Raw genomic sequence first — 135353 nt, 5'->3', positions numbered from 1 at the left:
AGTGGCTTCAGGGCACAGCGGTCTACTGGGATCCCACTCCACCAACTACAACCTGGACTGCAGGACCTTCAAAACGCTCTCCCCCATTTCCTGCCCAGCCCACACAGTGGCTGCACCCTCTGCCCAAGGCAGTGATGGTCCTGACTCCCTCCAACTCAGAGCCCTTCCACGATTTCCCATCAAAGAGGAGGCCCGAATGCCTGAGCCAGGCCCTTCAGGCTTCTTCTGGAGGTTCCCAGGCTCTGGCCCAACCTCACTTCAACACCGTCTGACCCATGTCTCCACCTCCTTCAACGGACCTCCTTGGTCTCCCCCAACACTCTCCCATTGTTGCCTCAGAACCTTTGCTCATGCTGGTCTCCCCACCAGAATATCTTCCCTGCTTCTCACAGCTTACCCCAGCAATTTCCTTCTCTGAAGGCATGGTCCAAGTCCCAACACTTGACTCCTGGGGCCTGATGGCCTTCTCCCTGCCACTAGTGTTCCTCTCACAGCCAGCAGGAGGAGACGCACACGATCACCAAGTCCAAGGAAGGGGACAGACCCAGCAAACAGCCCAGCCCTGCAGGAACCCCCATTCCATATGGCTCCCAGGCCTGCTTTTCCTACCTCTGAGCCGGCAAGCACCCAGCTATTGTCCGAGTCTGGGCAGGAGGCCATAGTTGCTGAGGTCCCCAAGGCTACTGAGGCTGCCACCTGCAGAGAAAGTCTTTCTTAAGGACCCCAGCTCCCTTCAGGGGAGGCAGGATGGAGACAGCAGCCTCGACCGGGTTCCAAGGTTTAAGGGTTGGGCAGCCACTTCCACAACCAGCCTGGTTCCAGTCTTCTGACCCCAACACCTCAGCTCTTCTGGGCAGTATTTGCCTTTCAAATCAGAAAGTACCAACAGCCACAGTGAAGCCTGCCTCTGCCAGGGACCGAAAGAGCCCTTGGTAAACTGGGAAACGGAACTGACCTTGAAAGGTCAGAGAAGCATAGGGCTGGAGGGGCTTTGGGAAAAATCCAGGCCAACTCTCTCATGTTATAGTCAGGGAAAATGAAGGGAAATGAACGCCAGAAAATTGGCTGACTTGACTTGCCAACGATGAACAGCTAAAAAGAGTGAGGAACAACCCAGCCCTCCCTTCACCTCCCCAGCCTCCCCCATAATCCACCTTCTTCCCCAGGGCCTAGAAAAGAAGACTCAATGGCCTACTTCACCCCCAAGCCACCCACCCATCACCCACCATAAGTCCTTTCTGTGGTCTAGTTCAGGGGTCTTGTACACTGGCTGCACGATGGAATCACCTAAGATTCTGATACAACTGTGTTCAAGGGTCAGGCTCAGGCAAGGATTTTTTTTAAATCTCCCAAATGATTCTCATGTGCAGCCAGGGTTGAGAACAACTGGCATAGCTTAGATCCACCTGAATGTACCTTTAGTAAATCTCTTTGTCACTCTCACTCTCCATTCTAAGTTGTTTCCCTTCTTAGTAAACTCCAGAATTTCATCTTAGGGAACTTGAAGGTGACTGGCAAAAGGGATTTATGGCAGCTATCATGTATAAAGCACTTTACAGTTTGCAAAGCATGGACAAAAATCAGGGTTGTGGTCCTAACCCCTGTTAATCTGCTCTGACTTGGCCGGGTGGGCTTGGGAAGTTACTCCAGCTTCCAAAGCCTGACACAAGGCAGGATAAGAAGAGAGGGACCTACCCCTCCATCCATGGCCTAGACTATTCCCCCAGGCTGGCAATTGGGACCTGGCATAAAGGTGGAGGGATAGAGGAGCTGACCCCCTCGAATCTTGGACTGTGATCCCTCAGAGGAGACTACATGACCACTTGTTGATGGACTAGAAAGGTGGCAAGTGGAAAAGGACTCTGAAAGAAAACCCTGGGAAAAGGAAGTGAGGCTGGGGTAGAAGTGTGGCAGTTCTACCTTGGGAAACCACCACAACTTCCCCTTCTGTTTGAGCTAGTGTGAGTCCTACATGGTGCCCTAAAAACCTCCTGTGGCCCTTGCCAATCAAGATCCAAGCCCAGGACAGATGAAGGACCCCTCACAGCATCCCCCAATACCCATGCCTCCCAGACACATGCACCCATCCCACAAGGAGACAGGAGAATGGCTGCAGTGACTTCCCCACACCACGTCCATCAGGACACCCCTGGCTGGTTTCTACAGGCATCCACAGAACCATCATTGTGCTGCCTTCTGGTCTCAGGCCCCAACCCCGCCATTCTGTCATCATCTCCCCATCCCCAGTTGCTGCGTGTGACTCTTAACAGGTGGTGGCAGGAAGGAAGTAGCAGCAGCTTGATCTGAAGTCCCTGTTTATCCCTGGCTGTGTACAGCCTGCTCAGGTCCTCCAGAACCAGGCACCCATGGCAACCAGGGTGATGTCAGACACACAGTTTCCATGGAAACCAGCAACGGTATTTGGGTCAACAAGACAAACACTTCTGAGACCCGAACAGAAGACAGTCTGTTCCAAACCCTGGTTGGTATCTCTCTCTTGGTTGGGTTCACCCCGCATTCCAAAAGATCTCCCAGTTCTCCCAAGCCAGCATCTCACCGCCTTATTAGGAAGTTCCTTCTGCTGTTTAATCTCCACCCTTCCCTGCTATTTTCAGATCTCTTTCTTCTCATCAACCTCTTGCAAGAAAATCCACCTCCACCCCCTCCTCACTACTCTCTCTTTTCATTCAGGCAGGATTCAACAAAAACGTCCTGTAAGGACTGTCAGGGACTTGTGCTATTTCTAAGGCAGCTAAAGGGGGAGCTCTCCCTCTCTGTACAAAGCTGGGAAGTCTCATCCAGCTAATTTCAACCCCTCTAAGAGTTGTTCCCCCAAACCTCTAATGCAAAGGACCTAGGACTTGTCTGGGGGACCCAGAGCAAGTTTCTGTTTTGGAAACGGCCGCCCATAATCCCCCTTCCGCCGGCCCGGAAGTAACAAACAGCTCTGCAGATCCTCGGTGGAGCCCAACCCCTCAGAGTTCTGCCGTTCCTCTCCTCCATCCTTCGTCTCCTACGGATCTCTATGGCCCCTTCCCCGTTAGGGCATTACCTGACCCAGCTCTTGCTTCAGTCTTCAGCTGAACTTGTTGCTGGCTCTACAGCTTTACAGTCCCGAGAAAGGAAGGTCATGTGACTGGGGACTGGCCAATGGAAAGTCAAGTTCCCTGAGGGGGCGGAACCTTTTGGCCAATAACAGCTAAACTTGAGAGCCAGGGGAGGGGAGGGGGTACCTGCAGAGCCCCTAAACCTGGGTTTACCTCCCGGCGGGACACTAGACTTACAGCAAACTGAATCCTGGGTCACCTTCCCTCCTTTCCCAGTGTCTAAACAATTTCTGGAGGGAAGACCCAAAACTGAAAGGCAAGGGGTGACATCTCCAGGACAAGGGGCCAGGTTGGTTCCAGGACAGACAGAGACAGCTGCAGGATGGGGGAGGGGAGAGTGGCAAATTATGGGTTGGAAACAGCCCTCCTGCCACTCTCCTTACCCTGCTCCGGTGCGGATTAAGGATGCCGCTGTTTTTTTTAGAGGGGGATGGGGGGCTGAAAAGCATCCAAAAATGAAATCTGCTAGACCAAGGCAGCCCCTTCTCCCACCCCTGGAGCTACGCTCGACCCCTAACCCAAACAACTCGGGAGTGGGAGCGCGGGCGCTAACCCCAGAAGCTCTAAAGGCAGTTGTCTCCCTGAAGCCCTGGAGCCAAAACTCCTGCTTGGCTCCAAGCCTGCCCCAGGAACGTGCTCAGAAAGGAAACTTGTTTCTCGCAGCAGGGACACAGGGGGAGAGGTGGAGCCAAGAGGCCTCCCTGGGCCCTGCGGCTTGTACCAGGGTCAGCACAGAATCCTGAGTCTTTCTGCCATTCCCACCTCCAGGGACCCTGAGGGATACATATCCTCACCCCACAACCATCCTGACCAGCAGTGACTGGCTCATTCCAGCCCTGTACACCCCAGCAGCAAGGAGTCCTGGTCTGGATTTTCCAAGTCATTTTATTAACCCAACCGTACAAAACTTTCCCCACCACATCTCTGCCACCCCCGCTTCCTTCCAAAAAGCAGTGGACCGAGAGGGAGAGGGACTGATCAGACACGCCCCACCCCCCCGCAATAGCCATCTTACCAAATGCAGAGATGGGGGAGACCACAAAAATAGCAACCGATAAAAGAGGGGCAAACAGAACCACAAACACAACACAAAGCTCAGCAGTGGCGGGGGGGGGCTGCCATCTCTGCTGTTCCACGGCAGGGAACACTGGAGGAGAGAGGCCCAGAGGCCGCTCCCTTCTTTCTCACAGCCTCAGAGGCTGCATGCTACACCTGGGCAGGCAAAAGAGTTCTGCAGTATACCTTTGTCTTCTCTTCACACGCTAGGGTCCCAGGAGAAGTGGGGGCAGGGGAACACCAGCTCCTCTCAGGGCCACACCCCAAGCCTGCCTTCCCCACCCCACTGAGGAATGTGTGCACGAGCCGTAAAGAAGAAACAGCAGCTGTGAGGGGCTCCTGATCAGGCCGCTGGCCCATCTCTGGCAGGCAGTGCTTACAAAATAAAATAAAAGCAAAGCCCAGTGCAGGACCCTGGCTGAGAGGAATGAGAACAGCTAGATCACCATGCCAGAGAAGATATAAAGAATAGCAGGGAAAGAGAAACAAAAAACATCCAGGCTCTGGACTGCATTTTAGTACCATGGCAATAAGGGTCCTGCCACCTCCCCACCCACAGGCTGAGACAGGGATCCTTTCATCGGGAGAAAAAAATGAGGTATAAGGGCTCTGAGCCTCTTCAAGCTTTCCTTCAATCAAGCCAGGGAAGCAGGGAAGTAAGGGCGCCAAAAGTTGAAGACCAGCGCTGCGAATAATGTGCAACAGATGGGGGGGCGTGTATAGCCAGAGTCCAGGCTTCCAGGACAGTCCAAACATCAAATATTCTGCTCTGTCAGACCACATATCCCAATTTTTAACAAAAATATTGTCATTAGGGAAAAAGCACAAGAGAGTCTGAGAAAGGACCAGTGACTTTGGTATGAGGAAGATATGTCCTGACAGCATCTCTTACCTACTGTCTTGAAGCCCCCAATCACCAAGAAACTGCCATAGCCACGTACTCTCCTGCTTCTTCAAGCTATTTGGTTCTCTGAGGGGGGAGTAGTTGGGTAGGTCTTGGAGGAGGCAAGGGGAAGGTAAGAAAAGGGGAAAATCGCCATTTATTCCCTAAAGCTGTTTCCCAGCACCCATGAAAGGGCTACTGCAGAGATGGGAAGAGACCCCCAACTCCTCTGGCCAGAAACCTTTAATATTGGACTCCAAAAACTAAGGCTGGGGCTGGGGGGCTAGATAGGAGCGTTAGGCACAGGTGTTGGGGGTATCCATCATCTGTAGAGGGGACACCCCTGCCCTTCAGATCTTCCTCCAGCCTCTTTTCTCTTGCAGCCACACCCCTAGGCCTCCAGAGATAGCCACCAAAAATGGCTCTGCTTGGCAGGGCTTTGGTTTCCTGGACCTCTGTAGATCTCAACACGTAAGTTTCCAGAAAAGTGAGCAATCCAGGCTCTTCTGCCTGCCCATCTCAGTTCCTTTTCTGGCCCCAGGAGACATTGTGTTTCTGCCCCATGGGGATGGGAAGCCAGTGGAAACAAGGACCAAGAGCCAGACAGGAAAACAACCACCCTGGAAGAGCAGGGAGGAACGTATGCACTTCCTGGGCACCTCGCCAGCATCACCCATCGTTAGCAGCCACCAGCTGCCCCATGCCCTCGCGGATGTAGACAGACTGGATCTCCTTGGTCTTGAGGCAGAGATCGCAGGCCCAGACAGCAGAGGCCTCAGTGGTCAGCAACCCATAGGCGCTCTCAGTCATGCCCGTGCACTCGCGGTGGAACCACTTCTGGCAGGAAGCCTCACACAGAATGGCATCTTGGTCGTCGTTCACCTCACTCCGACAGGCACCACATGGATACACCAGGCCTGGGGGAGGCTGGGGCCCTGAGCCTGCACTTGTCTTGCCAGGGGGTGCCAGGCTATTGGCATCTGGGGTGCCCCCACCCCGCCCACTGCTGTTTGGGGGAAAACTGGGCTGATTTCCATTAACAGCAGCAGCCGGGGAGCCTGAGTGGGGCTCCTGGGGAAAAGCAGTGGGAGCAGGTGGATTTAAGGGCTTCCCCCCATCCTCACCACCAGGGCCAGGAAAGCCAGGGTCCGGACCAGGGAAGGGACTTGTGTTGGGGGGCAAGCTGGGGAGGCCCTGACCAGGTCTCTGGAGAGGAGAAGGACCAAAAGGTGCCCCTGGCTGGGCAAAGCGTTGGGGGAGAGAAGGGGGGCCCAGCTCCCCTCTGGGAGGCTGTCCCATGGTGGGTGAGATCATGGGGCCAAATCCCCCCATGGGGCCTGGCATCATCTGCCCACCAGGCGGGCTAAAGTTCTGACCCAGAGGCTGGTTGAAGGGTTGACTGGGAAAGTTCATGTTGCCTGGGGGAGGGTAGCCAGGGCCCTGTGGGGGCATATTGAAAGCAGGGCCCATGGGATTGGGAGGGAAAGGCGGGGGCTGTCGACGAAGAGGCTGGGGGCCTCCTCCACCCCCAGTGCCATAGCCTGGGGGTACCTGGCCTGCCATGCCCCCCTGTACACGGAAGCCCCCAAAGGGGACAGGACTGCCCAGGAATGGAGGGGCTGCGCCCCCCACCTTAGGGGCTCCGAAGTCATCCTCAAAAGGGTTGGATGCAACCAGGTGATCCACCATGGGAGTCGGGGGTGGCGCAAACTCCGTCAGATGTGAGTATGCAGGGCCCTGGGGGAAAAGAGGAGGGAAAGAGGGTCATGGAGGGAGACGGAGAGCTAAACCAAGAGAGCATCAGAAACACAATACACATTTTTGGAGGCTGGTACTGGCCAGCTCAGACCTTAAATCAAGATGGACCTTAGAATGCAACAAAGAAACTGAGAGTGGAGAGCAGAACCAGCATAGTGCAGTAACTGTTTTGAAAACAGGCAGAACGACGCTGGAATCCTAGCTCTGACACTAAATAAGTTCAAGGCCCTGGTGCAGGCATTTAACTTTTTTAAGCCTCAGATTCCTCATCTGCAAAATAGTGACAATGCCCATCTCCCCAAACTGTTAAAAGCATTTTAGCACAATCCCTGACACTTCGAAAAGGTTCAGTAAGTGGTGGCTGTTATCATCATGTGGGAAACACGACAGCACAAACGGGGGAGAGAATGATTCTAATCCTGACTGATAAGACCTTTGGTCAAACCATCTCATCCCCACCCCTACCCCTAAAATCTGTTATGAAGTTGAAGGAAAGAACCAGAAACAGAACAAGAAAGACAACTTTCTCTTCTCCCCGCGGCTTATGCAAAGTAGAGACATTGGAGGGGCAGAGCAGAGCACCCAAAGGGGCTACTAGGAATCACCCCCCCCCCGCCACCAACCACCATTCACCTGAGTATTTGACTTCCTTCGCTTCTTTTCTGGGCTCTTCATTTGCAGACCTGGAAAAGTAGTAAAAGGCAGACACAAGTTTCCCTGAGGTTTCCCCAACCTCCTCTCTCGCAGCCGTGATATAAGGAACTCTTCTAACTTCATTATACTCTTGTTTATTTACTTCACAGATACTAACAATGGTACACTTTGAAAAATAAGCTGGACGCTACACTCTCAGCTGCCTCCTCCTTCAAATGAGACGCCCCATCTCGATACCCTCAGACTCCCAAGTGGCTCCTGAACTCCAGGTGCCCCAAACTCTAGGATCCGCAATCTGTGAACCCCTGACCGCACCCCCTGGAGGGCTTCACCCACCCATCCTTTTCACCTGAGCCTCCCCTCCCTTCAGGGCCCTCAGTCAGAAGACCACCACCTCCCCCGCCCGCCAGCCCTCCCTCCGAGGTCCCCGACTTCTCGGCCTCGCCAGCCCCAGGCCCCCTCAGCGCTCTCACCGGCCTTGCCCTGCTTCCTCCCGGTGCTGGGTGGCGCAGGGGGCGGTGCGGGGCCGCCACCTCCCTCCAGCTTGTCCGGTGGGGGCGGCGCCGAGGCGGCCATGGAGTGGGGGACCGGGGTCAGCGGCGGCGGGGGACGGACGCGACCTGGGGTTGCACCATGGCCCGGAAGGGGAGGCAGGGGCGGCGCAGGCCCCCGCGCGGCAGCAAGCTGGAGGTGCGGCGAGGCGGGGGCTGCGAGCCCGGGCGCCAACTGCACTCTCGCCCAGCCTCACCGCCCGCCCGCGGCCGCAGCCACAGGAACCGGAACTCGGCGTGGCAGCCACCACTGCGCACGGCAAGGAGGGGGAGCAAGGCCCGGGTCACACCCTCCCCCGAGCGCCGGGCGGGCAGAGCGGTACCAAGGCACGACCCTGGGGCAGGGGGCCGTCCCAAGCCCGGGAGCGCCGCGCGCCCGCTCACTAGGGCAGGCGGTGGCCGTGGGCTCTGCGGCTGGGCCGTACCATCCCCCGCCGAGGGGCTGCCGCAGAGGTGCGCGAGGGCGTGAGCGCGCGTCCGGGAAGCCCGAGCCGCCTGGGGTTCGGCCGGCCGCGATCCCACCCCGCCGCCGCGGCCCCAGCCGCAGACACTAACACCTACTTGGATGACGGCCCCGCCCTCCCCACCCCGCCGCGCCCTCCCGGCGCCCCTCCTCTGCGAGGAGGCGCGACCCGAGCGAGGCCAGGTGGGCCGGGCCGCACCGCGCCCCGAGGAGGCCTCGGCCTCCCACCGCGGGGGGCCCACAGCCAACAATAGGCAGCGACAGGGACCAGGAGGCCGAGGTAGAAGAAATATGGACTTTAATGAAGATCCTTTCCCTTTGGTATAAGTGATACCCGTGAAAACACCCAAACAAAAAGAAAAGAAAAAAAAGGGAGGTGAGAATTTAGATAGTCCACGCTCCCTTATCCACAAGTCCTAATGACAGAGCAGGGCCGGCTCCTCTGTCGTTGCGGCAGGACCCGGCCTGGAGAAGGGACTCAATAACTGCAGGTTTTAAGTGTCCCCCAGCCCCCGCCCCCGCCCGCCCCGTGTGAAACTAACACTCATTCAGCCCAACTTCTGTCTCCCAGCCTCGCGGTGGGAGGTCCAAGTTTCTCTAGTCCTAGCTCACACTCGGCCTCTGGTCTCTCAGAAAAGATAACGCTACCGGCAAAGGCCAGGGTGAGGAAAATGCCAATAGTTGTAAAAGGGCTTTGAAAAGTCAAAAAGGTGATGTATAAATCGATTATCATTTTGTGCTCAGGAATAAGCTATGGAAAACAAATTAGTAAAGTAAATCTACAGCCCTAAAATATATGTATAAAATAAAAAATAAACGCAGTTCCAAATCTACCGATGGTATCTGGGGATTGTCTACTGCTTTAGAGTCTCAGTGCCCCTGTTCCCACTTCCACAAAATCCACCTAGGATGACACTTCAGTCATCCCCCCACCACCCCAGCAGGGGGAGGCAGGGCAGAGGCTACAGAAGGGCTGTACTTTGGCTCTAGAGTATAACATGCATGCAACATGGCGGGGGTGGGGGTGGGGGTGGACTTGCCATATGTATATATAGACCCCCTGGGGTGAGGGGCCCCACTCAAGAGGCACTGAGCAAGAGGCGAGTCCATCTCCCCACTGGCTGGGAGGGGGCTCTGAGGCAATCTCTAAGGGCTGCATATCCCGGGGGAGAGGGGACAGCTGCCACTCCTGCCTCTGTTAGCCCAACCTAAACGGGAGGGGGTACTGAGCAAGGAGAGGATGGGGTCCCAGAAGCCAAGGTGTCAGCACCCCCATGCTTGACTTCAGGGGCCCAAGAACTCTTTGCATAAAATATCTTCAGACCTAGCAGATGGTCAAAGGCACAAAGTTTAAATGCTGGAAGGGAGGGTTGTTGAGAGGGGTCTGGGGTACCCTGAGCCCAGGGGTAGAATAAAGGTGTGATTCATTCCCCCTTCCCTGGAAGGGTGATTGCTCCACTGGGCCTATCAGCACAGGACATTTTCCATTACAAGGAGGCATACTGCCCAGGCCTCCAACACCCACCTTGGGGAAGGGGGTATCAAGTTGGCACAGGAAAGGCCCAGGGAAGGGGGCCACTCTGTACATTAATACTTTGGTGAGGTTTGGGGAGAAGGAGGACTCTACCCCTGGCTCCTGACTCAAACCCTCTCACTCAGCTGGATGCTGAACCCAATGTCCACACTACCCCCATCCCTACACAAGGCCAAACCCCCAGAACACTCCCAAGTGAGGTCCTGAGAGTTGGGCAATAGGGTAGAAGGGGTCGCAGGGCATCTTCTAGGAGAGAGCACGGGGACAGATCACAGTTTCCGCTCCACAGGTTGCTGGAGACACAGTTCGCTGCCCGCAGAGATGATGGGCAAGTGATTGTCCATGTGGTAGCTGATGAGGTGACTGACACTCTCAAAGCGGTGATCCTTTGTCCGAACCTGGGGAAGTGGGAAAGGAGAAGGTCAATTCAGGTGAAGAGTCAAATAAGACCTCAGTCCCCAAAGCTGAGGAAGCTGGAATATTCAAGAGGGTTGAGGCCGGAGAAAAAGATGGCAGAAGCGGGAGGGCCATCAGTCCTGATCATTGAGGCTTCTCTAGAAAGAGAAGCTGGAGATAGCCGTGGGAATGGGCAGGTCAGTGAACTGGGAAAAGGCAGAGGGGACATCAGCCCAGAAATCATGAAGCTGAGGGAGAGCTACTCCTCCCCTGACCTGGAAGAAGGTGGTATGTCTCAGAAGAGGGTATACAGTACAAAAAAAGACATGCAAAGGAGGCTGAGGTTGCTGTAGAAAAGAGACCAAAGTTATGAGGGGCAGAGGGACAGTGCAGACAGGAGACACAGCACTGGTCTGAGCCCTGAGTCTGGAGAAGCTGGGGAGGCCCCTGGATCCTCGAGAGAGGAGATTTGGGGTGCCTAGCCTCTAACCATCTGACATTGAGCATCACAACCTCTTAAGGATGGTTTTCTCATTTGTCAAAAGAGGGACTCAGGTGACATGAGCAACTTCCAGCACTCGTGGGCATAAGGTTTGGGGATTGGCCGGGACTGAAGGGAAAACAGCTCAAGTTCAGGGATGTGAGAAGGGAAGGAACCCTAAGCCACTAGAGGGGGAATGCCAGGCACCTTGAGAGCAGGCGACGCTCAGATAGAGGTGCCCAGCAGGCGAAGTCTAGGAAGCAGTGAGGCAGGAACAGGGCTGCACAGGAGGGCACTGCACCTTCCTTTCTGCCTCACCCACCCATACCCCTGCAATACTCACCACACCCTCAGGGTCCACCAGTAGCAGGTGCTTGGGCTGCCCACTCTGCAGGCCAGTGAGCACGTACTGGCCAGGCGTGGTCGTGCTTTCCCGCACCAGGAAGTCCCCGTTGAGCTGTAGCAGTGCCTCGGCCTCCCGCCGGCTCAGCTTCCCGTGAAACCAGGGCTCCCCTCGAAGCTGCTCAGCCATGGCCACCAACTGGGGAGGTGGAGGCACCCGCAGGGCATCTTCAAAGGGCTCTGGGGGTACAGAGAGAGGGCTGGAAGAGGCAGCTGGCACAACACATGCTCAAGAGCCAGACCTTCAGGGAGGGGAGGCCAGGAAGAAAAGAGGAGGAGCCAAGTGGGAAGACGAAGATGCAGAAAGGATACTCACTCATGTCAAAGAGGTCTCGGGGCACGCTGCCATTGATGGCAGGATTGGGGGGCCCGGCCCCACCGCCTGCTTGCCGTGCCTTGTCTAGGTTCTGGACGTTGACATAGGAGGGATCATCAAAGAGCTCTCTGCCTGCTGAGGAAAGGGAGGCTTTACAGTGATCCCTGTCCTGCTTCTCACGCCCCACTCTGCCCCTCTCAGCTCCCTTCATACCTGGGCAGGGTGGCGGGGGCAGCATCTGTTTGCGGGCTTCTGGGTCTCCTCCAAGAGGCTGCCCCACTGGCTGAAGGGACAAAAATAGGGTGAGACCAGAAGCCCTAACCAGACGCTGCCATCCTGGGCCCAGCCCACCTCCATGCAAGCAACTTACCAGCGTGGCTCCCAGGTGGCCAGGGGTCTGGGCACTGGGTGGAGTGGGTCGAGCAGCCCCCGGGGGGGCTCCTTCCCGAAGCCTCATGTCCACCACCCCCCCAAGAGGCGGTTCCTTCCCAGGGAAGTCATTATAGTACTGATGGTCAGGTGGCTCTTCTTCCTCCTCATCCCACGCTGAGCCATCAAAGCCAGCCATCCTGGGAGGGACAGGAGGAAGAGAAGAGCATGGGTAAGAGGATGGAGAACAGACAGAACAGCAGTCACGTATTGGGCATTCCCTGAGGGGTAGGCCTGAGGCTGGGTGTTTCATATATATAATCATTTCATCCTCCTGGCAACCCTATAAGGTAGGTATTATTTCCTTCTTCGATTTTATAGATGAGGAAAATGAGGGTCAGGGGTAAAAAGGATTTAGGTCTCACAACTAAAAGGTGGTGGAGCTGAGATGTGAATTCAGATTTGCCTTTAAAGTCATGCCCTTGACCATTATGCTGTCTCTCAAGAGGGAGGGGGAGCACTAAGTACCGGGGAGGGGGGTGCTCCAGAATAGTTTAACCTCCTCTAAATACTCAATACTACTGGTCTGAGGTGGGAAAGGTAAGGATCTCAGGAAAGAGCCATCCTCCCTCGCCCAAATTCTTGACGGCTTCTAGAGGCAAGAAAATGAAATGAAGAACTAAACTAAATATGAAGAAATGCACAAAAGGACAGACCAGCAATGAGATAGCTGGGAAAAGAAAAGCCCATCTAGCCAGGGAAGAGCTGCAGCGTGGACGTCCTGGACTACAGCTCCACCACAGGCACACGACAGGAAGAGCTGGCCCTGCAGCAGGCAGGGCCATGAAAGACCTTCCTGATGGCCACAGGAAACTTAAGAATAGCAGGAAGTGGGAAGCAGGGGCGCACAGGTTACTTCCTTCCCTGCACCTCTCTGAGCTCAAGTGTGGGAAGAGCAGACCTACTTTTCCAATTCCGGTTTGGGGCCCCAAAGCTGGCTGCTCCCCCATCCCTGGCCCACTCACCTGTCATGGGGGGTGACCAGCTTGGGCGGGTTCCTGAGGTATTGTTTGAAACGCAACTCGAAGGCCTGGCCAATGGTGCTGATGACGTCCTGAGCAAGCCCTTCGGGACACTCCAGGATGTGGCAGGCTGGGGGCACAGCAGAGGCCGTCAGGGAGCTCGGGGGCAGCGTGGCCAGGAGGAGGCGCAGACAGGGGCCCTTGTCGTCTGTCCTCCACAGCCAGGAGCCACCGGGTCCTGCTCACCTACCTCTCGGACAGCTGGCCCCACCCAGTGCTCCCCACCACGCCTCACCTCTCTGATTCACCGGGTCTTTGGCAACATAGGCAACATACTCGGCTGTGTCCTGGGGTGGACAGAGTCAGAAGAGGCCAGTTAGCTAAATTTAATAGCCCCACCTCACTCCTGACCCCTCAAACCCAGTCCTTTTCAGATATCACCTCAATCCTAGCAGGCTCTATTCTCTAGCCAGTGTCTTCCCAACCCCTAGCCCCGTACTCTTCTCCCACCACCCGTGCTCCGTTCCCCAACTCACCGGGTCCCCGCCAGACGCAAACGAGATGGATTGCATGTGGTGGTTGGCGATGATCTGAGGGTTAGGGCAGGGGATGGAGAAGGAAGGGAATGATGTGTGTCAGGCAGCCTCAGGGCCCACTGGGCGCCCCCCACCATTGGCCCAGGACCCTGGGGTCCCAGTCTCATCCTTTTGGCTTCTCAACCTATGTCTTCCTAATCTCCTCCTTCCCTACTATCCTGCTGCTCCCAAGCCTTCCATCTGAGTTTCTTGCCCTCATAACCGGGTCCTCACTTAGCCCTCCCATCAACGTTTCTGGTCCCCCCGCCCCACTCCACCAACCTGTTTGCAGTCTGCGGCCATGAGGTTGAGGCTGCTGGTGGAGACGGTGAGAGTGATTGGCATTCCAGCAAATTTCAGGTTACTCCTCCCCAGGATGGAGCTGAGTGGACGGCTACAGGGCTAGGGAAGGGCCCGAGGATCTCAGAAGCTGGGGGCTCCCCACACCAGGAAACCCGCACACTCCTGCCTTCTGGCCTTCTCCCCGCACGCCCCACACCAGCCTTCCCCCTGCTCCTCCACCTCTCCCAGCAGCACCCCTAGCCCCCTCGACCCCAGCTACCTTTCTCCTCCTTGTTGCCCCCTTAGCACCCGGCACAGCGTCACACACCAGACTGATGGCCTCCCTGGGGAAAGAGGGGTACTCAGACCCACGGCCTGCCTCCCACCAGGCTGAAGCTGCCACAGGGCTGGGGGAGGGGAAGGCCAGGCCAGACTCCAGGGGCACTCCAGGCTCTTTGTCGTGGTGGATTGAATTAAGGGCCTTTAATATTTGATGACACTGAGAGGCCGCTTCCTGGCTGATTGGGTTAGAGCCTCAGTGGGTCTGGGCCCACCCCCTTCCAGCTACCAAATGTCCCATCCCCTTCCCAAAGGCAGCGGCAACCTTCCATCTACCCCCATTTTCCACTCAAGCTCCAGCTGCCAGCTGCCTCTGCCACCTCCCCCACAACCCCCCAGGCTGCATAAGCAAGAAGGAGCCAGGTCAGAGTTGCCTCTCTTCATTGAGACTTCGACTCCCTTCCGTAACTTTCTCTCAATCCCCTCACCACGCAAAGATGAGCCATCACTAGCGCCACTGCCAAGTGACCCCCTCCCCCCTCCCCTCACAAATCCCAGGACCCCCACACTCCACCCCCCACCCCACCAACCTGGTGACCTGAGTCCGGGTGTTGAAGTCCAGGGCGCGCATTGACTGCAGGACCTCCACACAGCCCATGTACTGAGGGGAGGGACGGGAGAACAGTCAGCCGCCTCCCCCCACCTCTTCACAAAGAGCCCCAGGACTCTTCCCTGCTTGTTCCGTAAGGATGCAGAAGTTCTGCCCACTGCCGGTGGATACATCCCATGACATGCAGAACAACAGGGTGAGGAGAGAAGGCAAGCCTGGGGGACCTCATGCATGTGGGAAGAGAATTCGGAGGGGAGTGACAGGCACTGGGTGGGATGGAGTGACATCTCCAGAAAGGGGGAGGAGACTGGAGGGGACAGTCAAGAGTCACTCATTCCAACACTTACTAAGGGCTTGTGCTGGGCTTTGTGCTAAGCATGGCAGGATGGGGGTGGGGGAGTCACAAGAAGGAAGGGGCCCCAGACAGAGCTGGAAGGTAAGAGGCGAAAGAATCAGAGAAGGGGCAAGAAAGGTTAAGAAACAGGACACAGAAACCAAGGGAGTTGCTGGGGAAGAGCAGGAAAAAAAAGAGACTAGTGAGCAGAGGAACTGGAGGGAGTGGGAGGGAGGATGTTCACTCACCCGAACCAAGTAGGAAACCCCGGGTCCCATGACTTTGTCGTTGGGATGCAGCCAGCCCCGCGTGGGCTTATTGACAAAGCTCCCGTGGCGGGTCCACTCCTCGCCCCCCAGCTGGCCCCCTTCCACCCGAGTCCTGCGCCCGCCGCCTCCACTCAGCTTGTTCATGTCCTGGAGGAGGGGCAGGGGGCCTGAGTCCGGCATGGCTGCCCCTACGATCCCCTCCCCATCCTCGGCTGCCCTTCCTGGCTCCCCCTTCGGCCCCAGGCGCCCCCCAGCCGGGTTGGCCAGCTTCAGATTGCTCATCCGGGGGAAGAAGGAGCACAGGGTAGTGGGACTATCGTCCCCAGGCAGAGGTGGCAGCATGGGCCCCAGAGACGAGGCTGATGGGGAAGGCAGCTCCTCCGGTGGGGTGGACCCTGAAGCTCCCTCCTCCAGCGATGACAGAGACTCATTCCGAAGTGGGTTGTACTTGGGCTTGGGGGGCAGGAGATCCATGGCTGGAGTGAGAGGAAGGCTGCTGCCCAGCCTGGCCCCCCTGCCAGTCAGGGCAAGGGGGCCAGGCAGGGGGCATCCCAGGCCCTTAGCCTGATCGGACCTCTCTGGCCCAGGGATCTCAAGGGTCCTGGGGAGGGAGAGGGACAAGTGGCTCTGGCTCCCCGGGCTCAGACCCGGAGAGTTTCAGGCCCCATCCCCGCCCAGCGTGGAGCCTCTTCTCTGGCAGTGAGGAGAACGGGCTGGACCTAGAGCTGACTGGCTCCTCCCCAGGGGCGGGGAGCTAAGGGGAGAGACCAATCCCGAGGACAGTGCTGACTCACAGGCTCTGAGGGGCTAAGCCTCCAGCACTGGCCCAACCCAGAACTCTTACAGGGCAGAGCGATCCATGCCCCGCCCCCGCCCCGGTACAAACAACAAGTAATCTAGAGAGGAATAAAGTGGGAGTGGGAGGGAAGGATGGAGGAGTGAGAAGGGAAGGAGGGTGGCAAGAGGAGGTCTGCATCAATCCAAACCAGACATGGTCAGGCCAAAGGGAGCAGGAAGCTGAGGGAGGGCAGCGGGGGGAATGAGGGAGGAAACAGAGGCAGCTGGGGGTGAGAAAAGGAGGGGATCCCTGAGCTCAGCAATTCCCTTCCTGTCCTAGTTGAACACTCAAACTCCCTCCTCCTCCAGACCCGGCCACCCCCGGCGACCCCCCACCACTATCACACAAGGGGTGGCAGCCCCAGGGAGCCTGGGCCATTAGCATCCTCTGCTACCACAGCTGTGGAGGGAGCTAAAGAAATGGGAAAAGGAAGGATGTGGTCCCAGTGGATGCAGGGAGGGGTCAAGAGGAAGGGCAAAGCTGGTGAAGTAAGGGGAATAAAGTCCAACCTGAGTGGTGCATCAGGGAGCCACCAGGCAGGAGCTGGAGCAGAGGACAGGCTGGTGGAGGCTTGTTCTCCATGCATGGCGCCTACCATGCCAAGGAGCAGCGGCCCATGCCAAGCACTCTTCTGTCCCCCTTTCCACAGAGAAGCAAGCTGTCAAGCGTAGACGGGGTGGGGGCGGCCAGGGCATTGATACTAAGGTCAGCTCCCTGGACCTGCGGGTAAGCTCATACCCCTCCTCTTGCAGTAGTGACTGGGAAGGGTGCAGGTGTCCACCACAGAGCATGATGCCCCTCATGCCAGAGGCAGAGTCTGGCTGGAGGAAATGGGACAGTGCAACAGTTCTCCAAGAGAAGTGGGGGCTACAGGCCATGAAGGGACAGAGGGGGCAGAAGACAAATCTGCTAAGGAGAAAGGGGTGCCAGGAGAAGGACTGAGGATGGACACAGGGAACAGTCCCAAACCCATTCCTTCCGCCCACAGCTTCCTTCCACAGCTCTGCTCAAGGGGGCCATAAAGGAAGTCGGAAAGTGACCCAAAAAAGTAGTAAAAGATACACATAACCCCCCAAGCTCACCCCAGAATTACCTATCCTTAAATTTACTTCAGAATATAAAAAGATGCAAATTATCATATGATTATAGCGATGAACAACACTAGCACTTAAAACATGTTAGATACTGTGCTTATCACCTCCCACTTAGTCCTCCAAGAAGAGCTTTGCCACTCCATGCACCACTCCCGAGAAGAAATTCTATCACTCTGTTTCCTAAAGACTCAGCGCCCAGGCATAGAGAGAATGAGGAAAGTATTCTGCCAAAGCCTCACACCCCCATCACACACAAACACACACCAGGATGTCCTCATCTTTAGAGGTGGGCATTCTGTGGGTGCCTGCAGGATCCAGAAGCAGGGAATGACCAACAGGTGTGAGCATTGTTAGAAAAGAAAGAGGAAGTAGGGCTTTTTAAATTTATGTGGGAAGAAAGGAGATTGCTACTGGGAATCCGGGTGACTGGAAGAAGCTGCGTGTGGCTTCTCAGCCCAGCAGGGAGGAGGAGGCAAGAGAGGCGGAAAGTATCAGGAAATGGCGAAAGCTCAGGAATGTTTCCAGAAGGGAAGCCTGGCCAAGCGGGACAAGGAGGAATGCCCAGACTAAAACTCCGGTTAGGGGGAGGGGAAGAGCCAGAGAAGTGGTGGGGCCTGAGGAGTCCCTTAAAAAAAAAATCAAACAGCAAAAAGGACACTGTTACCTACACCCACTCCAAGCCATCGTTTTCTGGTGGTGGAAAACTTTCTCTCCTGTCACACCCACATGTCACACACCAACAAATCCATGGCCCTACCCAGCTCCCGACGTACAGGTATGAGACAAACAGCTGTTTCTGGGGTGGAGTCGGTCCTGGGAGTGGGGCTGGGAATCTATGAGCGAGTCTCCCTCCCACTCTCGTGCCAAACCCCAAGTCCAGCCCCCTTCAAGTAGGTCCACCCTTGGAAGGGGGTAAGGGAGAGGAAAAGGGCTGCTTCTAATCTCTTACTCCTCAGAGCCAGAGATGTGAACTTCTGACTTCCTACCCAGTGGAGCACGAGAACTCAGGAAAACTGAGCCAAAGGCCCCAAAGAGAAAAAGAACAAGGAAATGTCAAGCAGGTGAAGTTTCTGGGATTGAAGACAAAGCTTCTGAGGCGATGACCCGGGTCCTACAGAGATAACGCTCCTGAGGGGGCGTGGCCCTCTCAGGACTCAAGCATCAGAGACTCCCAGGAGGCAAGGCTTCTGGACAATCAGACGTAGATTAAGGAAGGGGCGGGGCTTCTAGAGGGGAGGAACCCCTAGAGAGGCGTGGCTTCTTGAATTCGAATAGTTCTTTGAGGGGCAGGGCTCTGCCCTTTTGGGAGATAGGCTTTTTGATAGACAGGAGTTGGCGGAGAATCGTCGCTAGGAGGCGGAGTTTCGGGGAATTGGAAGGACTAACGTAGGGTTTCTAGTAGTAGGGCCTGGAAGCATGTCTGGGGGTGGGACTTCCAGGAAAGTCGGGCGACGGAGTGGGGTCGGGGACAATAAATAGAAAACAAGTCGGGGTTCGGGGAGCCCCCTGAAGTTGGGAGGTGGGACTTCCGGGGAGGGGGTCGCAGGGGCGGGGCTTATAAGTGAAGACCGGAAGTAGGGTCCCGGGAGAGGGGTTCCGGGGAGGAGGAGTGGGTCACCTAAGGAGAAAAAAAAGTCCCAACTCACCAGGGCTTCATGGAGTCTCCGCACCGCACCGCGGGCCGATTTGGTTCCGGATCACGCCACTGCCTTCTTAGGTCGCCGCTCCAACTTTCTCCCCGGGCCCGGCCTCCCTGGAGAAACTTTATTGCACTCACTTCCGGCCTCACTAACCCCTGACCCTCTACCTCATCGTCCCTCCTTCACCCATCCCACTTTCCCGTGTCAGCCAATGGCAGCACGAGAACGCGCACAGGAGCCGTGATAGCCAATAAGAGGCCTACTTTTGACCTACGTTTGTTCTTGAGCAACGTAAGCAGTGCACTCCAATAAGGATTCAAGGAGAAGCAAATCTAAGCCAATCGGAGGCTTGAAGGTGGGGTTGTCCCGCCTTCCGCCAGAAGGACCAATAGAAAGCGCGGGCGGTGTGTTTGAAAGCGAGGCCAAAGAGGGTGGGAGCGTGTGCTGCTGGGAGTTGTTTGAAGGTTGGCGGTGTGGGACTGACGGTCCTCAGGCAGGGCGATCATGTCGCACAAGCAGATTTACTATTCGGACAAATACGACGACGAGGAGTTCGAGTACCGGTTAGTGCCGGCGCGGGGGCAATAACAAGGTCGTGAGCTTTGAAAAGTGAGGGCACGAGGCGTTAGTAACGGGGACTGAAGCTACAGAATGGCGCATGCGCGGGAGATGAAGGGAATGGGTGCGAGCAATGAGAGCGTAAGGCGCATGCGCGAAGGGTAGGGGGCGATCGTAAAAGAAACCCTAAAGTGGTAGAGAATTTGGAGTAAGCTCTCCTGTTGGGAGGAGACGTGGGTGGACGTGGTTAGAGTGTTAGCGTGCCGACCACCCTCAGCTTTGCGGGTTTCTGGATCATTCTCTCACCTTCATTGAGCAAACTGAACTTGCCTTCTTGAGACTACTTGTATCATGGCAACACCGTAGAGCCTCCTGGGAGAAGGTGGCAAAGGCGGAGCCCGACTTTTCCTCGAGTCTTCAAAGTGAGGGGAGTTCTGAGAGAGCCTGAGTGTTGCTTATTAATTCATGGAAAGGGGGGGTGGTTGTCTGGCTTGTTTTAGGAAGGGGGCTTCGAAGAACTGGAGTGGAATAAAACTGGCCAGGAGCATTGAGAAAAGACTTGATATAGACCTAAGAGATTCTCGTCAAATATTTGAAGGGCATCTACTTAGAAACAGTTACAGAGTGTTTATAGGTTTCAGGTGTTCTACTAAAGTGCAAGGATAAGCCATGGGCTCTGCTTTCAACAAACCTAAAAATCTGGAAGTAATGATAGACATCAGAAAGAAGGTGATAATTGGTATGATAGAACTATGTACAGATTGTGGTGGGAGCACGTACGACTTGCCAAGCATGGTGAAGAAAGGACTCCCTATAGTCTGCATTTGATAAACCCTAAATCCATAATTCTAGATTAGAAAATTAGGGAAGACAAAGAATTACAAATATTGGCATTCGACCAATCTATGTGAAGCGTAATACTTAAAACAACTGGAAGCTTGCTTTCCTTGTGTTTCTTCAGCCTAGTGCAGGGCTCTGGGCCTTCTGGAGAACTCATTGTCTGCTGACAAACACACTATTTGTATTATTTTTATGCCAAATCCTTAGGAAAGGCCCCCCGGCCCTGTTTGGACCCAATTAACTTTCTTTTCCTCAGCTGTTTTCCTCTGCATCTGAACTAGGCTAACTAAAATTAAGTGCTTATAATGTCTTTGCAGGGCTAGGGAAACATCACTAATTTCATCCCCTGGAAGGTGTAAGTCTTGGCAGTGATATTTGGTTTAAGAAAAGGGTTTGTTTGTTTTTTTGGTCTAAATAGGTATGGAAGCCAATCTTTATGCCAGGGGCTTGTTAAGATGTAAGCTAATTTCAGACATTTAGACTAGAATTGACTCTTTGGGGGGAAAATCCCTTTTACTTAGCACAGAGAGAGCATTCAGTACATTTTCATTGAAAATGGTGACGTCTGAATCACCCCAATTCATGTCAGAGTAGTAATTTCTTTGCCATGAAAGGAGACTTATCCTTGGTTAGAAAAGCATGGAGTTCCCCCCAAAGAAGTCTCATGGCACATCCCTTCAGAGTTAGGAAAATTAAGTTAGGATAGATCTTAAAGGATAAGATATATTTCACCCTTTGTTCTAACTCTTCTCTGATAGGCCTTTCCTCTCCATGAAATTACTTCTCTCCCTTCCTTACAATTCTGTTCAAAATTGCCTTTACTTATTAATACTGTGTGTGTGTGTGTGTGTGTGTGTGTGTGTGTGTGTGTGTTGTGGGGCTCCCATTATATTATTTTAGGGTAATCAATTAGAAGACTATAAGCTCCGAGAAGGCAGAGTCAATATATCAACAGTGCCTGGAATTTAGGTGCTCATTCACTGGTGTTATTCATTAATGTGTACTTTTTAATATACTTTTGTGAGAATGTACGTATCTTGGCCTTTATTTCTAGCTGCCTCTGCCCCACAATAAGATTATATTAACTCTTTGCCATTACGAACTGGTTTGTCTTTTCTTGCCTCTCTTGGCTTTATATGCAGGCACTCGTCTGACAGACTGTACCCAGTACTGATACAGATTCCCCACCTTCCCATGTTTCTGTTACAGGCATGTGATGTTGCCCAAGGACATAGCCAAGCTGGTCCCTAAAACCCATTTGATGTCTGAATCTGAATGGAGGAATCTTGGCGTTCAGCAGAGTCAGGGATGGGTCCATTATATGATCCATGAACCAGGTCAGTGCAATGGCAGAAAGCAACCATGTAGGACTGAGGAAATGAAGGAATGATAAGGTTGCATAACCCAAAGAAATAGGGGGAAAGTGGGGATGATTTACTAGTTTCTTAACTCACCAGCCATCTAGAAAAACAGGAGTGACCAAAAATAAGAAAGTATCTGGGAAATTCAGACACAACCTGTCACTGAAAAAACCTCCTTTAGGGGCTTCCCTGGTGGCGCAGTGGTTGAGAATCTGCCTGCTAATGCAGGGGACACGAGTTCGCGCCCTGGTCTGGGAGAATCCCACATGCCACGGAGCAACTAGGCCCGTGAGCCACAACTATTGAGCCTGCGCATCTGGAGCCAGTGCTCCGCAACGAGAGGCCGTGATAGTGAGAGGCCCGCGCACCGCGATGAAGAGTGGCCCCCGCTTGCCACAACTAGAGATAGCCCTCGCACAGAAACGAAGACCCAACACAGCAAAAATAAATAAAATAAAATTAATAAACTCCTATCCCCAACATCTGCTGGAAAAAAAAAAAAAAGTTCAAAAAACCTCCTTTAATCTCTAATTTGGTCAGAGGTTTTTTTTTTTTTTTTAAGGCTACATATACGCTGGTAGAGACTATGGCCCCTGCTTCATTCTCCATCAGAAAGTGAATTTTGGGATGTGTTCCAAATAAACCAAGGAAAGTATATTTCTTGATAAGACACCAGACACCAAACTGCCAGACAAAACTAATAAAGGACGCCCCGGGGCCGCACAAACATAGCAAGAGAACTGATATTGACAATTCTGTACTTGGCACACAGGCCAGTCTTCGGGGTCTGCTTCTAAGGCCATATGCTTAAATCTTAATTTAGTTGTAAAGATCTGAGCGGGTGATACCTGGGAAGTGGGAGTGGGAGACACTATAGGTGATGCATCGGATGATGTGAGCTTGTCTCTTAGATTTCACTCACTCTTTCAGAACCTCACATCTTGCTGTTCCGGCGGCCACTGCCCAAGAAGCCAAAGAAATGAAGCTGGGGAGCCACTTTTCAGCCTCAAGCTTTATACAGCTGTCCTCATTTGCTAACATCTTTCTGATGACATTATTATGTTGCCTTCCTGTTTCTCACTTTGATATTTAAAGGATGTTCAGTACACTGTTTGAGCATGCTGGTGACTGCTTTACTTCTTGAGCAGAACCAACAGGACCATGGCCCAGCCGGACGACTGCTCTTTGGGTTGCAGCCTCAGCTAAGTGTGACCCCCAAAATCAATGTGAGCTCTGTATCCAGCAGAACACACTTGGCAGATGGAGGAAGCATCTAAGAATAAGACCATGGCTGTTACAGGGATTGTGTAAACTTCCTGTTTTGTTTTTTTCTGCCAGGTGTTGTATGTATGGTGATTTATGTTTCAATGTGTTGGAAACTTTCCATTTTATTCAAGAAATCTGTTCCATGTTAAAAAGCCTTGATTAAAGAGGAAGTTTTTATAATCTAATTCTCTCATTGTAAAGGTTTTTCCCCCTCTCAGGGCAAGCATCACATTCACTATCATGGTTCTAATTATATGCCCTTCAGTGAGATAATGAAGTTTAGCTCTTTGTTAATAATGAGGTTTATTTCAACATTCAGGTAACTGGTTTTTAATCTACTTTAAGCAGACTTTGCTGTCAAACATCTACTGAAATATATTTCACTCTAACTACAGGCCTAAGAAAGAGGTTATATGGGGACAACTTCATCTCATCAAAACAAATGAACTCTTTTCTACAGTCAGGGATGCTGCCATTAACGTAGTCCTGATTTTTGAAGGGTACACAAGGGTAAAGGGAGGAGGCTGTCAGCCAGAGGCTGCTAGTGCACTCCACTTCCTGACCAGCCTAAGGCTCAGGCACACCTATGGCCTGTTCACTCCGCACAATGGTTTGGGGGTGTTTTCAGTGGTTCTCACTTTGGCTGAACGTTGGAATCACCTGGGTAGCTTTAAAAGGGCTGATGCCTAAGTCATTCCCAGGGAAGTTGACTTAATTGGTCTGGGATGTGGCCTGGATGAGGGAATTTCAAGCATTCTTACACAGGTAGTTACAGCACTAACCTTTGAGAAAACAGTTGTAAACTGTGGCTATTTGAGAAAACATTTTGCCAAATAATAGCTTACCCTCTACTTTGAACAGAAGTGCTAAGTAAGGGAGATTAATCTTCCCACTTCTCCCTGTCTTCCATTCATTTTTTCCTTAGAGCAGTAGTTCAAGTGTGGTCCCTGGACCAGAAGCATCAACATCACCTGGAAACTCCTTAGAAGTGTCCATTCTTGGGCTCCACCCTAGACCTACTGAATCAAACTCTGAGGGTAGAACCTAGTGACATTTTAACAAGCTCTCTAGGTGATCCTGGTGCATACTTAAGCTTGAGAACCCACTATAAAGGATCAGACCAGAGCTGATGTTTCGGGGAGAGGGGCGGGGCTTGTCAAATATCACCATTACTAAGAAAGATGATGTAGCATATATGACTTATGTCATTAGGAAAGCCTGACTTTGTTTTTTTAGAGCTGAGACTCTCAATTGGAAAAAATACGGGGCTTATTATTTGAGAAAGAAGGGTCTAGAAGCCTGGCTCTGCCATTCACTGTAGTGTTTTGTGGTTGTTGTATGGCATCCCTTCACCTTTTTGAGCCTGTTGCCCATCTGTAAAATGGGCATCATACCTATCTTAGAGGGGTTTTAGGAGAGTAAAATGAGGCCAGGTGTGGTTCAGCAGTCCTCCAAATGAATGAATTTTAGAGCTTTACTACAGAAAACAGTGGCATCAGCATGACAGGAGTGTGGTGCTCCAAGGACAATGATGCTTCAAGGACAAAGAACGACCCTGCCTGAAAAAGTTGCAGCGTTACACCCCCTACCGGACTCTTAATCGCCCTCCCCACCATGTCGAGATGGTTACGAAATTCCTGAGCCCACCTGGGCAACACCCACCTGGGCAATGGGACCTGTCCCAAATAAGGAAAGGCATCTGGGCTGTCCCACTCTCACCAGATAGAAGGAAGGTGTATGTGCCTCAGCCAATCAGTAAACGAAATTTCCTCCCACCCACGACCATTCTTTTGTTTTCTGGCTATAAAAACTGATCAATAGCACATGTTCGGGCTTGACTCTTCCAGACTACTAGGAAGTCGGCCCGCAGTTCTGGCAGCGACCCTTCCCTCTAATAAATTCTATCTTCTTTGCATTCTGCCTTGTGTCTGGAAATTCTTTTCCAACCCGCGTTCAGACCACAACATTTGGTGGCCCGTACGGGGATCTCCAGGGGCATCTCCTTCCCCACCTCCTCTCCTCATTCCTTGGGACCCTCTGTGAACAGACAAGTTGCTGTGGAAGCAACGGAGGAACTCTGGCCAGGGCCACACCCTGTGTGTTCCGAAGGCTCCACGGTTCACTTTGCCCCAGTAACTGCTGCCCAGAGCAGGTAAGGATCCCTCTGTCTGCCTTCCGACTGAGGACTAGGCCGAAGGGTATCGTGCGGGCACGGGTAAGGCATTTAAAAGCCATTAGGGTGCCTGCTGCTTGAAGACTCCCGTGAAAGGATAAGGGGGTCACGGAGCGGACCAGGCTGTTAGAGCGTCTGCCCCCAGCAAGACAACTTCCGTGCAACGCGAGGCACATTGTGGACGAAGCAAAGCACACAGCCCCCAGTCCCTTGGCCACCGCCTCCTTGGTAGGGATAGAAGGCGGAATCCTCAGTCCTCTTTTCTGTCGCTTCCGCTTCTTTCTCCTCAGCTCGGACTGACTCCAAAGGACCTCACCGCCTCTAGGTCGTCCCGGGAGCTCCTTCCCATCCCTGAGAGTCTAATAACGGTGAGTCAATTCCCGGCTGGCTTCCGGGGATTCCCCTCTGGTCACTGATGCCTTGGCCGCACGGTTTCTCACTGCTCTGACCACCTCAGTCGGACGCGACTGCTAAGGCAGTCGGCATTTTTGTGCCTAAGTCGCACGGAGACGTCACTGAGACAAAGAGGGCACATATGCCTGTCAGCGATTTTTTTTTTGCCTGTCGGTGATTTTTATTTTTTGCCTGTCAGTGATTCCCAGTACCCCCATTCTACGGCATTGGGGCTAAGAATGGGTTCAGGTACATCTGTCCCCTTAGACTCACCTCTTGGTTGTATTCTCAGGAATTGGAAGGAATTTGACCCGGACAATCTCAAAAAGAAGAGGCTCATTTTCTTTTGTAACACGGCTTGGCCCCAATACAAACTGGGGGACCAAGAACAATGGCCTCTTAATGGGATGCTAAATTACAACACGATCCTCCAACTTGATCTCTATTGTCGGAAACTAGCAAAGGATTCCGAGGTTCCATATGTCCAGGCCTTCCTTCATGGCCCTCAGTCAGAATCTGAGCCTGAGGGACTCCTGTCACATGTGTGTCTCCATTGCCGCTTTAATGCCTCGTCCTCGCCCCCCACCTTCAGCTTCACTACCTCATCCCTCCCCATCTCCCCCTCCATCAGATATCTTGGATGACCCTTCTTGTCCCCGATCTCCCCAGCCTCCTCCTCAACCTTCTGCTCCCCAACCCCCACCCCTGTACCCAGAAGCAGACCTTCCACCCCCTCCCCACACTCGGTCACCAGCAGCCCAATGCTCTGAATCGAGTCCCAACATGCTTCCCCTACGAGAGGTCGCTAACGGAGACCTAGGTACTATCAGAGTTCATGTCCCCTTCCCCACGTCTGATCTCTCTCATATTCAAGGGGAACTGGCCTCCTTTAGCCAGGACCCCTCCAGGTTCATAAGGGAATTCCAGGCCCTAACTATAGCCTTTGACTTAACTTGGTCAGATATTCACGTGGTCCTAACTACCTGCTGCATCACGAGGAAAAGGCCGGGATCGGGGCCATGGCTCAGGCCTGGGCAGATGAGGCACACGCCCGAAATCCTAGTGAGAATCGAGCAGGGGCAGAGACAGTCCCACGGGCAGACGCAAGATGGAGATACCAGGAAAATAAAAATGGGCCAGCAGGAGGGCTCACTAGGAGAAATTACATGATTACCTGTCTACTAGAAGGTATGAAAAAGGCAATCATCAAACCTGTCAATTATAATAAACTCAGAGAAGTCACACAGGAACCCTCTGAGAATCTGGCCCTTTTTCAGGCCCAATTAGTAGAGGCTATGAGGAAATACACCAGCCTAGACCCTGAGACCCCTGAAGTTCAGGCTGTACTTGCAGTTCACTTTGTAAGCCAGGCATCCCCAAGCATAAGACAGAAATTACAGAAACTAGAGCGAAGGCCACAGACCCCATTTTCTGTCCTACTCGACACGGCCTTGAAGGTTTTTAACAATAGGGAGGAGGTTTCTAGGAACAGATGAGAACTAAGAGAGGAGGAAAACTTAAAATGACATATGCTCAATATATGGCTCTTGCCATTACTCAGTCCCTCCCACAACAGAGACCCACGGGAGCCCCTCTCCCATCTCAGAAACCACCGTTGACCTGCTACCAATGCAGTCAGCAGGGGCACACTGTCAGGAACTGCCACACCCCACCACCCGATACCCCGTGCCCTTACTGTCATCAAAAGGGCCAATTGGAAGAGGAGTTGTCCCTGCCGCCCTCAAGTGGGTAGGCCAATTCCACAACCACCCAACACTCGGGGTATTTTGGGTCCCAGCCCCCTGGGCCGAGGTCAAAGCCAATTGCCCCCATCAGTGTTAATTGACTACCAGGAGCAAGAACCGGATTGCACTGTAGATCTGGGGCTCCTGGATGCGCATGACTGAAGGTACCCGAGGCTAAACCTACAGGACCCTATGTTCCCCATAAGACTGGAGGAGCCCCGGGTAACCCTGGATATGGCAGGGGCTAATATAACCTTTCTAATTGACACAGGGGCTACGTATTCAGCCCTGACCTCCTTCTCTGGTCCCACTCGCTGTTCCTCGATCCTCCTAACAGGGATGGGAACAGGCTCAGCAGGACTCTTAAACTCTATTTTCACTGCCCAACAGCTCTCTCTTGAACTCACACAACAGATTGCCAACCTAGCAGCTCAAATTAACATGCTACAGGAACAAATAAATTCTCTAACAGGAGTGGTTTTACAAAATAGAAGAGCTCAGGACCTCCTAAGAGCTTATCAGGGAGGGACTTGTGCAGTGTTAAAGGAGGATTGTTGTTTTTTGGTTAACCAATCAGGCAAGGTCCAGACCAATTTTCGGGCCATGTATTTTTAACCTCCTTGTTAAGTTTGTCTCTTCCAGAATACAAGTGGTGATGCAAAAAGAACACCAGCCAGACAACACTCGTACAACCCCTTGAACAAGCCGCCATCACTTTACATGGGGCCCACACTCCTCCCTAGATACACCCTGACAGAGAGCAGGCAACTGGAACCCAGGGCCCCATGATGCCCCTGCTCAGCAGGAAGCAGCCAGAGAGTTCATCACCCCTTCTCACAAAGGGGTTTCAGAATGCCTGAGAGGGAATTAGGCAGTTAGGTAGATATGATCAGGGTACCCAATAGGGCCAAGGAATTGGCCCTATAAATAGAAGGGGGAATGTGGTGCTCCAAGGACAATGATGCTTCAAGGACAAAGAACGACCCTGCCTGAAAAAGTTGCAGCGTTACACCCCCTACCGGACTCTTAATCGCCCTCCCCACCATGTCGAGATGGTTATGAAATTCCTGAGCCCACCTGGGCAACACGCACCTGGGCAACGGGACCTGTCCCAAATAAGGAAAGGCATCTGGGCTGTCCCACTCTCACCAGACAGAAGGAAGGTGTATGTGCCTCAGCCAATCAGTAAACGAAATTTTCCCCCCGGACCATTCTTTTGTTTTCTGGCTATAAAAACTGATCAATAGCACATGTTCGGGCTTGACTCTTCCAGACTACTAGGAAGTCGGCCCGCTGTTCTGGCAGCAACCCTTCCCTCTAATAAATTCTATCTTATTTCATCCTGCCTCGTGTCTGGTAATTCTTTTTCAACCCGCGTTAGGACCACAACAATGAGAGCTTGTTAAATGCAGATCTCAGGCCCCACCCGAACCGCCTGAATCCTGTAGATTTAAACAGCATATTAAGAAGGCCCCCATGGGGACTTTCCTGGTTAAGAATCCGCCTGCCAATGCCGGGGACGTGGGTTCAAGCCCTGGTCTGGGAAGATCCCACACGCTGCGGAGCAACTGAGCCCGTGCTCCGCAACAAGAGAAGCCGCTGCAATGAGAAGCCCTCACACCGCGCAACTAGAGCAAAGCCCACGCGCACCAACAAAGACCCAACGCAGCCAAATAATTAATTAATTAATTTTAAAATAAAAATAAAAAATGAAAAGGCCCCCAGATGATTCGTGGGAGCGTTAAAGTTTAAGAAGTACTTTTAGACCAGAGGCAAGTGAAATAAGAGGAAGCTAGGATAATGTGAGAATCCAAAGTGGACACGTGGCACTCCCTAGTCGCTGCCTTCACTCGTACCTCCAAGACCAATTAACTGGGAGAGGTTACGTTTAAAGCACCATCTGGAACAAGGTGGGGGCAAGACTTTGTTGTCAAAGAGGTTTCGGTAATTAGCTTTACTGTTTATAACAGAGACAAATGAAAGTTCCATACACTAAAAGGTCACCTCTAGGATCTTGCTACCTCCCAGGCAATGCTGACAATTTTTCTTGGCTGTCCCTCCAACTTCCATTTGCTACAATATAAAATCCCCTCTGACACCAGTGCCAGTCCCCAACCCCTTAGAATGAGTCACGGTTAATGAATAACAGCATATGCATACAAGAATTTGAACACAGAACGGAAGTTAGAGTCAAGCCTCTCTTTACTTCCAGCACGAGACTGGAGCACCCCAAAGTCCTTAAAGCACCTCCAACCACCACCAGTCATTTCACTTCCGACTCCTCAAGTCCAGCTCTGAGAGAAAAGCCCCGCCCCCCGGCTAAGGCCCGGCCCCCATGTTTCCGGGCGAGGGGTGACCACGTGGCTGTCGCCAATAACAACCCAGCACTACTCCCGCCCTCTAGCTAAAGCTCGAGAGCGATAGTCGACTACACCAATTGACCCTTAAAGGTTGTCTGAGCGACGGCCAAAGTGACCAATTAATACGAGGTAGGTAGGAGTCTAAGGCGGGACTCTGAGTACGGAAGCTACCACGGGAGGGAAGGAGAGAGGGAAAGACCCGGTGAAGGGGCAAGAGGCAGGTGAGAGCGTGGAAGAGCTCAGCAGTCTCAACCGTGGCGGGAAGAGACAGGATTCCGGGCTAGAAAGGGTGCGGAAGCCAGCAGAAGAAGGCGGCAGAGTTCTGGTCGTGGGTGGAGGGAGGGAACGCACTTAAAGGGGCCAAGGCCCAGGATAAGGTAGACATTTAAAGGGACAGGTGCCCCAAAGAGAAGAGGCATTTAAAGGTGCGGATGCCCAAGATAGAGCAGACCCTAGAGGAGCCGAGCTCAACGGACAGAAGACTTTTAAAGTGGTAGGTTCGGGAGAGAAGGACATTTTAAGGAGACTAGGACCGAGCATAGAAAACATTAAAAGAGGTATGGGCTAGGGTTTGAGAACACGTTTATTAAAGGGACATGGATAAAGGAGTCGATTGTCAAGGGCGTGATGAGGAAGACTGCACTCCTGCTCTCCCCCATTGTCCTTTCTGGCTCCTCCAGGTTCCCTCGACCCCGGAACCCCAGTTCCCAGACTATGACCCCCAGTGCCCTGTAGACCTGGCGGGCCCCGCGTGCTTGCGCCCCCTATTTGGGGGTCTGGGTGGCTACTGGAGGGCCTTGCAGAGGGGCAGAGAAGGCAGGACCATGGCATCTAGGGCCTCTGAACCTCCCCCAGGGCGCAGCGTGACGGCGGGCATCATCATTGTTGGAGATGAGATCCTCAAGGTGTGTCTGGGACAGAGGAGGGGGGAGGGGCAGCGTTCTCCTGTCCTCCGGAGCTTGCTCCACGTTCTGTTGAGGGAGGATGAACCAGGGTGGGAGCCCCCTTACTGCAGTAGGGTCCTGGAGTGAGTTCAATATATTGGAGGAAAAGTGACCTTCATTCTTTCAATTACTGCGTTGAAAAACTTGTAGCAAAGTCCCTACAATTTGCCAAGCACTGTGGTAGGGGGAGGGGTGGCTTTATAGAAATGACAATGCATGTATTATTTCAGAGTTATATCCAACCTGTTTGGAAAATGATCCAAGGCATTCCACGGAGTAGATAAGTGAGATAGAAGGAAAGTACTAGAAGGGGGAAATCACTTCTGAATAATCAGAGAAGTCACAAGAGGTCATGGTGGGCATCAGGTTTGTAATAGTAATATTGAGTGCTTACTAGCGCCTGGCAGTATGCTTATTACATCACATATGTGATTTTACTAATCCTCACAACAACCCCATGATGTGGGTACTTTTTTTTTTTTTTCCCTGCTGAGCCTCCCGACATGTGGGATCTTAGTTCCCTGACCAGGGATCAAACCCACGCACCCTGCATTGGAAGCGCGGAGTCTTAACCACTGGACCGCCAGGGAAGTCCGATGTGGGTACTTTTATTATAAATCTCAATGAATAGATTATGAGGCTGAGGCTCAGAGAGGTTAAGAAACTTGCCCACAGTTGAACAGCTAGTGAGTGGTAGGTGGGGTTCCAACCTGATTCTCACTTACTCCAGAGCCACCCTTAACCACTAAACTCTCTGTAGAGAAGTAGAAGAAGATGGGGCTGGAAAAGAAGAGTGGACACACACCGTAGACTCACTGTCTCAAATATTCTGTAAATGAATTTGAACTTTATTCTGTATATGGTTGGAAACAACAAATGGCTCTTGAGCCAAGGGTGATGCAATCACAGTGACACGTTAGGAAAGTTGTTCAGGAGGCACAGGGCAGAGCGCTGTGGCTGGAGGCTGGGATTCTGGCCAGGGGTCTGCCGCCACTGTCCAGGTGAAAGGTGCCAAGGACCCGTTTGGTGGCAGTAGGAACAGAGGGAAGAGAGCAAATGGAGAGACGTTTCAGAAGTAGAATTGACAGCTTGAAGGACCTGACGTTGTGGGCAGTGTCTGGAGATGCCATTAACCAAAGGGAGAACAGCCAGGGATAGGGTGAACATGCCCAGTAAGCACCTGGAGCCAGAGGACTAAAACTGTCAGGGTTGGTGAGGAAGTAGATGAGTTGTCGCCATACAGTTGATGATTGAATCCATAAGCAGAGATGAAGGCCCAAGGGGGATCACATTACCCCTGACTCCATTCACATGGATTTTCCCACTCTTGTGCCTAGTCTGGGCTTCTGGGCAGCCCGAGGTGGTGTCCCCCAAAGAGCAGAGTGCCCCGTCATCAGGCGGATGCAGCCTGATCCTTCCCCCTTTGCCCTTCATCCCTACGGCACTGACACTGTCATCTTCCCCATCCCCAATCTCACAGGGACACACTCAGGACACCAATACCTACTTTCTGTGCCGGACACTGCGCTCCCTGGGGGTCCAGGTGTGCCGAGTTTCTGTCGTACCCGATGAGGTAGCCACCATCGCGGCTGAGGTCACGTCTTTCTCCAGCCGCTTCACCCACGTCCTTACAGCAGGGGGCATTGGCCCCACCCATGACGATGTGACCTTCGAGGCAGTAGCACAGGCCTTTGGGGACGAACTCAGGCCACACCCTGAGCTGGAAGGGGCCATCAAAGCCCTAGGCGGGGAGGGCTGGGAGAAGCTGTCGCGGGTGCCCTCCTCTGCCCGCCTCCATTATGGCACAGATCCTCTCACTGGCCGTCCGTTCAGATTCCCACTAGTCTCCGTCCGAAACGTCTACCTCTTCCCGGGAATTCCGGAGCTGCTGCGGCGGGTGCTGGAGGGGCTAAAGGGGCTGTTCCAAAACACAGCTGTTCAGTTCCACTTGCGAGAGCTGTATGTGGCAGCTAACGAGGCCTCTATCGCCCCCATCCTGGCTGAGGCCCAGGCCCACTTTGGGCGCAGGCTTGGCCTGGGTTCCTACCCTGACTGGGGCAGCAACTACTATCAGGTGAAGCTGACACTGGACTCGGAAGAAGAAGGGCCCCTGGAGGAATGCCTGGCCTACCTGACTGCCCGTCTGCCCCAGGGATCACTGGTCCCCTACGTACCCAACGCCGTGGAGCAGGCCAGTGAGGCCGTGTACAAACTCACTGAGTCAGGTAGGGGCCTCCTGGGGGAGGGGCAGCATACACCAGACCTTTGGTGCCACCCTCAGTATCAGGAATGCAGGGGCTGTTGGAGGCTTCCCACAGATCCAGGAGAAGGTAGAAGATAGCTACAGCTGATTCATTCATTCTTCCAATAAATATCAATTGAGTACCTCCTTTCATCAACACTGTGCTGGCTGTTGGGGGTATAACTTGACAGAGGTATGCCTTATTCTGGACAAGGAGTTTAACAGGAGAGGGAGACGTTAAACAGGTAATCGTGCATGAGGTGTCAGTGATGGGGGGTCTCCATGGCAGGGAGATCAGCCTTGATGTGGGGTCCGAGAAGGCTTCTCTGGGCGAGTGACATACAAGCTGAGTGCTAAGGAGGATTTGGTCAGACCAGGAGGTGGGCGAGAGTAAACAGTGCGAGAGAGGATCTGAAAGGAAGCAGCATGAAGTTTAGGAGAATGGAAAGAAACCAGGACCTCCAGAGGGAAGACACTGAGGTGAAGAGTGCCGTGAGGTGTGGCTGAATGACAGGCTGGGGGCAGACTGCAGGGCCGAGTGGGCAGATGAAGGCATGGGGAACACTGGAAAAATATGGAAGGGTTTTAAGCAAGGGCAACTTGGCCCCCACTGCCCTTTGACAGCCATATGTCTATCTGATGCCCTCTTCCCTGCCTGCCTGGCAGGGTCTTCTCTGAGAGAAAAGGTGGCAGGTGCCCTACAGACCATTGAGACTGCCCTGGCTCAGTACAGCCTCACCCAGCTCTGCGTGGGATTCAACGGGGGCAAGGACTGCACTGCCCTCCTGCACCTCTTCCATGCCGCTGTGCAGAAGTGAGCCAACCCCCTGGAAGCAAGACCCCAGAGAGAGATCGGCCCCATTCTCTAGTTCCCCATCCTAAGAAGCAGGGAGGAAAGGGAGTGTCTGGGTGGGGTTTGGGAGGATGGTAGCCATAGTGACCTCTCAGTTCCATTCCCCCACCATATTTATTGAGCGTCTGACACCTGCCTGGCACGGGGTATGGACGTGCAAGCCACCATCCCTGACAACAGGGTGGTCACAGTCCTGTCGGGAAGGTAAGGCTTACATACTGGAAACAGGAGTGTATGCTCCAGATTTGAGAGGTAAGAGGTAAGAGTGGGCTTCCCAGACGAAGTGGGTTCTGATGGATGGGAAGGATGAGGAAAGGGGAGAAGGGGGGTGTGTCCATCCCAGGGGCCAAAAGGCAAGCTCTCTGGAGAGCATTTCCCTGCCCATCCTCGCAAGCCAATGGATTCTGCCCCCTCCCCAGGAAATACCCTGATGCTCAAGAGCCCCTCCAGATCCTGTATATCCGCAGCATCTCCCCTTTCCCTGAGCTGGAGCAGTTTCTACAGGACACCATCAAGAGGTACTAGGGACCTGAAGGTTTGGGCTCGAAGAGGGGCTTGGCAGGGCCCACTCTCGACTCCCACTGCTCTTCCTCAGGTACAGTCTGCAGGTGCTGGAGGCTGAGGGTGACATGAAGCAGGCCCTGAGCGAGCTGCGGGCACAGCACCCCCAGCTGGAGGCCGTGCTGATGGGCACCCGCCGCACCGATCCCTACTCCTGCAGCCTCTGCCCCTTCAGTCCCACTGACCCAGGGTGGCCTTCATTCATGCGCATCAACCCGCTACTGGTATCGGGGGAAGGGGATTTATCGCCTTCAGTCTCATGTCCCCTATCAGTCACTGCTCCCTGGCTACCTGAGGTGGGGGAGGTTAGACCCTGGGTCTTGGATGAAACGGCCCCATCATCCAGGGGAGGCTGTGCTATTTGTTCGTTCAGCCTTTTGACCAATTTTTATCGAGCACTAATTCAATGGCAGGCATCCTGCTTTCTCCTGTGGACAGAACAATGACGTAGACCTGTGCTGTCTGTTATGGTAGCCATGAGCCATTTATTTACACTCAAATTGTAATTAATTGAAATGAAATACAAATTGCTAAAAAAAAACTGAATTGTATACTTTAGAAGGGTGAATTTCATGGCATGTGAATATCTCAATTTTTAAATTAAACTACAATTCAAAATTCAGTTCTTTAGTTCTACTAACAACATGTCAAGCGACCACCATGTTAGCACAGATAAAGAACATTTCCATCATTGCAGAAAGTTCTACCGGACAGCACAGGCTTACACAGACATAGATATCCTCTCCCTGTCCTCCTGGAACTTAGATGCCAGTGGAGGGTGGGTTGAGAAATGGAGAGGGACAGGATAAAAGCTTTCTCTTTCTTATTGGTTGGCCTACACAGAGCAAGATGTACCAGAGAATTGGGTAGCAGGCCCTCCCTCAGAGGCCAAGGGAGCCGAGGAGTCCTGGATAGGCCCCTTCCCAGGTGGCAGTGGGTAGGTGTGGGAGAGGAAAGTATGTGTGACTCTTCTCTGACTCTGACCTCCCAGGACTGGACCTACAGAGACATCTGGGACTTTCTGCGTCAACTGTTTGTCCCATACTGTATCCTGTATGACCAAGGGTAAGGATTTGGGGGAAGAGGATGGGTGTGTGGAAGATGTGAGGGTGCTGGGACTGGGAGAGCCGAGCCCACCACACTCACCCATGCCCTCCATTCCCATTCCCCCGCCCCACCAGCTATACGTCACTGGGGAGCCGGGAGAACACGGTGCGGAACCCGGCCCTGAAGTGCCCGAACTCAGGAGGACAGCCCACCTACCGTCCAGCCTACCTGCTTGAGAATGAAGACGAGGAGCGGAACTCCCGCATGTGACCTCCCACTCCTGCCCTGTCCAGGAGGAAGGGAAGGGGGCCATCCTGGGGTCTAACCTGTCAATAAACCACCTCTCCTGTGCCTGTCGCTCTGGCTGTATCTTCCTGCTTCAGGGGACGGGAGAAGCAGAAGTGGGCCAGGCCCTGGCAGCTCGGAGCCCTCAGTGCTCACTCTGGGGCGGCGGGGGAGAGAGGAGGCTGGAAAGGAGCTCTCATTGATGATTTTCAGTGCCAGCCTCAGCAGGAGCCCACCAGAGGGCAGGAGCAGGGAGCAGTGCCAACCTCTGGGGGAAGGGATAACCGGGCAGGGCAGCCAGGGCTTCGAGGCCCAGGCTGGAGGAAGGGAAGCTGAGCTGGCCTGGCTGTGGAGGATGAAAGATGGAGTGGCCAGGCCCTCCTCCTACTAACCCCACCCCACCATCCCTGGGCACAGGGGCTGACTCAGCCCATTCTCGGGCCCAGAACCTTCCCTGTGCTAGACCCTGGGGCCTTTGTCCCCACAGTCATGAGGTCTGAAGGGGGTGGGGACAATGTGGATAAAAGGCACTAGAGGCAGCTCCCACACCCTTCCTCAGAGCTGCTGCCCACATGCAGTCCCGGACACAGCCCCTAGCCCAGGCCCTGCCCATCTCCCTTGGAGGAGTTCTGCGAGACACTGGACTCCGGGTGCCCGTCATGAAGATGGGCACAGGGTGGGAGGGCCTGCAGCGGACCCTGAAGGAAATCGCCTACATCCTCCTCTGCTGCTGGTGTATCAAGGAGCTGCTGGATTAATGGCAGCAGGGAGCTGCCTCCTCCCCGCTGGCACCATGGCCAGCATTGCTCAGGTGGGCAGGGTAGGGCAAACAGACAGGAGGCATGGCTGCAGCTTCTGTGGCAGAGCCTGCCTCTCAGCTTCCCATTCTCTTTTTTAGCACCCAGCCCAACCCCCATCAAGACTCCTGGGGCCAGCTGTGCTTGACCAAGGATGGGCCACAAACGATGAGTGAAGTGTGATCCTGCTTTGAGTTTGTGCCATCTGTCAGACCTGCCTCATCTCTGGGCCTCTATTCCCAGGCCCCACCTCCAGCGCACCTCTGGTGCACAGGAGCTTGGCCTGCTGGCTAGGACCCCAGTCAGACTGCAGCAGCACCTGGCACTCCTCCAAGCCTGGTACAGTGAGCCCACCGGCCCAGATGGCTGATCTTACCATACCCTCTTAGTACCAGGAATGGGCTGCCCACAGTATCTCTGTATGAGAATCACTGAACTGTATGTACAATAAATAAGCCTTGAGACCAAAAGTTCTAAATGTCTACAGGGAAGTCAGAAAAAGTCAGCACTGGAAGAGTCTGGGAACCAAGGAGGGAAGGAAGTTTTCCTGGATAGAACAGAATGAAAGCCAGTTTTCCTGACTCACTGGTGCCTGGGTGGGGAGGGCGTTGGGTAGAAAGGCCAGGTTCCTCCCAACTTGTAGATAGGGAGGAGTCCAGCTTGGGTGGGGTCTTCTGTGAAGCCCTGTGTGTAAGGATGGGAACCCAAATAGAAGACCTGGTCTGGCCAGCTCCCTGCCCTGAAGATCTTGGGGAAAGCACTGAGCTGGTGCTAGTTCCCAGCTTATGGAGGAAGTCCGGCCCTGCTCCTCTAGCTCACACACAAAGCTGCAAGAGAAAGCCACCTGTGTGGCCACACAGGTCCCTCAGGCTTATGACAGTGCATAGGACACAAACAGCCAGAATGAGCAGAATTGACTCTTCCCCTTGGCAGCCACCAACACATGCTCTCCCTGAATCACTCCCAGTGGTAGGTACACACCAGCCATTTACATCGTCTTGCTCCTGCCTAATGACATGCCCACTCACAGCCCCACATGACCTCAGAGCCAGCCAAAGTGTCCCTGGGATCTCTACCCAGCATTCCCTGGGGCCCAGTTATGCCCTCCCCCCTCCATTCTGTCCTGGGACACTGGCCTGGAGATGGTGTATGTGGCCCTCCCTCACTGCCAGGGACCAGCTCTTCCTCAGACTTTTTAGTTAACTCCTTTTTCTCTGGGTTTATTTTCTTTTTCTTGCTTTCTGTCTTTCTTTCTTCTTTTTTTTTTTTTTGTCAAAGTAATGTATGCCTAATGAACTCTGATAGTAAAAATTATCTCCCTCCCACACCTATCCCCCAGCTCTCCAGCCTGGAGGTAACCATGGTGACCAGTTTCTTGGACAGCATTCAAGAGATAGTCTATGCATATACTGCATCGTCATTCATTCTTTTTTTTTTTTTTTAGTTTTTTTTTTAATTGAAGTATAGTTGATTTACAGTATTAGTTTCTGGTGTACAACATAGTGATTCAAAATTTTTACAGATTATACTCCATTTAAAGTTATTATAAAATATTGGCTATATTCCCTGTGCTGTACAATATATTCTTGTAACTTATTTATTTTATACACAGTAGTTTGTACCTCTTAATCCCCTACCTCTGTCTTGCCCCTCCCCCTTCACTCTCCACTAGTAACCACTAGTTTGTTCTCTATATCTGTGAGTCCATTCTGTTTTGTTATATTCATTCGTTTTATTTTTTAGGTTCCGCATGTAAGTGATAACATACAGTATTTGTCTTTCTCTGTCTAACTTATTCATTAAGCATAATACCTTCCAGGTTCATCCATGTTGTTGCAAATAGCAAAACATTTATTCTTTCATTTAACAAACATTATTGAGCATCTGCTATATGCCAATCTGGCTGATTTGAATACAGCAGTGAACAAAATAGATCCCTGTATTCATGGAGTTTACATTCTGGTGGGTAGAGACAGAAAATAAAATATAAACATTAAAAAATAAGTACATTGATGTTACTAGGTGATAGGTTCTATGGAAAAAGAGAAAGTCGAGCTAAGGCTGGGAGTGGAGGCAGGCCTAGTAGGCCATGGTAAGAACTTGAGATTTTATGCTGAGTAAAATGAGGAACTGTTGCAGGCAGTTGAGCATGAACTGATTTTTTATTTAAAAGGCTCACACTGGCTGCTGGGTTGAGAATAGACTTTAGGGGACCAAGGGTAGAATAGTAGAGACCTTTTTGGAAGTCATGGGCACAATCGGGGCCAGACATGTTGGTGGCTCAGAGCAGGCTTACAGCAATAGCAGTAGGGAGAAGTGGCTGCACTTGCATATACTTATCCTTCTAGTTAACAACATACTCTATACCCTGTTTTGTACCTTGCTATTTTCCCTTCACATACCTTGTACAGGATTCCACATCAGTATATTTAGAGCCTGCCCATTCTTTTTTACAGCAGTATGGTACTCTATAGTACTCCAACTCAAGGTTATTTCTTATCCCTGGCAGCCCCTCTTTAGACATCCACAAAATGCAGGTCAGTGTTCTTGCCTGGTGCCTTCAGAGCCCCAGGGCACAGCAGTAAGAAGGTCCTGAATCCAAGCAGAGAGAGGTTAGTGGTAGAGATGGACACAGAATTCAACTTCCCATCTGAATTTGGAGTTCCCTCTCCCCCTCATAGCCTGCACCCTGCTTGGCCAACTCCAGCCCTTCCCTGACTCAAGCTCTAGACCTTTGCCTCCTTTTCCTTTCTTAGACCTCACTCCTACCAAGCTGGGGCAGTGCCTGGAGGTGGATCCTGAAGTCTGAGGGTTCTGACTTTGCCAGGGGAGGAGATGTCTGGCAAGGGCCACTGGGGAAGTAGTAGGGGTGGAAGGCAGGGCCTGTGATTGTGGCAGGTGGTGGGAGCTGAAGAGGGGAGAGAAGTAGTGACTGCCAGTAGCCCAAGGAGAGTGTCAGAGCTGGAAAGAGAGTGTCAGAGCCCTGAAAGTGGAAAGACTGAGGAGAGGGATGGGGAGGATAACAAAAACCTCATATACCATTCCAGAGTCCTTTTCAGCTACAGAGTATCTGAACCTTACAAAAGTCCACTTCAAAAGTAGGCAGGACAAGGGCAACTGTCCCATCTTAACATGAACAAGCCCAGAGAGATGTGGTGACCCCTCCAAAGTCATATGAACAGCACACTGCAGTAGGGTAGTCATTTAGTGAACCCAGATTTTCTCATCTCAAATTCAGAGCTTCTCTCCTGCCTTCCTCTTCTGAACTGGTGCTTGGAATGGTAGCCTAAGTGGCCTGGGAGGCAGGGCCAGGCTAGCAGAAATGTGGAGGGGACTATCCACCTCTATTCTGCACCTACTCCATGCTTTCCCACTTCACCTCAACCCTAATCTCCCCTTGTTCTTTTTTTTTTTTTTTTTTTTTGAGTATAATTGCTTAACAATGGTGTGTTAGTTTCTGCTTTATAACAAAGTGAATCAGTTATACATATACATATATACCCATATCCCCTCCCTCTTGCGTCTCCCTCCCACCCTCCCTATCCCACCCCTCCAGGCGGTCACAAAGCACTGAGCTGATCTCCCTGTGCTATGCGGCTGCTTCCCACTAGCTATCTACCTTATGTTTGGTAGTGTATATACGTCCATGCCTCTCTTTCGCTTTGTCACAGCTTACCCTTCCCCCTCCCCATATCCTCAAGTCCATTCTCTAGTAGGTCTGTGTCTTTATTCCTGTCTTACCCCTAGGTTCTTCATGACATTTTTTTTCTTCTTAAATTCCATATATATGTGTTAGCATACGGTATTTGTCTTTCTCTTTCTGACTTACTTCACTCTGTATGACAGACTCTAGGTCTATCCACCTCATTACAAATAGCTCAGTTTCGTTTCCTTTTATGGCTGAGTAATATTCCATTGTATATATGTGCCACATCTTCTTTATCCATTCATCCGATGATGGACATTTAGGTTGTTTCCAACTCCGGGCTATTGTAAATATGGCTGCAATGAACATTTTTGTACATGACTCTTTTTGAATTATGGTTTTCTCAGGGTATATGGCCAGTAGTGGGATTGCTGGGTCATATGGTAGTTCTATTTGTAGTTTTTTAAGGAACCTCCATACTGTTCTCCATAGTGGCTGTACCAATTCACATTCCCACCAGCAGTGCAAGAGTGTTCCCTTTTTTCCACACCCTCTCCAGCATTTATTGTTTCTAGATATTTTGATGATGGCCATTCTGACTGGTGTGAGATGATATCTCATTGTAGTTTTGATTTGCATTTCTCTAATGATTAAAGATGTTGAGCATCCTTTCATGTGTTTGTTGGCAGTCTGTATATCTTCTGTGGAGAAACGTCTATTTAGGTCTTCTGCCCATTTTTGGATTGGGTTGTTTGGTTTTTTGTTATTCAGCTGCATAAGCTGCTTATAAATTTTGGAGATTAATCCTTTGTCAGTTGCTTCATTTGCAAATATTTTCTCCCATTCTGAGGGTTGTCTTTTGGTCTTGTTTATGGTTTCCTTTGCTGTGCAAAAGCTTTGAAGTTTCATTAGGTCCCATGTGTTTATTTTTGTCTTTATTTCCATTTCTCTAGGAGGTGGGTCAAAAAGGATGTTGCTGTGATTTATGTCATAGAGTGTTCTGCCTATGTTTTCCTCTAAGAGTTTGAGTTTCTGGCCTTACATTTAGGTCTTTAATCCATTTTGAGCTCCCCTTGTTCTTGATTTCCCCCGCGCTCATTTGGGAGGCCCAGCTACGCCCTTTTCATGTAAGCCACAAAGCCAGGAGATGGTTCCCTGGACTACACCTCTCCACTGGTCTAGAAGGGAAAGTGAAATGTGGCAGCTTCCCTGCAATGTTCTCTTCCCAACTAGAGTAAGTTCAGGTTTTAAGTGTCCAAACTACTGCCTCAAGAACTCACTGGAGGGGGATGAGGGGAGCAATAAAGGAAGATGTGCAGGCACCTAGACAGGGAGGGATGGGTAAGATCTCATCTACCCTTCGGCGCCCCGGGGCCCTCTAGTGGCCACAAGGGGTAGGGGACTGGGCGGGGTAAAACAGGGAAGGAGACCAGGCAGAACTGGAAGTGACCCCCAAGCACGACAGCATGCGGAGGAGCGGCCTGATATCCAGGATTCCCAGCTGATTACGTCGGATATAAGACCGTCAGTGGTGTGCAGAAGCTGGAGGAGAGGTGTCAAGAGAAGTGGTCTGAGGAGCCGTGCGCAACACACTGGATATTATAGTAATAATCTTGGAAGGGTCCCACGTTTTCCCAGCTAAACTGAAAGACAGGCAGAAAGGGGAGTGTGGCAGTTGTTTCACTAGCGCCAGAGCGCAGACCCCCAACGGCATACGCTCTTATTTGCGTCCCTATTTGCATCTCGTTTGCATATGAGTTATTTCCCCTTCAAAAGGCATTAGTCCTTTCTCAGTTATGCCCAGCTGAGACTGTCTACTCCAGTCTTTGCCAGCCTTGGGGGCATACCCATTCTTCTGGCCATTCTCTGACCTCGCCCCTCAGTACCCTGAGGTCGTTCTTTCTCAACCCTTTACCTACCCCAGCTTCAAAGCAGCGACCCGGCTTCTCGAGCCGGGGGACCTGCGCCGCCTGGTGGCTGTCCGGAGGAGGCTGAGGGCAGAGGGGTTCAGTTTCACCTTCTCTGGGACGTGGAGTTTTGGAAAATGTTCCCCCGAGCTTCCTGAGGCTAAATTTATCTCCCCCGGCCCTGGGGGGCGCAGAGATCCCGGCGACGATTAGCGCTGCGCGACACCGGGCTCCCGCCCAGAGGCCCGGAATAGGCGCCGAGTTATAAATAGTGCAGCCCGCAGGTGTGGGGGGAGTCGGCGGGAGGGGGGCAACCCTGGCAGCCACGGCTCCTTCAGGTGGGTTGGGCGGTCGCGGTGGGGGCGCCGGGGGGCGGCAGGGCTGCGGTCTGAGCGCCCCCAGCGGTTTCCTGGGCGGCGGGTTTTTCGAGGGAAGCGGAGGCAGCTGGGGGAAGGCGGAGAGCGGGGAAGAGGTGGGCGCCGAAGCTGATGCGCCGCTTCCAGCTCAGCCCCCCACATTCCAAAGCAGGCCCCTAGACCCACTCACTCAGGACCCCGCCCAGTCACAGCCTCGCCTTTCTTCCCGCCAGAAGCCCTCTCTCCTCCAGGCTCTGCAAGCATCCAGCTCCTCTGCAGCTCACCCTTGGCGCACGTGGCCCGGCCTAGCACCTGGCCCTCACTCCGAATCGCTGTCGCAGCCCCAGGTGTGCAGTTCTCCCTAAAAGGGGTTAACTCCCGGCCTGGGCGTTCATCCTTTTCTTTGGTCAACCACCTCACTCTCCGGGTATTTACCCACCTCCTGCCACACAAAATTAAGGTCTAGTTGGTCGCTTGAAGACCATCTGAACGTGCAGATCTTGGACGCTCCCTGATCCCCTGGAGGGCCCTTGGAGAGCCCACACCTGCCCTCCAGTTCCCAGTTCCAGTCCAGGCCTAGTGGCGGGCAGGGGTGGCGGCAGGCCCCAGGGGCCAGGCTGGGGTTTCGTGGGAGAAGGCGGGGCCCTCAGTCAGCGTTTCTTGGCCGACGCGGTCTCAGTGGTTTGGCAAGGTAAGGGCCCGGGAATTGGGGGTTAGGCGGGAATTTCAAGTCGGGGTTCCCCACTCCGACTTCTGAGCGAGGGAGCTTTGTGGACCAGAAGAGAACGTGGGAGGGGGCGTCACTGAGAAACTAACAGGAGGTTCCCGGACTCTCGAGACTCAAATGAGGAATGGCATTCCAGCCACTGAAAAATCCAGGTGGGGTCCAACAAGACGCCTGGGGCGACCCCCAGGGATGGGGGACATGGCGAGCCCGCTGTTCGCTTCTCTATACCTAAGGGCTGATGCCAAGACGCCCTCCCTTCTATTGCCTCTAGAGGCCCTGGCTCTACCCTCCCCGAGCCACTTTCCCGCCCCCCTTTTCCTCGGCCATGCCCTCTCCACCCCGAAGCAGCCCCCTCTCAATTTCACTTGTGCTTCTGGCACTGCCGTCTTGCCCCTGGCACGGCCCTTCTCCAGGCTAGCGCGACCCCGAGCTGGAGAAGGGAGGGAAAATCCCTGGCCTGGACCCCGTCGGCTTCGGGCGCTCGCGAACCAGAATCTGTCCGGAGGGGCCGAGAAGAAAACCCGGAGCAGTGACCAGCCTCGGGACCCAAGAGGGACAGGGACGATAGGAAAACCTGGAGCGGATTACCCGAGCGGGAGAGCCCCATGCCTGCTACTGCTACCCCCTCCTTCCTAGAGCCCCCCTAAATCTACAGTGAGATAATGTCTGGGGTGGGGGGCTGTTTGGTTTGGCCTGGGCCCTCAGGGGCGCCTCACACTTTCCGCCCCTGGCTGGGGAGTAGGGCAGCGGCCCCGAGGCTGAGTCACGGCCGGAGGGAGAGAGAGGGAGGGACCGGGACTCCGCCCCTCCCCCTGCTCGGGGATCCCGGGTCAGCCCGGGTGAGGGCCAGGGCCCCCCTGGCGCCGCCTATTGTGGTCCAACAGGTTGAGCTGGTGTCCCGCGGAGCCACCTGCTGGAAAGGGAGGGAGGCCCTCTGCGGAGGGGGCTGGGGTTGGAGAAAGCAAGTTCGACCCGGTTCGGCCCGGCCGGCCTCGGGGAGCGGAACCTGGCCCGCCGAAGCCGGATTTGAATCAGTTTTACACTAGTGGGAGGGGCTCTTTGGGGTACGTAGCGCCGCAGGCCCAGTTGGAAGCGTCCCAAACAGGCTACCTTCCTCAGTTGGGGGGCACTGAAGTACGTATCCTGATCCCCCCACAAATCCACATACACATCGTAAAACACTCAGTCCCCTCTCGCCTCCCAGGTCTCTGAGCGAACCCAAGTCCAGAGGTCCCTCCTTCGCGGAGACTCAGTTTCTCCACTTAGGGAACGGCGGGATGGAGGCGGGGAGCAGAAGCGTGAGCGTTCCTCCCCCTCCCCCTTCACGGACCTGGCCCCTCCCCTCCGACAATGCCAAGGCCGCATCGGGCACCGGCTGGAGCGCAGAGGCTGCTTGCCCAGGGCGCCGTTCCCTCCCCGCGAGGCGCCGTCACGCGTGGGGAGGGACGCAGGGTGCCCGCAGCCTCAATTCCCCCGCCTCCAAGGGGTGGGGTGGGGCGTAGGAGCTGGAGTTGATGGCCGGGTGGCTCCCCTCCCCCTACTTCCAGGGGCCCTGACCTGATTATAGCCCCTCACGGGACCCCCTCCCTCAATCCCCTAAGTCCCCGCCTCGCCCCCACCTACTGTATCTTTAACCTCCTCATACCCTTCCCTCCCGAGGTGCTGACCCTACGGAAGCCCCTCTTGTAGGAGTGGGAGCCCTTGATGGGGGTGCTCGGTTCCCCGGCCGCTGCGGACACTGCCCCCTCCTCTTCCCCTCCTCCAGGTTTCAGGCCAGCCCTTCGGCTCCGCCCCCTCCCAGGCCGAACGCAGGGAGGGACCCACTTGGGATAGGCGGGTGTTCAGGCCAATGGGCGGGCCGGGAGGTGGAGTGCAGGGGGCGGGACGGAGTAGCGGCGGAGGGCTGGATGGGGGTCGGGGGCGGAGCTCGAGTTAAGGTGGACTGGGAGAGATAGGGGCTAGAGAAAGAGAGAGAGAGAGAGAGAGGGTGAGAGACGGAGAGGGAGAGGGAGAGGAGGAGGAGGAAAGGGACCGCGGCAGGTGAAGGGAGAAAGAGAGAGAGAAGGAAAGAAGGAGGGAAAAGAGGAGGGTGGGAAAAGCTCGGAGAGCAAAGTAAGAGCTTGGAATAAGAGAGCGAAAAAGGAGGGAGGGATCCATCTGCGCCCTGCAGAGACTGGCTGGACCAAGGGGTTGAAGTTTATGTCCTTATTGGGCGGAGGGAGGGGGGCCTGGGGGGGCGGGTGAAAAACCAGGAAGTGACAGAGGGTGTTGCTAAGGGTTGGGAGGGGGAGTTTGGGGGGTGGCAGGGGGCGGGGGGAGGGATGGGGGGAAAGCAAGCAGGAGGACAGGTGAGACAGCAGGACAGGTGAGGCGGGCCCTGAGGGGGGGGCGGGTGGGAGCCAGGTGAATGTACGGTTCTCGGCGGCCGAGGGGGGGGCGGGCGGCAGGAGGAGGCAGAGGGCTGCGGAGGAGGAGCCCCCCAGCAGAGAGCGACGAGCCACTGACCGCGGCCTTCTGACCAGGACCGGAGCAGGGCCCCAAGCCCCCGGGCCTGGCGGGGGACGCGCTTCTCCCCACACCCGGAGCCTCAGCAGCTCCAGCCAGCGGACCCAAAGGCAGAGAGGTGAGTGTACCCCACTTTTGTCTCCTGGCTAGAGGTCCCCCATACTCGAGACTGCTGCAGTGTCCTTCGTCCGTCCTGTAAGTGGGACCCCCCCACACACACACACGCACGCAGACCAGATTCCCACCACTCCCCTTCCCTGTGCCTTCCCAACACTCCGGGTCTTTGGAATTGATTTTAACAGAGAGGAAAGGTAGAGAAGGAACTACTGCCGCCCCCAACCCAGGGCGGAGGGTCCCCAGAAACTTTCTCTGCACTTCTGGGATCAGACAGACTGGCGGCTCCGGGATGCAGAGTGGGTGAGGCGGCGCTGAGCGCTCCCCCACTCTCCTTCGTGACTTTAGGGGGAGACCCCCGACCCGTCCGAGTTGAGGGAGTGGAAACGCTGACGGATTCTAACTAGGACAACGCTCCCCCCCCAACTCCGCGCCCCCTGGCGCGGTGGGTTGGACCCGGGCCAGTTGCATGGGGGGTGGGGGGAGCACAGGAGGAGCCGCGGCTTGGGGGAAAGTTACCGGCTGGACTATTCGGTTTCTTGCGCTTCCAGAGTCGCGCTCTCTCGCTGGTGGTGGGACTCAGCGACAACCTCCGAGCGACATAGAACGACCCCTCTCTCCGCCTCCCCTCAATCCCACTCTCTTCGTTCAGGCTCCAGTACCGCCGCCACCTTTTCAAAGCCAGCTCCGGCCCCCAGAGCCCAAGAGCGAGGGTGGGCGACTGGGAAGAATTCTACCTACTACCCGTCCCCCCACAGGCGCCGGCGCACCTGCCCCTACCCGGAGTGGGGGTCCCTACTGTGTTGTTGTAGAACCTACTCTGAGCGCCGCTGGCAGAGGGCTGCCATTCAAAGGGGTGGGGGGCGCTGCTTTCAATTTCCAGCTTTCTCTCCTCCCACCCCACCCCAAGTAAGAGAGCGACGTGTCCCGGCCAGAGCGAGGGGGGGCCGGGAGTGGGGGGGCGGCGTGGGCAGCGGGTTGTGCCCGGACACGTGCCTGCCCAGGCGCCCCGGCCCTGCTGGTGTTTGGAGAGAGGGCGGGTCCCCTGCCCCCCGCCCCGCACAACCCCCACGTATCAAAGGGCGGCTGAGACGTGGTGAGACCTCGGGGCGCCCTGGGGGGCGGGGGGCGGGGAGCCTGGGTCCGGAGCAGGGGAGGGGCAGAGGCGCGGGTGCTAGCTGACCCACAGGAAACGAGCGCTGCTGACCTAGTTTGGGACACCGGAAGTGGGTGCCGGGGAGAGGGGGAGACCAGCAGGCTGTCCTGGCTTCCGGGCCAGGTGGAGGGCGTTCTTGAATTGACCCCCACCCGAGTGCCTTAGAGACCCCTAGCTGCAGCTGAGAATGGGAATGAGTCAGCGCAGCTATTCCGCCTTCCCCCAATTTATTCCTGGAGGAGGGAGACAGTTTATCAAGGGGCAGGGGGAGCCAGATTGGGCGGTGAGGGGTTAAACCAGGATGGGAACTCTGTTTCCTGAGGGTGCATGTGTGTAGGGGGGTGAGGCCTGGATGATTATGGGGTTGCCTCCCGCTCCCCACACACACACCAACTGGTTTGGTCACCCCTGTACCCTCCTGGCACTGCTGGGAGAGCTGGCATGGAGTGGGCATCAGGTTGGGAGGGGAGAGTGGGCATATGGAGTGTTGTGCTGGGCTGGAGAGGGACATATTTGTGACTGAGTTTGGGTAACACTTAGTGTTCCTCCTTAGTGGTGACTGGGGAGAAGGGCAGGGGGCTCCCCCTGGAGCAGCTGATGAAACAACAAGAAATCTCTGTCAGTGCCTCCTGGCCCTGGCCCTCGGGACCCCGGCTCCCCCAGCGTGCCTCTGTTACATGGTTGCTGTGGGCACCACACAGCCTGCTGGCACCCCCAGACACTGTCCCCTCCCTTGGGTACCACACCCCCCAGCCTTAGCACAGGGGTCAGGAAGGGGTTAATACCACCCGAAGGGGGCTCTGGGGAAGAAAGAAGGCAGTGCCCACTAGGCTCAGGTGTCAAGGAGAGAGGCCTGCTCTAATGGGGTACTCTCATCACTGCTCAGCTCTGGCTGACATGGACCCCAGGGACTGGGAGACAGGTGCTGACCTCTTCCCCCTTCCCCATGGTGCCCCCTGGCACCCAGGGCCCCCAGCTCCTCCTTGGCCTAGTGCCTGCCCCGGGAGGGCGAGGCGGGCAGCGGGGGCTGGGCTAACAATGCACCATCGGGCCCTTTGTGTGCTTGCACTTGGCACCCTGGGGAAGGGTGGGGGAGGGGGCCCAGCGGGCATGGGGGGCGGAGCGCCTCTGGGGTGGGGACAGTGAAGGCTGGGGGAGAAAAGCAGAGAATGAAAGCAGGTGGGGAGGAAAGGGAAGTAGGTCAGATAGGGTGCTGGCCCCTCATTCCAAGTCAAGGCCTAGAGAACCAGCCCCTGATCCTATGGCTGCCCAGATGGCATCATGCTGCCTGAGGCACAGCCTAGTACTGGGCATTTGGGGTCAGAAGTCACTGCCCAGGGGACTGGTCAGATGGAGGAGGCCTGGCCTGGTACTGCCCCCTTCTTGGTGGCTAAGAGACCCAGTTCTGGCCTAAGGCCGAGGTCCCAAGACTGGTAGTGAATGGGCTCCAGGCAGGGCACTGCCCTCTGATAGAAGCCTCTGGGCCTGCTTCAGGGCTTCCTGCCTCCAGCCTGCTTGGTTCCCTGACCTTCCAAGAGTTAAGACTGCCCTGCCACCAGGGCTTGGGGCCTATGCCTGTTTTGGCCTAGGACTGAAGAGGAGGGTGGGGGAGGAAGGTGGGGACAAGCAGACGGATAGGACCCTGGCATGGGGTGTGCCTGCCCTGGCCTCTTCCCCCTCCTTCTGCTGAGTAAACTCGTGAGTAAACTTGACGTTTTGCCCGGACAGTTTGAAGTTGCCTCGCCGCCCCCCCCCCACCACCAGTCCTGCCAACACACAGGCGGCCAGGCGCCAAGGCGGGCCTGGGGGACTTGGGGGAAGGGGTAAGAGCTACTGTTGCCCACCATCAAAGGCCTTGGAGAGGCAAGAATGACCCACCACCCAGCCAGACCCAGGTCTTGGCAAGAGTCTTGGCTGGGGCCTATAAGCATCTGTCCCAGAACCTTGGGGAGCCCAGGGAAAGTGGCCTGGAAGCAGAGCCTCTGCCCACTTCTGACCTCCACCCCCACTAAGAAAAGGCACCCAGCTGCCATCTGGTCCCGTGAGTTGCCACCGTTAATGTTCACAAGCTGCCTGGCACAAGGGGAAAAGCTACCTTTAGCAAATTCCACAGGGACACTGGAAAGGGCCGCCTTCTTCATTCTGTCCCACAGCCTGGGATGGGTGGGAGGCTGGTGGCCTTCCTTGGCACCTTAGCCCTCTCTTCACTGAGGCCTCCCAGTTGTCATGGCCTCAGCCCTAGAGGATGGCATCCTCATTTGCCAGCACAATTCCTTGACCTCACACCTGGGCCTAACCCCATACATGTCTCCCTCCGCCATACCCATCAGGCCTGGCCCTAACCTCCCCCAACCCCTTCCTCTTCCTGCTAGCATCCTAGAACCTAGTCAGCTTTCAGAGCTCTCCAGCCAGCAGATACCTGTGCCAGATCCAGGAGTTGAGGGTGCCCTAGACAAAAGAGGGCTGGTGGCAGGTAAACGGAGCCAGTGACCCCCACAAACACACCAGTCTACTGTTACTTGACATCACTAATTCCTCTTATGCCTCACCAGACCACCAGAATGGTGCCGAGGCCCAGCAGGGGGAAATGCCTTCCCAGTCCTTGCTGAGCCTCGGAGTGGGGCTCCACCAGGCCCTTGCTTTCGACCTCATGTCTCTGGCTTCAGTTTCCTTCCTGTTTCCACCACTCCCCCCAACTCCTCCCCACCCATATGCCCCTTTCAACAGACATCCTCTCCTCCTTCCTTCCTCCTTTCCTCCCCCTTTGCCTGGGAGCAGGGGTCCTCTCCCCACACCATGGACCTCCTGCCTTGTACCTCTTCTAAACACAGTCCCCTTGGAGATTCATAACCAAGTCCTCTGCTCTGCCCTCCCCACCCCATCAGCAAAGCTCTGGGGAAGAGGAGAGCACTGGGCTTCTCAAGGGAACTACAGCTCCCAAGGTACATGCAAAGCAATTGTGGTGCATACTGGGAGTTGTAGTCCTCCTTGATCTCTCAATTTGGTTAAGTCTGGAAATTTTCCTGGATGGGACTAAAAGTGGACTGGGATGATTTGGAATGTGGGGACCCTCTGCATCCCCCCACCTTGTCCTCACCATCTTGTTCCCACATGCCACCATGTACCCATGATTGACATCCATCCCCCCCAGCTGAGACATGCTACCCATTCTCACCTGAGGGCCCCACCCAAGAGATGCCCACACCCTGCCCTGCTGCCCCTGGCAGGGGTGAAATGGAGGGGCCCCATGAACTCCCTCCCTGCCCCCTGCCCTCTAGGCTGGTTCCCTCCCTTTATGGGGATCAAAGGGCAGAGAGCAGCCCCGCCCCACTCCCTCACAGGCTGCAGGCACTAGGGCACTCAGGAATATCAGGGACTTTGGTGCCCAAGCAAATGCTTGGGCAGGGGGAATGCCGGGAGGCCGGCACCTGGTGGCAGGGAGAGACACTGGCCCCCGCCTTGGGGAGTGGAGCCTTCAATAACTGCTCATCGAGCTGTCCATAGCCCCCTGGGCTCTTTTTGTGTAGGCCCTAGCCCGTGCGCTGCCTCTTGAGGAGATGGCTTGAGAACAGGGTCTTGTGCCTTATCTGTAGGACCTAAGGGCCTGGGCCCGCCTAGCTGGCACCAAGGCACAGGGGTGACCCTCCCCCACCCGAGGCCCACAGTTGGCATGGGGCGCTGGAAGCCAGGGGGGTAGGAGGGAGAGGAGGGCAGGACTGCCAGCATCCTGGTGGGTAGGTGCCAACCGGGCCGGGAGCTGGTGAGGGGCAGCAGGCCAGCGGCACTGAGCCAGCAGCTGTTGGGGGAAACGGGGGGGGGATATTTTAGGGGGCATTTCTGTGGTGCCCCCTCCCAGCCCATTAGGACTTGGGATGGCCTAGTGTCTGGAGGACCTAGGGCACGCCTCATTCCAGGAATAAGAGACCCCAGAAGCTGTTTAAGTGGAACTTTGTGGCCCACCCATCTCTGGGCTCAGAGCCCTCCTGAGTTACCCCTCAGGCCCAGGCGGGTCCCACCCAACCGGCCAGGGTGGCGGCAGCTTACGCAAGGGGTGGGGCTAGCCGCTTCCCAGCAGATGCCCCCTCCCGGCTCGTTCCTCTTTCAGTGCCCACAGCTCCCCCCATCTGTCCACCCCCCTCAGGCCAGCTCTGTCCCCCTGATCCTCCTGGCCATTGGGGGCTGGCACAAGTGCTGCCCCCTGGCCTGGTTGGCAGGGGCTGGTGCCCGGGCAAGGAACTGTGGTATGTGAGTGGGTTTGGGGTGAGGCATGGGGAGGGCGGGGTGCTGCCTTGCCCAGCCCCTGAGGGCCCCAGCCCAGTACAGAGTGGGGAGAATTCGGCCAGCTCCCAGGGGTGCTGAGGGACCTACTGCGGTCTGGAGGGCCTCCCTGTGTTCCCCTATTATACCATATGCCCTGAGGGGCTGGGACCTAGGCACCTGTCACCCCTGGCACTGACTGTCCAGGGTTCCCCTCCTCCCGCTTCTGGCCACTGCTGCCTCCTGTGCCCTCCCCTCCCTTCTTCCTTCTCCTGGTCCCACCTCCAGCAGCCTCTCCCATTGCTCCTCCTCACCTCTGTCCTCCTGGACTGTCCCAGCTCCTACCTTTCCTACTGCTCACCTTTTTCCCCTTTTAGGACTGAGAAAGGACGGGCCAGGGTGGGTACAGCTGGGGCTTCGGGCACCACAGGCAGAGACTCTAGGCCCTCTCCCACGCTGCCAGCCCTCTGGTAACCCCTCCCTCCATCTGGGGGGAGGGGGACAGCACCCAGAGGGTTAAGGCTGTAGGGGGGAGGGGCTGGGCCAAGTCGTGGGCGGCCCCTTTGAAGGAGGGAGCTGGAGCGGGGAACAGCCACCCTACCTCCCCCCCAGCCCGGCCCTCCCCCACCCCTCCCAACCTGCTCCCCCCAGGGGCCAAGAGGAGTTGCCGGCAAGGCCCCTCAGCGTTCAGGTGAGTAGGCCACACTCTGGCTTGGGAGATCAGGCCCCAGGGGAGGCTTGGAGGCCTAGAATTGGCCAAGGGTCAGAGAGGGACTGAAAAACAGGCTAGGAAGAAGGTGTCTGAACTTCACAGGAGGCGGTTCAGGAACTGAGGGGCTGAGGAGCTGGAACGTGGGGAAGCTTCTGTGTCTGGGGGACCCAGGAGGACAGGAGAGCAGAAGAAGGGGCCTACGGGAGCCGAGGGGTTGCTGGGCCAGGACAGGAGGTTGGACAGCCTGGCAGGGAGCCGGGCTCCGGGGATCGGGCCGGGGTGTCCTCTGGGGCTGGGGGGCTCAGGTTTCTGCTGGCGGCTTGGCGGGTGTGGGGTTACCAGCCGGCTCGGTTACCCAGCCGGAGACGCTAGACTGGGGGGAGGGGGTGGGCACAGGGCAGACCCTGGCACCCTGTGTGGTCTCCTCAGGCCCTAAGGGTATCTGGCACTGCTCCGGCAGACCCCCGCTGGGAACCCTGATGACCAGGGTCTGTCCAAGTGCACAGTTGCCTGGCCTAGGGTGGGCAGCCTCTGGGGAAAGTCCAGCAGCTCCAGCTCCAGGGCTGGAAATTCTGACGGGCAGAGAGGCCTAGGCTGTCCCCCTCACCCCACCCCACATCCGCTTTCACTGTACCACCCCCCCACCCATCTTCCCCAACTGTCCCCCAAATTTTGGCCCTGTGCTTCATCCAAAATGGGGCCGTGGGTACCTTAAATGTGACCATCTCATGGCAAGACCAGGCCTTGGAGGGCAGGCCTGGCATCTTGATTTAATTCCTCTTCCCCTCTCCACACTGCGCCTGCCTGGGGAGAAGAGAAGGGATGCTCGGAGCAAGGTGAAATGGAGGAAGTGAGGAGGCTTGAGTGAGAGAACCAAAAGGGAAAAGAAAGGAGAGGTAGGGATGATTCCTCAGAGGCCTAGGGACATAGATGCGGTAGAGAGGAAGCGGGAGCCTCGCAAGGGCTGAAGGAAGGAAAGCAAAGGATGAGTCGCGGAGAGGGGAGACAAGGGTCCGAGAAGGCAGTAAGGGGACAGGAAGAGGCCAAGGAAAGGGGCCAAGAGTGGAGAGGGCCTCGTTCCCAAAGGACAAGAGGGGAAGGCTGGGGAAGACAGAGTTGCCCCCATTCCTTCCTCCGCCATCTTTTATCTCCCTCAGATTTCCCCTGATGTGGCCTGAGAGGCTGTGGACTAGGACAGTTGTCATGGAAAGAAAATGTGGGGGGACACTGAGGTCTCCCTCCTGTCAGGAGCTGAAGCACCAGGAATTGGGGATTTTGAGGGAGGAGAGGCTTAACCCCCACGGCACCGGGAAGCAGCCAACTCCCCTTGCCTCCTTCCCCCTTCGTGGCTTGCGGTCTCCCTTCCCCGCCTCGGCCCCCAGGAAGTGTGAGTGCCGGGGGTGGTGAGGTTAGGAGGGGGAAGCGGCCTATGGGGGATGGGGAAGGCATGTACTAGCTTGGAGGGGCTGGGGTGGGGAGGGAAGGGCTCCATAAATGCCTAGGGCATCCCTGGGCCAAGGGCCTCTCCTTCGAAGCCATTCCAGTCCTCAAGGGGATTCACCTCAACCCCTCACCCTGACTTCCCAACTGGGCAGGCCAGATGGCTTCAGCCCCTGGGCCTCAGAGGCCCTAAGAAGGGGTGAGAGAAGCTGGGGAACTAGGATTCCTGGGTCCCTGAGGACTTTGGACTGGCTGTCCTATTGCCCCACCCCCCTGGTCCAGCCACAGGCCAAAGCCCTGGCTTCGTGCAAACTTAGCTCCAAAAAAACAGGAAGAGAACCTGAGGCTGGAGTTGGGGTGGGGGTTGGGGGGGCAGAAAGGAGAAAGAAGTAAGGGGGAAGGGTGGCCGGCCAAGGTGGGAAGAGTGTCAGGCCTCTCCATCACCCTGGCAGGAGGTGTCACAGCCTGGTCCTCATCCTCCCTCACCCCATGTTGCTACACCTGGAGAGGACTGGCCAGGTCCCTCTCAGGCTCTCTGGCAGAGCCCAGAGGTGGGGGCCTCCAAGCCTGGAGAGGGGTGGCTCTGTGTGCCTGTGTCTCAGGCCCATATCTATTTTCTCCGCCGCTAATCCTGTTTCCGCCTGCTGCCCCCCACACTAAGCCTTACTCCCCTAATCCCCAGGGTGTGGGGAAGGGGGGCCAGCTTTATTCAGCTGCCCCGTTCAGGGCCTCATATCCCAGCTCTTCAGCTGGCTCGAGCCGGCAGTGTTGGCCCTGGTGCCCCCAGCCCTGCACTGGCCACTGCCGGAGGTCAGCACCTGGAAAGAGTTCCAGCCTCCTTTTCCTTCTCATGCCAGGGCCAGTGCCCTCTACCTTTTGGTTTCTTGGTGGTGGACACACCTTGGCAGGTGCCCTTGGGCACTGAGGGGTAGGTGATAGGGGCTCCCACCTTTGCCCCCTCCCACCTTTCTAACCCCAAAGTCTTCCCCCCACCAAAGATGGGGCAAGCTTGACTCAGGGCCCAGTTTCAAGAGAGCTGCCCACCGGCTTGGCCGGTCTAGCAGGCCTGACAGTGAGGGGAGCCTGGGGGGGGTGGCGGGAAAGTGGGGAGAGATGGGGTGGGGCCCCCAGTTCTTCCCCCTACCAGGCAAACAGACCAAACAGACCTTGCCTGGCTCCCTGGCACAGCTGCCCCCCCAGCCACCACACACGCCCATGCCCACAAGGTCTTAGCAAGAGGGGGCATGCCAGGCTGGGTGGGGACACTCATGGGTGTCGGGGGGCTGGGCCCTCTGGGATACAGAGGTGGGAAGGGTGCCCAAGGTGGGGTGGGCATCCTGGCACCAGTGCCCCACCCTGGCAGAAAGAAGGGGGAGGCCTCCACCTCAGCAACCCCTCCCAGATGATGGGGCTAGAAGTATCCCCTTGGCCTGGTTGGCACCAGCCTAGTTCCAGGTGGCACCTAAGTTAGCTTGGGTGCCAGAGCCCTGGGTAAGGGCTAGGGGAGTTTCCCAGAAGCTAGAGAACCATGTGAACACCTCCCCTTCCCACGTGTGTCCTCTGCCTCTCCCCTCCTCCATTGGTACCTTGTGGCCACGGGGTTAGGCCCAAGGGGTTAAACACCCACCCCTGCCCGAGCCCTGAGTGAGTTGCATCCTGAACCAGCCAGAGCCTGTGACCTGACAGCGGGGTCAGCCAATCAGCGCCCCCGCCACACCAAGTTGCCTCGGAGACGGCCCTGGGGTGGGAGAAGGGAGGCGGGCTTAGCAGCGGGAATGGGTGGGGTGTGGAGGGAAGGAGGGAGAGGGATGGGGTTAGTTAGCCACGTGCCTGCGGGTGCCCAGCTCCAGGCCAATGGACATCGAGGACAGCCCCACCCATCCCCCTCAGGAGGGACAGGATTTGCTTGGGCCCAGGAGGGAGCCCACTGCTGCTTGAGTGGCCACTGCTGCTGCCCACCCAATTTTGTTTGTTTCTAAGTCCTGGGGCCATTTGCCTCTTGTACTATTTGTAAAGTACAGGTAGGAGAACCAAAGGAAACTGGGAGTGCTCCCAGACTGCTTGGCCCCCAGGGAGAGAAGTGATTTGGGGACTTAAGGTGGGAAGGGGTGGGCTATCTAAGCGTGTTTGTCTGTGGCTTATGAGCCACATGGGTGCTGCTCACTCATGGCTTCCGCGCAGGCGTTCTGGTGCTGGGACAGGGAGGCAGGCAGAAACAATGCAGTTCTTGTGTCCTCAAGAGGAAACCTGTAGCCCTTGACTCCTCCAACCCCCCCTCCCTAAATCTTCCCCATCAATGGCCAAGACTGAGCAGCTGTTGGGAGTGGCAGAGAAGACACTGACAAAATGTCAGTGGGACTTGCCCTAAGGATCATCTAGGTCAGTCTTTAATTTTACATGAGGAAACAGGCCTCCTCAGGAAAGGAAGTGACTGGTCCAAGGTCATGTAGCTAGTAGTAACCTGATTCCCTGGGGTGATTTGAGGGAGGGAGACAGACTTGTTTCCCAGCAGAGACCATCTGTATAGTGGAATCTGCCTCCATGTGAGGCCTTGTTTCTCCTTGCCAAGGCCAGAACATTTATTGAGCCCCTACTGTGTGTGTTAGGCATTGTGCCACCCACGGTCTCATTTAACCTTCACCACAGCCCTAGGAGTCAGGTGGAATGATCCCATATTAGAGATGAGGAAAGAGGTCCAGAGATTAAATCACTTGTTTAAGGTCACAGAGCTAATCAGCCACAGACTGAGGATTCAAACTCAAGCCTGGATGACTCCAGAGCCCAGCTCTTTCCAGGCCCCAACTCTGTCTCCAGTTGCTCCAGACCCACCAAATGTCAGGGCTGAAGGGCTGAGCCCTTGGGGCATCCATTCCCAGCCCCTCCTTGTACAGTGAGGAGATTGAAGCACAGAGAGAAATGACTTGCCCAAGGTCATTCAGCAAGATAGCAGCAGAATACTTATAAAGATGTTAAAAAATAATAATGATAAATAAATAAATAAATAAATAAAATCTAATGGTATGGTTAAAAAAAAAAAAAAAGATAGTAGCAGAGCCAGGACTTAAAGCAGATCTCCCCACTTCCAGGCCAGACTCCCTCTACTACCCCTCCCCTCCCCTCCACCAGCCTCAGGATTGCTGGCAGCTGTGCACCTTCTGTGGCTCTACCTTGGAGGGGAAAGCATAGAGGGTGAAAGATGGTTCTCTGGAGAGGGGGGACTCTCCTGACTGGATGGGAATGGGGAGGGAGAGGTGGTGGTGGTAGCCCAGTGGGGGAGGGGTGGGACTGGAACTTGGCCTATTGGCAGTGGGAGAGGGGGCGGGGACGATGCTTATCGGTGCGGGGCAGGAAGCACCCGCGCCAGCCAGCGACACCCCAGCAAAGGGTGGCTGCTCCTTGGCCCCATGGGGGAGGGGAGGATGTGGGGGGAGGGATGCTGGGAGCTGTGTTTCCCTTTTGGCCTCTAGAAGGGGGGATCTAGAAGAGGAGATGAACTTTTAGTGGGTGGGGAAGGAGGAGGAGGAGGGTGCTGGGAAGCCACCTCTCAGGTTTGCATAGTGTTTTACTGTACACCAAATGCTTTAGGGAGATAACGTAAGTTAAAGCACCTGACCTTGCCTTGAACAGTCCTTGGCGCAGTGTGAATCTGAACTCTCTCATTGGCCTCTCTCTGGGCTGAGAGGAGGTTCCATCACAAAGAATGTTACCCCACTTTTCAGATGACTGAGGCTGGCTGCCAGAGCCACCCAGAGTCCTTCAGCCAATTCTTCATGAAGCCTGAACCAGCACCCAGGCATCCTTTCTCCCAGTCCAGTGCTTCTTCCAAAGGGATGGGGAATGGGGCAAGTGAAGCAGACGGGTCTCTAGGAAAGGCCAGAAAGGCAGGGCTCCTGCTCTCACAGAGGCAGAACAGTGCACAGTGGTTAAGAACATGGACTCTGGGCCCATCGCCTGGCTTTGAACCTCTTCTGCAATTAACATAGAAAGTCGCTTCACCTGTCTGCACCTCAGGTTCCTGTCTGTGAAATGAATGCTAACTGTTACTTTAGAAGGTTGTGGAAGATGAAGTGGGTGTAAAGTACTTAGAAGACCGTCTAAATAGTCTGTAGTCACCTGGCCAACGTTGGTATGTATTCCTTCCCTGGACCACCTTGCAGGGCTGAGCGCTCTTAACCTCCCTCTCTACTTGACTCTGCAGGAGAAGATGGGGAGCCCCGAGGACGACCTGATCGGGATTCCGTTCCCAGACCACAGCAGTGAGCTCCTGAGCTGCCTCAATGAGCAGCGCCAGCTGGGCCACCTATGTGACCTCACCATCCGGACACAGGGCCTTGAATACCGCACCCACCGGGCTGTGCTGGCTGCCTGCAGCCACTACTTCAAGAAGCTCTTCACTGAGGGTGGTGGCGGGGCAGTCCTGAGCGCTGGGGGCGGCGGGGCGGCTGCCGGGGGAGCAGGGGCCGGCGTGTGTGAGCTGGACTTTGTGGGGCCGGAGGCGCTGGGTGCCCTGCTCGAGTTTGCCTATACAGCCACACTGACCACCAGCAGCGCCAACATGCCGGCAGTGCTCCAGGCTGCGCGGCTGCTGGAGATCCCGTGTGTCATCGCTGCCTGCATGGAGATTCTGCAGGGCAGCGGACTAGAAGCTCCCAGCCCTGACGAGGACGACTGTGAGCGAGCTCGCCAGTACCTGGAAGCCTTCGCCACAGCCACAGCTTCAGCCTCGGGAGTTCCCAACGGTGAAGACAGCCCTCCACAGGTGCCCCTCCCACCGCCGCCACCGCCCCCTCGGCCTGTTGCCCGCCGCAGCCGCAAGCCCCGAAAAGCTTTCCTGCAGACCAAGGGGGCCCGGGCAAACCACCTAGTGCCTGAAGTGCCCACAGTGCCCACCCATCCCTTGACCTACGAGGAGGAGGAGGAGGCGGCAGGCAGAGTGGGCAGCAGCGGGGGCAGTAGGCTGGGGGACAGCTACAGCCCTCCCACAGGGACTGCCTCACCCCATGAGGGGCCCCTGAGCTATGAGGCCTATGAGGGTGAGGAAGAAGAGGAGGAGCTGGCATATCCCCCGGCCTATGGGCTGGCGCAGGGTGGCGCGCCCCCGTTGTCCCCAGAGGAGCTGGGCTCAGATGAGGATGCCATCGATCCTGACCTGATGGCCTACCTGAGTTCCCTACACCAGGACGCCCTGGCACCAGGCCTAGATGGCCAGGACAAGCTAGTGCGCAAACGCCGCTCCCAGATGCCCCAGGAGTGCCCGGTCTGCCACAAGATTATCCACGGGGCTGGCAAACTGCCACGCCACATGAGGACCCATACGGGTGAGAAGCCCTTCGCCTGTGAAGTCTGCGGCGTCCGTTTCACTCGGTGAGCACCAGTGGGGAAGGGGTGCAGCAGGGGCTATGTCGAGTGGGAGGGAGGAAGGGATTATGAGACCTGAGGTGTGGAGGCAGGTGATCCTGGAGGGACTGGGGTGGTGATGCCCAGGGTGAGGAGAGAGACCAGGATAGGGAGACCAGGAGAAAGAAAGTCAAGGGAGGTAGGTCTGGGGCATGAAAGATTTGGCTGTGCTGGAGGCAGAGTGGGTGGTGGCCGGGCCCAGTTAAGCTGCGGGCAAGTCAGCAAGGGTCTCCTGGGGCAGTAATAGGGAAACAAATGGTGGGGGACGGGAGTGGGACAAGGCCTGGGAACCCGGCCAGGATGACCCAGGGATCACATCCTGAACCGTTTCCTTGCCCCTCCCCCTTGCCTGTGCCAGGAATGACAAGCTGAAGATCCACATGAGGAAGCACACAGGAGAGCGCCCCTACTCATGCTCGCACTGCCCAGCCCGCTTCCTGCACAGCTATGACCTCAAGAACCACATGCACCTGCACACAGGGGACCGGCCCTATGAGTGCCACCTGTGCCACAAGGCTTTCGCCAAGGAGGACCACCTGCAGCGCCACCTCAAAGGCCAGAACTGCCTGGAGGTGCGCACCCGGCGGCGCCGCAAGGACGATGCGCCCCCTCACTACCCCCCGCCCTCTGCCGCCACCCCGACCCCTGCTGGCCTCGACCTCTCCAATGGCCACTTGGACAATTTCCGACTCTCTCTGGCTCGATTCTGGGAGGAGCCAGCCCCTACTGGGCCCCCAGTCTCCACCCCGGGGCCCCCTGATGACGATGAGGAGGAGGGGGCACCCACCACACCTCAGGCTGAAGGTGCCATGGAGTCCTCTTAAAGAGGGACGAGTGGCCGAGCTGGAGCAGCACGGGGCCGGGATGCCCATGCTGAGCAGCGGGAGTGTGCAGCAGAGACGGTGCTGGGGTCCGGGCACTGAGCCTCCCTGGCATCGGAAATTGGGCCCTTCCCTCAGAGCTCTCATTCCAGTTCCAAGCTGAGAAGGTTTTGGGGCAGAGGCTCCCCAGATTGGGGTGCTCTCCCAAGGGAGTGATACATACGATATTATGTATATATTTACAGCTCCATTGTAAAGGTGGGGTCCCTGTCCCCAGCTGCTCCTGGGGAGTAGAAGCAATAATGTATTTCTGATTTGTGGGGTCCCTCTTCGGCTATGCGGGTTTCTAGGGGGTGGGGGGCTTGGGACCAAAGCCTTGCCCTGCCCCCATGCCCCTTGGGGTTTTGGCTGTGTAAGGGGGTGAAGGACTGCCCCTCCCTTTCGAGACCCCTCCTTCCTGGTTTCTGTTCCCTTTTCCTGGCAGTGAATTATGCAAAGGGGGGCGGCAAAGGAAGGGTAAGCGGGGGAAAGCAAGGTAGAAGCTTGAAAGACTGGGGGACTGGGCCTGTAAGGAAGGAGCCATCCTAGTCCCCCTCCGCCCAGCTCCCAGCGCTGAGTCATGGGGTCCTGGAGAAGGGGGCGGGGTGGCCTGATTGGTTCGCCCGCCCCTGGGGGCAGCGGGAGGGGCCCCGCCCAACTACGGGAGCTGCTGCTGGTTCTCCCCCTCCCCTCCCCTCCCCTCCCCTCCCCTCCCGAGTCGCTGGGCAGGGAATGTCTTGTTCCCGCCGCTCCCTCCCCGGGGCCAGAGGGCAGGGCGGGCCGGGCGGTGGCCTACCCTCTTCTCCTCCTCCCCGCCCAGGTGCAAGCCGGAGCCGCCGACACCGCTGCCGCCCCTGACTCACGCCGCCCCCGGGCTGGCGCGGTGCAGGGTGTGGGACAGGGTGAGGGGTTGGGGGCAGCCTTGCGGAGAACGGGAGAGCCGGCGCCATCTGGCGGCCGTGCCCTGCGCGGGCGAGCGCCCCTGGCGGCCACTTCCAGCGAGCCGTCTTCTCTCAACCTCCACCACCCCAGCTGGTGAGCGGCGCCCCCTTGCCAAGGCCGGGGCAAATAGCTTCTTGCTTGGCCGCAAGGAAGGTGGGCTGCGGACCTGTGGGAAAGGGATCCTTTCCCCAGACCCTTGCCAGCCGGGCTTCCTGTTGGGTCGAGGAGAGTAATCCCCTCACTCTACCCTTAGGATTGAATCCACCCCCGGTCTGTACATAGCCTTTTCTGTTGGTCTTGTTGAAATCTAGTTGCAGATTTTTAACTACCCAATTCTGCTGGGGGTGGGGGTATCTCCTCCCCGCCTTCCTCGCTGGGTGCTGGACCCCATTCTGCCTGGGCTCTGCCTTGCACTATTTCCCCTCCCTGGCCTGGCGGCTCCTCCCCCTCCTTAAAAGGGGCAGGCTCAGGGGCCCGGTGCTCTCCCTCCCCCCCATGCACCCCCATGCCCATTTGCACAGCTGCCCAGGTACCCCCAATAGTGGGGGGGGTCACAGGGAGGGGGTAGCGGGACCAGTCCTTGTATCTATTTAAAAAGTGATGATGTAATATATTGGGGTAGGGGGAGGTCGGGTTGCCCTGGGCCTCATCTTAGCATTTCAGGTGATGGGAGGGCCCAGGGCTGAGGAGACCTGGGGCCTAGCCCCAGGGAGTGAGGACAATGTGGCCTCCCCCCTCCCCCCTTGCGGCTTCTCCACTCAGTGCCTTACGGGGTGGGGGGGAGGCAATCCCCCCTCCCCTGTTCCCCTCCCCTTGCCCTGCCCCCCACCTCGGGTGTAAGTGACAGGAAGAAATAATAATTTAAGATTCACACTTGTGTCCACCTTTGGTTTCTTTATTTTGGAGATAGGCGGGAGGGATCGGGAGGAGAGGGAAATGAGAGACAGAGGGACTGGGGTTCTGAAGCAGGGAAGCGGCTGCTTTGGGGGCAGAGGATTTCTGAGGTGGTCAGGAGGGCTGGGGGGCATGGGTATGCTGACAGACTGGGCCTCCCGTGGGTGCTGCTACCTGTGCCTCTTCCAAAGCCCCTTTTCCTCATCCAGGTCACTAGCGAGGAGAGGAAGGGGGGTGGCCCAGTCACCAACATTCTGTTTTCACAGGTGCATTCCTGCCTCCCGCCTCTGCCCCATCTGTTCAGATTTGGCTCCTGTAATTTACCAGCCGCTGCTGCTCTCACAGGCCCCCCAAAGCAAACCAGCTCATGGCTGTAGATAGCTTCTGATTTTAGGCTGAGAGATGAGTGGGCAGCGATTTGCCCAAGGTCATGTGGGTAGTAAGGGCAGAACCAGCAGTGACCTTGGGAATAATAGCCGCTCAAGGCTCAAGCTATCCCCTCTGGGGACCCAGCTTTTAACTTCACTGAGCCCTCTGGAACCTCTAAAAATAAAACTTTGCTTCCCCTTCAACCCCTCAACTCATTACTACTTCCAGTGCCCCATTTGCCCTGGAATGTGACCACTGGAAAGTTTTCTTTGCAGTCCTCCCAAGTGGAGGTTGCTTGCCTTTCTCAAATTCGGCAGGCCTGGGGCGTATTGCAAAGTCCCTGGCTGCCATGGCAGCTACACCCCTGGGCTGTGGCCATCTCCCCAGGCCTCACAGACACCCTGCCATACCCATCCAGGGTGCTGGTACCAGACTCGGGCTGTTGGCGAGGCCCAGCCGCCTCCTCACTAGTGGGCGGACTTTTCCAACACTCTGGCCTTTCAGTCCTCAACCTCCTTGGCCATAATGACCTTCACCTCTGCTCCCACTCTGACCTCACCCTCAACCTTGGCCACTGTCTTCATTTATCCCCTAATTCTTCCCAGGCGTGGCCCATCCTCTGTGTCCCTCCTGGCCTCTGCTCTAACACCCCCGTCGAGACATAGACCTAGGACTGCCCCCTGGGGTCTCAGTGCCTTCTCTTCCCCAAAGTCAGTCATCTCAGACACTCTTGACTAAAGACACCCCAATTCTCTCCCCATCTTATCCTTCTGACCTGCCCAGAAAAAACCTTCAACCCTGGAATCCTGTTCATGGCTACCACATTTGCTCGAAAAAACCCGCATAACCAAGCACGCTGGAGTCAATCATTACACGTTATTATGGTTTTCAACTTCATCGGAGCCTGTAATGCTACCTGGAAATCTCTTAACCTCCCCCGCTGGCTCCGTTGCACAGTCCCCAAGGCAGATATTTCAGCCTCCACCACCCACTCCTTGAAACTTTTATTCCACTCCCAGACCCCTTCTTTGCTGTCTTAGCAGGTGTGCTTGCCTCCTGCCCCCGGCCCCCACCCTCCCTGAGAAAAGCAAGGCCACCAGACTGGAGCAGGCTTGGCTCTGCTCAGAGGAACATACCCTCTCCCCTCCTGCCTCAGGCGAGCCCGCTCCTATTTGAGGCCACCCTGTTCACCTGGCCTTAGATCCCATCTCTCTGGCATCCCTCTCTCTTCAGCGCTCTCTTTTTCACCTCTGAAATGCTCAAATCCCCCTATACTTGGATAAAGAAAAATCCTTTAGGTTCCCTTCAAGCTACTCTGTGGCATGTGGGATCTTCCCAGACCAGGGCACGAACCTGTGCCCCCTGCATCGGCAGGCAGACTCTCAACCACTGCACCACCAGCGAAGCCCCAAGCTACCCTTTTGTTCTATGAAGCTAACTCCCTCCTCTTTACCATCAAGCTTCCTTTTTTTAACTACTGCAGTTATATTAAAAAGAAAAAGAATTCTTCAACTTCTTGCAACAGTGACACAGAGCTGCGTACCCCATTTCTGTTTCTGAGTCTTCTCTACCAGTCACCCCCCCTCAACCCATTAAGACTGGTGTTGGCCTTCCCCACACCATGAGAAATGTTCCCACAAGCCACTCCAAGGATCTCTCAACTGCCAAATTCAATGGCCAATCTTCAGGCTTCATCCCACTTGATCATCTCACAGCGTTTGATATGCTTGGCTCTCTGTTCCTAGCCTCTCCCCTCCTTGGCTTGTCATTGAGCCCCTCAGGGTTCTGTCCTTGTCCCCTCCTCTCCTGCCCTGCCCTCTGCCAGGGTGATCTAGCTCATCCTCTCTCTTACAGTCTCTAAGTCAACATCCCCCCCAAAAGACACCTCTGGCCCAGAGCCCTGCCCTTTTCTAACTGTCCCCTGGGCATCTCCCGCTGGATTCCCTACAGATACCTCAAAGGTCTCGAACTGGGCCATTCCTCTTTCTGCAGAACCTGTTTCTCCTCTTGCCTTAACACCGCCCAGTCCCAAGCATAAACTCCCTGTCATTCTCAGCACCTCAATCCTGAGGCCATCACCAACTTTTCCTGAGATAAGACAGCCTCCTCTCTGGTCTCCCTGTTCCTGCCCAGACTCCATTCTGCCTCCTTAGCTTACTGTCCTAAAAGACAAATATGATTGTATCACTTTCTGACTGAGGATCTTCAGATGGCGAAGTGAGGCGCTCTCCCACCTCTCCCTGCCTCATCTCCCAGCATGCTCTGCGGTCTCCACCTGGCCACACATACACGTCTCCCTGAGCTCCGCCCACCCTGGAGCACCGTGCACCTCCTAAGTGTCTCGCGTTCTCCAAACTCACACACAAAAGCCTCCCCCTGGAATGCTCTCCTCCACTCCTCAGCCTAACAAACTGCCCCCAAACCCACCTCTTTTTTCACTTCTTCTATGAAGCCTTCATTGACATCCCCCCATCCCAAATTGGTTGTTCTGTCCTCTGTGCTGCCCAGAGCCTGCTTCACTCCTTGATCGGGGCGCTCTCCACATTTGTCACTGATCTATTTGATGTCACTCTCCCCCACCATTTGGTGGGCTCCTCCAGGGCAAGCCTCCCTTCCCTCCCCTCCCTTTATCTCCATCTCCAGCTCTAGCAGGGGACCAGGCACCCAAGAAGCCCTTGGTAAATGTGACAGAACATCTTAGGCCTCCCAGGCCCCAACTCCTTCAGCTTTCTGCTCACCTGAATTCAGAGCTGGAATCTGATAAGGGGGGCCTGCCCAGCGTTTCTTGGAGCCATTGCTGCAGTAACGCCTCCTGCTCAGGACCCTTTCTGCGAGCTGCCGCCAGCCATAGGCGGGGGCCGTCCTCATCACTGGAGTCCCTGGAGAAGCCTCCCATCTCAGTAGCCCACAGAGGTCCTGGGGGAGGGGTGGCTGCTCCCACTGCCCCCACAGACTCCGGCCACCCCATGTCACTGGAGACTCACAGCTCCAGGTCCAGCTCCCCCTGATAGGAGAGGGGAGATGCACACACGGAGCAGGTGTTGTCCAGGAGGCGGAAGCAGGTGAGACAGAAGAGACCTGGAGGAGGCCGGGAGGAAAGGAGGTAAACTTGTACCCCCCCAACCACTGTGCTCCCCAGCTTTCAGCCCTTGCCTCCCCGACCCCACCCTTGGGAGGACCATCCTCATCAAGCGGTGCACACTAGGGAGTTGCTGCAGCGCCACTTGCATATAAATTCTATTTGCACCGGAGGATTAAGGCTCACAGAGAAAATGAGCTACCTGAGGGTTCTGTGTAAATGAGGACATGCATAGTAATGAAGGGAGGGGTACAAAAGGTGAGGTACAGGAGAAGTCCATAAAAGAAGGACAACAGCTGATTGTCATATGCAAATGTGGTGAGTCCCAGAAGGGAGAGGCATACTCCCCAGGAGTCTCACCTCGGCAGCCTGGGGTACTGCAGGACACCGAATTCTCTGTGTCCCCCTCATCCTGGGGCTGCCCACAGCCCAGGCAGTAGGTCTGGTGTTGCCTAGAGTGGCTGATAAACGGAGCCAGGCAGGAGCACCTGAGGAGAGGGGCCCCAGACACTAAGCAGGCCAGCCCAATATATCCAGACAAAAATGTAATTCAAAAAGATACATACACCCCTGGGACTTCCCTGGTGGCGCAGTGGTTAAGAATCTGCCTGCCAATGCAGGGGACACGGGTTCGAGCCCTGGTCTGGGAAGATCCCACATGCCATGGAGCAACTAAGCTGGTGTGTCACAACTACTGAGACTGTGCTCTAGAGCCTGCGAGCCACAACTACTGAGCCTGCGAGCCACAACTGCTGAAGCCTGTGCGCCTAGAGCCCCTGCTCCACAACAAGAGAAGCCACTGCAATGGGAAGCTCGCACACTGCAGCAAAGAGTAGCCCCCACTCACCGCAACTAGAGAAAGCCCGTGTGCAGCAATGAAGACCCAACGTAGCCAAAAATTAATTAATTAATTAAAAAGATACATACACCTCTATGTTCATAGCAGCACTATTCACAATAGCCAAGACATGGAAACAACCTAAATTTCCAAGGACAGATGAATGGATAAAGAAGATGTGGTACATATATACAATGGAATACTACTCAGCCATAAAAAAGAATGAAATAATGCCATTTGCAGCAACATGGATGGACCTGGATATTATCATACTAAGTGAAGTCAGCCAGCAAGAGAAATACTATGTGATATGGCTTATACATGATATCTAAAATATGACACAAATGAACTTTTATGAAACAGAAACAGACTCACAGACATGTGGTTGCCAAAGGGGAGGGGGGTGAGGGAGGGATGGAGTGGGAGTTTGGGGTTAGCAGATGCAAACTATTATATATAGAATGGATAAACAACAAGGTCCTACTGTATAGCACAGGGAACTATATTCAATATCCTGTGATAAACCATAAAGGAAAAGAATATATATTAAAAAAGAGTTTATGTGTGTGTGTGGCTGAATCACTTTGCTATACAGCAGAAATTAACACAACATTGTAAATCAACTATATTTCAATTTTTAAATTAATTAATTTTTTAGAAAAAGGAGGCCAGCCCAGCCAGCGTAACTAACCCTTATCTTCTCTAGCACCACCCTCCAAACCAAGGGTAGCGCTTCCTGAAGGCAAACCTCCATCCCTCTGACTATAGCAACAACATCTCTGCTTCCTGTCCTCCTCCTCCTTTCACTCCCCACCCCTAAGAATTCTCATCCCCAGTCCATTCATGCATGAATGCCATGGAATGATCACCCTCTTCAAACAAACCTCTGGACACCTAGGAAGGACAGTGATCCATTCTGACCTCTGGCTCTTTTTCTACCCCCTCTCACCCCACTTCATATAAGGAAGGACAGTGGGCTCACCGCCTGGCCAGCACCTGGAGGACACTCATGTGGCCCTGGTCAGCTGCCCGTCTCCACACTGATCGGTGCAGGGCGGCCAAAAGCTTGGTTCGGCGGTTCAGAAGTACATTGTAGAGGTAGGAGATCCTCTCCTGCTGGAGGGGAGGTCAAGGATGGGGTCCCCTTGATCCTGTTTCTTCTACCTGGAATGCCCTCTGCTCCCACCTCACTCCCTACCTTTGCCTTCTGTCCAGCTCCTATGAATCCCTCTAGGCTTGGCTCAATGCCCCTTCCTGGGGGAAGACTTTGGGACTTCCCTAGGTGGATTCACCCATTCCCTCCTCTGGGTTTCCATAGCACTTTATTCATTCCTTAATAAAAACACTTTTTTCATTGTAACATGTGGTTAAAAGCCTGTCCAGCCTGCCTCAAGACTGTGTCTGGTTCACCTTGGCATCCTTGAGGCCAGCACGGTAACTGGCATATGGTAGATGCTCAGTGAGTGAGTCATAAATGAGTAAACAAATGGTGAGTTTCCATTCACACCTCAACATGTTAACATGGCTCCTGTCCCCCCAGGGTTTTAACAAAACTTTGGAGGCAAGCTTTGTCTCAGAAAGCCCTGCCCCAAGAGGCACCATCTCTGCCATCTGCAGTCCAGATCATTTGCTTTGGGGTTCAACCAGAGGAGAGAGAGCTGGGCTGCTGAAGGCCTCTTAACTCCCCCAAACCAAGACAGACAGCCATGAGCTTAGCAGCCTGGGGAGGGGGGCAGGAACTGGCCAAGGACCCCTCACCTGCTCCCGGGATGGGTAGTAGGAGGCACAGATGACCCGCCGCAGGCGACTGACATAGCTGCCGAACAAAGTGACGAAGAAGCACAGGCCATACATGACACCTGGGGGCACAGCAGACACAGTAAGCCACTGCCGGAGGACACGAGGTGCCAGCCACGCTCACCCTCAGCAGTCTGCGCCTCCTTCCCTGAATGGCGTCTATTCCCCCAGTGCCCTCAGGGGTGTGGATACCGATGAGTATGTAACCAGTGGTGTTGGGCTCCAAGGGACGCAGGAGGCAGCGCTGGGACAAGATGCTGATGTTGCCTTGCTGCAGGACATCAAATGCCGACACCAGGTCGCGGTAAATCTTCCCAGTAGAGCCAGTGCCTTCCACAGTTATGGATAGTAGCACAGGGCCTGGCACCAAGACACTGTGTGAGGGATGCTCTTGGCAGCTGCCCACTCCCCCATGCCGGAAAGGCCATACTTTCTGGAGGGTGGAGAGTGGACAGTGCAGGGCATAGAGATGGCCCCCAGGCCCTCAGCCAGGGGTCCTGGATGCCCTAGGCACCCTCATGGTGCCCTGGGGCCCAACATCAGCCCTTGGCACCTGGGACTGGCTCCACGGTCCAGAGCTGGCTGGCACTGGTGCCTGGTCTGCCTTCCCAGGCTACCAGATTTGAAATGACCTTAATGGTCAGTGAGTCCATCCCCTGACTCCGTGGCCACCCAGAAGCATTTATTTTAAAGCATTTGCCTGGGGGAGGAAAGGATTGGGAGTTTGGGATTAGCAGATGCAAACTATTATATATAGAATGGATAAACAAGGTCCTACTGTATAGCACTGGGAACTATATTCAATATCCTGGGATAAACTATAATGGAAAAGAATAGGAAAAATAATATATATATTATGTATAACTGAATCACTTTTCTGTACAGCAGAAATTAACACAACATTGTAAGTCAACTATACTTCAATAAAATTTAAAATTAAAAAGAAATGAAGCATTTGCTCAGCATTGACTGTGTAGCGGGTACTGAACTAAGTGTTCTATGGATTGTTTTGGGGTTTTTGTTTGTTTGTTTGTTTGTTTTTTGGCTGCATTGGATCTTCGTTGCTGCATGCGGGCTTTCCCTAGTTGCAGCGAGCGGGGGCTACTCTTCGTTGCGGTGTGCGGGCTTCTCATTGCGGTGGCTTCTCTTTGTTGTGGAGCATGGGCTCTAGGCGCGCGGGCTTCAGCAGTTGTGGCACACGGGCTCAGTAGTTGTGGCTCGTGGGCTCTAGAGCGCAGCCTCAGTAGTTGTGGCGCACAGGCTTAGTTGCTTTGCGGCATATGGATCTTCCCGGACCAGGGCTCGAACTCATGTCCCCTGCATTGGCAGGCGGACTCTCAACCACTGTGCCACCAGGGAAATCCCATGTTCTGGGTTTTTTTTTTTTTTACTTTTTCTGTTGGGCCTCTGGTATACAGGATTAGATTAATTCTATTCTGTGGTTTGTGGCACACACTCAGTCAAAGGTCCACCAGCCACTTAGCACATGTGGTCTCATTTACTCCTTAGAGCCACCCAGGGAGGTTGCTACCATGATTGTGCCATGGTTCAGATAAGGAAACTGAAGGTCTAGGAGGTTCAGCAAGGTTGCTCAAGGTCACCGTCTGGTAAAGGACGCTACTGAGATTTGAACCCAGGCCAGTCTGACTTTAGAGCTTGTGTTTTTAGCTATTCTGTTATGGCATAATCTTGAACTGGGCACAGGGGTTACCAGGCAGAGGATAGAGCTGGAGGAGTGGCAATGTCAGGGGCTGGTAAGTATGAGTGACATGGGGACATTCAGACAATCCCCCAGGACTGAGGGAGCTAAGGAGGTTCGGGCACTCACTGCGGGCCACGATCTCCCCCTGCAGCTGGTACCGGGCCAGGTCCAGGACCCAGAAGATGGCATAGTCCAAGAAGACCAGGAGGAAAACGAGGAGGAGGTGCCGGAGAAGGTGGAAGGTTGCCAGGATGTAGAAAATCTGCTCCCGCTGGGACAAGAAGATGGAGCCTGGGTAGAGGAGAGCTGGTCAGGAGGACGTTCCCCAATTTTCCCACCCACCAGAACCCAGCTCCTACAGAGATCTCTCTCCCGGAGGCAGCTCCTGCCCCTGATCAAGCTGGAGCCTGTCTGCTCATCTGGAAGATGCGGGAGCTGTGAGGACCCTTGGGCAAAGGTGGGAAGTACTCTTTGGGGGCAGGGGCTCCGTGGCTAGAGGTGCAGGCCTAGCATCTCCACCTGGGCCTGGTGGCCTATTTCCAGTCTCTAGGAATCCTCCCTCCTGAGGCATCCTTGATACGCTTACCTGGCCCTCCACTTCACAGACAGCACTGCCCACCCCTGCCCAGCTGCATCACCTCCATATCAGCACAGGCACACTTCCTGCTCGCCACCCTGCCCCCCACCAAAAGCCTCCCCAACTTCACTTCCCTTGCTCCATACCCACTCCCTACCCATCCTTCCCTCCGTCCTGACATCCAGGGTGCTCCCAGAAGCATCATCTTCCCCTTCTCTCTCTGTCTGCGTGCTCTGAGGGACCCTACTTTCCCCTTTCAGACTGAGGGCTCCCCAAAGACAGGGTTGTGTCTCCCCCCAGACGGAAATTTCCTTCAGCTCTGGCCTGTCTCCCCTACCTCTTGTCCTGCCCTGAGCCCGGCCTGTGCACGGCACTTCTGGGCAGGGCAGTAGGGTTGGGGGAATCCCTGGCCTCCCTTAAGGGTCCCTGTCTCCGGGTCCTCAGGGCCCTCACCCGGCTGGATGTAGTGTCTGGCCTCACGGGCACTGAGTGGCAGCACCGTGGGCAATCCCGCCACAGAGCGGACAGCATCCATGCGCAGGAATCGGCTGGTGATGTAGAAGTTGTCGAAATTGTCCCAGTTCAGGTAGCGGTACCGGTAACACACGGCTCTGGCGTGGCACACGTGAGGCCCCTCAGCACCCCCCGACCAGACCCCCCAAGGCAGGGCACCCTCCCCCGCCCCCAACCCTGCCCCCAAACGCCAACCTCCCAGGATGCCATGGGCATGGGCTGGCCCCCCAGCAGCCCTAGCTCTCCACCCTCACACCCGTCCTCCATCCCCTCACTGGAGGTAGAGAAGCATGAGCAGCAGAGGTGTGGTGTAGCCCATCAGAGCCAAGGCCTCTCGGACGCGGTACAGCTTCATGCTGACGGCTTCGTGGAGGTCCAGAGCTACCTGGGACAGGCTCCGAGAGGCATTGAGATCCACAGAGAAGTGGTGGGTGGCTGTCATGTTGAACTCAAACTCCTGACGCACCTGGTTAATCAAACTCCTCACGGCTGAGGTCCGCGGGTCCAGGGGAGAGGCAAGCAAGGAGAGTTAGGACGGGGTGGGGCTGCACTCGGGAGGGGCCTGGTCAGCCCAGGGGTCCCACGGCTCACAGGCCGGCCAGGAACCCCCAGTGTCGGGACCTACAGTGGACTGAGGAGGGGACAAAGTCTCCACAGCCTATGCCACTGCCGCTGCGTGCTTAGCACCAGCCTTACGTCTCCACAACGAACATCTCAATGACCTGCTGCGGGGACAGGGGACCTTGCTTCTCTCCCCAGCTCCTGCTCTCAAGTCAGGCTTTGAGGAAGCACCTCCTCTTCTCTGGGCCCCAATTTCCTAATCTGTACAGCATGGACACTGGCCTGGGTAACCTCTTGAGGTCATTCATTCATGGTCTGGGAGCATTCCTGGGCTGGCACATCCTGGGAGGAGGGAGGGAGGCCTCTCAGGAGCACCTCATGCAGCAAGGCCACGAGGGGATCACTCACGGGTGACGATGCTCTCGCGCAGGAAGGTTTGGATGTACCGGGGGATGATGCAGAAAACCTGGACCACTGAAAGCCAACACTGAGTGTCAGCAGGGGCAGAGAGACACAGCCTGCCTCTCCCACCTCCAGGGATCTTGCTCTCACAGGGCCCCCTGACTTTTCATTTTTCCTACTAGCCTCCACACTGGCTCAAAACATTTTGGTTGGGCTTCCCTCGTGGCGCAGTGGTTGAGAGTCTGCCTGCCGATGCAGGGGACGCGGGCTCGTGCCCCGGTCTGGGAAGATCCCACATGCCCTGGAGCGGCTGGGCCCGTGAGCCATGGCCACTGAGCCTGTGCGTCCGGAGCCTGTGCTCCGCAACGGGAGAGGCCACAACAGTGAGAGGCCCGCGTACCGCAAAAAAACAAAAACAAAAACAAAAAACCATTTTGGCTTCTCCTTATTACCCCACCCTCCACATTGGTTCCTCCCTATCTGCCCCCCCAATCCCACAAAGGGCACATCATCCTTATTGGTCCCATATTTATTGCCCCCCATTGGGCCCCTGGGCCCACCCTCCCACCTGACCCCTACATTTGCCGGGCCCCCAATCCTGCCGGCGAGCCCCTGGCTCTCTCACCACTGGCAAGTCCACACAGCATCAGCTTGAAGGGCATGAGCACATAACACAGGTGGTAGGCTTGTGGTATGACCTGCATGCAGCTGTCCTTGGCGTCATCGAAGACCCGAGCACACTTCAAGTAAGGGTTGCCCAGCTCCGAGTTGCACACGTCGCCGATGTGCAGGAGCCAGTACCACACGTTCCGCAGGGCCCTGGCTGGGGATGGCTGCGGGGCTGGTACCCAGGAGTCCTGCAGCATCTTCTCGGGGGGTGGGTGGGGAACACCAGGACAGCACCCAGAGCTGGAGAGGCTCATGGTCAGGGCCCTGGCTGTGCTATATCCAGTGGGAACTAGTCAACACCCAGGCGGGGCCCAAAAAGTCCTGGACGGGGTGTGAGGGTGAAGAGACTGGGTGAATTTTGACCCCCGCCCCAAACAAACATGTTAATGTACTGACCTATGTGCTTCACACCATCCATGATTGACCGGAAGAACTTTCGGACCCGGTCAGCCACCTCCTTGGCCTTCTGGGCAATGGCTTTAATCTTGTTCAGGGCACCTGAGAGGCAGGGGCAGGGGTACTGTTGGATCTCCTCCTCCGGGGGAGGAGGTTCTCACCATTGCCCTGGAGTAGGGAGTGGAGGGGGCCTGCCGCTCGGGAAATGGGCAGCCCAGATGCTTGGGTCTGGGAAATAGTTCATCTGGCGGTGGAGCAGGCCTGAGAGCGAGGGTCAGGGGGTTTAACAGGGTGCTTTGAGGTTAGGGCCCAGGACCAATGGAGAGGAACGAAGCCAGAGGATGGTAGAATGTGCAGGACGAGGGGGAACTTGGGGGTCCGTGGAGATGGGCGGCCTTACTGACGAGGGGCTGCCTGGCCCTCTCCAGCACTTCGGCGGTCTGGTTCAGGGCCAGTTCTGCCCCACAGGCCACAGCCTCGCTGGCCCGGGTGAAGTTGCGCAGGGTGTTGGCACAAGGCCCTTGCAGTACCAACCCAAAGGCAGCCACCAATAGCAGTGTCCGGCCCTGCTCTGGGGAGAGAGCTCCCTCAGAACCAGGCCCCCAGCCTGGCACATGGCGGCATATATCGTACAAGTGCCTTATAGAAGCCTTGAGAGTATTTCCCTCAACCGCCCTCTCCCTCAAGATCCCTCCTGCCCCAGCCCCTGCCCCAGGGCCCACCCCTTCCACTGGGTGCCAAGCTCACTGGAGAAGGCCTGGGGCAGCAACAGGAGGACGGTGACTCGGACCTGGCGGGAGAATCCCATGCCCAGACTAAGGAAGGCGGCCAAAGTGAGGGTGCCCACCAGGCAGCCCAAGGGGCTGTGCCCTTCCACCAGCAGCTCCAGGAGCCCATAGGCTGTGGCCAAGGACAAGCCCAGGATAAAGCCCCCCGTGCTGCGGACCACGGCCCACGCCATGCTCGGTTCCTCCGCCCCAACGGGGTGCACAGCATCCTTCATGACTTTGGGCACGGCTGCGGAGACTAAATGTTTCCCTGTCTGCAGGAGATGCCCACCAGGTTCTGTGGCTCTTAAAGGCCCTAGAATTTCTCACTGAATTCTAAGGTTCCGGAGGGCTTTTGTTGTATCTTGGAATTCTTTATCCAGTTGCAGAGGGATAGGTAGATCTCTAATCTCCACATTTCACAGCAGAGGGATTCAAAGACACAGACCCCAGACAGGCTGTGGGTGAGGCGGTGGAGACAGAAGCAGAACCTCTTGTCCAGGGATATCTCCGAGGAGACTTCTGGGATGACAGAGGGTTAATCCAGAGCACACTTATGGCCGTCAGACCTCATCAGAATGGAGCAAAAGGGCAAAAAAGGAAACTACCCCACACCAGTGAGTCAGTCACCAGAGACCCCGACCCTTCCCAGTGACTCCCAGCGACTCCCAGCCCCCACTCCTCTCACCCAATCTCTCCTCCAGGACCCCAGCCCCTTCCCCCACTTTGGGGTCCCCCAGCCTCCACCCCCTCATCCAGTGCCCTCCTCCGGCCTAGCCCTTTCTTCTTCTCTCGCTCATGTCTGCCCCACTTCCCCAGGGTCCCTCATCCTCCTTCAGGATCCCCCAAGTTCCTGCCACCCTCATCCAGATTCCCCGAGCCTCTACCCTGCCGCAAGCCCCTAATCCTAATGAATCACACCCCAGCCGGAAGAGTAGTACTTTGGCCTTGCTGGGCTAAACTCTTCGACCCTTCAGCGGTGCAGAGGTTCCTGAGCTGGGGGCTGCCCGTCTCCTGTAGCCGATTCCTGTGGCGCCAGCGGGGCGAGTTTCCGGTCAGTGCTTTCCTGCTGGGGGCAGGCACCGGGGGGCTCCTGGCCATAGGTGAGTACAGAGCAGACGTAAGGGGTGGGACCCTTTTTTTTTTTTTTGCGGTACGCGGGCCTCTCACTGCTGTGGCCTCTCCCTTTGCGGAGCACAGGCTCCGGACGCGCAGGCCCAGCGGCCATGGCTCACGGGCCCAGCAGCTCCGCGACATGTGGGACCTTCCCGGATCGGGGCACGAACCCGCGTCCCCTGCGTCGGCAGGTGGACTCTCAGCCACTGCGCCACCAGGGAAGCCCTAGGGGGCCCATCTTTTGACCTTTGGCTTTTGACCCTGTATCCTTAGGTCTCTTTCAGCTCCTGGTGAACCCTATGAACATCTATGAAGATCAGAAGATGGTGACGTTGTACAGCTTGGTGGGTTAGTGCCGGGCTAAGGACAGGGACACAGCCCAGCCCTGGGTGCCCAGGAAGGAGTCTCCACTTGTTTCTTCTGTTCCCAAGTGTCCCTTGTAGCCTCAGCTTTGTCTTGGCCTTTGAGAGGAGGGAAGAGGCCCCTACAGCCTACAGAAGAAGACACAGTCCTTGCCCACTAGAGTCTCCCCAATCTGAGGGACTCCCTATTACCCCCATGCTATGGTCCAAACCCCATGACCATTCATAATCCGCATCTCTCCTGACCTCTCTGGTCTTGTTTCCTGCTGCTCCTGATAAATTCAGTTCATTCACTCATTCATTCATTTGGCACTAACTGAGCACTTGCTAAGGATTCAGCAGTGGACAAGGTTGACAAACACCCAGCATTTTTTAAAAAAAGTTTTACACTCCTAGAGCTTATAATATATATAACACATATTACATACACATACATACATTGTAATATATAGTGCATACTTGTATATATACATGTGCAGTGACAGCTACAATATAAATCTAATGATTTCTTTTTTTTATAATGATTTCTTTTTTTTCTAATTGACATATAGTTGATGTACAATATTATGTTAGTTTCAGGTGTGCTACACAGTGATTTGACATTTTCAGACATTATGAAATGATCACCACGATAAGTCTAGGAACCATCTGTCCTTGTACAAAGTTTCTACAATATTATTGGCCATGTTCTTTTTTTAATTGAAGTACAGTTAATTTACAATGTTATATTAGTTTCAGGTGTACAGCATATTGATTCAATATCTTTATAGGTTATACTCCATTTAAAGTTATTATAAAATATTGGCCATATTTTGGCCAATAAGGATATTGACCAAATTCTTTATGCTATATATTATACCCCTGTGACTTATTTATTACATAGCTGGAATTTTGTACCTCTTAATTCCCTTCAACTACTTCCCCGCTCCCCAACCCCACACCCGCACACCCAGCTCTTTCAGAGTTTACGTTCTCTTTCAAGTTTACATTCTAGTGGAGAGAGTTAGACAACACATGAACAAGAAATAAACAAGAGCATTTCTGATGCTGACAAGTGGTATGAAAAAAAGTAAACCGGGGGATATGATAGAAAGGGATGGGGAGCTAGCTTGAGTAGTCAGGGAAGGCTTCTCAGAGGAGGTGACATTTGAATGGAGACCTCGTATCAGGAGGTGTTGGGCCGCAAGAACAGAATACCCACCTAAAAGTGGTTTAACCATAGAGGGAGTTTATCATCTCATATAACAAGTTTCAAGGTAGAGTGGTTTGGGAGTTTGGATAATTCAGCAGCTCAGTAAACCCACCAAGACCCAGCTTCCTTTTGACTTCTTTCTCTGCCGTCTTTGGTCTGTAGATCATTCCTCTTCGGGTCATGAAATGGCTGCAGCAAATCCAGGCATCACATCCTCATACAGGAGTGTCAAAAGAGCAGAACATTCCTTCCTCATGTCTCTTATAAGAACAAAGAAAACCTCCCGTAACCCCCCAGCCAACTTCCCCCACACCTCTTTGGTCAGAGCGACGGCACATGTCCCTTCCTAACACTGTCCCAGGCAAGGGGCTCGGACATGGCATCATCCCGGGTTCACTGAATGATCTACCTCTATGGGATACCAACAGGAAACTACTTTTTCCCTGACCACTGTATTTCAACCTTTCTCCCACTGATGACCTCTCACACAGACCCTTAGCTTTCTGGTGATTTTAATCTAGAAGCCCTAGTCCTGCTTCAGTAATTATGACTGTTTTTAGGGTTTAAGAGGTCCAATCCAGTCTACGTCAAGATTTCAATCTCACGTCCATTCTCAAACATCTTCCCTCCTTACCGCCCCCTTGCCCCGCAGCTCAGACCTGATCCCTGGTGTGAGGTCCCGTGGTGGAGAAGGGGGCATGGCCTGCTCACTCACTGTTTTTCTCCACTTCCTTCCCCTTCTGGTTCTTCTGATGTCAGAAAGGGGATTAGAAGAATTAGAGGAAAAGGGACAAAAGTCTGAAGTCATTGATACTGTTTGAATTCCACCGCCTCTGTGTGGCGAGTGCTCACATCCTGGCTGTCTCAGGGGGCCCATTCATGGTCCCGCTGGAGGCTCTGTGTGGACTGCACAGTGCCCAGTTTCCTGCTCAGGGCAGTTCTCTTTGACTGACTTCGAATGAAGCTCACTGTAGCTCCTACAGGCCACCTGCAGCCTCTTACCTTTGGATGCCTCCATCCAAGCAGGCAGAGGGTCCCCATCCCAGAGTGGTGGCTTGAGGCCTGCTGCCCTCCACACGTCTGCTTGTCCCAGAGGAAATGCACACATCCTTGCCCTGCCAAACTGGGAAAGCAGGGCCCCTTGCAGCTGCCCTGTCCCCTGTCATGATGAGAAGCGAGTACCACTCTCCATGTTCATGTTTCCCTGACCCTCCCAGGAGACCCTGCTGAGCACGTCCGTGAACTCTCCTCCCTCTCTGTGCTCCGGTGACAGCCCTGGGGTGGCCCTGCCAGGCTCTGCAGCTCAGCGGGCGTCCAGCTGGGAGGGATGAGCCGGGTTCCCCTTCTTGCAGCACCAGCTTCAGAAGGGTTCTCTTGGAGTCTGTCAGTGGGCATGAGGAAGTGAACACCCATCCTCTCCTCAGACTCTCCGCCCATGTCTGCCTACTCTAACCACTTCTCTCTACGTCCAGAAAACTCAGATTTCTGGTTTTGTCTTTGTATAGACTGGTTGGGGTAGAGGGGTGAAAAACCAGTTTTGCTCTTTTGGTAAAGCCCAGACTGGGATCAGCAAGCTCCATGGGGCTCTCTTTAGAATGTAGAGCAACGCTTGGTCAACAATCATCCTCAGAATGTAGGACAACTATTTGTCCACTATCATCCTCAGCTTGAATCTTGGCCAAAAGGCCAAAAGGCTGGTGGAGCCGGCCAGGTGAAGACTAGGAGGACGAGTGCTCCTGGCAGGGGGAACAGCAAGGGCAAAGACCTGAGAGGAGGAATGAGCTTGGCAAGTTCTAGGAACAGCAGTAGGCCAGCATGGGCGGACATGGTGGGCCAAGGGCTGAGTAGCATGAGATCACTTCAGAAGGTAGGCAGGGGCCAGATCACGAGAGTCAGTAGACCGTGTTAGGAGAGTCTGGATTTGTTCCCAAGTGAGATGGAAAGTCATTGCATGGTTTCAAGCAGAAAAGGGACATGATCGGATTTACATTTTTACAAGATCCCTCTGGCTGCCTTGTGAAAATTGAAGTTTAGGTTAGCAAGAGAGGAACTGGGGGACTAGTTAGTCCCAGTGAGAGACGCTGGGGACTCTACGAGGGCAGTGCAGATGCAGGCAAGAGTCAGGACTTGGGATTTGCTTTGGCAATTCTTGGGAGAACACTCTATCCACACAGGAATCTTCTAGGTTCCCTGACCAGTTTATGCTGTTCCTTTGGCCTGGAATGCCTAACAACACTTACTCATCTTCCAGGCCCAGCTGACACATCACCTCCTTTGTCCAGCCTTCCCAGCCCCACCCGCCCCCGCAGAAACACCGGCTCCCTCCTTGGCTCCCACAGCTCTTTATAAGCACCTCCCTGTGCATTTAGCACTTGGTGTTGCGGTCATTTGTTTACCCGTCTGTCTCTCTCCCTGGATTATGAGCTTCAAGGAGCCCACTGTCTCCCTGCAGAGACCACAGGGAGACACATGTGAAACTGCTAAAACATACCAGGAGTTACACGATTAAGGGCTAAAATTAGGGACCGAGATGGTGAGTGCTGTAGGTGTCAGAGCACGGGGAATATTGAGGTGGCTGTGACCTCTCTTCTGACTGCTCTGAGGACTAGTGCCTGTTTCCAGAATTTTTCTCTTGCTCTCTCTGTTCCCTCAGTACCTAGGGTTAGTGTGAATCCAGCCCGGAAAAGGGAAGTGTTGGCCCCCTTCCCTAACACAAACCCACACACTCATACACACACCAAGTCAATCACCAGCCATGGCTTTTCAATCTCTAGCCATCTCTCCAAGCTCTTCCACAGGCTGCCACACAGTCGAACTCTGTAAATGGCTCTTCAATAAATGAATGCATGAGTGGCCTAGAAGGCCTATCAGAGTGAGTGTAAATGGGACAAGGGCAGTACGGTGATGGTTCTAGAAGGGAGTTGTGGGGGGGCGGGTGCATGCTCTGCTAAACCTGGTGGTTTAGCGTCCTGACTCTGCCTCGCCACCTCCTGGGCTCTCCTGACAGGCTTTGGAGCCATAGGCTGGGGGACCTCCCCTCACATCCGCTGCGCCAGCCTCCTGCTAGTACCCAAGATGCTGGGCAAGGAGGGCCGACTCTTTGTTCTGGGATACGCCTTAGCCGCCATCTATGAGGGTGAGTGTGTGCCCCTGGGTACCAGGGCACTGAAGCAGTGACCCTGGGTGGGGCCATCCATTGAGAGCCAGGCCTGGTGAAGGAGAAAGAGTGGGGGTCTAATCCCAGCTGTTCCAACTTGCTGTGTGTCCCTGAGAGAATGCCTCCACATCTCTGGGCCACCTTAGTTTACACAGAGAAAAAAATCAGGGGTTGAATGAGATGACCTCTCACCAGCTTCTGAGCCCCATCAGTGTACAGTTCTAGAAGGTGGTCACTGCCCGCAGAGCAGGAGCTAGGGGTGGGCTGAAGAAAGTTAATCAGCTCTAGAGGGAGCTAATCTACCAGGGCATCTTCCCCCAGGACCAGTGGCCAACCTGCGGCGCAACCTCAATGAGGTGATGGCGTCGTTGGGCTGCACTGTGGAGCTGCAGATCAACAACACCCGCTCGGCCTGGCGTGTCTCCACAGCCCCCCTGCGGGCAGTGTTCAAGGACCTGCTGGTCAGGACCCTACACAGGCAGGGCCTAGGGGTCCCTCTCCCCGCAGGGCCTAGATGACCTGAGCTGGGACCCTGGACTTACAGTTTCCCAATGCGGGGAGCGGTACTGGCATTTTGGGCAGAACTGTTCCCAAACATTGCAGGATGTGCCCTGGTCCCTGGACACTCAGTGCCAGGAGAGCCCCCGCCCCCAGCCACTGGGACACACCACACACGCACACTTCCAAACGCCTGAGTAGGTGGTAGTCTGCTCAGATGAGCTAGAATGTCAGGAAACTGGGGGCCCTGGCCTTGAGGAGTTTGGAAACTTTGAGGATCAGGGGATGAGGGAATTGGGTACTGGAATTGGGTACCGGAGATTAGAAGAATTGGAAAGTTGAGGAGTTGGGGAGAGAAGGGCTGAGGGGCTTGGGAGTCGGGGACATTGAGCTGGCACAGTGGCCTGAGAGGTTAGTGATGAGGGGTGAAGTCCAAGGACCTGGGGAGCCCTTCCTTGACTAACCAGGACCTGGGATGGGAAGCCTGGGACGTAAGCGGAGCAGAGGCACCTGGGGAGGAGAGAGGGCTCCCAAGCTCTACGAACAGTGGACTGTTTGAGGCGAGAGTCCATCTCTGGGCCTAGGCTCCAGGTTAGAGCCCAAAGTTTGGCTAACGGGGGAAGAACAGGCTGTCTGGCAGCAGAAGCTCTAAGCTCACATGCCTGACCCCTTTCCTCCCTCCGACCCCAGAGCAGCAAAGAGTCATTGAAAGCCAAGACTCAGAACATCACCAACTCCTTTGAGGAACTGGATGCCCAGGTGAACAGTGAGAGTGGATACGCGCCCGAGGATGCCGAGGGCTCGGAGGAGACAGCCCCAGGCAGAGAGACCCTCCGCGCCTCAGCCTTCAGACACCACCTCTCTACACAGAAGATGTATGAGCTGAAGACCAAGCTGCGTTGCTCCCGTGAGGGGGATCCCTGGGCAGGGTAGGGCGGGGAGGGCTGCCGGGCCAGGGCTCCGGGTCAGGGTGTGGGGACCTCAGACCCCCATTGTCCCTTCCCGCAGATGTGGTAAACAAGGCCATGACAAACTGCCGCCGCTGGTTTGACCAAAAGCACAGAGAGTGCATTCAACGCATCTGGGTCCCACTGCTCAACCACCTGCTCTGCCTGCCCATGAAGTTCAAGTTCTTCTGTGGCATTGCCAAGGGTCAGCATAGTGGCAGGAGGGTGGGGAGCACCAGGGCTAGGGATCTGAGTCCTTGGGGACCACTAGGTAGGTGTAGGGCAGGAAGGCATTCAGGAGGGGAGGCTTTCGGCTCTGAGGACACAGCATCCTCAGGGTCCAGCCTTTCCAACTGACCAGCTTTGTGACTCAGGTGAGTTTACAGCAAGGCTCTCAGCTTCGTCTCTTCACCTGAAAGATGGGCATAATGATAGTACTCATGCCATTAGGGGTTTTTGAGGATTTAAGGGGATAATACATGTAAAGCAGGTAACAGAGCTGGCCCACAGAGGAATTGCTCTATTAAGTATTGGCTATCATAATTAGTTAGTGTTTGATATGGTTATAGACAGGTGAAAAAAATGGGGGAAAGAATTCAAGGAGAGTGAAGAGGGGAAAGACTCAGGGTGGTAGAAAGTCATGGGCAGGGACTTTCAGTGGTTAGGACTCCACACTCCCACTGCCAAGGACCCAGGTCCAATCCCTGGTCGGAGAACTAAGATTCCACAAGCCACACAGCGCAGAAAAAAAAAAGAAAGAAAGAAAGAAAGTCATGGGCAGAGAGACAAAAAAGCAGCATGAAGAGGGTCACGGGAAGGGAGGACTGGAGGCCGGGCCCAGGGAGGCCCCTAACCTGGCCCCCCTGTCCACCAGTGATGGAAGTTTGGTGCCGTAGTCGCATCCCAGTGGAAGGCAACTTTGGGCAGACCTATGACTCCCTCAACCAGTCTATTCGCAGCCTGGAGGGGGAATTTTCAGCCACTATTAACCTCAAGGTAGGAGAGGGGCAGTGTGAGGGTGGGGGGAGATAGAGAGCGGGAGGAGGGCACAGGGAACAGGGCGTGAGGAAGAAGAGCAAGGGAGCGGGCACAGGAGGGAGGTGGCTGGCTGTGAGGGAGGGAGAAGAGACGAGGAGTGGTGCTGCGATTGGGTGACAGGAGGGGGAGGGTGCCGAGCCTTTGGCACTCTGGATGGGTGGTCGGCCAGCTGTGAGGAGGTGTCAGCTCATACAGGTGCAAGACTGTGTCAAGGAGGGCAGCGAACAGAAGGCAGCGGCAACTCCTAAAGGTCCTGGGAAGAGCCAGGGACAGGAGTGGGGCATCAGGGGAGAGAAGCCACAGAGAGGCTAGGAGGCTGGGTCTGGGCCTCTGAGTGGGCACCCGGGCTGTCCACCAGGAAGAGAAGCGGCCTGGGGTGCTGGGCCTCAACACGAGCTGGGAACACGTGAGCACCGAGGTGCGGGACTACGTGAGGCGCCAGGAGGCCCAGCTCGAGTGGGTCCTGGGACTGCTGCACGTGCTGCTCTCCTGCAGCTTCCTGCTCGTCCTCCACGCGTGAGTCCTGAACCTCCACCCAGATGCCCCTTCCTCCGCTCTGGATTGGAGCCCTGCCCTGGGGGAGGCCCTAAGAACAGAGCTACAGGGCCCTCCTCCGACTCTGAATGTGAATGTTCTTTAACTTTGCCTTTTTATAAAGCTGGGATCGCTGTTTACCCAAAGGTAAAGGAAATGTGGACATTTTGTCAGAAGAAACGTTACCCATGTTCCCACTACTTTAAAAGGGCGACCGTCTTCATTTATCTACCTCCTTCCGGCCTTTATCCCAACGCTGACTTTTTTTTTTTTTCCACTTTTAGCTTTGACTTTTGATTTTTTTTCTTGCCCTTCATATTCCCCTTGGCTCTGACTTTGTGCCATTTTTATCGTCCAACTCTGCTTTCATTTTCTCCCGCCTGCTGCGTTGGCTGCTACTTTCCCTCCATTTGGACCAAAGTCCTCAACCCCACCCAGCCTGGCGTCCAGCTGGGCTGCCCTGAGCCTCACTCAGCTTCCCTGCTGACCTCTGGACCCTCTATTTCCTGTCTCCACCCCCAAATGCCTGAGATGGGCAGGGGCTGGGCAAGGGCGGCCACAGGGGCGCCTGCTCTGTCTGCCCCTGTTTGTGGAGCTTAGAGTGACTGCAGGTGAGTGGTTATGTGTGTGCTCAGGGCCCTGTGGGAGGACAAAGATCAATGAGCTATATTCCTGCCTTCAAGAAGCTCAGGGTCTAGGGGAGGCAGGCGAGGCATCCACAAAACAGAGATGGTTCAAGGGCTGTACTATGGACTGGCTCTCGGGACTGGTATGGGAGCTGAGGAGGGGCCCCTGCAAGGGCCATAACTGGGCTTCAAAAGGCTGCAGATGGGGAGCTACGGTCAAGAAGAGGAAAGGTGTTCTCTTGGGCCAGGAATCTGGCATTTGTGGGATGTGGAAGGCAGAGGCTGGGGTTGAGGACTGGGCTGAAGTGGGCATGGCCAGAACAGCCTGGAAATCCCTGCAGGAGGGCCCTGAACTGCCCCCCAGTTGCAAGGTTTCAGGGTGGACTGGAACAGCCTGGAGGCAGGGAGGCCAAGGTGGGTCAGAGATTAGGGAGCCTGAGTGGAGTGGGGCGTGGCAGGAAGTTGGCCTGAGATGGAGGGAGGTAGGGGGAAGGTGCAGCAGGTCTCAGAGCCAGCCTGGGGAGGGAAGGAAGGAGGCACAGAGTCAAAAGCCACTTCCAGGTTTTCAACCTGGGTGAGGTCACTCACTGAAGGGGCTGAGCTGGCTGAGGGGCGGAGACCAGACTCAGGAGGCCCAGGCCCAACAGCGCTAGGTCTCTCCACAAGGGGGCGCCCACAGTCTTTCTTTGCATTTATAGTTACTTCTAAGGGCAAAGATGTGGATTTTTACAGGGTCCCAAAACCAACAGCACTGGAACTTATGTTTCACAGTTTACAGAGCTTATTTAATGTACTTATACAGTTTTAAACACATTTCCAACAATTAACATTTTTTCCTCAGGAAATTGAGTCATTATGTGGGACTTTGGGAGATACACAGAGGAGAGTTACATTTGCGCGGGCACACACACGCACACACGGAAAACATCGCCGTATGCAAGGGTGTGTCAGAGGAGAAGGGAAATGATGCTTGAGACGAGTTTTGCTTGAAGTGACCTCCGGGAGATGTTTTGAGGGCTCGGCCAAGAGGCAGGGACTTGAGAGGTGAACGTGGGAGTCAGTGGACCAGGTGATTTCTGCAACCTCCAGGGGTTTCCTTGTCTCCGTGCCTTTGCTCCTGCTGTTTCTTCTGCTTGATATTCATCCTGAAAGTTCCATGCCTGGGAAACCTTCCCCTACCTCTCAGGCACACGCATGCACTTACACGACGCTCCCTCCCCTCCTCACCTCTGTTATGTCTCATCAGTGTGTATGTGCATGTCTTTCGCTGGACCGTGGACTGCTGGAGGGCAGGGCAGAGCCTTCTTCTAGGACGCAGATGGTGCTCAGTGCATGCTGGGTCGCCAGGTGACTGTGCGTCAGGGAAGCTCATGGTTGGGGGTGGGTGAACCTGGAGGCGATGGAGACACCCTCGTCCACAGGTGCTTCTCCTATATGGACAGCTATAACGGGGACATCCGCTTCGACAACATCTACATCAGCACCTACTTCTGTCAGATAGATGAACGCAGGAAGAAGATGGTGAGTGGGCGCAGCCCTGTCCAAGGGTGCCCTGCTCTGCGCCCTGTGTGGCTTCACGCTCCAGGAGGGCAGAGGGGAAAGAGAGAGGGCGCTCAGTGCTCTCACCGTGTGGACGTGTTTCCCAGGGCAGGCAGACCCTGCTGCCACTCCGCAGCGCTGAGAAGAAAACCGTCATCTTCCCCTGGGACCCCACTATCCAGGCCTCAGAAATGAGAAATGTGGTGAGGATGGCACGGAGGGCAGGCCCCTGGATCCTACTAGAGGCGGGGATCTGCGCGGGGGAGGGCAAAGGCATCAGAGGGGACTCCATGCCAGGGCCAAAGGCGCTGCCCAGCTCTGCCCCTCCTGCTCCCTGGGCAGGTGAGGGAGCTCATGGAGACACTGCCTGTGCTGCTGCTGCTACTACTGCTGTGTGGCCTGGACTGGGCTCTCTACTCCATCTTCGACACCATCCGCCACCACTCCTTCGTGCAGTACTCCTTCCGAAGTGAGCCCAGTCCCCACTCCAGGCTCCAGGCCCAAGAGAAACTCCCCTGGAGAACTCCCACCCTTGTGCAGCCACCCCTCCCCAATTCTTCCAATTTCGTCACCTCCTTCTGCATCCCGGCCCCTCCCTGTCCTCCTTAGGGTCAAATATCAGCCCTGCAACCTGACAGCTATCACTGGGGGCCTCTGTTTCCACTCCCCTTTATATCTACCAAAAGGAGGGATTAGTACTCAGTGAAGGGATGGAAAGCTCCGTGCAGTTGAGAAGTATTTGTATGCCTTGACCTCTCCCCTACATCCAGTCCCCAACCTGCCCCATCCCCTTAACTCCAACTCTTTCCTGACTCCCCTCCACACACACACCACGTCCCCTGTCCTGGCTTCAGGCAGTCATAAACTGGAGGTGAAAGTTGGGGGAGACTCCATGCTTGCCCGGCTTCTTCGGAATACCATCGGGGCCCTGAACACCTCCTCAGAGATGGTGGTGGAATCCAACAACATGCGTGAGTGATGCTGAAGGTTTGGATCAGAGGAACTGAGGGCTGGGAGGGCCAGGGTCTTTCCAAGACAAAGAGTTGGGGGACTGGGCCTTGGCTGTGGCAAGATGGGGGTCGGCGTGCTTGCATTGGAGAAATTAAACTAGGGAACATCAGGTCAGGCTTGAAGAGTTGGAGGATGACAGACTTGGGTCAGAGGAGTCTGAGGGCTGGGGCTTTAGGGCCAGATGGTCCCAGCCCTCTGGAGCAGTGCTGTTCAACAGAACTTTCTGCTGTGATGGAAAATTTCTACATCTGTGCCAAGTTGAGCAAATAGCTTCATGGGCCTAGTGGCTATAGTACCGACAACACAGCTCTGCAGGGTGAGGGGCAGGCAGGAGGAGAACAGGGTAATCAGAGATTTAACCCACACCCCACTGGCATGAGGAATTCAACCCAGAGCCGCGGCCGGTCCTGGCCAAACCCCTGACAGGCCTGCCTTCTCTGCCAGCCTGCCTGCCCCAGCCCGTGCCCCTGAGTACCAGGGCCTATTTGAGGGCCGCACTACCAAGCAGTCTGCTAGTGTGTCTCTGCCTGCTCCAAGCTTTCGGCTACCGGCTCCGGAGGGTCATCGTAGCCTTCTACTTCCCCAAGGTGCGCCTCGCCCCGCCCTCTCCACCCCTGCATGCACAAACACACCAGCCTGAGCCCAGTTCCCCACAAGCCCCATCTTTGGGGAATGTCTTCCTCCTCTGTACTGTCTCCCTGGCCCCAGCGTGAGAAGAAGCGGATCCTTTTCCTCTACAACGAGCTCCTGAGGAAGAGAGCAGCCTTCACCCAGCTGAGGAGGGCCACCATCGTGAGGCGGGCGCGACAGCAGAGGGCTCCTGTAAGTCCAGGCCTGTGCCCCTGGCTGGGTCTGGGGGGAGGGGCGTCTCCCCTCAGTCCACCCAGCCCCCACCAAGGCCCCAGGCCTACTGATGCTCCGTGAGTTCTGATGGGATGCATGCCAAGGGCCCTGGTCATCCAGCTCCTGGAGGTCAAGGCTGTGTCCATCTCTGTGCCCCAGGATTCAGCACAGCCTGGGATCCTAAGTGGACCATTGGGAAGCAGGCAGAAAAGGGGAATCAGATTTGATACCGTCAGGTCAAAGGAGAGCAAGAGGGGTTCATCAGAATCAAGCGACCCAAGGCAAAGCCACAGGTTCTTCTGAGAGGGCTTCAGACCAGAACCTCAGTGCAGTTCCATCGGTGGGTGGGGTGGGAGATTGGTGGATGAGGGGAAGCAGGTGGGCTGGGGATCAGGGAGGCTTCATGAAGGGGCATGCAGTGTACAGAAAGAGCACACCGTTGGAAGAACCAGGCTCCAGTCCACACTCCCTCATTAAGCTGTGTGACCTTGGCCATGGTCTTCACTGGACCTCAGATTTTCCTCTGAAGAATGGGGAGTTTGGACAGATCTGTAAGGCCTGCTCACTAGAGATCAGTAATAGAGTGGTGGTCAGGTGTGGGGCTCTGGTGCCAGAGAGCCTGTGTTTGAATCCTGGCTCCTCCCCTTATTACTATGACAACTGTGTGATCTTGAACACACTTAAATGCTGAGCCTTGGTTTTTCCCTTCTGTAAAATGGAGTTAACTACTCCATCTAGTTGTAGTAAGGATTAAATGAGTTTCACTGTCACGGTGCAGGCACATAGCAAGTTCTGTACATGTGTTAGTTGTCACTGTGTGATCCTAGGCAAGTGGTCACCTCTCCAAGCATCAGTTTTCTTGCCTGAAAAAGAGATGATAACAACAATATCTGCCTTACATGGTTATTGTTTGAATTGAGTTAATTTACTTACAGTTTCTTGGTACAGTGCCCAATACTATTTAAAAAGCAAGTGTCGGGCTTCCCTGGTGGCGCAGTGGTTGAGAGTCTGCCTGCCGATGCAGAGGACACAGGTTCATGCCCCGGTCCGGGAAGATCCCACATGCCGAGGAGTGGCTGGGCCCATGAGCCATGGCCACTGAGCCTGCGCGTCCGGAGCCTGTGCTCCGCAACGGGAGAGGCCACAGCAGTGAGAGGCCCGCGTACCGCAAAAAAAAAAAAAACTAAAAAGCAAGTGTCAGTCACTCTTATTTAATCAGCCCTAACAAAGCTCATAAAAGTGAGAGACTGTGTTTGCTTAACTTTTTCCTCCAGTGCCTAGATGCCCCAACTCCCATGACACACAGTAGGGGCTGAATGAATGTCTGATGAAAAAATGAACATACTACAGGAGGAGGTGAGCTCCATGTCCTTCTATTCCACCATCTTGATCCAGCCTCCTAAGAAACTCACTGAAAATGAACATACTATGGTTCCATGACCAGATCATGGAGTTAACTGGATTTTGATGGGTAGATGGAAATGTGAAGGGCATTCATTCCAAGCTAAGGGAACAGAATGTGCAAAGACTCAGAGTCCAAAGGGAATGCCAAGTGCCAGAGCTAGTCTAAGGAGAAACTGGCACAGAAGATGCAAAGTTCAGGGAAGGGTAAGTTGGAGCAGTGGCTAGAAAGAGACCAGACTGTGGAAGGCTCAGAAGGCCAAGCCCAGGAGTTCTGCCTTTGTTTGGCAGGCAGTGGAGCCCCTGGAGTTTCTTTCTTTCTTTTTTAAAAATTATTTATTTATTTATTTGGCTGCGCCGGGTCTTAGTTGAGGCACACAGGGTCTTTGTTGCAGCATGCGGGATCTTTAGTTGCAGCATGTGGGATCTAATTCCCTGACCAGGGGTTGAACCTGGGCCCCCTGCGTTGGGGGCACGGAGTCTTACCCACTGGACCACCAGGAAAGTCCCAACCCCTGGAGTTCCTTTTTTTTTTTTTAATATTTACTTATTTATTTGGCTGCGCCAGGTCTTAGTTGTGGCACGCAGAATCTCCATTGCTGCCTGCGGGATTTTCTTTGCGGCACGCGGACTCTTTTAGTTGCGGCACGCAGGCTCTTAGTTGTGGCATGTGGGATCTAGTTCCCTGACCAGAGATCAAACCTGGGCCCCTTGCGTCAGAAGTGTGGAGTCTTAACCACTGGACCACCAGGGAAGTCCCCCCTGGAGTTTCTTGAGCAAAGAGCATCTGGTAAGGTGGCCTGAGAATTCCTGGCAATTGTGCGGAGAGAGGGTGGGAGAGGGAGGGAACATAATGAGCCAGGCTTGTGATTTGGAATCAGGGTACCTGCGTCCAGGCAGGTTTGATTGTTCAGTCTGTGCCTTTGGGAAAGTCACTTAACATTTATGAGATTCATCTTTCTCATCTGTAAAGTGGGGGGGGGGGAACACAATAGTGATAGTCTTATCTGCCCTACTCACTTCTCAGCCCCACGGTGAGAATCAAATAAGGCGATTTATGGTAACGTGATGATGGTAGTTGGTCTTACTGGCTGGGAGAGAATCGAGGCTTCATCCTCCCACTCTCCATCACGGAGTGAGGGAGGCTCTCTAGGACCCACTTGCATAGCACCCTCGCCCTCCAGGGGTCTTCTTTGCCCAATCTAGCTTCCTCCAACATGTGGGCATAGTCAGGCCTTGAGACTTCAGACAAGAATCGCTAACAGGCTCTAAACCCCCCTTGCCTCCCAACAGCGCCGCCACCTGGAGGACATCCTGCACCGCCGCTGCCTGCCCCTCTTGCGCCCCTGGCTGCGCAGGCGATGCGTGGTGTGCCAGGCACCCGAGACGCCCGAGTCCTACGTGTGCCCTACGCCGGATTGCGAGGCGGTGTACTGCCGGTCGTGCTGGAACGACATGCGGCAGCGGTGCCCGGTCTGCACACCCCGCGAGGAGCTCTCCTCCTCCGCCTACAGCGACAGCAACGACGATGCTACCTACGCGGAGTGAAGGGGCGTCCTGCTGGCTCTCCCACCCGCTCCTTCGTGTTTAATAAAATGCTTTGTACACGCCTGCTGCCCGCGCTTCGCAGGGGTCCGGTATGGGAGGGTGAGCCGGGCAATCGGGAGAACTGGCCCGCCTGATCCGACAGAACGGGGCGGCTGACTTGAGGCCAGAGGGCAGTGAAGCTGCTAGGAAGGCGTCGGGACCCAGGGCCGGGTGGAGGCGCGACTCCCAAGGCGGTCGGACCGGGCCTCGGCTCCTATTTTGCACAGTAGCCGGGACGCCGCTGTGCAGATCAGCGCTGGCCGTGCGGGAGTCGGAGTCATGGGCTAGGTCCACGCCTCTTTGGGACCAGGCGCGTTGTGGGGGCGGGGCCTTCCGAGGGCGGAGCCTGGCTCTGGTGGGTGGGAGGGGGCGGGGCGGGGCCTGGTGGCTGCGCCGAGCCGCTAGGTGAGCGAAGCAGACCCGGCAGCCGCGGCTCCTCGGCACTCCGCCCAGCACCTGCTGCCCTCGTCCGACCCCGGGCGCCGCTGCCATGCGGCTGGCGCTGCTCTGGGCCCTGGGGCTCCTGGGGGCGGGCAGCCCTCTGCCCTCCCGGCCGCTCCCAGATATAGGTGAGTACCCTGCCAGCAGTGGGCCGGGGGGCGGACTGGGAGGACGCGCAGGGAAGTCGGGAAGCACTGGGGTCCTGGGGTCGGCCGGAGACCCTGAGAGACCCCAACCAGAGTGCAGCCCGCCCTGGTCGGCTGTCCTGGGCCGAGGGCCCAGAGACTGGGCGATGGAGTGGGGAGGGAAGGAGGAGGGATGCCGGCGCCCCCTACTCTGTCATCCTCTGCACAGTCCCCGCGGACACTTTCAGGCTCCGGGACCAGGCACCGCAGGGCCTGGCCCAGCGCCCCCTCAGGATCGCGGTAGAGGGTCTCTGCTCCCCAGGACTGATGTCTTCGCTCCTCTGGGGCCTAGCTGACCGTTCCACCCGGTGCCAGGGCGCCGAGTAGGCACGTCTCCTAGGGTTTGGCGAAGAGGATACTTCCTGGCCCCCATCCCAGACCTGAGCGGCCAGGCACCCCTCACCCTGGTGCTGATGCCACCAGAAAGCTGGCTGAACGGGAGGGGGCCCGGGAGGAGCCAGGAATGGGGAGAATTGGCCAGGAAAGAGGCTGGGACACCAACTCCTCCTTGGAACTTTCACTTCCCGCTGCTGTCTTGGGCTGGGGGCCGAGAGGGCAGGCGGGGGTGGAGTGTCCGGAGGAGAGAGGGCCATTGTGGGGATGGGGCGCGGACTCCGGGAGGAAGCGGAGGCTGTGGGGAGCGGGTGTGCCTAACTGGGCATGAGGGGTATTTAGGGAGGGGGGGTGTTTGCAATGCTTACCCAGAAATGGGCGTTCCCGGCATCTCTGATGTGAGGAAAGGGAGGGTGAGTGGGCACAGGGCCACAAGTCTTCGCCCAGTCCTGAGAGGGGGCGTTCCTGGGGGGAGGTGGTTGGGAGGGGGTAGAAACAGGGGGGGGGTCCCTGTGAGAACCTGGGATTGGTCTGAGGGGGACGGGGGTGCCACAGACTGGGCAAACTGAACTTCTTTCTTTGGGGACTTGTGGATGGGTTGGTGGGATGAAAGGGAAAAATTGGAGAGAAGCTCCCGCCCCCTCCCTCTAGTATTCTTTAAGTCCCAGCATGCAATGCAAGGGTTCTTCAAGCAAAGAAGGGCCTTGATATGCTGGGAGCCAGGTGGGTCAGAGGGCACCAGCCACCCCCAGCCGTGGTGCTGATTCTCTCAGCACTCTCTTGGGGTGTCCTGGGAACCCTGCAGGTGGCACTGAGGAGAAGCAGGCAAGGCCAGAGAGGGCCCTGAATGGGTCTTCGGAGCCCCAGATCCTTCAGGACAACCTCACGCTCAGCCTAGCAGAGGTACTTCAGGTGAGCCTCTCTCTCCCCTCGAAAAAAGAAATACACCCCCACCACCCACCACCCTGAATAATCAGGTGTCTCCAGGCAAAGACTGGCTGAGGAGTGGGTGAATGGACCTCACTGTAGCATGGCCATCCCAGGTCTGGCTGCCTCTCCCTCCGCACCCCAGCACCTGGCTTCACTTATCTCGCTCTCCCCACTGCACACACATCTGTCTGCCTCAGCCCCACCAAACCCTTCCATCTCCACTGGGAAATTCTGAGGCCCAACTTGCTTTCTTGGTCTCATGTTGTCAGCTTTTTCAGTGGGGAGACTTTGAGAGGGTCAGGGCCTCACCAAACACCCTCCCCTCCCAATTCTAAAGCTGAGTCAGAGGAAGGGCTGGGGCCTGGACTGGGTCCTCCATGATGCTTCCTCTCTGGGCAGGAAGCCGAGAAGGGGCGGCTCGGATACCTTCCTTGACCTCCCCACACAACCCCCCAGAACAATACCCCAGGCCAGGCAGGGCTTCCTGGCCCCTCCCTCAGGATCCCCCCACCAATGATCTAATCATTGGTGCTCTCCTAAGGGCCTGAGGTTTTCTGGTTAGCGAAGATAGGAGTTTCAGACAGGGCCAGGGAGGTGACATGCCCTCTGGTGCCCACAGACCAGTCTGCCTGAGGCTTTGCGGATCAAATTGGAGTTGGATGGTGAGAGTCATATCCTGGAGCTGCTACAGAATAGGTAATAATGACAGTGGTAACATTAACAATAACATGGCTAACAACTTATATAGCATCTACGATGTACCAGGTACTAAGAGCCTGAACTCATTAAATCCTCATAACAACTCTATAAGGTAGATACTATTATGTATTATTATTGGCCTCATATATGAAGAAGGCACAGAGAGGCTAAATAACTCTCCCAAGTTCACACAGCTAGTGGGTGGTGAAAACTAGATTGGAACCCAGATAGCCTGACAGAGTTTGTGGCCCAACCACCATACTCTGCTGTCTCCAGGGGAAGCACGAAGCTTGCAGGGATTGCCCAGCCCCCAGCCACCCTTCTACCACCTCCTGTCACTGCACCACCCTGGGAGCACTGCCCTCCTTCTTCTTCATTCCACAGGGAGCTAGTCTCAGGCCGTCCAACCCTGGTGTGGTACCAGCCTGATGGCACCCGGGTGGTCAGCGAGGGACACACTCTGGTGAGTCAGGTCATCTTGTGCCCTGTTTCTGGCCCAAGGGAAGAAGGAAAGGGGCGACTGGAAGGTGCCATCCCTGGAGAAAGGGAGGACACTGCCTATCCTCACCCACAGGCTAGCCTCCTGGGCTCAAACCTTGGCCTGGCCTTCAAGTTTGGCACTCATGTTTCTCTGCTGTAGGAAAACTGCTGCTACCATGGAAGAGTGCAGGGCCACGCCGACTCCTGGGTCTCTGTCTGCACCTGCTCCGGGCTCAGGTACAAGGGGTCAATTCCATGAAGGTGTAGAGAATGAGTGTAAACGAGGCATGGAGCTGAAAAGTTTTCTGACTTCCTGCATCTTTGCATAGGGGCTTGGTGATCCTGTCCCCAGAGAGAAGCTACTCCCTGGAGCTGGGGCCTGGGGACCTTCAGGGTCCCCCTGTTATCTCCCGGCTCCAAGACCTCCTCCTGCCAGGCCACACTTGTGCCCTGAGCTGGCCCGCATCTGTGCCCACTCAGGCTCCACCAGAGCACCCCCTGGGACAGCGTCACCTTCTCCAGGTGAGGATGAATGGCAGGAGGGCTGGGCTTCTGTTGTCCCCAGGGCTGGCCCCCGGGCCCTCAGAGCTATTTGTTCACAGTAACAACTGCTCCTGCTAATGGAGCAATTTCCCAGTACCAGGCATTTTGTGAACATTATCTCCTTTACTGATCCCAGCAACCCTGGGAGGTAGGTGCTATCTGTAGCTCTATTTTAGTGAGAAAACTGGTTCGGAGAGGTTAAGTGACTTGGCCAAGGCCATTCAACTAATAAGTGGTATATCCAGGATTTGGATGCAGGTTCTTGACTCAAACTCCTCATCTGTCTTATGATCCAAATGCAGAGAGCTCTCACTTGGATATAGCAAATACATAGTTACTGATCATAAAGCAATAAGAAGCCAATTTCCTAATTTATTCAATGGGGATAATAAAACTACTTACCTTAGAGGATTACTGTGAAGATTAAATAAATCTATATACATACCTATATATATGTAAATGCTTAGAACTCTGCCTGGCATACGTTAAGTATTTGATGGTGTTGGCTATTATTCTTTTTTTTTCAATTTGGAAAAAGCACTGAATTTGAAGCCAGAAAAGCAGGGCCCTACTCGCAGCTTCTAAACCTATTCTTTGTCTATCTTGGGCAAGTCCCTGGCCTCTCAGGTTCTCAGTGGTTCTCTGTAAAATGGGCTCTTCACTCTCCTGTTTGACCACACAGGGTGGTTGTGGACACAGCCTGGTCAGCCCTACGCGGCTGCTGGCGGTGTGTGGTGGGTGTGCCTGATGCGCCTTCCTCTTGTCCACAGTGGAGGCAGGACGTGGTGACAGAGACCAAGATTGTTGAGCTGGTGATTGTGGCTGACCATTCCGAGGTGAGCTTGCTGACCCCTGCAAGTCCTCCCCTGACCTCTGCCTACCCTGCTGCCTTTCACGGTCACCTCTCTTGACCCACAGGTCCAGAGGTACCGGGACTTCCAGAGCCTGCTGAACCGCACCCTGGAAGTGGCCCTCCTCCTGGACACAGTGAGTATGGGACCCAGCGGCATCCTTGTGGCCCCCGACCATGGGAACCCCTCTCCTGAGCCCCAGTTCTCTTTCAGTTCTTCAGGCCTCTGAATGTCCGGGTGGCGCTAGTGGGCCTGGAGGCCTGGACCCAGCGTGACCTGATAGAGATAAGCCAGCACCCAGGTCTCACACTAGACAGCTTCCTCCGCTGGCGCCGGACAGACCTGTTGCCTCGGTTGCCCCACGACAGTGCCCAGCTGGTGACGTAAGACCCCCCAGGCTCAGCCAGCGGGGCCCAGCTCTGCTCCGGCCCTGCCCCGGCCTGGCAAATTTCACATCCCAACTCCCTACCTGAGACCCTGAAGCTCTGGCCACCTTGGCTTTGGGCCCTAACCTTTGCCCTCTCAATCCCGCAGTGCCACTTCATTCTCTGGGCCCATGGTGGGCATGGCCATTCAGAACTCCATCTGTTCTCCTGAATTCTCAGGAGGTGTGAACATGGTGAGCTATTTCCACGTCTCCTCCCCATTCCCGTTCAGCTCCTCCCAAACGTGGCCCCATGTATTCACTGAAACCCCCAGCAAAGTTACCAACCCCAAAGCTGAGGGTATAGAGGGCCGGGGTGCATGACGTGGCCTCTGCTGTCAGGATACCCTCACCTGTGGCCCGCTCATTAGTGTCTTCACCTATGAGCTCTTCCCATTTCTTGGGGGAGGAGGAGGTAGCTGAGACCCAAAGAACACAGGTGCTCTCCCAGGGCCATATAGTTAGAGATGGGTAACAGAGGTGAGCCTCTGCCACCCAGGCCTGGGTTCTCCTCCTACTTTAGAAGCACTTAAGGAGGGAGGCGGTGCTTGCTCAGTGCCCAAGAGGTCAGATGAGGAGAGAAGAGGAGCAGTCAGGCTGGTGCTGGACCTGGGGTATCCCCTCCCCAATGACAGGACCACTCCACAAGCATCCTGGGAGTCGCCTCCTCAATAGCCCACGAGTTGGGCCACAGCCTAGGCCTGGGCCATGACTCACCTGGGAATAGCTGCCCCTGTCCAGGTCCAGCCCCAGCCAAGAGCTGCATCATGGAGGCCTCGACAGAGTGAGTAACTGCAGGATGGAGAGGGCAGGGGGCAGGGGGCAGGGAGCCGTCCGCAGCCTCAACCTTCCTTGCCACCATCGCCAGCTTCCTGCCAGGCCTGAACTTCAGCAACTGCAGCCGACAGGCCCTGGAAAAAGCCCTCCTGGGTGGAATGGGCAGCTGCCTCTTTGAACGGCTCTCCAGTCTGCCCTCGATGGCCAGTGTCTGCGGAAATATGTTGGTGGAGCCCAGCGAGCAATGTGACTGTGGCTTCCCAGATGTGAGCCCCTCACCCAGAGCCTTGCCCCACTCACTTCTGTGCCCTCACCCTGGCTCGTCAGCCGTCTCCAAGCCTCAGGAATCCCTCTCCCCACCTCCCTGTCTGCGGGGACTGCACATAGATTGTTGGGCTCTGGCCTTCCTTTGCTGTGTGCATCCTTTTGGGTTCAAGCTCTGGGAGGGGGTTAGGGCAGGCTCTCAGGCCCAGCCTGCTCTGATGCTCGGCCCCTCTGTGCCCTTGCCCATAGGACTGCACTGATCCTTGCTGTGATTACTTCACCTGCCAGCTGAGGCCAGGGGCACAGTGTGCGTCCGATGGACTCTGTTGTCAAGATTGCCAGGTGGGCACAGACTGGACTGGCCGCCCAGAGCCCACCTGCCAGGGGCCAGTATGGAAAAGGTCATTCTGGCTCCCAGGGCCTGGCTGGATTTGCCCAGCACCCACATTGATGCTTACCCACCCTCCACAGCTGCGCCCGGCTGGCTGGCAGTGCCGCTCTACCAGAGGTGACTGTGACTTGCCCGAGTTCTGCCCAGGAGACAGCTCCCAGTGCCCCCCTGATGTCAGCCTGGGGGACGGTGAGCCGTGTGCTGGTGGACAGGCTGTGTGCATGCAAGGACGCTGTACCTCCTATGCCCAGCAGTGCCAGGCTCTCTGGGGGCCTGGGGCCCAGCCCGCCGCGCCACTTTGCCTCCTTACTGCCAACACTCGGGGGGACGCCTTTGGGAGCTGTGGGCGCAGCCCTGATGGCAGCTATGTGTCCTGTGCCCCTAGGTAAGTGAGGGAACCTGGCTCCTCCTCTGGGTTTGTGGGAGTCTTGGCTCCGCCCCACTTACCCGATACCTCCTCCCTAACCCCAGAGATGCCATTTGTGGGCAGCTCCAGTGCCAGGGAGGGAGGGCCCAGCCTCTGCTGGGCTCAGCCCGGGATCTTCACTGGGAGATGCTGGAAGCCAACGGAACCCAGCTGAAATTGAACTGCAGCTGGGTACACCTGGACCTGGGCAACGACGTGGCCCAGCCCCTGATGACTCTGCCTGGCACAGCCTGTGGCCCCGGCCTGGTGAGCAGCCTAGGTGGGCAGCACCAGGTGGGGAGGGATATCTGGACTGCTGCAGGCAGCGCCCAGGCCTCACTAGCCACCGGTGAAGAAGGTGCAGACTCTGAGGGGAGTTCAGATTCTCACTTCCGATGGAGCAGAGTCCCGTCACCCTCTGAGCCTTAGTTTCCCCACCTGTAAAAGCGGGGTGGGCTTCGTTTGTGTTGGCCTCCCGGTGCCAGTAAAGCTCTTGAGAAGGTGATCTTTGCTCTTCTCTCGCCATCGGGCAGGTGTGCATCGACCATCAATGCCAACCGGTGGAGATCCTGGGAACACAGGAATGTCGAAGCAAATGCCATGGGCATGGGGTGAGTTGGCATGGGGGGAGATGAAAGGGGAGCAGGGAGCCTCTGGGAAGGAAAAGAATGGTGGGCTTTGGAAACAGACACACCTGGGTTCTAATCTGTGCTCTACCACATCTTAACTGTTGGATCCGGGGCAGATTATTAATGTCTCTGAGCTCAGTTTCGTCCTCTAACTAACGGGCATAATAATAGGACCCACTTCCTGGGGGCACATGAGATGAGTATGAAAGCTTCTAGCACAGTGCCTGGCAGATAGAAGGCACTCACAATGTGAGTTCAATCTAATTTTCTCTGGCACAGATAAAGAGTCTCTCTCTCCAGAACGCTGGTGCCCTCCACACTATCATTCTCAGCACGCCTTCCAGTTGCGGACATCTGAGATCTTGAAAAGCTGGGGACAGGGAAACACGGCCCCAGAGGGCACAGCTCCTCACTGTTCAACCTGTACCTCCTAGGTCTGCGACAGCAACAGACACTGCCACTGTGAGGAGGGTTGGGCGCCCCCAGACTGCACCACCCACATCAGAGGTAGCATGAGGTGGGGGACAGGGGCAGCTGAGACGGCATCCTTCACGGCCCCTCTTTTTCTGACCCCTTCGCTGCTGGTTCCCTGACTCTGTGTGACCCCTGACCCCTTCACCTACTCTGATCACCTGACCTCCCTGCCCCCCCACCTCTTCCTGGGTGTAGCGTTCTTAGCCCTGCCCACCTTCAAACCTGCCTTCACCCACAGCAACCAGCTCCCTGACCACAGGGCTGCCCCTCAGCCTCCTGTTGTTGCTGGTCCTGGTGCTGCTTGGTGCCAGCTACTGGCACCGTGCCCGCCTGCGCCAGAGACTCTGCCAGCTTAAGGGACCAAGCTGCCAATACAGGTACCAGCCTCCCCACTACCAGCTTTCTCCACAGCTCTGTTAAGGACAACAGCTCTGGAGCCCCACCCCCGTCCCTGGGCAGCCCCTGACACCTGATTCTGAACCCAAGCCCCCCAGACCACACCCCACACACATCTCCCTTCCCTACATGTGCCCCGTAACCCTTCACCTCACACGTAGACCCACGTGGGGAAGCTGGGGTGCTAGGATCATTTCTTTCCAGGAACCCCAGTGCTGAAGTGGGGCCCTCCCTCAGGCTGATCAGCTTCCCCTTCCTACTTCTGATTTGGCCTACACCGTGCTCCAATGGGCCACAAAGGGTTAACTCCACTCAAAGGCTGCAAATGGGTGGAGAACAGGGTCTGAGTCTGGGCCCTCTCTCCTTGCCTTTCTCCATGTTCAGGGCAGCCCAGTCTGGTCCCCCCGAACGCCCAGGACCCCCGCAGAGGGCTCTGCTGATGCCAGGTGCCAAGGTAAGTCTGCATGCCAGAGGAGAGAGGACCCCGTCCTGGCCAGGCATCCAGCTTGGGCCCTGGGGCGGGGGGGGGGGGCGGGTTTTGAAGGCTCTAGACTCAGAGAAAGACTTGCATTGCCCAAGAGTCAGTCAGAGGAGTCAGGGCCAGCCCTCCCCTCCCGTCCCCTGGCTGCAGGCTGAGAAGCAGAGTCCAGCCTGGACTGGGGAGGGGCAGTCACCTAGAGGAGGGAGTGCTGTGCTCTTTGAGCTGGCCTAGCCAGTGGCTTTGAAAGGTGGGTCTACCTGTGCTCCCAGCAGTGATGCCCCCTGGAGGGCACGAGGGGGTGGTGCTCAGAGTGGCCTTCAGTGTGCCAGGACCTGATGAGGCCCTGGTCACCATGTGTAGAAGGGCTGGTGAGTGCCCCTGCCCTGAGCCCTCTGGATCTGATGACAGAAGTGTGTGTGTGGAGGTGGTCTGCACGCCCACTCCACCACTTGTCACCCCCCTCTGCATGAAACTGAATAACTGCATGCACAGCCCCACTGCCCCCGGAGCCCTGGCTGCCCATCCCTGAGCACTAACACCTCTCTGCCCACATCTGTCTCTCTGGTCCCTCTCCCCCACCCCGCCCCCCACTCTGCCTGTCTGCTCCTCCTGCTCTTTCAGCAGGCTAGTGCTCTTGGCTTCCCGGCCCCTCCCTCCAGGCGGCTGCCTCCTGACCCTGTGCCCAAGAGACTCCAGGTAAATCTGGGCCAGGCCCTACCCTGGCCCAGGGCAGGTGGGAGGTTTGGTGCCCAACTGCAGTTCTCCTCCCTGTTCCCTGCCAGTGGCGCTTTTCACTAGGGGACCAGGGTGCCCCTCAGCCTTCAGACACTCCCCAGAAGTAGCAAAGGGTGAGCCTCCTGCCTTGGTTTCTACCACCATCTGGTGGTCAGTGGTGGGACTGCAGTCTGCCAGGGACACCACAGGTGACCCACACCTTTCTCCCCTAAGGCATCTACTGGCATGCACTCAAACCCCATGCGCATGCCCCCAATCTCTCCTGCCCCCTGGCTGACCTTGCATGTTGACCTGAACCCCTCGGGAGACCCATTGCATGGCCACTGCTCCTGGCTGTGCTCTCACAGTCACTGCCCCTCTCTCTGTTCAGGCTGAGCTGGCTGACCGACCCAATCCCCCCACCCGCCCTCTGCCCGCTGACCCGGTGGTGAGGTACCCGAAGGTAACGGTGGGGGGAGAGAAGGGCACAGCCTCTCCCCCCACCCAGGGATGTGGTGCTGGTAGCCTCGGCAGTGGTGCAGGTAGTAAGATGCCCCCTGTGCCTAAGGGCACATACCCCAGTGGCATCTTTAATGGTGACAGGTTTGTTTGCAGACAAAGGTGTCCTCTGGTGCCGCCCCTCAAGCTGGTGTTCCCCAGCACCAGTGTGTGGGAGGTGGGCAACATGATACCCCCTCCCAAGCTGGCCTCCTGCCTTCTCTCTCTCAGTCTCAGGGGCCCACCAAGCCCCCACCCCCGAGAAAACCACTGCCTACTGACCCTCACGGCCAGCGCCCTTCGGCTGACCTGTCTGGCCCTGGAGCTGGAATCCCGCCCCCAGTGGTACCCTCCAGGTAGGGGAGGAGGGGCGCTGAGGATGGGCTGGGGGGGCGAGTGGTCTGGGGGGACCTCTGACCTTTCTTCTCGGCCTCCCACACCCCAGGCCTGCGCCGCCGCCCCCAGCAGTGTCCTCGCTCTACCTCTGACCTCTCCTGAGGTTCCGCTGCCTCCAACCTGGACTTAGGACTTCAACAGGCAGACCCCTGGAGTCCCCCGCGGCGACTGAAGGAGCTGGGGCCTGGACGCTACGGAACAGGAGTCTTAAGACACTGACACCGGGCACCTCCACTTGCTGTCGAGCAGCACCCTGGGGACCCGCCCACCCAGTGGCATCTTGGGGTTGGGGAGTGTCTGGGAGCTGGACGGAGCTGAGGGAGGTGCGCATAGCCTGTCTCTGCAGAACTGCAATAAAAGTGAGGTCTTGGGAGCGCGCCTCGAAGTTTGTCTGCTTAGGGAAGGAGGGTCTCACCTGTCGCGATTCCAGATCTGGCCGCCAGGGGACGCTGCGCCTCAGATGAAGACAGGATAGGGAGGGCGAGAGCCCCAGGCTGGGTCAGCGGGTGTCCCTGGGATGCTCGCGGCTTGTTTCTGCCCAGTCTGGGATGACCTTCTGCACAGTCCAGTACCACAAAGGGCGCTGTACGCCCTCTGCCACCCCCAGTAGCCAAGTTCTCGCCCCCAGCGCTGCGCGGCCCCTTGGCGGCGACCATCGACAAACCGGCCAAGCTGTTGGACTCGCTGTCCCCACCCTCTAACCAGCGGCTGGGAAAAATGGAACTAGCTGGCATTCTCAGAGCCCCGGAGCCGGGGCGGGGCGCGGCGGCGGCTCCCACGATTCCAAGGCCGCGCACCTGCCTCTCCCCTCCCCCACCCCACCTAAGGGTTCGGGAACAGAAGTGCTTTGTATGGGCTGCAACCACCTCATTACTTCGTCTTTGAGACTATGACCTTCGTTCGCCCAGAACGAAGGTGTGGGGCGGAAAGGGACAGGGGCCAACCCCAAGGTGGACATCGAGCTCGCCATCTGAGGTTCTTTAAAGGGGGGGTGGGGGTGGGGGGTGGTCCCAGGAGGCGATTTGTCCCTTCCCCTCGCTATATCCCTAGATGTGCAAAGAAAAAGGAGCAATGGTGCCTAAGATGGCTGGACAACTTCGTGGATCCTCTCCCGTGCCTCACTTGGCCTCTTTCTGGGCAAAAGGCGTGGGCCCATATTTAAATCTTCCAAAGATTTAATAAGGCTTTCTACCCTGTACCAATACAGACACGAAAGACACGACCTCCCTAAAACAACTCCTAGACAGTGGAATACGTCCCTCCTCGCCGGCCCCTTGAAACGCGGTCTAGCCTCAGCAAGAGTTTGCCTAAGCTGGCGCGCGCGCTACAGCGCACAGAAGGTTAACAAGAGTTGGCTTTGAATGAAGAGGCGGAGACGCGCCCACATTGGTGGAAAGTTATCCAGGGGCGTGGCCTGTGAGTCTCAGCACCCCACCCCCCTTCCCGCAAGTCCCCCCCCCACCCGCACTTTGTACCTTTCTCGGCGCGACTGCGAAGCGGGACGGGCCGGGCCCGCCCGGGCCAGAGCAGACCAGACCCCGGGGGCGATGCGGCTGCAGCCCCTGCTGCGGACTGTCCTCTGGGCCGCGCTCCTCAGCTCCCCTCTGCGAGGGGGCTGTGGCCTCCGCCACGAGGTCTACTGGAACTCCAGTAACCCCAGGTAGCAGGGCTGAAACCTGCGGGCTCCGAGCCGGGCCTGCGCGCTCCCGGGCCGGGCGCGCGCCCGACACTCGCACTGTGCGCGGCGCCGCCTGGACCCGGCCGCGCGCCGGGGCTCCTTTGTTTGAGCCGGCGCGGGAGGAGGGAGGGGCGAGGCGTGCCCGGGGTCCCCCACCTCTGCCCGCACCCGTTGGGGGGCGAGAGGGGGACCCCAGCCCCGAAGGCAATCGGTGGGGTCTCGGAGCCGGCAGCCGAGAGACCTCGGCCTGCACTCCGAGTCCCGCCCCCCTCGCTTCTCTCTTGGTGATCCCCAGCCTCCCAACGGCCCAAGCTGGGGCCGGCGGACTTGCGGCGGGGGGGCTTTACTCTTGTGAAAGAAGGTTACTCTCCTGCTCGCTTGGCCTTCCCTTTGGTGCTACTCTTTCTCCTGATCTCATTCTGTAACTCTGCTTTTATCTCGTCATTATTAGTCCTATTTCTGTGCAGTCTCGGCCCTGCCCTTCTAGCTGAATCACCTTTAGGCAAGTCGTTTGACCTCCCTAACCTCAGTTATCTCATCTGTAAAATGGGCTAATAATGCCTAGTACCCTGGGAAGTCAGGCGGACTAACTGAGGTCATGTGTGTGAAAGAGGTGCAGGCTGCACAGATATAAACTATTATTTATTTCTCTCTCCTGAGCTGCCTGCCTTTGAACGTCGATATTTTTTCCTGTTTCCATCCTCCTCCCCAATTCTCCCTGCCTCCCTCCGCTTTCTCCATCTGTTTTTCTTTCTGATTTTCACTTAAGACAATCTGTGACGCCGTTTGTTCACTCACTAACATTTATTAAGCATGTACTCTGTGCCGGGATCTGTGCTACGGTGCTGGGGGTTAGAGATAAGACCTAAGCTCTGCCCTCTGGGAGCCCAAAGAACCCCTGGGCCAGCAAGCTTCGGGACAGGTCATTACAATACCAATGCTGTGTGATAAGAGCTATTGTTGTCCTCCAACTCTGAATTCCTCACTCTGTTCTAGACCAGTGCTTCTGCATCACTTGGAGGTTTTGTTAAAAATTCAGGTTGCTAGCCCCTAACCCTGAGGTTTCTGGCTCATTCATTCAATCCACAAATATTTGTTGAGCGCTGTCCTTGTGCAAGACACTTTTCCAGGCACTGGGGATGCCGTGGAACAAAACGTACAAAGGCCCAGCTTGTGTTCCAGTAGGTCTGAGCTGAGCCCAGGAATCTGCATTTCTAATCAGAACTCCAGATGCAGGTGGTCTTAAGACCACCCATTGAGAGACAGTTGGGGGCCTTTCATAAGTCAAGTTGGACTCTGTGTATGGCGGGGATGCGGGGGGAAGTGATTCATGCTCTATTTGATGCTGGAGGGGGACAGCATGTCCCAGGTTCTCCCACCTGTACTGACTCCCCCAGGCAGGTGGAAGGGAGTCCTGAGGAGGCCAAAGATTGGGAGATATGTGGAGGGGGCTCCCCTCTTTGTATGGCACTTGATTGTCCTGGCAAAAAAAAAAAAAAAAAGTGAGGTTCCCACCATCCACTCTCTCATTTTTTTTTTTTTAACTATGGCATTCTTTTCAGCATTGAATTGAGGTCTTAAAAGGCAAGCCTTCCTCTTTATGCATCTGTTAATGAGGATATTGTTCCCAGGCTCCATCTCTAGTCTGTGACTGCTCTGTGGGCCCAGATCTGTGCCCCTTGCCTCTGTGCCCCAGCTTCTTCACAGCAGCCATCCACCTAACATTTATCAAGCACAGGTGCTACACCAGGCCCTGTCTTGGGCACTAGGGCTAGATAGGTGGGTGGCAGCTCCCACCCAAAAGCTAGGGTGTAGTGAGTGGCCTTCTCACATTTGGGCCATGTGGTTATAGGCACTGCAGTCCCTTAACCTCTCTGAACCTGTGAATCGGTTACCTCATCCTTTTCTTGCACTCTGTCTCGCAAGAGGTGTCAGTCTGGAGAACTCAGGCCTTCCTAAGCTGCTTCCTCTCCAGCAGGTGGGGGATTGGCTGGTGGGGACCATTGGGAAGGGGTATCTCTGACCCTTGTGCCCCAGGTATGCCGTGCCATGAGCCCCTCCGCCCTCACCTACCTTATGCCTGCAGGCTGCTTCGAGGAGATGCCGTGGTGGAGCTGGGCCTCAAGGATTACCTAGACATCTTCTGCCCACACTATGAGGGTCCAGGGCCCCCTGAGGGCCCTGAGACATTTGCGTTATACATGGTGGACTGGCCAGGCTATGAGGCCTGCCGGGCCGAGGGGCCGGGTGCCTTCAAGCGCTGGGAGTGCTCCCTGCCTTTCGCTCCCTTTGGCCCTGTTCGATTCTCAGAGAAGATTCAGCGCTTCACGCCCTTCTCCCTCGGCTTCGAATTCTTGCCTGGAGAGACCTACTACTACATCTGTGAGTGAAGATGGGCACACTGGCTGCCTCCTGGGGAAGGTGGGGAGGGGAATGGGGCTACCTGCCATTGCCAGCAGCCAAGGCAGAGATCCTGAGGGGTGGGGGAATGGGAGGACTGGGAAGGAAGGCTAGGCCTAGGAGGGGGGGAGTGGGCAGGGGGCCTGAGTCCAGGACCGAGTAGGGGGACATCTAGAGTGAACCAATAGAGAGGAGGGGAAAGGAAGAGGAGTCAGGAAAGAGGACATGAGTAGGGTCACAGATGGGGGCCTGGCACCTAGATGTGGCCCCCAAATAAGGAAAAGCTTTCCAGGGAACTGGAGAGAAAAGAAGCTGGGAGGGTTTGAAACAGAGTCTGAGGCATGCAAACTAGCCTGTGCTAACTTCTTCCTCCCAATTTCCCACCACCCAGCAGTGCCAACTCCGGAGAGTCCTGGCCAGTGCTTGAGGCTCCAGGTGTCTGTCTGCTGCAAGGAGGACAGTGAGTGGGTTGGGGCAGGGGAGCAACCCTTCTGGCTAGTGTGGGGCCCTCAGGAATGAGGGGAGGAGTGGGAAGAATCTGGGAGCATCAAACTCTGAGGAACCTCTTCTCCCCCCATTTAGCCTGTGGGAGCCTCCCCTACACAAAGGGAATGGCATCTCCAGGGGCAAGGCTGTCCAAGGCCTTAGCTGAACTGGTGGTCTCTAATGGCAACTGGGAGGAGACGTGGAAGTTGGGGCTTAGAGATGATGAGGTGGTAGATTATGGGAAGGGATTGGCCAGTTCGGGAGACCCCTTAGAAAGGGGTGGGAGTGAACAGGTAATGGGGAGAGCAGGAAGGAGGCTGCTGAAGCAGGAGGACCCATCAGTGCTACCCCCTCCCCCTCACAGAGCCTGAGTCAGCCCATCCTGTTGGGAGCCCTGGAGAGAGTGGCACGTCAGGGTGGCAAGGGGGGGCCACTCCCAGCCCCCTCTGTCTCTTGCTGCTGCTGCTGCTCCCAATTCTGCGTCTCCTGAGAGTTCTCTGAGCCAAGCGGACCCTTCCTGCCACCCCCAGGAACCAGAGCCCTCCCAAGACTTCCTGGAGGAGGGCCCCTGCCCCCTACCTGAGCTGGGAGGGCCAAGCCAGACAGACAAGATGGAATAGTGATGGGGGAGGTCAGGGGGTCTGGGGTGACCCTTCCAGGTGCCAGCCTCCTCATCACAGGCTGAAGAGGAGCTGCAGGGGAGCTGCAGACAGCCCTGGGCACCCTGGAACAGAGGCAAGACAAACATAGGGTCTCTGTCAGCTGCTTTGATATTCTCATCCCATCCCCCAGGAAGACTGGGATTTGATGGGATTGGATCCTTGAGCCTGCTGGGGGCCAAGGCCAAAGACCTGGGGACAGGTGATTGCTGGACCAGGTCAAGCAAGAAGCCCAGGCTTGCCATCTGTGCCCAGTGCCCTGTGGGCCTCTTCCCTGGGGCAGCACCTTTCCTCCCCAGGGGGTCACCCACTTGTCTTCTGTGAAGACGGACTTGCCATGAGGTCGAATTTCATGCCAATTTGTATTTTTATAAGTGTCTGGACCAAGCCTTCAATAAACCGCCCATCTTTTTGTTGCTTTCCCCAACCTACTGCCCTCTGGCTCCTTCCCTGACACCGGGGGGGCGGGGGGGGACTCCCTGCAGCCTCTGCTCTCAGCTTGGCTTGGCCTGACCTCCCTGCCAGCTGTGCCCAGACCATCCATGCCAGGCCTCAGTAGGCACCCTCTGGGCAGTGTGGGGTGGGTGCCAGCAGCAGCTGTGGAGCTTGGCACCTTCTACCACCTCCCTAGCTGGCTTCCTGTGCTGGGGAGGGGACAGGTGCTCCTGATAACCCACCCACTTGGGGCACTGGGGAAGCTGTGGTAGCACCAAGCAGGGCACTGGGGCAAAAGCAAGGGGTAGTAGAAAGACAGCACCTGGGTTTCAGAATGCCTGGGTCCCTGAGAGCTGGGCGTCCCTCCCCCTCCCCAAGGGCAGTCTGGGCGGTGCCTGGCCTAGAACTGGGAAGGTGGGGTCAGATCAAAGCCTTCTTCCCCAGCGGCCCCTTTGTTCTTCGCTTTTATGAGGAGGAGGAGGTGGGGCCGAGGAGGGAGGGTCCCCTTTGCTCTCAGCCTCACTCTGTCTCTTCCACCTCAGGCAGGCAGAGGTGGCAAGGCTATGATCCACCCCAAGACTAACCGGGGTCCTCTTTCTGAACGGTGTCCTGGGTGCAGCCAGGGAAGAGGTGCTCCTTCCCCCGAAGCTATGCTCTACCCGCCCCGGTGCCCCAGTCTGCACTGGCACCATGCCGGCCCGCCTGGCACCCAGCCAACGATCCATAGGTGGATGTTGTGCTGATTAGCTCGGCGGGGCTGCGGCGGCTAGAGGCGGCGTGTGAACATGCGCGGGGAGGGGGGGGCGCCGCGGAGGGTGCTGGGGGTCCAGAGACTGACAGACCAGACCGAAGTGCTGGAGACTGCGAACCGCTGCCCCACCCCCTTGCACACCTGGGTCGGACCCCGGTCCCTCTGGGTTGGTTCCATTGCTCTGGCTGAGGCCTGGGATGGAGGACAGCGCCGCGGACGGAGCATACATGAGTGGACCCTCCCGTCCCCCATTCAAGGCCACTTTCATAAAATGCTTTGTCTGTAGGTACGTGTGCCTGCGTGTCAGGGCCCTCACCCCAAAACAAGATCCTTAGCGGGGGCGAGGGGCTGGAGTGGAGAGGGTGAAGTCTGAGCTGAAGCATGAACTATGAGCTCGGTCTTCTGGTCCTGAGTTCGAGTTTCTCTACTGTCATCCAGGAGGGTGTCTCTATGTCGCCTTGGAAACCGACTGTACTGCTACCTCCGCCCCTCTCCGGCGAAAGCAGAGGCGGCGCAGGCCGGGGATGACTGGTTAGCCTGGCACTGAGGAACGTGCGGGTCACATCCTGCTCCCAGCGGCCCCAGACACCCTCTCTTCGCGGACCAAGCCGGGCGCGCTCGCTCCCGAGTCTGTGGCCGGCGCGCGGATCCGCCGCTGACAACGCATGTGCGAAAGAGACGCGGGGCCCAGTCGGCTTTCCCCGGCACTCAGACACACGCCCTCACTCTCAGGCAGACGCGCGCACTTGACACAGACACACACCCTCCCCGGCCGCCTAAGCTCCTTGCAGGTGTTAAGGGTGGACACCTGGGCAGCCACGCACTTGGCCTGGGGGCGGGGGGGGGGCGGTGAAAACTTAGGCCCGCCGGCCGCAGGCCTCAGGCCAGCCCCTCCCTACACTCACTTTCCTTACAGCCTGGGCCCTGTGCGGACAACTGTTTCAGTCCTGGGGCGCGTCTCCAGCGAGGGCCAAGTCCGCTCATGGGACCTAGACGGGCTGAAGGCTCTGGGCCCTACCCATGAGAAGTCCTCGAGGCGTGCTCCGGGGCGCGGTGCCAGGAGGCTGGGAGACCTGCAGGTTTTGGGGAGTCACCGATCTCCCCAGAGCTCAGCGGTGCTAGATGGCCAAGCTAGTCTTTTCGGAACGATGCAGAATCTCCCCTCATCTTTGCATCACTCTATCTTGCTGTCCCGAGATCCTGAGAGCTCGAGTCTCCGACCTGGATCCTGCTCCGCACTTTCTGGGGTTGCAAGTCTTTCCCTAGAGGCTGAATCCTGGAGTTTTGGTCTTTTTATGTGACCCCACCCTCTTTTCTTCTTCCCTTTCATTAATCCCTTCCTTCCTTTCCTTATTCATTCATACAGCAAATTGTGAGCTCCCAGCGCGTCCTTCTTTCAGTCGGCCACACCAGCTGGGGTCGTCGGGGGATCCCCAGCGGTGACGCAGTTGGAGAAGGGCACTCTGGCTTCCAAATAACCAATAGAATCCCGGGGCCTGGGGCATGAGGTCATCAGTGGTGATGCCCATTGGTTCAGGCCTGGACGAGGAGGGGGTCCCCATAGCAACCGACGGTGCGTCCGAGCGTAACCTGGAAAGTGGTCTTTGCTTGTGCTTCAACAGCAGCTTGGGTGGTGCTTGGGATGCGGGCGGGGAGGCGAGGGTGGAGCCCTGTTTCCCAGGTCCTGCAGTCCTAGCCCAACCAAGCTCTTACTTTTCTTGAGATCATTTTTCTCACTCAAAGTAATGGGCAGTGCCACTTAACCCAGGAAGGTTAGGAGGGGAGTATTGGCAACAGCGTTGGGGTCCTGGGTATGGAGCTGATGCCACCCGGAATGTTAATTATGAGCTCCTCGCTTTCATCTGCATATCGTCTGCGTCTCATTTGCATTCTCTTCATTTAAGGTCAAATTGGGCAGACATCTCCACATCCCCAGCTTTGTTGCCTGTCTGTATCCCATATCTATCCCTTAGTGGCTCTCTAATCTACCTCTCAGTTGTCCAGTTCCTTACCCCACCTCTCCTCCCAGCCTCCGGTCTCTCCAGGGGTGGGAAGGGGCACAGCCTAGCTAAAGGAGAAAGGATAAGAAGGCTGCCTCTCCCTCTGGATGTTTGATGACAGATGGGGAGGGCTGGTCTGTACTGCCTAGAGACTAAATTGGCAAAGCAAATGGTGGGGGGAGGTGCCCCGGGCTGAGATGAGGGTCTCCAGGGCCAAATCACCCACATGCCCGACAGGGTACTGGAACTAGGGATGCCTGCTTCCAGCAAGGGGTAGGCCTGCCCACCTGTCTGGTGCCAGGGCAGCTTCCTTCCTCCAATTAAGCACTAATGAGGTGTCATTAACCCTTACCTTGCCTGCCAGCCCTCAGGTGGTACTCAAATTCATGGTCTCGCACTGAGCAAAGAAGGAGAAAGGAGGGACTTTGAGGAAGCTAAGAGGCAATAGGGTCAGGGGACCAGCAGACAAGAAGGTGGGACCAGAAGCCTGAGTAGCATGCACTGGTTATGCTCTGTGTGCTTCTGAGGGACTCTAGGCATGGGTGTCTCACTATCTGAATGCATTTATTCTTCTGTTCATCAATTCAACAGTTATTTATTAAGCACCTCACCTATTCCTATTAACTAAATACCAGGCTGCATGCTAGATGCTGAGGATATACACTTGCATAAGACAGGATCTCTTCCCTTAAGGAATCTTCAGATTACTCTAGAAGACAAACTGGCCAGCAAATAATTACAATACCAAGTGCAAATGCAGTTATGGAACTGTGCAGAAAGTGCTATGGGAGCACAGGGAAGATGGACTGTCAGAGAAGACTTGGGTTTTGAAGGACAAAGTTTATGGCATGGAAGAGTGGTGTAGAACTAACCATGCTTGTGTGTTTGACTCAGTGTATGGGTCCATGTTTAGCTGTGTTTTCAGTACTGCTGGTGTCTGCCCTCCCAGAGCTGTATGTTTTGCATCTGTGTGTATGTGTGTGAGTGTGTATGTGTGTCTGGATTTTCTGTGTCTGGAATCCCTTCTCCCGAACACACATTGTGGTTTTATTACAGATCAGTGTTTGCTGTGAAGCTCTGGCGCAGATTAGCCTGAACCTGCCCAGCCCAGGGGAGGGGAAGTGGAGAACTGATGTTGGCTCTTTGGGAAAAGGTGGGCAGGCACCATTTTCACACCTGCGGGCCCAGACCCTTGACACCCCAAGTAGCAGCAGGCTAGCCAAGGGAGGCAAGGGCTGGGCTACGGCCTAGGGTGTGCCCAGGCCATTGCCCCCTCTGCCCCTGGCTCCTCACAGGAGACGTGGAGGTTACAGCCACCACTCCCCACCAAGATCTCGGGCCCCCTCCCCCAGCCTGTTCCTCTTCTGTCTGTGGAGGAGTAGGCCGGCTCAGGCCTGTCTGCTGGCTCTCTCCCACTGGGAGCAGATCCTTTCCAGGGGACACGAGAGGGCTGGGGAATGCTAGGGCCTAGTGGGAGGCCCCAGGTACTCCACCCTGGCCCTGTGCAGCTCTCTCCAGCCTGGATTCTCCCCACCCCGTCTGGGGTGCCACTTCTCTGAGTTTTGCCCAGACATAGCCATCTTTGTCAGGGAAGCGCTCAACCAATAGGCAGAGGGTAGGGGCTAGAGCTCTGGCAGTGAAGACTGGCCTGGGGACGGGTGGGGTGAGGAGATTGTGCTGCTACTCAGAGACTCTACCCCAATTCCTCTGTCCCTTTGCAGCCACTTGCTAGAAAGCTAAATTTCGGTGGCGGGAAAGAGAAGAGACTATGGATCTAAGGAGAGTTTTAGGAGAGGCTCTGGGGTCTGAGAAGAAGGTCAAGGACCCCCCTCCTTTCACACTGTCAAGGATGTGAGCTTCTTTTTGGCTGTAACTTCTCCTCCCCCTCATTCTAGCTAATCTTTTCCTATCCCATCCCTACTCCCCAAGCCCAAGGTCACCTCTCCCACTATGATAGCTATTAAGAGAAGTTTGGAGATGGGGAGGAACAAATGAAAAAGAGAATCTGAAGCTATTATCCTGGGCAGACCTCAGGATAATAATGATGATGAGGCCTCCATCAATCAAGCACCTTGTGGGTCCTAAATTCTGTGCTCAGTGCTTCCCAGACATGGATCTTAATCCTCATAACAGCCAACTCTTCGAGGGTGTTATCATCCCCATTTTACAGATGAGGAAACAGTCTCAGAGAAGTGAGGTGACTAGCACAGCCAGTGAGTGGTGGAAATGGAATTCGAACCAAAGCCCATCCTGTTAACTGCCAAGCCCAACTGCCTCCCTTTCTAGAAGCATGTTCAGAGGATGCACATGCACCTCCATTGTAACACCCCAGAGAAGCCTCTCCACCTCAGGCTTCTGAGCTTGCTGGACTCATTTGAGGGATCAGGGCATGACTAGAATCAGAGGTTATGACACCTTAACCCCACCCACCAAGCCCTGCATTCTAATTTCCTGTGTCCTGGACCACACATCAGAGCACCATGTAGCCGTGCTGACACACACATCACACTTGGAAGTCAGAAGATACGTGCATTGCCCTCCTTGTTAGCACCCAGGGTCCCGTGTTAGGACCACACCAACAGGCTGCCTGCACTGGGGCACACACATGGGCCCTGGGCGAGGTGCGGAACCTGTGAATATTTCATGTCTGGAACTGGTGGCTGCCTCTCCCGCTCACAAGCGTGCCTGATCCTCCCTCTCACAGGCTCCTTGTTTATTTGTTTAATGAATTATTTATCCATGGCCCCCCTTCCATTCTGGCCTCCCCCTCCCCCAGGCCCTAGTCTCCATGATTTATTGAACACAGCTTGGCTCTGTGGTTGCCACCCGATGTCAAGGGAGCTGCCTTGGGCCACACAGCCTGAGTACTCCCTCTGCTCTTGACCTGTTCAGCTCCCTGCTTCCTTGGCCCCAGGGGGAGGGGTGGGTGGGGTAAGGCACCACATTCAGAGAACTCCCAAGGGCCTGACTCAGTGCCCCTGGAGAGAACATGGCAGCCAGCAGCATACTGGCAGGCCTGAGGGTCAGAGGGAAATGTAGGCAGAGCCTGCAGGAGAGGAGAAAGAGGCCTGAGGCCCTAGAGAAAGAGGATCAGCCCCATGGAGAGAACCCCAGCTTCCACAGAGGCCCTCACTCTGCAGAGGGGTGTCATTCAGGACCCAGGCCTTGGAGTGTTTCAAACTATAGACTGTAACTGACTAAGGGTGATACAATCAAGGAATCAATTTTCTGGGTCTTAACGAGCTTTGTACTTTATTTAATAAATTTTTAAGAATAGAACAGAAGAAAAATATGAGTGCATCTTCTGTAATACGGGTAAGTATTGCTTCATGAAACATTATTTCAGTTATATGTGAGTGTGTGTGTGTGTGTGTGTGTGTACTGTATTGAAAATGCAAAATATACATCTTATTGTGAGTCACAGTCAGGAAAGATTTGAGTCACTGTTATAAACAGAGGCCCTAGGCCCCATTAATGGAGGGCTGGGTCTTTCCATGACCCAGATGCCACAGAAAGAGGCCTAGGCCTCAGATCCGGTTCCAGGCCTGTAGACAGTGGCCCAGATCTTTCTTACACACAGAGACCCAAACCCTAGAGAAGTCCAGACCCCATGAATAGAGGCCTATTGACAGGCCTAAGCATTACAGCTGGAAGCACATATCCTATACTCAGAACTGCCACATACAGGTGTGCGGTTTGTGCCTGGCACAAAGGAGCCACCCAAGAAGTAGTAGAGGCGATCAGCCCAAGCTCCCTCACTAAGATAGAGAGACACATAGGGCCACCTCCCACAGAAGGAAGCAGCACCTTTGTTTTTGCACAAAGGCACCTCTTGCCAGGAGATGAACCCTAAGGACTGGGTCTGCATAGAGGGGTGGTTTTTCTAATTCACCCAAAAGCCCAAATCAGCCAGCACCTGATTTAGATAGGGGCCCAGATAGACAGAGCACCATATCCCATAGACAGAGGCCTAGGCTCTATAGAGAGTGACTCAGAACTTAAAAACCAGAGGCTTAGACCCCATAGAGAGAGCTGCTTAAATCCTGGAGAGAGAGCTCCAAACTGTAGAGAAAAAAACTCAGTTATTATTGAGCAGGGGTTGGGAGGAGCATGCTGGATTCTAAAGAGGAGTATCTGAGCCTTACAGAAAAGGGCCTAAATCGTTAAGTGGGACCCAGATTCTATAAACAGGGCTTCTAAAATGGAATTTAAAGTCCTAGGCCAAACCAGGAAGCTCCACTCCCTATGAATATGGGCAGCCTCCCTGCCAACTGTGGGCCCAACAGAGAGAAGGCTCCCTTTGCAGAGCAGGGATGTGGATAGGCAGGGAGGAGGCTGGGATTTGTGGCACCTGGAGTAGGCAGGTCAGCATCATTTGGGTGAAACAAATCTCCCTGGGGGTGAGGAGTCTAGGGGGAGGGAGAGCTGTTTGCAATGTCCCCCATTCCCACCCCAAGGGGCCTAATTTATTTTCTGGCTTCTGAGAAGAGAGAGATCTCCTGGGGTGAAGAGGAGCCCAGAGAAGACAGAGCCTGCTCTTGCCTGGCAGCAGCTAGGCACAGGGCTTTTTCTCGTTGGCACTGCCCCTCCCCCAAACCCAGCAGCTGAGGCCAAATTGTGGTCAGGATCCCTTTCCCGCCAACAATAAGCAGATAAAGAGTGCCTGTATGTCCTCTCTCCTGCAGTAAGAAGAAAAGAGCATCATGCCTGTCACCCTGGGCACAGGTGGTTGGATTGGTTTCTGAGAGTCTGGTCTGAGACCTGGTCCTCCTGATCACGCTTAATCTGAGCCTCTCCAAAAAAGGGGATGAGGGGTGGATACCCCCTAGGTCCGGATTCTAGACCCTTTCCCTCAACTTCTACTTCATAGGAAAAGAGAGAAGAGGAGAGTGCAGAGCTGTGTGTGTGTCAGAGTGTGTGCATGGTCTTGTGTGTGAGTCACTGTGTGTGTGTCTGGGTGTGTGCTCCTAAGTCTCTGTGTACCTAACCCCTGTGTTTCTACAGATCTCTAGTTGTCTGATAGTGCCTTTACCTGTGTGTGTCTCCGAAGGGTTATCTGTGTGTGTGTCTGTATGTCTGTATCAAATGCCTGTGTTTCTATGTTCTCTGCCTCTGGGTGTCTGTGCCTTTTCTCCTGAATGTGTGAGTGTAATGTCTGTGCCTGGGTGCCACTGTGAGGACAATGACTATGGTGAGAGCTGGAATACGAGGTGCTCTGCCTGCTGCCCTCTTGTTAGCATCTGTAAGAGTAGGAGTGAGAATGCCTGGGGACACCACTGGCTGCGCTGGGAGGGGGCTCTGGTTGAGTGTGAGTCAAGAATCCTTTGTAGGTGTCCCAGGGAAGCCTGTTTTGCTATAGATGACTCTCCTTGGTCCCTCCTCTGCCTTGGGCCCTGGCCTGCTGAAGGCCCTTCCAGCACCCAGTACTGACATTCTTGGGGGCTGAGTTACTCTACACTACCTCCAAGAAAAATAAGCCACCTGCTCAGCTGGGGGCTTCAGGTCAACAGCTGTCAGGTCCTAGGCGGAAGCTGAGGGCTTCTCAGCCACCCTCTAGAACCCACCTGACTCCTCATGCACATGGGAAGAGGGGCATAAAGGGAGCAGAGGACCAGACTGTTCAGAAAGGAGGGGGGCCTAGTTCTACTTATTAAGGGGTCCTGGACCTCCAGCTTCTTTTCAAGTCTCCTTCGCCCCATCCCAGAAATGAATGTTCACGGGAGATCAAGATCCCTGTCTTGGCCTCCCTAATTCTTCTCCTGGGAACTCCAGACTGGGGAGCTGAAGGCCCAGGGCCGGCGGTAGCAAATTAAACCTAAGAGTGAGAGGCGAGTAGCGCTCCGGTTGTTCCCGAGGGGGCAGCACGGGCCTCACCTCCCACGCGCCGCGCGCGCTCCGGGCCCGAGCGGGGCGGGGCCTGGCGGGAGCGCGCCAGGGGCGGGGCTTCAGGGGCGCGCCCGGGAGGGCGGAGGGAAGGGCTGGGGGCGTGGCCTAAGGCTCTGGGGTCGGCGGCGGCGGCAGCAGCAGGGAGCTGGGAAGCAAGAAGCCGGGAGCGCGGGGCTCAGTCGGGGGGCGGCGGCGGCGGCGGCTCCGGGGATGGCGGCGGCTCCTCTGCTGCTGCTGCTGCTGCTTGTGCCCGTGCCGCTGCTGCCGCTGCTGGCCCAAGGGCCCGGGGGGGCGCTGGGAAACCGGCATGCGGTGTACTGGAACAGCTCCAACCAGCAGTGAGTCGGGGGCCCAGGGAGCCCATGCGTCCCGCGTCAGTGAGAGGGGGAGGCCTGGGAAGTCCTGGGGGAACCTGGGGTGGGAGTCCTGGGAGACCATAGCTGGGGGCTAGGAGGCGAGGGAGAGGGGGAAACACTCTGTGAGCATCTATGACACTCGGGGGGTGTCTGAAAGAGGCTGTTAAGGTATAGTAACCAGGGCTTGGGCCGTGCTGAAGAGGCTGTTCGGGGACACCCCACCCTACCTTGGCTTCTCTCCACACCCGCCTCTGGAATAGCTTACCCCCACCCGACAGTTCCCCCATCTTCCTCTCCTTCGTCCGGGCTGGGGTTTGGGAGTACCAGTGTGCTGGGGATAGGCCGCCGCACTTGGGGGACCCAGGGATGACCTGTTTTCAGCCGTGAAGGCTTCTGTCTATGACTCCTGCTTTTAAAAGTGGAGTCCAGAGCTGAGGCAAGGAGTCCGACCAAGCACCTTCTCAGAACGAAGGCGAATGGGTTACCCTGGTTGTATGGATAAGCCCGGTTGGGGTGAGCTGGGGCTGGGCCGCCAAGTTGGGGGGCTCTGGAGGTGCTGCTTGGATAGGAATGGGAACGTGGGGTACCGGTGAAAGGGAGGGAGGCAAGGAGATGGTGTGTCACACACGCACACACACGCCCGGGCTGGGGACGGCGTGTGGCTCCAAGAGTGAGCGGGCGTGCGCGGCTGTCAGTGTGCGTGTGTGTCTGAGTGTGTGATTTGTGTGTCTGCGTCGGCGATTGTCTGGGGGTGGGAGCGGGCGACGGGTCGGGGAGGGGGCTGCGGTCGCTGTCCGCGTGGCCGGCCGCTTCTGAGCTAGGGTGGCTGGCCGCGGTCTGGGCGGGTGTCAGGACGGCCGTGTGGTTTCCCGGGGTGTGTGAAGAGGCGGTTGGGTGCCGGCTGCGGGGCCAGGTCCTCATTCTGCTCAGTCCTTGCTGCCCTTGTCTTCTCCTCCCCGCCGAGCCGCCGTGTGTATCACCCCGGCCGCCTCCGTGTGTGTCTGTGTGTGTGTGTGTGTGGGGGGGAATCCCTGGGGACACGGGGGTCACTGTCACACCTACCCAGGCGGCGGCGGTGGCACTGTTTCTGGCTCCCCACCCCAGGGGGCGACTCGGGAGCAAATGGCGAGGCCCCACGGGAGGGGACTGAGAAGGCCGGGCGGCCGCGACCCCCAAGCTCCCTGGGGAGGGAGTGCCGCTCGCCGCTCCGCTCTTTGTTGTTTGGGGCTCTGCGCCTCCCCCTCTCTCCCTCGTCGCGCCCGGAGTGTCAGACTGGGGGTGGGGATGAGCCAACGACGCCCCCCTCTCGCTTCCCATGGAAACCTCGGGGGTGGGGATACGGCCCCTCCCCCCAGGACCGAGACTCGGAGAAATCCGGGGGGCACTGGGGGCTGACTCCCCTGCTCAGTCTAGTTCGTCCCCCTCCCCCAGACTCACAGTCCGCCTCCCGCCCCGCTAGAGTCTGGCGGGGGGCAGGGAGCAGAGAGCGCGCAGGTGAGGGGACTCGGGTTCCCCACCACCGTCAGGGCACCCCCATATTCTTAGGAGAAGCCGGAGCCAGGGGGATGCGGGAATGACGGGGTGGGGGCAAGGGGGATGTTGTCGATCAGGTTCCCCTCCCCTCATACACCTGGGCGCAGGTGAAAGCCCTGGTAGGGGGTGGGGGAGCCCAGGTTCCGAGAGCCTCCTTTCTGTCTTCCCCGCTCCCCCACAGGTCTGGACGGGCAGAGATGGGAGGGGGTGCGCACCGGGCCGGGAGGCCGCCGCCGCCCCCGCCTCGCTTCCTCCGCCTTTGTTGCCGCTGCGCCCGGGCTCCCCGGCTCCCTCACTGCGGCAGCCGCGGCCCCATAAATCGTGAGAGCGACGTGCTCCGGAGCCGGGAGTGGAGAGGGCCAGGGAGCTGGGGGCGGGGCCGGGCCGAGCCACAGGCTCCCGCGCCCCCTCCCCCCGGTCACGTGAGCTGGGCTCCTGGCTCCCACCCACCGTCACTTGCCGAGGGTCTCTGCCCCTTGGGATCACGTGGAGAGGGTCTTGCGACCCCGCCTCCTGGGGGTCACGTGGGAGGGTCCTGGTGGAAATTGTGAGCTGGCCTCTTTGACAGACCTGGTGGCAGTGCCCTGCACAGCGACCGTGATCTCGCTTCCTATCTCCCACTCGGCCCCTCCGTTTGGTCCTCTGGAATAAGCGAGACCTGTTCCCAACCTGGCCCAGAAACTAGGGATTGGGCGAACTATACTGGAGGAAAGCGTGAGAGTGTGAGGTCGAGGGGTCCCCTGAGCCCGGAGTCGAATGGGGGGGTCGGGACTGGCCAATGGCCAAATATATGCACCCAGGCCCGTGTTCCATTTCTTTGCATAAGTGTGCAAAGGTGCTGGTCTTCACCCCTGTCTCAAGAAGTGTACGGAACATCTTTCTCTAGCTCTCTCCCTACCTGTCTCTTTATCTCTGAAATGTTTCTGTTGCTTATCTCTCTTTCATTCATACATTTATTGAACAAATATTTATTGAGGCTATACTACGTCCCTGTTGGTCTTTCTCTCTCTCTCTTTTCTCTCTGTCACCGAGTCTCTGCCCTGAACCCCTTCCCCGTCCCTGATATTCTGCTTTGCGTCTCTCCGTCTCCGTCTTTGCTGTCTGTGGGCCTCTCTGGAGCGGCCTCTACGTCTCTCCCTTTCTCCAAGCCTCTCTCCTGTCTCATTCTCTTCCCTCTCTCTCTCTCGGTTTCTGGATCCCTCTCTTTCGCTGTGTCTCACTCCCTTTCCCCTCTCAGTGAATCCGGTTTCTGTTCATCCCCCCTCTCGGTGTGCGTCTCCCCCTCTCTCCATTTCTATGTGTCTCGCTTTGGGCGGGTTTCTCGCGCTTCTCCGCCGCTGCAGATCAATAAACCTTCGCCGCCGCTGCCGCCGCCGCCGCCGCCGCCGCTGCTGCTGTCGCAGGGAGGAGGGGCCGGGGTATGGGGCGCGCTGATTTTCTCCCATCCGACGCCGTCCAGAGAAGCCCGGGGCCCAGTCCCGGGCTGGCAAGACCCAATGCGGTGGGGCGCCGAGGCCCGGGGCGCCGGAGGGGTGAGGGGGTGTCAGCGTGCACGCGCCGCCCCGCGAGCGTTCTCTCCAGTCACCCACCCAAGCCCGGGTGCGTGGACCCCACGCCGCACACACGTGGTCAGGCCTAGTCTGCTGGGGTGAGCGGCGCGCAGCCTCGGGGGCGCGCGCTAGAGAGGAGAGCCAGGGTCCGGTGTCTTTATCCCTCCTCCACTTCCTTAGCTCTGCATCCTGGCGTCTAGGGGTGGGGGCAGGGATTTAACAAGTTCAGCTCTCTGGGGATCCTTTCCCTACTCCCTGGTCTGTTAGACACCCTGTTTACCTGCCCCTAATTGCCCCAGGGGGAGAGGTTTGCTCCTTCCCCGCTCCACCGCCGCCCACCCCACCAGGCTCGAGCAGGTAGGGAACTGAAGGAGTGAAAGTGAGGGGTCGGAATGCACACCGGGGGCGGAGAGAGCCAGGAGAAATGAAATAACAGGGTGAGGGGCCACCCTCTCCAGGTGGGGTGTGTTGACACGCCTTTCTGGAGGAGAAGTGGGAGGCTAGGAGGGGATGAAGTGAGGAAGAATAGAGAACTGTTTGAAGGGGCAGGCACGACCCAGCCCCCAGATCCCAGCCTATCCTCTTCTCCCGTGGGGCGGGGAGCGGGGTGTGGCTCTAGGTTAGAGAGGTGCGGCCCTGGAGGCGGGGGTGAGCTGTGGCGCTAAGCCGGGCCTAGCGGCACCTCCCTCTTCAGTGCCAAGGCTGGGAGGATGACAGATTCAATTAAAGTGCCCAAGCCGAGCAGACACCTCAGGTGTCCCAGGAGGTGTGGCTGGAGATTCCTGGCACCCAGCCCTTTGCCCCCTGTCCACCAGCTACCAACTGGGCACAGTCATTCCACAAGCAGTTCTTTCTCCCACATGCCCAGCTTGGGGGGCGAGGTGCATTTCATGGGCTGTTCCACTCAGCCCAGGGATGGGAAAGAGGTGGCTTCTCTTCAGTTGTGGTCGCCCAGCAACCTTTGTATAAGGCTACTCCCCTCTGAGTTGAGGAAACTGAGGTACCTGTAGGGATAGCTCTGGCTTTGGCTTCCTCTCTATTAGAGCAGAGTGTGTTGTGGAGGAACTGGGCAGTGCCCTAGGGAGGCGCTACTTCAGAGGAGGGCTGGAAAACCGGGCGAAGCTCAAGGACAGAGGCCCCAGTGTGCCTGTGCAGCTGCTCCAGGCCTGGCACTGGTGGCCCCCCTTCCTCAAAGCCTGTGGAGAAAACAGTAGACTTTGGGTTTGGGGATAGAGAGGCAAACCTGGGGTGGTGGCTGGGAGCTAGGCCTGGTCTAACCCGTTTTCCTGCTCCCAGTGCCCTAGGCAGAGACTCCTGCCCACCTGAGTGCCAGGGCCAAGGAGGGGCCAGTGTGACCCATCACTCCCATGGGAACCAAGTGGGGCTGGTGGCATTCCTGATGATTCAGGGAGGCTGTGCCCATTCTTACTGGGGTGCTCAAGCACCAGCTCTTACCTATCTGCCTTACTGCTAGACTTGGAAGGGAGTGTCTGGGGAGGGGGTGGCACAAGCAAGGCCAAGGAAGTAGGGTGAGGTGAGGAGGGACCCTCAAGGCCCCGTGCCATCCAAAGGCCTCCAAGCTCATTTCCCTAATGGGTCTAATTACTGTTTGTGGAACTGGGAGGTGCCTGGCGACATGGGAAGTGAGTCTGTCCCCTCAGGGAGTTCCAGGGACCAGGGACCCCAGTGGTTTGATATTTTGCCAAGTACCCCATGCCTTCCTGTGTCCACCACACTCCCCTCTCACTGCCAAGATGTGTGCATTCTTATGCTAAGGAAATTAGGGGAAACTCCTGCCTACTTCTCTGAGTTTCTTTCTCCATTCAGATGTTTCTCCCATCCCCACACCACTCAGTACCACCATGGAGAACAGTAACACCAACACTTTGATGGTAACTAGCAAGGTAGGTGGGGATTACAAGGGAACCAGCATCTGCTTCTCTGCTCATAGAAGGTCAGGGAAGTAAGAGGCACAGCCATCTTGTCTGGGCACTATGCCCACTACTCTTCCCAGCATCATCATCACCTGGGGTGTTGGCCTCCAGGTTGAGGAGGGAGGTGTATAGAGACAGAAGTTTTGGCTGGTTAGCATGACACCACATGGAGCCTTGGTGTTGAGTCCCTTAGTTCCCTGATCTATTGTGTCACGTTACTGGGGACCTAATTGTCCGTGGCCTCAGGGTGGAGGTCAGTGGGACTCAAGGTACAGAGGCCAGTCATACTGTAGAGAGAGCATGTGCCAGTGTGTGTGTGTATGGGAAGAGCAGGAAGAGAACTTGAGATTGCTGGGGTCAACCAATACTGGCATGCCAGTCCAGCACACGTATCACCTACTTTTTCTATGTGTATGCCGCCTATGAGTGGGCGGTGAACATATTTGTGTGTGTGCCATAGAACCTGTGCATGTATATGCATGAAGCCTCCATACATGCGTCTGTGAGGGCAGGTCCTGTCCGACTCGCCTTTGGGGCGGACTGGCAGCAGCAGGAAAGCATGCTGGGAGAGGCGATGGAGGGTGCGCATCCCTCGAAAGGATCCCTCCCACTTTCACACTTTCATTCCTTCTATCCTTCCTCCCTACTAGTGAATTATGGGGGATGGACAGAGGAAATCCGGGCCTGGGTCTGGGAGTCGCAGGGGCCTGCGCCGTTTCTGTGGTAACCAAAGCATAAGTTCCCTTCTTCCCTCCACCCTTCTCCCCCGCCTCTTTTCCTTCGGAGGCCGGCAGGGCTTCCCTGCGCCTTTGCTACCCTCTGGTGGCCACCATGAGAAGGGCAGAACAAGGAGTGGGCCTGGAAGGATAGTGGGGGGACTGGCGGCACTAGGGCCCTGGGGACAGAGACAGGGACTGAGAAGACATGAAGCTCAAAAGAAAAGCCGGGAGGCTCCGAGGACCCTGGGGAAGGTCTGCGGAGCGGTGAGGTGGAAAGTGGGTTGGCTTTGGGTTTGTTCTCTCTGACCCGCTTCCTCTCCCCACAGCCTGCGGCGAGAGGGCTACACGGTGCAGGTGAATGTGAACGATTATCTGGATATTTACTGCCCGCACTACAACAGCTCAGGGGTGGGCCCGGGGGCGGGGCCAGGGCCCGGAGGCGGGGCGGAGCAGTACGTGCTGTATATGGTGAGCCGGGCAGGCTACCGCACCTGCAACGCCAGCCAAGGCTTCAAGCGCTGGGAGTGCAACCGACCGCACGCTCCCCACAGCCCCATCAAGTTCTCGGAGAAGTTCCAGCGCTACAGCGCCTTCTCTCTGGGCTACGAGTTCCACGCGGGCCACGAGTACTACTACATCTGTAAGTGACGGCCAGGCGGCGGACCAGGGCGGGACCTAAGAGTGCCAAGGGGTGGAATCCCGAGGGGCCGGCGGCGGGCCAACGCTACAAGGCACTAGGTCTCCGTCGCTTGGAGTGATACCTCGGGATGAGGCGTGGGGGCTGGGGACCTCAGGGTTCCAGCTCAGAGTCTTGAGGCTAAGAAAGAGGTTAGTGGCATTCCGAACTTTGGGTCGCAGAGTCACTGTTTCTGTGAGGGCCATTTCTGGGCCGGGACCTCAGGGGTCATTGTTTCTTGAGGGATGGGACCCAAGGGGCTTCTAGGGCTGACGGCGGACCCACCACGACCAATGCGCAAAGGGTGGAGGAGGTACTGAAGGACACTGCCCAAGAGGGGCAGTTTGGAGGGGGTGAGAAGGAGAGTTTCTGAGCGAGGAGGGCACGGGGTGTAAATCTGGAGAAAGCGACTCAGGCCCAGTCTCCTCCCCAGCCACGCCCACCCACAATCTGCACAGGAAGTGTTTGAGGATGAAGGTGTTCGTCTGCTGCGCCTCCAGTGAGTATAATAGGCTCCCAGCCGCGACCCCATTCTCGGCTCCCCTGCTTTGGGGCTCCCCTGGCTTCCTGGGGGTGGGGGCGGAGGGCACAGGCGAGGGGGACTCGCTCCTCAGCTGTAACAGGGGGAGGGAATCCTGGCCCTGACTATCCCCTCCTCTCTCCCCCCCTGCACCTCCCCCCCCCCGCAGCATCGCACTCCGGGGAGAAGCCGGTCCCCACTCTCCCCCAGTTCACCATGGGCCCCAATGTGAAGATCAACGTGCTGGGTGAGTCTGCGCAGCGCCCTCTGGTGGCCACTGCTGGAACCGCAGCCCCCTCCCCGGTGCCTGCTCATCTTGCATGTCTTTCCCGGGGTCACCGATCTTTACCACCCCTGTGGGTAGTCACGTCCCCCGCTCCACTGCTGCTGCCGCTGCCGCGTGCCCCGCCCCAGCACGCAGCACAGCTCTCACCAGTCTGTCTATTCATCTATCCACAGAAGACTTTGAGGGACAGAACCCCCAGGTGCCCAAGCTTGAGAAGAGCATCAGCGGGACCAGCCCCAAGCGGGAACACCTGCCCCTGGCGGTGGGCATCGCCTTCTTCCTTATGACACTCTTGGCCTCCTAGCTCTGCCCCCTCCCTTGGCGGGGAGAGATGGATTGGGACTGGGACGGAGCAGGGAGCCTTTGGCCTCTCCAAAGGAAGCCTAGCCTTGGGGCCTAGACCCCTCCTCCGATGACTGGAAGTGGGGTCTGCACCATACATCTGTGCCCACCCCTTCTGCCCCCTCCCCACCAAGTAGGGCACTGTAGTGGACCAGGCGCAGGGACAGCCAAGGGTTCCTAGTGGCCTTGTGGCTCTGGTAATGTTTGGTACCAAACCCGGAGTGCCATAAGGGGCAGTGCTCAGGACTCCCTGCCCCCTGGTACCTTTCTCTGACCCCTGATGCCCTCCTCCCTTGTCCCCCCCGAGAGAGGCAAATGTGCCCCAGAGAGAGCAAATCGAAGTGTGGGAGACACCCCCAATCACTCTCTTCCAGGGGCAGAACATGGGGAGGGGACTGGATGGGCGAGGGGGTGGCACCGCCTGCTGCCCCCTTCCCCTGTTTACAGCAATAAGCACGTCCTCCTCCCCCTACTCCCACTCCCAGGACTGTGGTTTGGATTGAATCCAAGTTTACAAGTAGACACCCCTGGGGGGGCCGGCAGTGGACAAGGGTGACAAGGGGTGGGCATTGTGGTGCCAGGCAGGCATGTACAGACTCTATATCTCTATATATAATGTACAGATGGACAGAGTCCCTCCCCCTCCTTAACCCCCTGACCTTCCTTGACATCCCCTTCCAGCTTCAGACCCCTTCCCCACCAGGCTAGGCCCCCCACTGGGGGACCACCTGGCCCCTCTTTTGTCTTCTGTGAAGACAGGACCTATGCAACGCACAGACACTTTTGGAGACCGTGAGACAACAACGCCCCCTCCCCTCCAGCCCTGAGCGGGGACCCAGCTCCCAGGACCTTGCCCTGCCCATCCTCTGTGGTCCCCACCCATTCTCCTGGGCCTTTTTCAAGTGCTTTGGCTGTGACTTTCATACTCTGCTCTTAGTCTAAAAAAAATAAACTGGAGATGAAAATAACTGAGTGTGTGTGATTTCCAGGGGCCATCACTCTTCTGTACACTGGTTAAATAAACCCCACAGGTCACAGGGCCTGGGGAGGAGACAGGACTCTAGGGCCAAAGGGTCAACTGAACACCTTGTTCTGTGGCTCATCTCCCCTAAGGAGGCAGCTCTGAGTGGACGGAGAAACAAGGGCTTCCGAGCAGGGCATGGCAACCTCTCTGAGCCTCAAGTATCTCATCAGAAAATTTAGGTTATAATACACCTCTCACAGGGTTGGTGTAAAGATTAAATGGCAGAGGGAGTATAAGGCTCAATCAGTGATGGTTTTCTCCTCTTCTTCCCATTCCATTCTGTAACCAGAAGTTCTTGACTGGGGTCTATGGATTTCAGGGGGTGTGAACCTAGATAGGAAAAAATTATATCTTTATTTTCACTCGCCTGTAACTGAAATTTAACATTCTCCTATGTACTTGGGCAATAAGCCACAGTAGCGGGCTTCCCTGGTGGCTCAGTGGTTAAGAATTCACCTGCCAATGCAGGGGACACAGGTTTGAGCCCTGGTCGGGGAAGATCCCACATGCTGTGGAGCAACTAAGCCCGTGTGCCACAACTACTGAGCCTGTGCTCTAGAGCACCTGAGCCACAACTACTGAGCCCATGTGCCACAACTACTGAAGCCCACGTTCCTAGAGCCCCTGCTCTTCAACAAGAGAAGCCACCACAATGAGAAGCCTGTGCACCACAACAAAGAGTAGCCCCCGCTCACCGCAACTAGAGAAAGCCCGCACGCAGCAACGAAGACCAAACGCAGCCAAAACTAAATAAATAAATAAATAAATTTAAAAACAATGTGAAGGTAAAACAAAGAAGCTCTAAAAAAAAAAAAATAGCCACAGTAGTTTTAAGGGCGCCTGTGACTTTGTAACAGACACAGATGTGTTCAGACTGCGTTATAGTTTTTGAAGGTATCTCAAAATATCATTTACTCTCGTCACTACTTTGAAATAACCGTAGTTGTTAGATCTTGTTTTTAATGAGTTAATAAAGAAGCATATATATTACTATACCAAACAATGTAAATGTTTTGATAACTGTGTTTCAATATAATTGCTTTCCTTTATAATCCTTTGTAATTTTATTTTTTTCATTTAAAACATTATGGCCAAAAGGTTGAGAGTTTGCTGGTGCTGTAGCCGCACATAACTACAGCACCCTACATCCATCAGGAGAGTCAGGGGACAGAAGGCAAAAGATGGGACAGTGGCTGAAGCAGTCAAAGGTCACAGCCCCACCTAAGCCCAGTGAGGTCAAGGTTGTACAGGTGGGCACTTCAGGAGGGCGGTGAGGGGTTGCTGATAGGGGCCAAAATCTATCCAGGCTTCCCTTGCCCAGCCAAGCTCCCTGGCCCAGGGAGGGGGTGCCTTTTTCCTCATTGCCAAGCAGTGACTCCAGCCCAACCAGGGCACTGTGTGGGCAGGCTGGGTCATGGGTGAGTGCCCCTCCTATGTGCCCTGTGGCTCTTGCCAGCTGCATTGTGAGTCTCTGAGCAGCAGGGACTGTGTCTTCTCCCCCTCTGTACTCATAAAACATGGGAAACGGAATTTCGACTGGACCGTGGAGAGTGGGTAGGTTTCCCACTGGCAGAGCTGAGAGGAGTGGGGGTGGGAGGGCAGGTGGGGAAAGGATCAGGGGCAGCCAGTGCACTAGTCTGGGGCTCCCTATGTGGAGACAAGACTTGAAAAGGTAGGCTCATCGATCTAGTCATTCATGGATTCAATCGACATTTATTGAGCACCTGCTGAGTGCCAAGCCCTAACCTAGGTACTGGGGATACAAAGAAGACAGTCTCTAGCCTCAGATTAGCTCATAATTTCGCATGTGTTGATATGTGATGAGGAATCAGTGACACACACACATATGGCAATATAACCAGGTGTAACATTGGTACATGCCAGGAAGCTATAGGAACATGGGGGGGAAAATCACTCTAGCCTGGGGACATAGGAGGAGGAGGTACACATAGCTGGGGCCCTACTAGGCAGTCTTGAGGGCCTTGAAAGCTGAGGAGTGTGGGCTTGTCCCATAAAGGAGCCCAGGCTGCAGGCTCCCTCCAACCCCAGGGCTACGTGGGGCAGGAGCTGGCCGGCTGGGATGGGGAGGATCTAGTGAGTTCAAACATCCAAGAATGGGAAGGCTGCAAGAAGGCCAGGCATTTGGGAGCAGGAACTAGAGCAAGCCAGCCTCCATTCACTGAGCGCCTACTACGTGCCAGGCACTGTGCCCAGTGCTTTACATGCATTGTGTGCATCGTGCCCTTGGAAGCATTTCTACCCCAATAGCACAGATAGGAAAACTTGAGGGTCTAAGAGGCTATGTCCCTCAAGGCTGACATTCAAAATGGGTCTGTCTGTCGCTGTATTCTGACCATTGGACGCTGCACCACCACCTGGAACCCTTTCCCACAAATTATGATTGCCTCCTGTCATCCCCTCCATCAAAGTCACTCAGAGTTTTTGGAGAAAGACATCAAAGGACTTCAGCTCTGGATTGGGGGAGCCAGTCCAAACCCCACATTTTACATATGTGAAAACCGAGGCTCAGAGAGAGCAAGTGGCCTGCCCACAGTCACTTAGATGTCCGTGGCAGAGCCAGGACTGGAACTCAGGTTTCCTGAGCCCCCATTTTTTCTATCATATTGTGATGCCCCAGAAGGGAAGATCCGCACCTTCCCAGGAATTTGAGACTGGTCTTTGAAACCCCTTAATCCCCCACAAGCAGGGATTAAGGAGGAAGCACGACTCACTTCAAAGATCTCTTTTCATTTCCCCCGAGGCTGGGGCTTCAGGAAGTTCTCGGGTGCTGCTGGGATCCCCCTCAGGCAAGGCTTTAGTTCCCAGAGCACATAAGATGGAGTGGGGTGAGGGCTCAGCATTTAGATGCACAGATGACATGACTCTGAGCCCGCCTGGCACAGGGCCTCTACCTTGTGGCACCAAGATCTGCATAGCCCAGGGTGACCTGGCCAAGGCAGAGGTGAGATGTTGCCAGTGATGGGCCTGAGGGCAAGGGCTGGAGGTGCGAATGAGGGCAGGGGTGGCAGGCAGGAAGGAAGGGGGCCTACGATCCAGACTCAATACCTGTTGATGGAGAGGATAAAGCAGGGGAGGAGTGCACAGAACCAAATAGAACAGTTTGGGATATGGGACTGAGCTAGATACTGCGGGGAGGGGGGCAGAGAGCAACAGGACAACAGCAGGGCATGGGGAAGCCAGGCTAAGCCACCTTCTTCCTGATGCCACATCCCAGCACCTGGGATGCCCCTAGAATCTGCTGATGGCTGCCAGATGGTGCCCCAGGAACTGACATTCTGCTAGTGTCCTGTCCCCACCCCAAAGGACAGGGCCCTGAGGCCAGGGAAGTTCAATTCAGTGAGCTGTGCCAGCTCCAGACTGGCAAATCCAGCTCCAGATGGCAGCATGCCCATGCTGAGCAGGGTCCTCTTCCTCCTTGTTCTCTTGTCCTGGCCGCCTCCACAAGGGCCTCAGGAGGGTTCATATCAACACACGCTGGAATTCCCAGAGGGTCCTCATAGGGACATCCCAGGACACAGCCAGACAGAGACTCTCACACGGTCCCTTCCTTCCTGCCCTCCCCAGGGTGAAAAACAGCAGCCACAACAAACAACTCAGCACAGATTTTGGCTGGTGGAGTGAAGTTCAGAGCCAGCCACATCCTCCCACTCTGGACATGAGGTCAGCAGGGCCGTTTGCAATCCAGGCTGGGTTCAAAGCCTTGTGCCCTGGGTTGGGGGCCTGCAAGGGTGGGTGCTGGCCCTTGAGGGGAGCAGAGGGCTGCACTGGAGGATGCTTTAGGCTCAGCCTATCCTGGAGCCTGGGGCAGAGTGGAGACACCCCAGTCCCTCCTCCATCTCAGAATTTCTCTGACCTCTTACCCCCTTCTCTCCCTCCCTTCAGTTCTAGATGCTATGGGGCTGAGAGTGGACTTGGGCCAAGTCCACACCTGTCCAGCTTAGAGCTACTCAGCCCCAAAGCCTTACGCAGTCTCCCCTGCCATCCTTGTTCTGCCTTATTGGCAAACCCAGGAGCATGGGCTGAGCTGGGGGGACATGGGTCATGGGTTAGATGTGGTGGTGACATGGGCTGGGATGGGACAGAGATTGAAATGGAGGGACACGAGCTAGGACCAGGAGACATGGACTTAGATGGGGGGACACAGGTGTGGATGAAGGACATGAGCTGTCCTCATTGCGGGGGGGGGCAAGGGCTAGCATGAGGGACAGAGGTGGGAAGTGGTGGGGACACATAGGCTGGGTAGCTCAGCCCCTGGATGACACACTGGCAAGTGTGGTGCTGACACAGGGAACAGCCCAGATGTGCTGGGGCCAGGCCAAACAGGACAGTTTGGGCCCAGAGCAGGAAGAGCAGCTGCAAGCAGAACCCAGCGATTCTGGCCTGAGATCTGAGCCGGGGAGGCCTGGCCTCTGGCTTAAACAGAGGTTGGGGGAAGCGGGGGCAGATACAGCCCCTCCTCCAGAGGGTCAGCGTCACACGCTTGGCTTTCACCACAGCACCTGGCCAGGGTTAATTACAGGGCTGTCGCCAAGCCTGGCTATAAGAGGGTGGACGAACCGGCCTGGGGACCTGCTAGAGCTCAGCTCAAGTGGCTTGGGGTCCCCCAACCTGCCCCTCAGAGGCTGGTGTGCGGCTTCACATTCGCGCTCACGCACAATTTTGCACACTTCAGTTCACACCCGGTCATATAACCTCACAACCTCACAACATTGCAATCCCATGCATTCAATCAAATTCCCTGCTCTGAGATGGGGTGCGGGGGGAATGACAACCCTGAAGGGGCCTCAGAAAGGAAGGCAGGGGCCTTGTTTACACAGCTGAGGTGGAAGGGTCCTCCCTGGGCCAAGGGGGCAGCTCAGGCAGCACGGGCCCACCGGCACCCCCTGCCTCTGCAGCCGCCCCGCGGGCAGGCCCCTGACACACACCGCTTCACCACTTCCACACACATTCCGGCGTGCGTGCTCAACACACTTCAAAGCCACACTCCTACCCTTCACGGGCACCAGGCACGCACAGGAAGGTCACACTGTCTAACACACTCAACAAACGAGAGCCCACACACAGGTGGAGGGGCTCACAGGCACCCAAGCCACACTTGCACCCAGGGTCACACAGGGTGACATGCTTGAGGACTGGCATCCGACAGATGACAGTTGCCAACACAGACCACGTTGCGGTCCCAACTAAACAAACAGTGTTTCCTGCCAGGAAGGGCAGCAGCCAAACCGGCTGGACAAAGTCTGGAGTCCGGGAAAATCTAGGGGAGGGAGAGGGTGGGGTGTGGGAGAGAGCAGTGCCACATTCACACCCTCTGGAACCTACAGGACCCCAAGGATATGCCCAGACACACTCACAGATACAGGGCGAGGCAGGGGCTTCTCACCCACGTGCATACGTACACAGAGACATGAGTCCACACCGGCATTAGACACAGATACCCACCGCAATTCTTCCCAGGGGCCCTGAACAACCCTCCCACTCCTGCCATATGCTGATCAATAAGGAGACAACAGTGAAAGGGACCCCTCTCTGCACACTACGGACACTCCTTCACACACACGCACCAGACCCTGAGCCTGGGGTAGGGACCCGGGAAGAGACTAACAGAGCCTGCCCTGCTCTTTGTGGGCCATGTCCCCACACCTACCACCCTGGGCACCAGCACTGCCCACTCTGGGCACAGACCCCCTAGACCCAGCCCTGGGCCTGGAGGGTGATCCCGTCACCCCTCTGTGTACTGAGGCCTGTCACCTGGGGGCTCTTCTAGGCCTGCAAGCACCTGGTCTGACCCCTAGAAAGGGCTCACAACGCGCCTTGGGAGCATTCTTCACTTCTTGAGGGTTAAGCACACCCCAGGCCCTGTGCTAAGCCCTGGGTGTACAACCCAGAGGGAAAGGGCCACTTGGCTGGGCCTGTGGGCAGGGCCATCAGGGAAGGCTTTTGGAGAGATGAGACGCTTGAGGGATGGGTGGTGGATTGCCAGCTAGCGTGTGGGAGTTGGCTGGCGCACTAGGAGGGAAGACAGGCCCGGCAGAGGGGGCGGCTGACCAAAAGTGCAGAGGCTGTTATGTTTATGTTTCATAGCATAAGCAGCCACAAAAACATTCACACTCGCAGCAGAGCACACCCTTTTCACACAGTGCACCTTCATGCACCCACACCACCACCACCCCCTCGGGCACGAGTCTGCAGCCCCATTCCCTCCCGGACTACCCTGCCGGCGCCGCTCCCACAGTCTCTGTGTGCATGGCGCCCCCTAGAGGTTCTCTCGCACACCTGCGCCCGGGCTGAGGGGCCACCTATCGTGCGTGGGTGTTCGCTGTGACTCCCGCAGCGAAGGAGCCTCTTCTCCTGGCACAGGTGGCTGGGCAGCTGGGAGCATCGGAGCAGCCCGTGAGCCTCCCGGCGCTGGGGACAGCGGGGAAGCCAGGGAGACTGTGGCCGCCCGGGGCCTCAGAAGCGGTAGGTTCTCTTGTAGCCGAGAGCACTTAAGCAGAAGCCTGAGTTAAAAATAGGCTGGATTTACTGCCAGAAGGTGGCAGAAGAGGAAGCGTTTTTCTGACAGTACTTATTCTGTCCTAAACACCTGGAGGCTCTGTGGGACATCCCCCCCTGCGCCCCCCCCACCCCTCTGGCCTGAGGAACCCAACCCAAACGCTCAGTCTGCAGAGCGGGCAGCCAACATGCCCCTGTGGATGCTCGTGACCGTGACTCCATTTTTTGCCTCCTTTATTATCTTATTAAGCTATACTTTTAAACGTGTGTGTGTGTGTGGTTCCATAAGATTACAGAATGTATCTTTAATTTATCATAGACTGTCTTCTTCAAGTAACATTATACCACTTATAGTGTAAGCACCTTACTTTGTCTATTTCCCACTCCTAGCCTCTGTGCTATTGTTGTACTGCATTTTATTTCTACATATCCCATAAATCCCACACACGTTATTGTTTTTGTTTTAATCCCTCCCCTATCATTTAAAGAGAATTTAAAAATAAGAAAATAGTCTTTATATTTACCCATATATTTACCATTTCTGGTGCTCTTCATTTCTTTGTGTAGATGGAGATTTCCATCTGGTATTTTTCTTCTGTTTGAAGGACTTGAAATGTTTTCTTATAGTGCAGGTCTGCTGGTAATGAATTCCTTCAGCTTTAGAATGTCTGAAGCATCTCTGTTTCATCTTCAGTTTAGAAAGACATCTCCCCTGAAGTCTAGGTTGACAGCTTTATCATTTAGTACTTTAAAGACGTTGCTCCACTGTCTTCAGGCTTGCGTTGTTTCTGACGAGAAGTCTGCTTCTCTTTTTCCTCTTTACTTAACATGTTTTTTGCTCTGGCTGCTCTTAAGATTTCCTGTTCATCACTGATGTTCAGCAGTGACTAAGGCAGATTATGATGTGCTTTCATATTTCTTGTGGGTTTGTTGAGCTTTTTGGATATATGCATTTATAGTTTTTGTCAAAAACACAAAGTCTTTTGGCCATTATTTCTTCACATATTTTTCTGTCACCCCTCTCCCCACCTTTCTGGTTCTCCAAACAGGTATATATGCTGCTTGCTATTATTCCAGAGCTCACTGATTACTGCTACTACTACTACTACATTCTCCTCCTCTCCTTCTTTTTCTTCTTCTGTTTTTTTTCCTCTCTGTGTTTCATTTTAGCTACTTTCTATTGCTAAGTCTTCAAGTTCATCCAGCTGTTTTCTGCAGTGTCTAATCTGCTTTTAATCCCATCCAGTATATTTTTCATCCCAGGCACTGTAATTTTCAATTCTAGAAGTTCAATTGATGTCTATTTTACATCTTTCACACCTATCCTTATCATGTTCCTGTGCTTCTTTATCTTCCTGAACATATGGAATATATTCATAATAGCTATTTAAAATCCTTTGTCTACTAATTCTATCATCTGTGTCATTTCTGGATCTGTTTCGATTGGTTGATTTTTCTCATTTTGGGTTGTATTTTCCTGCTTTTTTTCATGTGTGTTAGTTATTGGTTGGATGCCAGACCCTGTGAATTTTATGTTATTTGGTGCTGGCCCTTTTTTTTTTAATTGCTTTGAATATTTTTGAGCCTTGTTCAGGGACACAGTTAAGTTACTTGGAAACAGATTGATCTTTTAAAACTTGCTTTTAAGTGCCATTTGGCAAGACCAAAACAGCCTTTCATTTAGGGCTAATTTGGTCTGGCTACTGAGTCAATACTCTTCTGAGGATGCTCCTTGAAGCCCATGTATCAGCCAGGAACAGGGAAAGTTTAATATAAAGAATTATTGGAACTTCCCTGGTGGTCCAGTGATTAAGAATCCACCTTCCAATGCAGGGGACACTGGTTCGATCCCTGGTTGGGTAGCTAGGATCCCACATGCTGCAAGGCAACTAAGTCCACGCTCCACAGCTACTGAGCCCACGTGCTCTGGAGCTCGCACCACACCTAGAGAGAAGCCTGCGCGTGGCAACGAAGAGTCCGTGTGCTGCGATGAAAGATCCTGCGTGTCGCAACTAAGACCTGACACAGCCAAAAATAAATAAATAGTTTTGTTTTGGTGGTCTGGTTTTTTTTGCAGTACGCAGGCCTCTCACTGCTGTGGCCTCTCCTGCCGCGGAGCACAGGCTCCTGATGCACGGGCCCAGCTGCTCCACGGCACGTGGGACCCTCACGGACCAGGGCACGAACCTGCGTCTCCCGCATCGGCAGGAGGACTCCCAACCACTGCGCCACCAGGGAAGCCCAATAAATTTTTTTTTTTTTTGGCGGTACGCGGGCCTCTCACTGTTGTGGCCTCTCCCGTTGCGGAGCACAGGCTCTGGAAGTGCGGGCTCAGCAGCCATGGCTCACAGGCCCAGCCGCTCCGCAGCATGTGGGATCTTCCCGGACCAGGGCACGAACCCATGTCCCCTGCATCAGCAGGCGGACTCTCAACCACTGTGCCACCAGGGAAGCCCATAAATATTTTTTTATAGAATTATTAACCATAACAAGAGATTGGTCAGTAAGAGATAAACAGAACTCTAAAGGCATATAGGAATAGCAGATATTCAGCCACTACTTCTAGGGCTGAGAAGGACGAGCCCTACCCCAGCTGCATCTGAGAAGCTGTGTATGCTACAGAAACCTGTGGAGAGAGCACACCAGAATCCAGAAGGAAAACTTCCTCCTGCAATGTCTCTGCAGCATCCTCCTTTAACAAAGCCTAAAATCATGCCCATAATGTTTAGTGGTGATCATTTTGTACTGTATAAAAATATAAAATCACTGTATTATGTACCAGGAACTAACTTAGTGTTGTAGGTCAATATACTTCAAAAACAAACAAACAAACTAGTAGAAAAAGAGATCAGATTTGTGGTTACCGGAGGTGGGGGTGAGGGGAGGGGGAATTGGATGAAGGCAGTCACAAGTTACAAACTTCCAGTTATAAGATAAATAAGTCTTAAGGATGTAATGTACAACATGATTAATCTAACACTGCTGTGTGTTATATGTGAAAGTTGTTAAGAGAGTAAATCTAAGAGTTCTCATCACAAGGAAAAGTATTTTTTCTTTTTCTTTTAGTTTGTATCTATATGAGATGATTGATGTTCACTAAACTTACTGTGGCAATCATTTCATAATGTATGTAAGTCAAATCATTATGCTGTACACCTTAAACTTATACAGTGCTGTATGTCAATTATATCTCAATAAAACTGGAAGAAAAAATAATTTTAAAATAACAAAAAAATATTTAAAGAGCTCATCTCCATTTTCACAGAGCAGGCAATGAGGAATCAATTTTTTTAAAATTTTATTTATGTATTTATTTTTGGCTGCGTTGGGTCTTCATTGCTGTGTGCGGGCTTTCTCTAGTTGCAGCGAGCAGGGGCTACTCTTTGTTGTGGTGCGTGGGCTTCTCATTGAGGTTGTTTCTCTTGTTGTGGAGCACGGGCTCTAGGCGCACGGGCTTCAGTAGTTGTGGCTTGCGGGCTCTAGAGCACAGGCTTAATAGTTGTGGCGCACGGGCTTAGTTGCTCTGCAGCATGTGGGATCTTCCCGGACCAGGGCTCGAACCCATATCCCCTGCATTGGCAGGCAGATTCTTAACCACTGCGCCATCAAGGAAGCCACTGAGGAATCAATTTAGAGCTGAGAGGCAATAAATTTATAACTGGCACAGAGCGATAACTGTTAGGAGGTCTTTCCACTTTGGCTGGTGAGACTATAACTGAGCAGGACCTTCTGGGGCCTTCCCAGGACAGACCCCCACCATGTCCTCCACCTGCCTCTTGTTTGTAGAAGAACTTCAGACTCCTAGGCCTTCCCCAAGTTCCAAAGAATAAATTTAATCAGAGAAGTGAGGAAATGTAGAAACAAAGGAAAACAGTCAAGTAAGACAAAATAATAATAGTTTAACCATTAAATAAAGTCAAGGACTTTTAGTTCCTCCTCAAGGGCTACAGACAATACTCTGAGCCATACCCTTTGAGCTGTTTTGTAGATAATGAAACGCCCACAGGTGGAAGAAGTTAATTGTATGCTGCCCCAGACTGGTTGCAACCAGAAGGTTGATGATGTTGACTCTGGATTACCTCACCACCAACCAATCAGAAGAATGTCCACCAGCTGATCACATACCCTACAACACCCTTTCCCTCACCCTGCCTTTGAAAACCTTTCTCTGAATGCCACACAGGAGTTCAGGTCTTTTAAGAACTTGCCTGGACTCCTTGCTTGGTGCCCTGCAATAAAACCTCCACCCTCCTTCACCACAACTTGGTGTCAATAGATTGGCTTTACTTCAAGCAGGCAAGCAGACCCAAGTTTGGTTTGGTAACAGGAACACAAAGTATTCCTGGAGTTGTCTAAGCTCTGAGGAATGTCTCCTTTCCTATGGTTCTTCCCCTACATGTGTACACTGCTCAGCACACAACTGAACACCTGGAGGGGATGCTCTGCAGGTCTCCAGAATTCTCTCTCCATGCAGCTCTGTCCTCTTCAGTGCCCTGACCTGTGAACTGCCCACCTTGGCCTCCCCAGACCCCCAGCTCCCTCTCCTCAACTCCGGGAGATCACCAGGCTCAGCCTGGGTGCCCCTCTCTACACCACTGCCTGGAAATTCTCTTCAGGCAGTAATCTTGGGAAATCTTAGAGCTCACTTCATTTTTTTCCTCCCTCTCAGGGATCGCTGTTCTGTTCTGCCTGTTGTCCAATGTCTGAATATCATTGTTTCATAGAGTCTGTCCATTTGTTTAGTTGTTTAATGCAGAAGGGTAGAGGATGGTCCCTATTACTCCATCATGGACGGAATCAGAAGTTGGCCTACGATTGGAAGAGACTTTACTGCAAACATGACTTTGTTTGCTTTTTAAAAAGCCCTTGGGGGCTTCCCTGGTGGCGCAGTGGTTGAGAGTCCGCCTGCCAATGCAGGGGACACGGGTTCGTGCCCCGGTCCGGGAAGATCCCACATGCCGCGGAGCGGCTGGGCCCGTGAGCCATGGCCGCTGACCCTGTGCGTCTGGAGCCTGTGCTCCGCAACGGGAGAGGCCACAACAGTGAGAGGTCCGCGTACCGCAAAACAACAACAACAACAAAAAAAGCCCTTGGGACTTCCATGGTGGTGCAGTGGTTAAGAATCCGCCTGCCAATGCATGGGGCACGGGTTCGAGCCCTGGTCCGGGAAGATCCCACGTGCCGCGAAGCAACTAAGCCTGTGCGCCACAACTACTGAGCCTGCGTGCCACAACTACTGAAGCCCGTGCGCCTAGAGCCCGTGCTCCGCAACGAGGGAGGATACCGCAATGAGGAACCCACGCACCACAACGAAGAGTAGCCCCCACTTGACGCAACTAGAGAAAGCCTGCGCACAGCAATGAAGACCCAATGCAGCCAAAAATAATTAATTAATTAAGACAAAAAAAGACCTGTTGGGTCTTCTTCAGTCTTTTAACCCTTTCTGGCTGCAATAACTAGCATAAACACTCCTGTGTATCACATTCCATTATATCCCTCTATTGAAAAGGGGGAGGCTTTATATTGTAATGTATATAGCACCCCCTTTTAATTGTATATAATTAATTTTGTTTTATCACAGGAATGCATTACATAGTTTAGAAAGTCAAATAGGACTAAATAACTTTGATGAAAAACAATAGCCCCTGCTACACCCTTCCCCAACTCCCAATCCTCATTCCCAGAGGCAACCACACTCAAACTTTCTAGTTGCTTCTTCTGATATTTACCTTCATATTTCTAAACAATCTGATTTAGCTGGTACTGCTGTTTGTTATTTCTTTCTTTCTTTTTTTTTAATATTAGACTTTATCTATGACTTCCTCTTATGGAAGGTATTTAGTTCTCTATGTTCTACCCCTCAATGCACAAACACACACACTTTGCTTCTACCTTCCCAATACAGTCAAATCCAAATTTTTGGTAAATTCAATATTTAGCATTTAGATAGTTATGAAACTGTAATAATTATTCAGAATTGAGCCTTGTAAAATACTATGATCCATTCTAGAATTTTCTTCAAAAACTTTTTATTTTCTTTGTAGTTAATAATTATCTTTAAAGACCAACAACCCAATAGAGAAATGGCCAAAGAACATGAATATTTCACAGAAAAGAGAGGCAAATGGCTCTTAAATGTTTAAAGAGGGCTTCCCTGGTGGTGCAGTGGTTGAGAGTCCGCCTGCCGATGCAGGGGACATGGGTTCGTGTCCCGGTCCGGGAAGATCCCACATGCCGCGGAGCGGCTAGGCCCGTGAGCCATGGCTGCTGAGCCTGCGCGTCCAGAGCCTGTGCTCTGCAATGGGAGAGGCCACAACAGTGAGAGGCCCGCGTACCGCAAAAAAAAAAAAAAAAAAAAAAAAAAAGAACTACATTGAGGTAGCATTTCTCATTTATCAGCTTGGCAAAAATCCAAAAGTTTACAGCACAGTCTGTTGATGAGGCTTCAGGGAACAGGCGTTTTTATATATTGCTAGTGGGAAGGCAAAACCGTATAACTCACATGGAGCGGGATTTGG

The 135353-nt window shown here is 55.4% G+C and overlaps 10 protein-coding genes across 33 annotated transcripts in view; 7 read left to right on the top strand and 3 right to left on the bottom strand.

Annotated features, from left to right (window-relative positions):
• PBXIP1 (PBX homeobox interacting protein 1) overlaps positions 1-8508 on the bottom strand; it is a 16058-nt gene extending 7550 nt beyond the window's left edge. The window contains exons 1-4 of one of the 3 annotated variants that reach the window (XM_081255050.1): positions 7932-8508; positions 7438-7487; positions 6679-6783; positions 610-696 (exon numbers count right to left, since the gene is read on the bottom strand). In XM_081255050.1, the coding sequence (XP_081111176.1) occupies positions 610-696; positions 6679-6783; positions 7438-7487; positions 7932-8034 (345 nt within the window). In that variant the 5' untranslated portion in view covers positions 8035-8508. Of the gene's footprint in view, positions 1-609; positions 697-3052; positions 3134-4349; positions 5712-6678; positions 6784-7437; positions 7488-7931 lie in introns of those variants that run through there. The other 2 variants (XM_081255049.1, XM_081255051.1) reach the window with 2 other exon arrangements.
• Positions 8509-8753: 245 nt separating this feature from the next.
• SHC1 (SHC adaptor protein 1) lies at positions 8754-19064 on the bottom strand. Of its 3 annotated transcripts, XM_081255076.1 has the most exons (13): positions 18920-19064; positions 15321-15488; positions 14719-14789; positions 14130-14193; positions 13850-13969; positions 13529-13582; positions 13288-13339; positions 12996-13122; positions 11972-12170; positions 11815-11884; positions 11602-11736; positions 11227-11465; positions 8754-10404 (listed from the first exon to the last, which is right to left on the bottom strand). In XM_081255076.1, exons 2-13 carry the CDS (start codon positions 15483-15485, stop codon positions 10276-10278), a joined length of 1425 nt encoding a protein of 474 aa, XP_081111202.1. In that variant the 5' UTR covers positions 15486-15488; positions 18920-19064; the 3' UTR covers positions 8754-10275. The 3 variants fall into 3 exon arrangements, with proteins under 3 accessions (XP_081111202.1, XP_081111201.1, XP_081111200.1); XM_081255075.1 differs by lacking the exon at positions 18920-19064 and having other exon boundaries at positions 11602-11733; positions 15321-16145; XM_081255074.1 differs by lacking the exon at positions 18920-19064 and having other exon boundaries at positions 15321-16144.
• A 278-nt stretch (positions 19065-19342) lies between these two features.
• CKS1B (CDC28 protein kinase regulatory subunit 1B) lies at positions 19343-23123 on the top strand. Its single transcript, XM_081223813.1, has 3 exons — positions 19343-19476; positions 21521-21648; positions 22603-23123. The coding sequence occupies exons 1-3, from the start codon at positions 19418-19420 to the stop codon at positions 22653-22655; spliced, it is 240 nt and encodes a 79-aa protein (XP_081079939.1). The 5' UTR covers positions 19343-19417; the 3' UTR covers positions 22656-23123.
• A 6640-nt stretch (positions 23124-29763) lies between these two features.
• On the top strand, positions 29764-35607 carry FLAD1 (flavin adenine dinucleotide synthetase 1). 4 transcript variants are annotated; one of them, XM_081222201.1, is made up of 8 exons: positions 29764-29830; positions 30290-30514; positions 32034-32778; positions 33462-33609; positions 34068-34166; positions 34244-34433; positions 35201-35274; positions 35391-35607. In XM_081222201.1, the coding sequence occupies exons 2-8, from the start codon at positions 30434-30436 to the stop codon at positions 35524-35526; spliced, it is 1473 nt and encodes a 490-aa protein (XP_081078327.1). In that variant the 5' UTR covers positions 29764-29830; positions 30290-30433; the 3' UTR covers positions 35527-35607. The 4 variants fall into 4 exon arrangements, with proteins under 4 accessions (XP_081078327.1, XP_081078329.1, XP_081078326.1 ...); XM_081222203.1 differs by having other exon boundaries at positions 29788-29898; XM_081222200.1 differs by having other exon boundaries at positions 29806-30514.
• A 506-nt stretch (positions 35608-36113) lies between these two features.
• Positions 36114-36299, top strand: LENEP (lens epithelial protein; the record flags this gene model as incomplete). Its single annotated transcript, XM_081224935.1, has 1 exon — positions 36114-36299. The coding sequence occupies one exon, from the start codon at positions 36114-36116 to the stop codon at positions 36297-36299; it is 186 nt and encodes a 61-aa protein (XP_081081061.1).
• Positions 36300-45239: 8940 nt separating this feature from the next.
• On the top strand, positions 45240-61230 carry ZBTB7B (zinc finger and BTB domain containing 7B). 5 transcript variants are annotated; one of them, XM_081223605.1, is made up of 4 exons: positions 45240-45322; positions 45497-45597; positions 57357-58522; positions 58914-61230. In XM_081223605.1, the coding sequence occupies exons 3-4, from the start codon at positions 57363-57365 to the stop codon at positions 59377-59379; spliced, it is 1626 nt and encodes a 541-aa protein (XP_081079731.1). In that variant the 5' UTR covers positions 45240-45322; positions 45497-45597; positions 57357-57362; the 3' UTR covers positions 59380-61230. The 5 variants fall into 5 exon arrangements, with proteins under 5 accessions (XP_081079731.1, XP_081079730.1, XP_081079732.1 ...); XM_081223604.1 differs by having other exon boundaries at positions 45259-45339; XM_081223606.1 differs by lacking the exon at positions 45497-45597 and having other exon boundaries at positions 45286-45339.
• An 81-nt stretch (positions 61231-61311) lies between these two features.
• Positions 61312-73157, bottom strand: DCST2 (DC-STAMP domain containing 2; the record flags this gene model as incomplete). Its single annotated transcript, XM_081223602.1, has 15 exons — positions 61312-61464; positions 64359-64499; positions 64605-64698; positions 65060-65187; positions 66520-66650; positions 67296-67396; positions 67527-67694; positions 69163-69327; positions 70067-70224; positions 70402-70615; positions 71096-71161; positions 71715-71908; positions 72151-72256; positions 72555-72725; positions 72902-73157. The coding sequence occupies 15 exons, from the start codon at positions 73155-73157 to the stop codon at positions 61422-61424; spliced, it is 2136 nt and encodes a 711-aa protein (XP_081079728.1). The 3' UTR covers positions 61312-61421.
• Positions 71873-88733, top strand: DCST1 (DC-STAMP domain containing 1; the record flags this gene model as incomplete). Its single annotated transcript, XM_081223601.1, is given in 23 exon segments — positions 71873-71959; positions 71961-71990; positions 71992-72042; positions 72044-72084; positions 72086-72090; positions 73347-73402; positions 73404-73460; positions 73463-73538; positions 73899-74024; positions 74311-74385; positions 78599-78727; positions 79070-79209; positions 79937-80153; positions 80255-80398; positions 81068-81189; positions 81590-81747; positions 83813-83912; positions 84038-84133; positions 84273-84399; positions 84785-84901; positions 85386-85528; positions 85650-85763; positions 88479-88733. Coding segments are annotated over 23 exon segments (2466 nt in total).
• Positions 88734-89145: 412 nt separating this feature from the next.
• Positions 89146-99463, top strand: ADAM15 (ADAM metallopeptidase domain 15). Of its 8 annotated transcripts, XM_081222160.1 has the most exons (23): positions 89146-89341; positions 90537-90643; positions 91281-91357; positions 91745-91823; positions 92001-92077; positions 92170-92362; positions 93154-93219; positions 93302-93370; positions 93448-93617; positions 93769-93853; positions 94294-94442; positions 94527-94701; positions 94949-95041; positions 95171-95475; positions 95562-95763; positions 96030-96107; positions 96560-96632; positions 96838-96976; positions 97380-97449; positions 98098-98172; positions 98582-98653; positions 98920-99044; positions 99134-99463. In XM_081222160.1, exons 1-23 carry the CDS (start codon positions 89263-89265, stop codon positions 99174-99176), a joined length of 2601 nt encoding a protein of 866 aa, XP_081078286.1. In that variant the 5' UTR covers positions 89146-89262; the 3' UTR covers positions 99177-99463. The 8 variants fall into 8 exon arrangements, 5 of the variants coding, with proteins under 5 accessions (XP_081078286.1, XP_081078288.1, XP_081078287.1 ...); XM_081222162.1 differs by lacking the exon at positions 98098-98172; XM_081222161.1 differs by lacking the exon at positions 98582-98653.
• A 1090-nt stretch (positions 99464-100553) lies between these two features.
• Positions 100554-122248, top strand: LOC308607598 (ephrin-A3; the record flags this gene model as incomplete). 6 transcript variants are annotated; one of them, XM_081219672.1, is made up of 5 exons in its annotated part: positions 100554-100744; positions 119798-120111; positions 120581-120646; positions 120837-120914; positions 121127-122248. In XM_081219672.1, the coding sequence occupies 5 exons, from the start codon at positions 100632-100634 to the stop codon at positions 121255-121257; spliced, it is 702 nt and encodes a 233-aa protein (XP_081075798.1). In that variant the 3' UTR covers positions 121258-122248. The 6 variants fall into 6 exon arrangements, with proteins under 6 accessions (XP_081075798.1, XP_081075797.1, XP_081075799.1 ...); XM_081219668.1 differs by lacking the exon at positions 100554-100744 and adding an exon at positions 113590-113717; XM_081219671.1 differs by lacking the exons at positions 119798-120111; positions 120581-120646; positions 120837-120914; positions 121127-122248 and adding exons at positions 102849-103144; positions 103557-103622; positions 104013-104726.
• Between the last annotated feature and the right edge of the window lie 13105 nt (positions 122249-135353).

Source organism: Mesoplodon bidens (assembly GCF_964165515.1).
Source record: "Mesoplodon bidens genome assembly, chromosome: 2".
Classification (NCBI taxonomy): Eukaryota; Metazoa; Chordata; class Mammalia; order Artiodactyla; family Ziphiidae; genus Mesoplodon; species Mesoplodon bidens.
The sequence above is the reverse complement of the archived record's forward strand: the minus strand, read 5'-3'. Positions and strand labels throughout refer to the sequence as shown.

Excerpts from the sequence above, each read along its gene's own strand:
- CKS1B (XM_081223813.1), top strand. The coding sequence starts at position 19,418 with ATGTCGCACAAGCAGATTTACTATTCGGACAAATACGACGACGAGGAG. Across the intron at positions 19,477-21,520 it reads GACGAGGAGTTCGAGTACCG|GCATGTGATGTTGCCCAAGG; the intron begins GTTAGTGCCGGC and ends TTTCTGTTACAG. Across the intron at positions 21,649-22,602 it reads TTATATGATCCATGAACCAG|AACCTCACATCTTGCTGTTC; the intron begins GTCAGTGCAATG and ends TCACTCTTTCAG.
- SHC1 (XM_081255074.1), bottom strand. The coding sequence starts at position 15,815 with ATGGATCTCCTGCCCCCCAAGCCCAAGTACAACCCACTTCGGAATGAG. Across the intron at positions 14,194-14,718 it reads ACCCGGACTCAGGTCACCAG|GGAGGCCATCAGTCTGGTGT; the intron begins GTTGGTGGGGTG and ends CTCTTTCCCCAG. Across the intron at positions 12,171-12,995 it reads CTGGTCACCCCCCATGACAG|GATGGCTGGCTTTGATGGCT; the intron begins GTGAGTGGGCCA and ends TGTCCCTCCCAG.
- ADAM15 (XM_081222159.1), top strand. The coding sequence starts at position 89,263 with ATGCGGCTGGCGCTGCTCTGGGCCCTGGGGCTCCTGGGGGCGGGCAGC. Across the intron at positions 95,476-95,561 it reads TATGTGTCCTGTGCCCCTAG|AGATGCCATTTGTGGGCAGC; the intron begins GTAAGTGAGGGA and ends CCCTAACCCCAG. Across the intron at positions 97,450-98,097 it reads TGCTGATGCCAGGTGCCAAG|CAGGCTAGTGCTCTTGGCTT; the intron begins GTAAGTCTGCAT and ends CTGCTCTTTCAG.
- FLAD1 (XM_081222200.1), top strand. The coding sequence starts at position 30,206 with ATGGATAAAGGAGTCGATTGTCAAGGGCGTGATGAGGAAGACTGCACT. Across the intron at positions 33,610-34,067 it reads TTCCATGCCGCTGTGCAGAA|GAAATACCCTGATGCTCAAG; the intron begins GTGAGCCAACCC and ends CCCCCTCCCCAG. Across the intron at positions 34,167-34,243 it reads CTACAGGACACCATCAAGAG|GTACAGTCTGCAGGTGCTGG; the intron begins GTACTAGGGACC and ends GCTCTTCCTCAG.
- ZBTB7B (XM_081223605.1), top strand. The coding sequence starts at position 57,363 with ATGGGGAGCCCCGAGGACGACCTGATCGGGATTCCGTTCCCAGACCAC. Across the intron at positions 58,523-58,913 it reads TGCGGCGTCCGTTTCACTCG|GAATGACAAGCTGAAGATCC; the intron begins GTGAGCACCAGT and ends TGCCTGTGCCAG.